The sequence below is a fragment of the Bufo bufo genome, chromosome 3 (genome assembly GCF_905171765.1).
Source record: "Bufo bufo chromosome 3, aBufBuf1.1, whole genome shotgun sequence".
Taxonomy (NCBI): domain Eukaryota; kingdom Metazoa; phylum Chordata; class Amphibia; order Anura; family Bufonidae; genus Bufo; species Bufo bufo.
Window position 1 is genome coordinate 29,768,243 of NC_053391.1, and position 116,208 is coordinate 29,884,450.

At 44.4% G+C, this 116,208-nt stretch overlaps 1 protein-coding gene across 1 annotated transcript; it reads left to right on the plus strand.

Moving 5' to 3' along the window:
* The first annotated feature begins 7,617 nt into the window (after window positions 1–7,617).
* Window positions 7,618–105,866, plus strand: LOC120994442 (cell surface glycoprotein CD200 receptor 1-A-like). Its single transcript, XM_040423001.1, has 6 exons — window positions 7,618–7,749; window positions 29,508–29,804; window positions 63,073–63,327; window positions 68,212–68,305; window positions 87,132–87,192; window positions 105,676–105,866. Exons 1-6 carry the CDS (start codon window positions 7,698–7,700, stop codon window positions 105,775–105,777), a joined length of 861 nt encoding a protein of 286 aa, XP_040278935.1. The 5' UTR covers window positions 7,618–7,697; the 3' UTR covers window positions 105,778–105,866.
* The last annotated feature ends 10,342 nt before the right edge of the window (window positions 105,867–116,208 follow it).

Below are 116,208 nucleotides of genomic sequence, written 5' to 3' on the forward strand. Positions count from 1 at the left end.
TGCTCGAGCGCAATGCTCGAGTCTCCTCCCTGCACATTTCACAGCTGCTAAGCAGCCAATAAACGTGCAGGTAAGTACTGCCATCACTGTGATGCCAGTAGCCATGTTGGTTACTGGCATTACAGTTATTGGCTGGCCGGAACGCGTCATCGGGTGCTATATAGCACCCGATGACGCATGTTCGGCTCATTCTAAGTCAGGGAGAGCTGAGGATAGGAAGGGACAGAGAGTGTAGGGAGTGTAATTGAATATTATAAGTGTACAAAAACGTTTCAGAGACCCAAAAATCCTTGTAAGGACTATTGTGTGCGACAGCAGCAATATATTTTTGTAGCGCAACCTGTGCTAAATTGCTCAGTGTTAGAAAGAGCTGTGCATAGGAAGGGACAGACAGTGTAGGGAGTGGAATAGGAAGATTTTTATACAAAAAACTTTTCCGAGGCCCAAAAGTTCTTTTAAGGACTATTGTGTGTGACAGCAGCAATATATATTTTTTGCGCATCCTGCGCTAAATACCGTGTAATAGGCTGCTGTGGACAGTTAAATTATCCGCGCCACATCTCTTGTATAAAGTGTGCGCATCCCTAAAATATCAGTGACATCCAGTGCACTTTTTCCGTAGACAGTGTCCGCTGCGGACAGTTAAATTATCCGCGCCACATCTCCTGTGTAAAGTGTGCGCATCCCTAAAATATCAGTGACATCCAGAGCACCTTTTTCATAGACTGTCCGCTGCGGACAGTCAAATAATCCGCGCCACATCTCCTGTTTAAAGTGTGCGCATCCCTAAAATATCAGTGACATCCAGAGCACTTTTTCCGTAGATGGTGTCCGCTGCGGACAGGGACCTGACCAGGCCCACATCTGCTGTGTAACGTGTGCGCTTATAAAAATTTTCGGTGACATAAAATGTCATTTTTCAATAGACGGTGTCCGCTTCTGACACTGACCTGACCAGGCCCACATCTGCTTTGTAACGTGTGTGCTTCTAAAATTCTTCAGTGACATTAAATTAAATTTTTCCGTAGACGGAGTCCGCCTCTGACAGTGACCTGACCAGGCCCAGATCTGCTGTGTGTCCTGTGCGCTTTTAAAATTTTTCTGTGACGTAAAAATTTCTTTTTCAATAGACGGTGTCCTCTTGTGACAGTCGGGAGTGTGTGATTTGCGCGCCCCCCGCTTGCCTTCCTTGGATGTGGTAGCCGTTTCTCAGGCTCCCTCTCCGGAATCGAACACTGATTCCCCGTTACCCATGGTCACCATGTTAGGCGCATAAAAGAACATCGAAAGTTGATAGGGCAGACATCCACATGGATCATTGACATCACGGGGACGTGCGATCAGGCAGAAGTTATCTAGAGTCAACAAAGCGGCAGTAGGCCCTCGCCATTAATGTTTTCGCTGGGCAGCTCACCTGCAGGCTCTCGCAAATCTGTGACATACAGTGTATTTTTTGCATAGACGCTGCGAACAGTGACATTACCTGTGGTTCCTCTCCTATATAACGTTTCCTCATCCTAAATTCCAGTGACATTCCCTGTAATTTGTATTACTCATTCCAATAACAGGGCCTCTTAAGAGTCTTATATTGTTATTTTTCATCACTACCTCCCCGAGTCGGGAGTGGGTAATTTGCGCACCCTCTGCTTGCCTTCCTTGGATGTGGTATCTGTTTCTCAGGCTCCCTCTCCGGAATCGAACACTGATTCCCTGTTACCCGTGGGCCCAAAAAAGAACATTGAAAGTTGATAAGCAGATATCCAAATAGATCATCGACATCACGGGGACGTGCGATTAGGCAGAAGTTATCTAGAGTCAACAAAGGGGCAGCAGGCCCTTGCCCATAATGTTTGCGATGGTCAGCTCACCTGCAGGCCCTCAACCATAATTTTTTCGATGGCCATCTAAGCAGCAGGCACTCTCCCATAAGAGTCTGGTCAACACAATTCTCACCGCCGGGGGTCACGTAAGGACGAAGATCACGGAGGAGTCTCGTTCGTTATCGGAATTAACCAGACAAATCGCTCCACCAACTCAGAACGGCCATGCACCACCACCCACAGAATTGAGAAAGAGCTATTAATCTGTCAATCCTTTCCATGTCCGGGCTGGGTGAGGTTTGCCGTGTTAAGTCAAATTAAGTCGCAGGCTCCACTCTCGGTGGTGCCCTTCCGTCAATTCCTTTAAGTTTCAGCTTTGCAACCATACTCCAAGACTTTGGTTTCCCGGAAGCTGCTCGGCGGGTCATGGGAATAACGCCTGTCGGATCGTCTTCGAACCTCCAACTTTCGTTGTTGCTTAATGAAAACATTCTTGACAAATGCTTTTACTGTGGTTCGTCTTGCGCCGATCTACGAATTTCACCTCTAGCGGCGCAATACGGATGCCACCGGCCGTCCCTCTTAATCATGGCCCCAGCACTTTATATACAAGTAAATATACGGGAAAGAGTGTTTCCTAACAATTTTTCCTCTAAAATCAATTTTATCTTATTATGGTGCTTATTATTGTCAGTCTGTATAAGTGGCGTACTAATCGGACAACATCGTTCCCAGCAGCGACCTGGGAGTCCAAGATGCATCCAGACATCCTCCGCATGCTGTTCCTGAACCATTTTGGTGGTGTTTCCATCAATTTATGACATTTTCCTATGAACCAGGCACCCTTCCCTCTTCAGAGCAGGGGGTGCCTGGTTCAATGCTCGGGTTCTCCCATTGACTTCCATTATACTCGGGCCAGAGCACCTGAGCACTATGGTGCTCAATCAACACTACTATTTACCAATGTATTGTGATTGTCCATATTGCCTACTTTGCTGGCTTGATTCATTTTCCCATCTCATTATACACGGCTCATCTCCAGTGGTTACGACCACCCTGCAATCCAGCAGCGGTGGCCTTACCTACATACGTGTGAAAGCATAGTGTGAAAGCACGACCACCGCTGATGGATTTCAGGGTGGTCATAATCATGGAAACGAGCAGTGTATAATGAGATGAAAAAATGAATGAAGCCAGCAAAGGAGGCAATATGTACAATCACAATACATTAGTAAGTGCCTAATATCAACTTTCTCTCCATAATAAATGCCATTTGTGGAAGTGAGACAACCCCTTTGAAGACATCTAAAGACATGGTATTGTTCTTCTTCCACATCATCTTTACAATCCTGAGATGACTGTAACATGTCTTTCTTTTCCTACATGTCATACAGAAACAAAGCTCGGAAGCCTCTATGCGAACACATTAATCTTTGTAATATACAGTATAAGAAAAAAAAGCTCAAAGTTCCTCATACTCGGCCTGCAAACTCTACAAATATTTAGACTTCTTCTGTCACCAAAAAAGAGGAGAGGTGGAAGGGGGAGGAGGGGGATGTTGGTGCTGTACCTCTGCTGTGAGAGGTTAGTGCACACGGTGCAGCTCTCCAGCTCCACACCAGAGTGAGAGCAAAAAATTAACAAAGACCCAAAATATGGGGATCTGGATGTGGCTTGAAAGTTATCCTATGAAAGGTAATATTGTACAGTGGATGGTGAAGCATTAGGCCTGTTTCACACTAGCATTAATGGTTACAGCAAGTGAATAGCCTTCGTAACTACTGTGTGCAGCCATGTGCTGCCAGATGTTCGTCCACACCTATTCACTATAATGGGGGAGCGGTGGAGATCCAGCTGCAGCATGGCATATATGCCGAGAGGTGGCCGGACAAAAACCTCTGCATGCAGTAGTATTTGTCGTTCTGCGGTCGGATCTCCGTCGGTCCCAATTAAAGTGAAGGGGGCCAGATGGTCTGTTCCCGTGCCGGAAACATTAACAACAGTGTCAAACAGGCCTTATTGCAGTAAAAATATTTTGTTCTTTTTTATGTACTGTACATTACATTTTCTCTTTGATGATGCCCCCTGCTATTTCTCCTTCTGATCCACCTTCTCCAGTATCTAGTGGTGGACTACCATGTTCAATAACTTCTCCCCCTCCTCTCAGTGCTGGTGTGGTGATCTAATAGAGAACTAACCCCGACATCCATCATTCATCCCTACTTCTAAATTTGTAGAAGAACATAGCTGTATCTCTCTCCAAGTAGTGGAGGGGTGTTACGTACCATATACACTCACCTAAAGAATTATTAGGAACACCTGTTCTATTTCTCATTAATGCAATTATCTAGTCAACCAATCACATGGCAGTTGCTTCAATGCATTTAGGGGGGTGATCCTGGTCAAGACAATCTCCTGAACTCCAAACTGAATGTCAGAATGGGAAAGAAAGGTGATTTAAGCAATTTTGAGCGTGGCATGGTTGTTGGTGCCAGACGGGCCGGTCTGAGTATTTCACAATCTGCTCAGTTACTGGGATTTTCACGCACAACCATTTCTAGGGTTTACAAAGAATGGTGTGAGAAGGGAAAAACATCCAGTATGCGGCAGTCCTGTGGGAAAAAAATTCCTTGTGGATGCTAGAGGTCAGAGGAGAATGGGCCGACTGATTCAAGCTGATAGAAGAGCAACGTTGACTGAAATAACCACTCGTTACAACCAAGGTATGCAGCAAAGCATCTATGAAGCCACAACACGCACAACCTTGAGGCGGATGGGCTACAACAGCAGAAGACCCCACCGGGTACCACTCATCTCCACTATAAATAGGAAAAAGAGGCTACAATTTGCACGAGCTCACCAAAATTAGACTGTTGAAGACTGGAAAAATGTTGCCTGGTCTGATGAGTCTCGATTTCTGTTGAGACATTCAAATGGTAGAGTCCGAATTTGGCGTAAACAGAATGAGAACATGTATCCATCCTCTGATGGCTACTTCCAGCAGGATAATGCACCATGTCACAAAGCTCGAATCATTTCAAATTGGTTCTTTGAACATGACAATGAGTTCAATTTACTAAAACGGCCCCCACAGTCACCAGATCTCAACCCAATAGAGCATCTTTGGGATGTGGTGGAACGGGAGCTTCGTGCCCTGGATGTGCATCCCTCAAATCTCCATCAACTGCAAGATGCTATCCTATCAATATGGGCCAACATTTCTAAAGAATGCTATCAGCATCTTGTTGAATCAATGCCACGTAGAATTAAGGCAGTTCTGAAGGCAAAAGGGGGCCCAACACCGTATTAGTATGGTGTTCCTAATAATTCTTTAGGTGAGTGTATATCTCTGGGGCTATATGTGAGGAACTACTGTGTATGCAGAAGAGGAAGGGGTGAACAAGAACTAATCGCAATGCATCCTGGGAGATTCAGGTGCCTGATTGTCTCTTGTGAGTTGCTGCCCTCTCACAGAAAAGGAAGATAGTCCTCCAGATAAGCAAAAATGTGAGTTTTAAAGAGTTGGAAATTTGTGGGATAACCCCACATCTGCAGTTGTCTAAGAGGGGATTGCTCCTCACCCGTTTTTCTCTTTACAAGTTTCTTTGAAGGCTCTTTGGGGTTACACTCAGCAGAGGCATAGGGTACCTGTTTGAGGCAGATCTATCTACAGGACATTCCCCGAAAGCCAGAAGTAGATTCACAAGGAAGGAGAAGTATAAATCCTTCATGTATATTTCTAATTCCTTTCGATTCCACTTCTGACTTTGGCCAAAAATCCTGAAGATCTGCCTCAACACCTCGTCTAAAAAACTGGTGTGTGGCCATACCCTTAATGTAATGCATGAAGGCAAATGCAGAACAGCCAAAATTTCATAGCAGAGCCATTGGCGTAACTAGAAATGACTGATCCCCCACAGCAAATTTTTGAATGGGGCCCCCTAACCCCAGCAACTTCTTCCCAACCCCCTCCTCCAGGGCGACCCTCACTCCTGTGGCTAGTCAAGATCACTCTCTTAGACGAGGCCCGGCAGCAGCTCCATCCACTTCCTACAGTGTCTCTGAATATAATGTTATGTTATAATACTGTTGAGGGGGCCTTGACAATACTTTTTTTAGTCCTTATCCTCGGTGGGCCCCTTCTGAGTTTGGGCCCTTCTGCTTCCCCTATAGCTACGCCCCTGAGCAGAGCCAAACAGACATCACTAAAGGGGTATGAAAACATTTGAAACTTTTTTACTCTCCCGATGTCTCTTAACCCTAAGTTCACACCTGAGCATTTTACAGCGCGTTCCTACGCGCTGTAAAACGCTCAACAAGGAGAAACCAATGCTTCCCTATGGGAATGGTTCTCACCTGGGCGTTTTACAGCGCGTACGATCGCGCTGTAAAACGCCCGACGCTCAAACAAGTACTTGAGCTTTTTTTTGAGCGTTTGTCGCGCGTTCCCATACATAGACTTTCGGGAACGCGCGACAATGTGTGTTCGCCTGTCTCTGTATGCGCGATTGTGAACGCCCGTACAATCGCGCATACAGAGCGCTCCTTTCAGAACGCTCAGGTGTGAAAGCAGGGTAAAACAAAGAAACTTTGCATATAGTCTTGATTTAAAAGCCTCCTACTATTTAGTGTTTACAGCTCCTATGCAGGCCTATGCGTCTCCTTGAATAGATTTTAACACAGCCTCCATTTTTAGAGCCCTCCTGAAGTGTTAAAGGGGTTTTCCCATCTCAGACAATGGGGGCGTATCGCTAGGATATTCCCCCATTGTCTAATAGGGTCCCACCTACACTGAGAACGGAGCCCCGAAAGTTGTGGAAGGTGCACTGCACATGCGCAGCCGCCCTCTATTCATTTCTCTGAGTCCCACTGAGAACAGAGCCACAAAAGTTGTCGAAGGTGCACTGCGCATGCGCAGCCACCCTCCATTCATTTCTATGGGGATGCTGAAAATAGCAGAGCGCTGGCTCGGCTATTTCCGCCGGCCCAATAGAAATAAATGGGAGCGATGGCCGCACACAGGCTCGGACTGGCCCATAGTGGTACTGGGGAAATCCCCCGGTAGGCCCCTGAGCAAGGTGGGCCCCTAGTCTCCCACCCCCTGCACAAGTGTCACATAACACAGTACTACATACATGTATTCGATGTACAGCACCTCCACCAGCCTATGTTCATATAAAAATCTTGTTAAATTATTTATTATATTATATTATATATCCGTACGGTGGGCCCCCAAAATAAATTTTACTGGTGGGCCCTGGGTACCCCAATCCGACACTGGCCACACAAGCACGGTGCGCTCCCATTCACTACTACGGGGAGAGCGCTTGGTGGTGGCTGGACCCTTCCCCTTCCCCACTCCGTTCTTGGTGTAGGTGCAGGTCCAAGAGGTGCAGGTCCCTAGTGATATGCCCCCATTGTCTCAGATGGGAATACCCCGTTAATTGCCTCCATCCAGTCCTCCTCTTGATAACCTACAGACAATGAAAAAAGGGAAAGAGGGGGAAGGGTAACCCAGGACTGTAGGTTCTGTCTGTAGCTGTGCCCATGGAGACACATAGATATGCATGGCAGCTGCACGCACAAAATGGTGGGAGATTTTTAACTCTGGATTTTTGCAGCAAACCTTATGCGTTCAGAACTATACAGAAGAAGATGTTTATACTGAGACAGATATAAAGTTAAAGTACATGAGGACACAAAACTGCACTGTAATAGACACAACATCACAGAGCTGAATTATGACAGCCTGCATCTACAAACAGGAAGCGAAAGGCTGCTGTATTAAAATAGGAACCGTGACTCGAGCGAGGACTTCTCTACAAGACGTTCACTTCTTGAAGGTTGAGAGATGTTGGCGGCGCTGACCCTGACACCATGAACGTATTGCTCCTTCTAATCTTCTCTCTTCTCGGAGTCTCCAGAGCAGGTAAGACAATTATCTTGTAAAGCATCGTAGAGGTGAATGCAGAATATAGAATATTGGTGTGCTAGCAAATATGGCTTACACTAAACCTAACCCTAAATGTAAAATCTCTATTTTGTTTCTGTTTTATGGGCGATTTTTTATTTCAATCTTGATTTTCTTGAAACTGAGAAGCATTTGGGTATGTTTCAGGCGGGCTTCTTCGTCCCTCAATGCAACTATGAGGGAGGAGTTGACGGGCATGGAATATTATGGATTCCTTTTCCTTGCCTCTCCAGATCCCGGTACTGTACACATGGAGCATCGGAGCCCGATACAGAGACATTAACCCTTTAAGGACTCAGCCCTATTTCACCTTAAGGACTTGGCCATTTATTGCAAATCTGACCAGTGTCACTTTAAGTGCTGATAACTTTAAAACGCTTTGACTTATCCAGGCCATTCTGAGATTGTTTTTTCATCACATATTGTACTTCATGACACTGGTAAAATTAAGTCAAAAATTTTTATTTTTATTTATAAAAAAATACCAAATTTACCAAAAATTTGTAAAAAATGGCAAATTTCCATGTTTCAATTTCTCTACTTCTATAATACATAGTAATACCTCCAAAAATAGTTATTACTTTACATTACCCATATGTCTACTTCATGTTTGGATCATTTTGGGAATGATATTTTATTTTTTGGGGATGTTACAAGGCTTAGAAGTTTAGAAGCAAATCTTGAAATTTTTCAGAAATTTTCAAAAACCCAATTTTTAGGGACCAGTTCAGGTCTGAAGTCACTTTGCGAGGCTTAAATAATAGAAACCACCCAAAAATGACCTCATTCTATAAACTACACGCCTCAACGTATTCAAAACTGATTTTACAAACTTTGTTAACCCTTTAGGTGTTCCACAAGAATTAATGGAAAATTGAGATACAATTTCAAAATTTCAGAAGGAAAGGAATGCCATACGGTTTTTGGAAGGCAGGTTTTGCTGGACTAGTTTTTTTGACACCATGTCCCATTTGAAGCCCCCCTGATGCACCCCTAGAGTAGAAACTCCATAGAAGTGACCCCATCTAAGAAACTACACCCCTTAAGGTATTCAAAACTGATTTTACAAACTTTGTTAACCCTTTAGGTGTTCCACAAGAATTAATGGAATATAGAGATACAATTTCAAAATTTTACTTTTTTCGCAGATTTTCCATTTTAATAATTTTTTTCCAGTTACAAAGCAAGGGTTAACAGCCAAACCAAACTCAATATTCATGGCCCTGATTCTGTAGTTTACAGAAACACCCCATATGTGGTCGTAAACCGCTGTACGGGCACACGGCATGGCGCAGAAGGAAAGGAATGCCATACGGTTTTTGGAAGGCAGGTTTTGCTGGACTGTTTTTTTAACACCCATGTCCCATTTGAAGCCCCCTGATGCACCCCTAGAGTAGAAACTCCATAAAAGTGACCCCAGCTAAGAAACTACAATCCTCAAGGTATTCAAAACTGATTTTACAAATGTCGTTAACCCTTTAGGTGTTCCACAAGAATTAATGGAAAATAGAGATGAAGTTTCAGAATTTCAATTTTTGGGCAAATTTTCCATTTTAATCAATTTTTCCCAGTAACAAAGCAAGGGTTAACAGCCAAACAAAACTCAATATTTATGGCCCTGATTTTTGGAAAGCAGATTTTGCTGGACAGTTTTTTTTGACACCATGTTCCATTTGAAGCCCCCCTGATGCACCCCTAGAGTAGAAACTCCAAAAAAGTGGCCCCATTTTAGAAACTACGGGATTGGGTGGCAGAATTGTTGGTACTAGTTTAGGGTGCATATGATTTTTGGTTGCTCTATATTACACTTTTTGTGAGGCAAGATTACAAGAAATAGCTGTTTTGGCACAGTTTTTATTTTTTGTTATTTACAACATTCATCTGACAGGTTAGATCATGTGATATTTTTATAGACCAGGTTGTCACGGATGCGGCGATACCTAATATGTATACTTTTTTTAAATTTATGTAAGTTTTACACAATGATTTCATTTTTGAAGCAAAAAAAATCATGTTTTAGTGTTTCCATAGTCTGAGAGCCATAATTTTTTCAGTTTTTGGGCGATTACCTTGGGTAGGGTATGATTTTTGTGGGATGAGATGACGGTTTGATTGGCACTATTTTGGGGTGCATATGACTTTTTGATCGCTTGCTATTACACTTTTTGTGATGTAAGGTGACAAAAAAAGTTTTTTTTTTTTTTTTTTTTACGGTGTTCATCTGAGAGGTTAGGTCATGTGATATTTTTATAGAGCCGGTCGATATGAACGCGGCGATACCAAATATGTATACTTTTTTTTATTTATGTAAGTTTTACACAATAACAGCTTTTTTCAAACTAAAAAAATGATGTTTTAGTGTCTCCATATTCTGAGCCATAGTTTTTTTTTATTTTTTGGGCGATTGTCTCAGGTATGGGCTCATTTTTTGAGGGATGAGGTGAAGGTTAGATTGGTACTATTTTGGTGGGCAAACGCCTTTTTGATCGCTTGCTGTTGTACTTTTTGTGATGTAATGTGACAAAAAAAATGGTTTATTTAGCACAGTTTTTATTTTTTATTTTTTACGGTGTTCATCTAAGGGGTTAGGTCATGTGATATGTATATAGAGCCGCTCGGTACGGACGCGGCGATACCTAATATGTATACTTATTTTTTTCCCCTATTTTTAACCATTTTTTTTTTACTTTATTTGGGGAAAATGACGTTTTTGTTTATTTTTACTTCAAACTTTAATTAATTTTTTGGGAAAACTTTATTTTGGGGGGTATATTCCTTTACAATGGATTCCAATACTTCTGTATTGGAATGCATTGGCTGTATGAGTAATACTGTGTGTATTACTCATACAGCTTCCGGCCTGTGAGATCCAGGGGGCTGGATCTCACAGGCTCTTCACCGGAAGGCAGCGCAATGCCTTCCTTAGAAATCGTGCTGCGTTCCATGCCATCGGGTCCCCCCTACAGCCGCATGGGGACCCGATGGCACCTCCCGATCGCCGCCGCAAACCGCAGGTAAAGCTGCAAACCGCAGGTCTTAATTGTTTGCGGTGATCGCCGACACGGGGGGTCACATGACCCCCCCAGCGTTGTGACAGGATGCTCGCTGAATGATTTCGGCAGGCATCCTGTTCCGATTAACCCCCGCCGCGCAGCAATCGCGGTTTAAACCCACGACGTACCGGTACGTCATGGGTCCTTAAGGACTCGGGAAACATGCCGCACCGGTACTTCATGCGTCCCTAAGAGGTTAAAGGGGTTGTCTGGGGAGATAACTTTTTTCTTTGGAAAAATAATGGCCAGGCTGAGTTAAAAGTAAAAGATTGTTATTTCTCCGATTCCGTCTGCTCTATACTTCCTGACTTCAGCCAATCACTGGCCACAGTGCTTATCCTAGCCTCAGCTACTGATTTGCTGAGAGGGTATCTCCAGCCGTTTCCCGTTTGGAGGGACAGTACTAGGAAGTATAAAGTAGCCAGTAATGGAGCACCATTGGAATAGAGCGGGGACAGTAGGGGATCGATGAGGTAATACATTTTTTGATTTATATTTTATTTTTAACCCTTTAAAAAAAATCCCAAGCAACCCCTTTAAATGTTTACCGAATGCCTGTTGAATATATAGGTAGAGGCAGATGGAACTCATCACTGTGGCTCAGTGGTAAGCAGTGGTTGGTTCAAATCCAACCAAGGACAACATCTGCATAGAGTTTGTATGTTCTCCCCATGTTGGTGTAGGTTTCCTCCCACACTCAAAAGATTTACAAAAATTAGCGCGTAGTGGGTTCGAGCGTTTATATGGTAGCCAGGGAGTCACTCCAGTTACAAAACTATGCCTACACTTTGAGTCCCTGTGAGAAAAGCACAATACAAATGTTTGTCATTGCAGCTGCACGCTAATTGTGCATGTCGGTGGAGATGGCTGTCAGTGACAGCAGGGCTCCCCATACGTGTTTGGCACTGCCTGCACAAGATTTGTCAGTGATGCTGAAGGGAAAGAGTGGACAGGGTTATTTGAACTCACAACCTTCTACATTAGAAGTAAGGACTTTACTTACCACTCAGCTATAAACTGTGTCAGAAAAACATTATAGTAGTTTGTCATGTAGTAAGTATTCCTATACAGCAGAAGTATAATTTTATATTTTACTGCAGGTTAACATGTAGCTGTATAGTGTAGTGGTTAAGTTTCCTGGCTCTAATGGAGAAGGTTGTGAGTTCAAATCCTGGCAGAAACTTTTCATAAATAGAGGCAAAACTTTATTTAAACATTTATATACAGTACAGACCAAAAGTTTGGACACACCTTCTCATTCAAAGAGTTTTCTTTATTTTCATGACTATGAAGGCATCAAAACTATGAATTAACACATGTGGAATTATATACATAACAAACAAGTGTGAAACAACTGAAAATATGTCATATTCTAGGTTCTTCAAAGTAGCCACCTTTTGCTTTGATTACTGCTTTGCACACTCTTGGCATTCTCTTGCTGAGCTTCAAGAGGTAGTCCCCTGAAATGGTCTTCCAACAGTCTTGAAGGAGTTACCAGAGATGCTTAGCACTTGTTGGCCCTTTTGCCTTCACTCTGCGGTCCAGCTCACCCCAAACCATCTCCATTGGGTTCAGGTCCGGTGACTGTGGAGGCCAGGTCATCTGGCGCAGCACCCCATCACTCTCCTTCATGGTCAAATAGCCCTTACTTTCAAAGTTTTCCCAATTTTTCGGCTGACTGACTGACCTTCATTTCTTAAAGTAATGATGGCCACTCGTTTTTCTTTACTTAGGGCTCTTTCACACTTGCGTTCTTTTCTTCCGGCATAGAGTTCCGTCGTCGGGGCTCTATGCCGGAAGAATCCTGATCAGTTTTATCCTAATGCATTCTGAATGGAGAGAAATCCGTTCAGGATGCATCAGGATGTCTTCAGTTCCGGAACGGAAGGTTTTTTGGCCGGAGAAAATACCGCAGCATGCTGCGCTTTTTGCTCCGGCCAAAACTCCTGAAGACTTGCCACAAGGCCGGATCCGGAATTAATGCCCATTGAAAGGCATTGATCCGGATCCGGCCTTAAGCTAAACGTTGTTTCGGCGCATTGCCGGACCCGACGTTTAGCTTTTTCTGAATGGTTACCATGGCTGCCGGGACGCTAAAGTCCTGACAGCCATGGTAAGTGTAGTGGGGAGCGGGGGAGCAGCATACTTACCGTCCGTGCGGCTCCCCGGGCGCTCCAGAGTGACGTCAGGGCGCCCCAAGCGCATGGATCACGTGATCACATGGATCACGTCATCCATGCGCATGGGGCGCTCTGACGTCATTCAGGAGCGCCCCGGGAGCCGCACGGACTGTAAGTATACCGCTCCCCCGCTCCCCGCTCCTACTATGGCAACCAGGACTTTAATAGCATCCTGGCTGCCATAGTAACACTGAAAGCATTTTGAAGACGGATCCGTCTTCAAATGCTTTCAGTACACCTGCGTTTTTCCGGATCCGGCGTGTAATTCCGGCAAGTGGAGTACACGCCGGATCCGGAGAACGCAAGTGTGAAAGAGGCCTTAGCTGCATTTTTCTTGTCATAATACAAATTCTAACAGTCTATTTAGTAGGACTATCAGCTGTGTATCCACCTGACTTCTCCTCAACGCAACTGATGGTCCCAACCCCATTTATAAAGCAAGAAATCCCACTTATTAAACCTGACAGGGCACACCTGTGAAGTGAAAACCATTTCAGGGGACTACCTCTTGAAGCTCATCAAGAGAATGCAAAGCAGTAATCAAAGCAAAAGGTGGCTACTTTGAAGAACCTAGAATATGACATATTTTCAGTTGTTTCACACTTGTTTGTTATGTATATAATTCCACATGTGTTAATTCATAGTTTTGATGCCTTCAGTGTGAATCTACAATTTTCATAGTCATGAAAATAAAGAAAACTCTTTGAATGAGAAGGTGTGTCCAAACTTTTGGTCTGTACTGTACACTGCGTGCAGAATTATTAGGCAAATGAGTATTTTGACCACATCATCCTCTTTATGCATGTTGTCTTACTCCAAGCTGTATAGGCTCGAAAGCCTACTACCAATTAAGCATATTAGGTGATGTGCATCTCTTTAATGAGAAGGGGTGTGGTCTAATGACATCAACACCCTATATTAGGTGTGCATAATTATTAGGCAACTTCCTTTCCTTTGGCAAAATGGGTCAAAAGAAGGACTTGACAGGCTCAGAAAAGTCAAAAATAGTGAGATATCTTGCAGAGGGATGCAGCACTCTTAAAATTGCAAAGCTTCTGAAGCGTGATCATCGAACAATCAAGCGTTTCATTCAAAATAGTCAACAGGGTCGCAAGAAGCGTGTGGAAAAACCAAGGCGCAAAATAACTGCCCATGAACTGAGAAAAGTCAAGCGTGCAGCTGCCAAGATGCCACTTGCCACCAGTTTGGCCATATTTCAGAGCTGCAACATCACTGGAGTGTCCAAAAGCACAAGGTGTGCAATACTCAGAGACATGGCCAAGGTAAGAAAGGCTGAAAGACGACCACCACTGAACAAGACACACAAGCTGAAACGTCAAGACTGGGCCAAGAAATATCTCAAGACTGATTTTTCTAAGGTTTTATGGACTGATGAAATGAGAGTGAGTCTTGATGGGCCAGATGGATGGGCCCGTGGCTGGATTGGTAAAGAGCAGAGAGCTCCAGTCCGACTCAGACGCCAGCAAGGTGGAGGTGGAGTACTGGTTTGAGCTGGTATCATCAAAGATGAGCTTGTGGGGCCTTTTCGGGTTGAGGATGGAGTCAAGCTCAACTCCCAGTCCTACTGCCAGTCTCTGGAAGACACCTTCTTCAAGCAGTGGTACAGGAAGAAGTCTGCATCCTTCAAGAAAAACATGATTTTCATGCAGGACAATGCTCCATCACACGCGTCCAAGTACTCCACAGCGTGGCTGGCAAGAAAGGGTATAAAAGAAGAAAATCTAATGACATGGCCTCCTTGTTCACCTGATCTGAACCCCATTGAGAACCTGTGGTCCATCATCAAATGTGAGATTTACAAGGAGGGAAAACAGTACACCTCTCTGAACAGTGTCTGGGAGGCTGTGGTTGCTGCTGCACGCAATGTTGATGGTGAACAGATCAAAACACTGACAGAATCCATGGATGGCAGGCTTTTGAGTGTCCTTGCAAAGAAAGGTGGCTATATTGGTCACTGATTTGTTTTTGTTTTGTTTTTGAATGTCAGAAATGTATATTTGTGAATGTTGAGATGTTATATTGGTTTCACTGGTAAAAATAAATAATTGAAATGGGTATATATTTGTTTTTTGTTAAGTTGCCTAATAATTATGCACAGTAATAGTCACCTGCACACACAGATATCCCCCTAAAATAGCTAAAACTAAAAACAAACTAAAAACTACTTCCAAAAATATTCAGCTTTGATATTAATGAGTTTTTTGGGTTCATTGAGAACATGGTTGTTGTTCAATAATAAAATTAATCCTCAAAAATACAACTTGCCTAACAATTCTGCACTCCCTGTATATACTGTAAGTTTTTAGCCATAATATATTTACATATATTATTATATATTTAGAATCTATAATATTATATAATATATGTAAATATATTATGGCTAAAAATATCAGTAGTAGTTTCCCACATATTATGCATTCATATATATCAGAAGTATGATTTTATCTATATATATATATATATATATATATATATATATATATATATATATATATATATATATATATATATAAATGTAAGAAATGGCAGCACCAATTGTCAAATGGTACGTCCGGTGCTATGTCCTAGGGTGTGACTTCTTACCCAAAAAATATTCCAGAAAACGGACAGCACTTCCAGTAGAAAAACAGTGGTTTATTGACCCATGTGGTACAGTGAGGCAACATTTCGGCTCAAACACAAAGCCTTTCTCAAGCATAAAACACAAGTGAAGTGCAAAAGTATAAATAACCCATACAAAGTGATTTACATGATTGGGGGGTGGAGCAATCAATTTACAATAAGCAATAAAATAGAATCATAGTACATGATAAAAACAAATGAAAAATAACATGATGTCATACATAATAATAATCGCAAAAGCATGATTGTATTTGAAATAGATCAAAAATAAATCTAATACAAAAGATACTAGAATCGATAAGTGACACCAATTAACCGCAAGTGTTGTGCATCATGATGATAGTATTAAAATATCAGTATTAAAAAATTATAAAATATATAAACTTTCTGAAATGTTTCTGCTGGGATTTGAACTCACAACCTTCTACATTAGAACCAAGAACTTTAACCACTTCGCTATACAGCTACATGTTAACCTGTACTGAAATATGAAATGATACTTCTGCTGTATAGAAATACTTACTACATGACAAAGTACTATGAGGTTTTTCTGCTGTAGTTTATCATTCAGCTTTATAGCTGAGTGGTTAAAGTCCTTGCCTCTACTGTAGAAGTTTGTGAGTTCAAAGCCCAGCAGAAAATTTTCAGTAATAGTGGGACCTAGTACCCTCCCCTCTTCAGAGCAGGGGGTGCTTGGTTTCTCCCATTGACTTCCATCGTGCATGGGTGCTCTGTAGTGTTCTACTCGAGCACCCGAGCACTTTGGTGCTCGATCAACACTAATGATTAACAGTGTTAACAAACAGACATTTTTTTCAATAAAGTCACATGTGTTAGTCTTTTTCATATTACAAAACTTTGTAAATTTTAACCAAAAATTGTCCCTTATGGGGGGCAGATAGTTTTTAAACACACACGGTGTTAAAAAGACAGTAACCTGTCTTCACCAAACGTCCACGATTTATGCATGGGAGGGGGACAAGCACAAATGCTAATTTCAGAAGAAAGGATGTCTCCTTCGGCTCTAATGTCCAAAAATGATGTCTTAATGGGAGCTAAATGCCTGTCTATACAAAAGGAGAAAAATAGAATTGGATAGCACATCCGCAAGCTTTGCTTTGATCTATAACTCCTTCTCAGCAAAATTAAACTGGCTTCTCAGCGCAATATTTAGTGTACGGCCCCCCATACTGCATGCTATACAAGAGGCATTAGTGTACATTTTGATCAAATGGCATAAGCCCACTCACCGCGTCAAGGTTGCCTCTTTGAGTGGGACCTACTCTAAACTTGGCGCGGCACTGCGCGGTGACAATGCGGCACTGCCCTAGCAAGCGGCGGGACCCAGGAGTCAAACAGCAGCCCTGTTCTCTGACAATGCCACCCCCAGCACTGGGTCCCACCAGCTCATCAGCACAGCGCCACAAAAACAAAGGCCACCACGCAGTAACACGCCATCAGAGGCAGCCTTGACGCGGTGAGTGGGCTTATGCCTTTTGATCAAAATGTACACTAATGCCTCTTGTATAGCATGCAGTATGGGGGGCTGTACACTTAATATTGCGCTGAGAAGCGAGTTTAATTTTGCGGAGAAGCAGTTGTAGATCAAAGCATAGCATGTGGATGTGCTATCCAGTTCTGTTTTTCTCCTTTTGGTATATGAATGCCTGTCTGTATTTATACACACAAATTTACAAAAATGCAGAAGTGATAATTGTCCAAAAAAAGATTGGCTTCTCCTGAACAAGCCTAGAAAAAGTATTCTTTCTAATTGGGAGCAGCAGCAGTGCAGTGTGGATGTGGAAATAGTAGGGTTAGGCTGCATTCACACGTCCGTGGTGTGTTGCGGACCCGCAAATTGAGGGTCCGCAACACACCAGCCCGGCACCCCCATAGAAATGCCTATTCTTGTCCGCAAGCTGCGGACAAGAATAGGACATGCTCTATCTTTTTGCGGAGCTGCGGACCCAAAATCGGGGCCGCGCTCCGCAATTGCGGCTGCAGACAGCACACTGTGTGCTGTCCGCATCCATTCCGTCCCCATAGAGAATGAATGGGTCCGCACCCATTCCGCAAAATTGCAGAAAGGATGCGGACCCATTTTGCGGACGTGTGAATGGAGCCTAATAGTGGCATGTAGCCTAATAGTAGCGGTAGCAGCATAGCATGGAACATACAAGGCAGTAGATACGAGCGAGTAGTAGTAGATGTGTGTAGTAGTAGTAGTAGTAATAATTGCAGTAGTAGTAGTAGTGGCGACTGTGTAGCGGTAATGGAAGTGGCAGTAAGGGATTAGCAACAGGGAATAGGAGCTGTGGGGGTGACTGCAGCAGCCATATGGTACAGAACATGATGGTAGGCTGGCAGACAGCGGCAGTGGCATGATGGGGCACCAGTAAAGGCAGATCTATTCAACAGCCACATCCAGAGGACTGTCAAAATCCTCACAGATCCATGCATTGTTCATTTAGACAAATGTGATGTTTTGTACACTGGTGGAAGACATCTTTGCATATTTAGGTGTCACAATGCCACCTGTGTGCTGCAAATCCTCTCCGATATTACACTGGAAGCTGGGCAAGAGAGAGCAGAGTGACCAAATTGGGCCAGTTCCAATACGCCTCCCCAGAACTCCATGGGGTCAGGGAACAGAGTATGTGCCAGGGAAAAGTCACAGTCATTTAGAAAACAAGAACTTTTTTCGAAAAAAATTAGACACCTGGGCAGAAGTACATATATCATACAACTGAATTCAATTTTGGTGAAGCCGCGGAACTGTGCGACTACGATGTCTGACCAGAAGTCTCAGTGATGGGATTACAAAAAAAATGTCGCTAAATATTCAATTTTGCAGAAGAATAAAATTTTGATGAAGGCATGAAACTGCGCCAAATTTACCACAACTAAGTGGTACAGCAGCAAGTTGGCCAGGTGGGAGTTCAGCTTGCACAGAAGCTATTTTATGATCTTCTTGTAGTGTCCCACTCCAGGTGGATGGGAACACTCCAAATTGTTATATGACATTTCATGCCATTCTATGCATTTCCTTTGTCACAGCTGCTAAATTCCTATTTCAGGCTGGTGAATGCATTACATACATCCAACACTAGAGGTCTCTGTAACATCATTTATATAGGTCAGCCACAGGAAGTTAGTGTGAGATTAGGAGTGAGGAGTTAGGAGGAGAGGAGACAGACTTGGCTTTGTTCTCCTTGGTTTAGCCCAGGGGACCATACTACTGCAACCTTTGTAGTCCAAGACTAGGACTTATTGATCCTTTACTGTAATACACCTTCCAGGGATCCCTTCTGGGGATTAAGAGAATAATTGCTGTATCTTGTGCAACATTTTCAAAGAATGGAGTAGAGAGTTTGCCTGCTATGAGGGAGACCGCCCTTGGGTTGCTGAATCAATGAAGCGCTGAATATTGCTGAATTACAATTTACAAGTAAAGTTCCTGTTTGGTTCAACTACTGCCTCTCTCGTCATTCTACTTCATCTCCTAATTACATCTAACAGTGCTGGCGTCAAGAACACAGGGGCCCAGCCACCAAAGCACCCTAAGGGGAACCCATTACCATCAAGGGCACCTCAACTTCCATCTGGCTTGTGTTCCCTGCAATAGAGAGTGCTCCGATGGATTTAGTGCTGTCTTCCTCATCACTGCACACCGACCCAGGGAGGCTCTGCTAACCATGAGTAAATGAACTACTACCCCCATCGGCCCATTGTGCCTCACGTGTTGCCCCTGCTGTCCGGTCCGCTGCATTCTCATGGCCGCACATTCTGTTAAGGATGTCTCACAATAGAGATAAGGATAAGGTGGAGGAGGAGTCTGAGTGGGAGATGAAGCAGCTGATCCTAATGACAACTGCTACCACTGTGTCTATGGCTGCTGCTTCTACCACCACTAACACAGCTATACATGTGCAGCGAGTCCCTGGGGAGCCGATACAGAGGATGGAAGTGGTAGTGGCCCTCATGAGATATTGTGTCACAGTGTACTCCCTCAGGTCATATGGTATTATCAATCCACCTAATAGAAGTCTCTCTGGTACAGGGAAACATTTTCTACATACACACAATGGGTCTACTGGCACATTTAAAGCCATAATTATTGGGAAAGTCTCCAAACCCCCCTCATGGGGGAGACTGGGAAGCAGAACTGAGAAACAGAGAGGCTTTTTGGATACTATCTCTCAATACCAGGTTTTTATTGGGACTTAATTATAGAAATGATTTAAATTATTTGTAGTGATCCTTTTTATTATGATACACATATACAGCATTCATATAGTTAACTGAGAGATCCACCTTCTATGATCATGTGTGTCACACTAGCTAGTAGACATCTGTGTGCATTTGTAATAGGCTATGAGTAAGAACCATTGCAGCTTGGTTCGAAACATTTGAGCAGATTGACCAGGGATGTGTCATGTATTTTAATGGGTTTTCAATAAACAGATGATTTTATGCAAAAGATATTTTTTCCTTGAGTTCTGGAGAATTTTCTTCTTATTTGTGGCTGACAATGGCACTCTGAGATATACTAGCCTACAAAAATTTCTCTCTCTCGATTCTTTTATCAGCAATAAGTCAACATGTGAAAATCAGGCTTATGAGTATGCTTGTTCTGAACTGAGGTGGTGGGTGTCTTAACATGTTTCCCCTCACCTGCAGTGGAGTCTGTATAGCTGTAGTGCTGATCACTCTGATTACTGTAGCTTGCAGAAGTTATGCGGCCTGAGATCCTGCAGTCTCCCTGGAGTCATAGTACTCACAGATGAGCCAGATCTCTTGTCTCTAATGCCCTTGGAGCTAGAGCAGATGGATGTGTTCCCTCATCCAGGCTTGCCAAGCTAACTCTCCCCCAAGTCAGACCAGCCCACTCCAATCAAGGTGGGGGGTGGAGTGGTTAGCTCCATTCCCAGTTCCACCCATACACTATCTACTGGTGTATCAAAGCATAGCATGCAAAAAAATACATACAAACATTACATCCCAAACCCAAACTCTGCAGATACCACTAAGTCTTTGGTACCGCACATGGGGTCCACCACCTTTCCCAGATACCCCTCCTCATGGAAGTCCAACTCACCAACTATCTTGACTATCTTTCTTTGTGTGTGGTGAAGGCACCCAACTAGGAGGGGGCAGTGATGCAGGACGGCACTGAAAGGCTTCTATGGGGTTGCAAGGAGAAGGAGGAGGAGCAGGAGGAATGCTGTGAACACTGGCTCCAAAACATGGTGTTAGTCTCCATGTCACCTCCGTGTAATCCTGCTATGATTGAGAGGAAGAGTGAGCCATCCACTCCACAATCTCATATTACACGTTCTGATGCAGTAATACTGGCCTTTCACTAACACTCGGGCGCCAATTTTCTGGCAATGATAAATGTCTTTTCAACTAGACGCTGTGATCCAGTCGCGCCTTCACTAACACAGTTGTAATCTGAGTTCCGGATGTGAAATGCAGTAGGATTATAGAATGATTTTTTCAAAGTCCAACATGTGTTCACTAAAACTCTTTCAATAACTTTCCAGGGATGATACACGTGTTTTCAACTAGATGCCGTGATGCAGTATGTCTTCACTAACACAGTTGTAAAAGAAACTTTAAAAAAGAAATGCCTGTTTCGGCAGGAATCTGTAATATAGAACTAGTTGCCAGAATTGGGGTGGACAGGTCATAGACTCTACAGAAAAATTTCCCGGTGGGCAGATGCCCAGGGGGCACCCGAGCCCTCCTCACAGCTGCTAAAAATCTGATACTCTCAGCATTAATTAACTCAAGGAGCATCAGATACTTAGGTACCTTCGCACTTCTCCCTATAATCTGCTTATACTATCCCTGGCTAGGAGTTTCAGTCTGCAGAGGCAGAGCCACAGCACATCTTCCTGCAAGGTCGCAAGTACACAGCAGAATTACATTCTGCTCATTCCGCGCAGGAACCTCCCTGCTTGGTAGATCTAGGCTTCCTGTCAGCCAATCAGGACAAGCACCCCCCACACTTCGTGTCATGTCAGCATCCTTCTTATTTCTCCCTCGTGCTATTTTCCCATCAATTCTCACACACTGTTTTATGTGATTCGTCTGAAATGAATTGAAAAAGCTTTCAGTTTGTTTGGGGGCAAAAAAAAATGGTGAAATCTATGATGCACCTGTTTCGCTATGAATAGATTAATCCATCCTTAATAGGGCAGAATCAATGTTATCCCAAGGTAGCGGATTTGTGAGGTTATTAAAGGGGTTATCCTGGAAAAGATAATGATGACTTATCCTCAAGGTAGGTCATCATTATCACATAAGCGGGGGTCAAAGTCCCAGCATCCCGTCGATCAGCTGTTACAGGGAGCAGCTGCACTCACCGGAGCTCTAGTGAGCCATGTAGGCTCCCAGTAGCTTTCTAAGGACAGCTTATAGTGGCAGTGCTTGGTATTGCAGCTCAGCCCTACTGACTTGAATGGGGCTGAGCTCCAACTAGGCCATGTGACTGATGTACAGTGATGTCACTGACCTGTCACGGACCTGTGGCCCTCAAGGCCTCTTCTAACTGCTGATCGGTGGGGTCCCGGGTGTCGCACCCCCGCAGATCTTATACTGATGACTTATCCTGAGGATAAGTCATAAATAAAATTTCCTGTATAACCCCTTTAACTTAATTGATAGGTCTGGTAGGGCGGCTAAGTGAGATTGAGAAAGACGATGAATTCAGATTTTACCCTTCCCGAGTTTTAGAAAGTGACAGGAGAAGAAGGAGGATATAGCTGATATAGATGCTTGAATTCTGGATCTCAATGAGGTAATAACTGGGCCAAAGAGGTAAATTTGAGTGTCATCACTGTAGAAATGATACTAAAGCCATGTGATTGTATGAGCTATTCTAGGTGCAGATTGGAAAGCAATAAGCAAAGAGTTAGGAAGAGGAGAGGTGCCAGAACAAAGTCTTCAGGAACACAGACATAAAGAGGGTGAAAGGAGGAGATATGTGAGTAGAAGACACTAAGGGGCACATTTATTTAGACCGGTGTTTTAGACGCCTGTCTTAATAAAGGCCCATAGTTGGCGGTGGATCCGCCGAAGTTATGAAGGAGGAGTACTGAGTAATGTATAAAGCAGAGGACAGTTCTAGAAAGAGAAATACAAAATAATGTAGAAAGTGGGGAACAGGTCTAAAAGGAGAAGCACTGAGTAATGTAGAAGGCAGGAGAGAAGACTAGAGGGCGGATCAGAGAATTACCGTATGTAGAAGGCAGAAAGACATATATACTGAAAGACATATAGACCGATATACTGTAGAAGAAGGAGTACAGATTATTGTAGAAGGTAGAAAAAATGTCTAGAAGGAGGAACACAGATTATTGTAGTAAAGGTTTAGAAGGAGGAATACAAAGTAATATAGAAGATGGAAAAAAGTAATAGGAAGAGCACAGAGTAATGTAGAAGGAAGAGAGCAGGTCTAGAAGAAGGAGCATAAAGTAATTTAGAAGGTGGAGGACAAGTCTAGAGGAGAGGACTAGAGAGAGGAGAAAAGAATTATGTAGAAGGCAGAAAACTGGTCTAGAAGGAGGAGCACAGCCTAATGTAGAAGCAGGGGTGCACCACCAATGAGGCTAGGTGAAGCGAAGGCAGCACCAGATAGGGGCAAGAGGTGGTCAGTGGAAGGGCCATGGGCAATGATCACTTCACTTCCATTGTTGAAACGCTCATTTCTACATATTCAACTGCATCACGGGCATGAAAGCGATGTCTCCCTGCCCACCGTTTCCTCTCATAGGCTTTAGTTCTAGTTCCTGTAGCCAGTGTCATCATTATCTCGCTGCCTGAGACGGCTGCATAGAGCTCAGGGCACAGACTAGAAGAAGTCTGTGTCGTGCACTACATCGCTGACAGCAGAATAAAGGTAAGTATTTGAGTTTATTATTTTTATTTGGCAGCATGGTGTTCGGCCACAATGGGGTGGAGGGTCATTTTTTTTTTTACCCGAGAAAGCAATACGACATTGTGGCTGTAAGAAGGAGAATTTTTGTACTGACCAACATTATAAGGGGCCCACTATGGGGACAATCCTTCTACTGGGGGTACAAAAAGGGGTTAGTTCTTTGTACTAACACACATTATAAGGGAGCATTTTTTTGTACTGGCACATAAGGGGGCATTTTTTGTGCTTAACCCTTTCATGACCAAGGGTCATTGATGCCCCAGTGTCCAGGTCAAATTTTATATAACTGACATGTGTCACTTTATGTGGTAATTGCTTTGGAACACTTTTACTTATCCAGGCCATTCTGAGATTGTTTTCTCGTGACACATTGTACTTCATGATAGTCATAAATTTGAGTCAATATATTTCACCTTTATTTATGAAAAAATCCCAAATTTACCAAAAAGTTAGAAAAATTAGCAATTTTCAAAATTTCAATTTCTCTGCTTTTAAAACAGAAAGTGATACCTCATAAAAATTTTATTACTTAACATTTCCCATATGTCTACTTTATGTTGGCATCATTTTGGAAATGTCATTTTATTTTTTTAGGACGTTAGAAGGCTTAGAAGTTTAGAAGCAATTCTTAAAATTTTTAAGAAAATTTCTAAAACCCACTTTTTAAGGACCAGTTTAGGTCTGAAGTCACTTTGTGGGGCCTACATAGTGGATACCCCCATAAACGACCCCATTGTAGAAACTACACCCCTCAAGTTACTCAAAACTGATTTTACAAACTTTGTTAACCCTTTAGGTGTTCCACAAGAATTAAAGGAAAATGGAGAATAAATTTCTAAATTTCCCTTTTTTGGCAGATTTTCCATTTTATTACATTTTTTTCTTTAACACATCGAGGGTTAATAGCCAAACAAAACTCAATATTTATTACCCTGATTCTGCGGTTTACAGAAACACCCCACATGTGATAGTAAACTGCTGTACGGGCACACGGCAGGGCGCAGAAGAAAAGGAACACCGTATGGTTTTTGGAAGGCAGATTTTGCCGGACCGGTTTTAGATGCCATGCCCCATTTAAAGCCCCCCTGATGCACCCATCCAGTAGAAACTCCCAAAAAGTGACCCTATTTTTGAAACTGGGGGATAAGGTGCCAGATTTATTGGTACTATTTTTGGGGGCATATGCCTTTTTGATCGCTTGGTGTTGCACTTTTTGTGATGTACGGTGAAAAAAACTGCTTTTTGGCACAGTTTTTCTTTTTTCTTTTTTACGGTGTTCACCTGAGGGGTTAGGTCATGTGATATTTTTATCAAGCATGTTGTTACGGATGCGCCAATACCTAATTTGTACACTTTTTTTTATTTATTTCACTTTAACACAATAATGGCATATTTGAAATAAAAAAAATGATGTTTTAGTGTCTCTGTGTTCTGAGAGCTATAGTTTTTTTTATGTAGGGTCTCATTTTTTGCGGGATGAGGTGACGGTTATATTGGTACCATTTTGTAGGACATACGCCTTTTTGATCGCTCGGTGTTGCACTTTTTGTGGTGTAAGGTGACAAAAATGGCTTTTTTGACAGTTTTTATTTTTTATTTTTTATGGTGTTTATTGTACGGGGTCGATCATGTGATATATTTATAAAGACTGTCGTTACGGACGCGGTGATACCTAATATGTCTAGTTATTTTTATTTTTTTCATTTTTTATAGGAAAAGGCAATTAATTTTTTTAAATTACATTTTTATTTATTTATTTTTACTTTTATTATTTTCACTTTTTTTTAATCAAGTCCCACTTGGATCTTGAAGATCCAGTGGGGCTGATGGCTGTACTATACTTTGCAATGCTTTTGCATTGCAAAGTACAATACTATCAAATGTCCTGTAGCAATGGCAACCATCGGGACGCTGCAATCACAGCACAGATGGGGGGGCTTCATTACACATTACTTTATTTCAGGCTCTGATCTGCAGAGCGCAGATCAAAGCCTGAAACCGGCATTTTAACACTGCCGCGATCCGATTGGTTAGTCTGCACAGACTAACCAATCGGATCGATTGCCAGCAAGGGGCCACTCTGATTGGCCCCTTGCTGGCATTGCTAGACTGTATGCTGTCCGTGACAGCAGCAGCACAGGGGCAGAAGCTTTAATCCAAGCACTTTGCAGCGCTTGGATTAAAGAGCTGGCTTGACGTCAATACACGTGGTAGCTGCACGGGGCATGTGCAGCTATCACGTATATTTACAGATTGCAGTCGGGAAGGGGTTAACGCACATTTTAAGGGATCATTTTTGTACTGTCACACATTCTAAGGTAGTCACTATGGGGACATTTATTCTACAGGGACCACTAAAAGTTTTTTTTTGTACTGGCACACATCATGCATTGACATACATAAAAGGGTATTTTTGTAGTGCCAAATATTATACAGAACATTTTTGTACTGGCACACATTGCAACGGGGAATAATTTTACTGGCACACAATATAAGGGAGTATTTTTGTACAGACACAAATTATAGGGGGAATTATTACTACTGGGGTACTATGGGGGCTTTATTACTTCTGGGGGCAAAATGAGGGACATTATTACTATTGGATGCACTGTTACCACATAGTGCACTCTGGCAGAGAAGTATTACTATTGGTGGGACATTTGGGAGGACTGTTACATTGGGAGGCACCCTGGCAGAGTATCAGCTTAGCACAATTATTTTTCGAGTACATTAAGTTTATGGAACTATAAGTTTCAGGGACACTATTTGCTGGGCACAGATATTTTTAGGGCACTGTGTGCCAACAATTATTGAAGGGGAGCTATCTGTGTGATGATAGTATTTTCAGGGGGATTATCTGTTTCTGCAGTATAGTATTGGGAAACACAGTGGGCACAGTATTAGAGGTGGCAGCATGGGGTGTTCAGAAGGTGGGCAGGAAGATGGAAAAGCAGTTGTCAAACTGTGCAGAAACAATAGATGGCTGAAAGAAATCATCATGGCGGTCTGGTGTGAATGGAGAAGATAAAGAAAGAAAACATCTACATCATAGCACACATCACTGGATGTAATACCCTGTTTGTTTTGTAAATCTGTATGTAATGTTTTCCAATTATGTCTTTAACAGTAGAGCTGGAGGGAAGGGGTTAGGTGATGGGGGGCATTTCAGTTTTCGCCTCAGGCAGCAGAAAGTCTAGGTGCACCTCTGTGTAGAAGGCAGCGGAAAGGTCTAGAAGCAAGAGAACAAGCCCTACAGGGAAATTTACAGGAGGAGCACAGAGTAATGTAGAAGGTGAGGGACAAGTCTAGAAGGAGGTGCATGGAGTATTATAGAAGGCAGAGGCAAGCACTAGAGGGAGGAGTACATAATTATGTAAATGGCAGAACACCAGTCTAGAAAGAGGAGCAAAAAGTAATGTAGAAGGCAGAGGAAAAGTCTAGAAGGAGGAGCAAAAAGTAATGTAGAAGGCACACAATGGGTCTAGAAGGAGGAGCATAGGATAAAGTAGAAGGCACAGAACAGGTCCAGAAGAAGGAGCATGAAGTCATGTACCGTATGTTTAGGATTGGTCTTGATAAAGGAGTGTAGAGTAATGTCATGAGGTTAACTATAAGCAGTTAAAGGGGTTTTATCAGGTTCAGAATATTGGTAGCTAATCCCCTTTATAACATATCAATATCAGATTGGTGGTTTTTCCACTTTTGACACCCCTGTCAATCAGCATTTTGAAAGGGCTGTGGCAGTCCATTCAAGTAAACAGGAATAAGCTTCAATAACAGGCACCGAGCTCCGCACTCCTTCAAACAGCTGAACGGTGGGATGCCAAGACTAAGACTACCTACCGTTATACTACTGATAGCCTATCCTGAAGATAGGCCATCATTAATCTGATCCTGGAAAAAGAAGTTCAGAGTGTGCAATATATAGTGAGGACAAGGTGGTGGAGATTTCCATATAGCAGAGATCCAGACAGTTCTTCTTATAACCAATGCTATAATACATCCCTGACATACAGCGCCCCCCAGTGTGCTTCTAGTCTCACCCCTTTAAGATAAGCTAAAGCTGTTACTGTACTCCAATTAAAAAACTAAAGTGGATAAATGTCGCCCTTTATTTGCTGAGGTTCATCACATTACAAAATTACAGTAAATGAAAATGATAATGCTGCCGCCGATATCACGGTTTTGTCATATGGAAAACTCGATATTCACATTATTAATGCAGTCACATAGGAATTAGAAGCACAGTGTCGGTGGAGGGAATCTGACATATATGCACCACAACCCATCCTGTGCTACTAAAAAGTGTGATTCTTGTAAACTGTAGGTACTGCTTGAAAGTGGAAGGTGGTTGTGAACAAGACAGACTAGATATCAAAAAGGCTTTCTCTGGTCTCTAGATGACTGTGCATCAAAACATTTGTCAGTTCATCTCATGACTATGTACAGTTCATGTGAGGGTATGAGTGAACCCACGCAGTTCGGGGAGTTTTAGTTACCACAATTTTCTATGCTGATGTCTCCCTGGTGGATGAACCTTCAGCTGTATTCACATAATCCAGGTTAGGTGTGTAGATGTCTAAAATGGCATTGAAATAATCAGGTTCTCCAGGCTTTTACTAACCTATAGAAGTAAGATCATTTCAGCAGCACTTACCCTTCCGTTGTACAGCCGATTCTGCCATGTCAACTGTGCTCACATGACCATGGACTGGCTGTGGGATCTTCTGCTGAGGTCTAGATTGGATGGACTCCTGAGTTTTCCTGTTCAGCTGCACAGTCACATGAGTGCAGTGGAGATGGTCGAATTGGTGGCACAACAAAGAGGTAAGTACTGCTGAAGCAATCTAGCTTCCACAGGTTAGAAAAGAAAGGGTTTTAAGACCCACAGCTACGGGGAGTGCCTAGAGGAACTCACTGCAATAAACCCATGGAGTGATGGCCTAAAGAAGTACATCTTGACACATCATCATTAGAGCTACTACCACTCCCATCCTCTGCTCCGGCTCCTCAGGGGCTCGCTGCACAACTAAACTAATAACACACAAACAGTTGTACCATTTATGTCTTTTACTGGGCACGTTGAGCAAACATTCACACTTCAGGGAGAAAAAGTAAGTGAACCCCTGAAGTTAATGACCTATAGATCCTTCAGCAGCAACCACCTCCACAAAACGTAGCTGAAAATAAGATTTGCCCAACATTAAGGAGGAATTTTGGACTATTCCTGTTTTAGTTCATCAATATTTCTGAGATGCCTTCTTCAGATCATGATGCGGCGGCTTCATAGAGTTAAATGGGTCGGACAGTTTTCAATATTGATGACCTATCCTCAGGATAGGTCATCAACATCAGATTGACGAGGGTCCCACACCCGGCACCCCACCAATCAGTTGTTTGAAAAGAACACAGTGGTTGTACGAGCACTGCGCTCTCTTCACTGTTTACATGCCTGCCATCAACATTGCAGTGGCGAGCAGGTGTAGGTCCTTTACACTCTGCCTGCTCCTTCACCACCCACCACTATGACGTAAACAGTGAAGACAACACAGCACTCTCCCAAGGGCTGTTTTCTCTTCGAACAGCTCATGTGCCGGGAGTCGTACCCCCGCTGGTCTGATATTGATGACCTATCCTGAGGATAGGTCTTTAATATAGAAAACTGGCCAGCCCCTTCAAGGTAAAACCACTGACTTGACCATTCAATAAAGTTTGGACATTTATGGTACAGCAAAGGACAAACGAAAAAATCTGATGCTTGTGAATAAATCCCTCGTGCTATGTCTCACATCAGTGTATACATTGTGGTCCAAATTGGCCACCAAGTTACTATAAAATGAGTAGTGTTATAGGTTTCTAATTTTACTATTAATCACCTTTTTCTTTGACTTTCAGATGTGGTGCAGGTGAGAAGAGGTCGGCCGGTTGTCCTGCACTGTGAGGCTGATCCTGGAGACACATTGATATCAGTTATCTGGAAACTTCACCTATATAATTCCTCCTGTGTAATATCATATAAAATAGATGAAGACCATAGAAAGACATCATACAGCTCCTGCAGTACAAGGATGAGAAGTGACCGATTATCACTGAGTATCAGTAACGCTGAAGTATCTGATGAAGGGAATTATACTTGTGTGGTTGTAAATGCCATAGACACTGTCTTCACATATAAATTACTACAAGTATTAGGTGAGTTGTAAAGTTTATAGGACCTCATTATGTTGTATGTCTGTTAAAAACATAGCCGGTATCATCCTGAGTTAGGTGTGTCAAGCAGAATGTGGTGCAGAGCACCGAAGAGCATCAGAAGAAGTAGCTAAATGGTGAGCGCTGGTGGAAGGACTAGTAAAAGGACAGCACCATTCTTTCATTCTGGGCGCAGTCTATTTCAGTGGAGCTTGTATGTGGCTTTTATCACTCCCTAAATCAGCTGGGTCACTGACATGGATCATAAAGGCAGAGACTACAGGGAACGACCAGTTAGTATGACAAGTAGTAAAGCTACCAGTGATATGTGTCTGCAGAGGAGTTAAAGGCTACAGATATAGCATCGCTAGCGCTCCCTTCAGAATCGCGGCAGCGCAAAGCGATTTCCAATGCAATTAGCAAACCCGAATCGCGTAAATAGCCATTGAGAAAATTCAGGGTGCAATGTTGGTTTGTGAACACCAGATGGCGCATGGAACTACAGTCAGTTAGTTAGTTCCCTTGAGCTATACAGTGTCTCTGTACACACTGATGCCGTGCGCACCAGCAGTGAAAGGGTCTCCAGCAGGAATCATGTGCCCTGGAGAGCTGGCAGAGCCATGACCTGTGACCACCAGCCTCACACACTGCACATCATAAGGAGGACTAATGACAGCACATCCTAAGGCTGGCAGACACACACTACACACACTACACACAGGGAAAGTCGGTGCAGCCCTGGTAGATCACTGCAAACACAATCCTCGTATTTTTATGAATAAAAATGAATAATTTGATTTTTAATTATGAATAATTAAAAAAACAGAGGCGCTGAACTGAACCATAGAAAGTACCATACAGAACTGTAAATAACCGATCTCACCACTTTATCCCCTGAGCAAATAATTGAATGCTAGTAGAAATGGGATTAAAAGGTTAATCGACAGGAGGCAAGTGGGGCGCTGCTCAACACCTAATGTCATTGTATTTAATTAATATTAAAAAAAAATAGCAGCATCTCTGTATCCTAATAACAGTAATCTGCTATTTTCTTCACTGCCAGGTCTTTTTATAGCTCTGGATCGCTCAATACAGAATATTTAGCCAATCACATTCTAGTTCCCACGGTCATGGGAACCAGTCACAGGCCGGTTCTCTGGCAATCCAGCTTAATTGGTGATGACAGCTTGTCAAAACAATTATGTCATATTGGTTAACAAGGTATTTAACCTTAATTTCCATGAGAAACGGCCTGTGATTGGTTCCCATGATCGTGCTATAAAAAGACCTGGCAGTGAAGAAAATGGCAGATTACTGTTATTAGGATACAGAGATGCTGCCATTTTTTTTTTTTATATTAATTAAATGCAATGACATTAGGTGTTGAGCAGCGCCCCACTGGCCTCCTGTCGATTAACCTTTTAATCCCCTTTCTACTAGCATTTTTCAGTAGTAAAATTTAATATATATATATATATATATATATATATATGTGTATATACACATGTGTGCATATATGTGTGTATATATATATATATATATATATATATATGTGTGTGTGTCTGTGTATACATGTATGTATATATATATATATATATATATGTTTGTGCGTGTATATATATATATATATATATATATATATATAATAATTATTATTTATATTATAATATAACTTGTAATACATTTTTATATTTGCAAAAAATGCATTGCTAGTTATCAATAATATCAGTTTCTACATTTTTATGAAGTCATGCATTGCGATTGGTAGTGGAACTATGTATATACACAATATACTGCTGCACTGGATATAAATATAACATAAAACACTTCTGAGGACTTAAGCTTATATTAGCAAATCGAATGTTAGTCAGTTCCTGTAAAGAGCCTTTGTTCTGCTAAAGAAAGTACTGTATGCACTACTCCCTTTTTTTCCCATGGAGAGCAATAGATACCTGGAATCATTATCTATCTCTTTGCAATTATAACAAAAATCTGTGAACTCATGATCCCTAATCATAATATCTCTTATCCTTTGTACAATCATATGCCTGCTTTAATTGTACATACCTAAGCTCGGTCAATTTATCAACCCCTTCCCCTGCACACAGCTCCTCAAGTGACCTTGTGTAACTAGATGTGACACCCTCACTATACCCCTCTTTTCCCAAAATGTATAATCTTCCAGTGACAAAAACTTCCCTAAATTAACATTCTGCCATAATGGAGTATAATGAAGAGCTTGAGATAGCCGAAATATCTTTCTAATTTTATTCCATACATTCTTCAACATTCAACTTATTGGGCATTTGTTCCCCAGTACTCCCAAATATCCTGTTTTCAAAATACTGAAGATGTCTTTCTGGGTCCCGTTACATTCGCTTATTAAATTCTGAATAAACCCATACCTACCATAACCAGTACACCATTGAATTTGTGCAGCCGTGTAATAACCCTGCATATAAGGGACTCGCATATAATCCGGACTCGCTTTCTTCCACATATCAAATCATTTATAATCCTTTCCAACAAATTAATAAAGAGATCTTCTATCCATATTGGGCATGCGGTCAATATGTATAAAACTTGCGGGAGTAATACCATTTTCACTAGAGCAATTCTTTCCACTCGGGCCAGCAGAAGCTTCTGCCATACTCTTCTCTTCTCTTTTACCTTATTAATCATCGGGGATAGATTTAAAATACAATAATCCTTCAAATTAGCAGATACTCCCCAGATACCCCAGATACTCAGTATTCAAACATTGGTAACATTGCTATCAACTTGTCGGTTCAGTGGCAATAATACTGATTTTGCCCAATTTATTTCAAATCCCGAAATGGCTCCAAAATCATTTACTATCCTCATAACATAAGGAAGGTTTTTCCATCCTTCTTTAAAAAATATCAATACATCATCTGCACATAGGCTTATTTTTATCTCTAATCAGACCTCCCCAAATCCTACTATCCTATCATCCATCCTGATTTTACACGCGAGTGGTTCTAGGAAGATCGCGAATAATAGAGGGAAAAGAGGACATCCCTGTCTAGTGCCTCGGTATAACTTAAATGAATCTGACCATACCCCATGAACATTTATTCTAGTAGTTGGACAACTATATAATAACCTCACCCACTTAATAAAGTTTTCCCCCATATTCATTTTTTTCATAACCTTCCAGAGGAATTTCCACTCCACCCTGTCTAATGCTTTCGCTGCATCCATCAACAGGATGGAACGGTCCTCCCCCTCCCCTAATTGAATATTTACCAATGCTCTATGGATATTTGTTGGGTATGCCTTTTAGGGATAAACCCTGCTCGATCAGGATGAATCAGCTTATTTACCACTTTCTTAAGACTATTTGCTAATACTTTCGCACATATTTTAAAATCTGTATTTATTAAAGATATTGGTCTATATGATCCTATTTCTTGTCCATCCTTATCTTTTTTTAAGAGGAGCGTAATAACCGCTTCCGATAAAGAAGGTGGTAGACTTCCTACTTCCCTAGATTTATACAAAACAACACCTCCCCATATTGCCTATAAATTTCAAATGGACGTCCATCTGATCCTGGGGAGGAATTCCCCCGGATATCTCTTACTGCTTCCATTAAAGGGAGTCTGTCACCACAATTTGCCCTTATAGACCACTTACATAGCACTGTGGCATAACTATAGATCAGTCAAATGGTACCTTTGTCTTTTTGTTTGGATGTTCACCAGGAGCAAAAAAAAAAAAATATAACCATTCCACCGCTTCTGCAGGTTTAGGGGAAAAAAAAAACTTGATCCTTATAAATTATTATCAGTTTTGCCGGGTATATCATGGAATATTTAATTTTAGCCTGCATAAGCCTTCTTCTGAGATCTTGATATTCTCTCTGTTATTTCTGTTCTACTGCCATTATATTCTATCTCCCGCAATTCTCAACACCAAATCCCTGTCTTTTGAACACATCATCTTTGCCAAAATTGCTCTAGGAGGGCTTCCAGCAGGAGGTTTTTCAGTTCGAATGCGATGGGCATGTTCCACCGCCAACCATAGGGATAGATATTTAGAACCAATTACCTCTATCAACTACTTTTGGATAAATCCTGCTGGGTCATCTTTCTCTATTCATTCAGGGAAGCCCACTTTATTTTAAACAATTCAGAGAGAAAGAGATAGAGAGATCCTAGTGTACTACCCTAGGTTTCTCGGCAATATATATCTCTTGTCTGGGGGGGTGTACTGTTTCTCTATTTCATTATGGAGAGCGCCTAGTATGCATACTACAGGGGTGAAGCATGGTAGACCAGGCAATGCCCCTCTTGGTTTCTGGGAAAGATATTTAAATTAGGTTTCCTAAGCCTTTCTGATACCAGCAGATAATTTTTTTCCAGAAACCCAAAAGAATGTTGACTGGCTTATGATACTCCTCATACATACTTGGTACCCTTCATAAGAAGAAATAGTACCCCAACCAAGGCCTTTCAGGTAGACACGCAAAGTTTCTTTGCTCAGCTCTGTTAAAGGGTAATTACCCAGAAATAGTTGGATTCCTGGTTTTCCTTTTCTTTTGGAAAGGAGATTAACTTGCATGTCTCTTTTCCAGAAAAGCATTATGTGGAAATGCAAGCACAGCAATAGATAAAAATCTTATTATGAAACAGTATTGATTGAACAATTTGAGGCTACCACGAGAAAATTAGAGGATAAAAAAGTAGGGGATATTGATCTACGAAACACAATGAGATTGTCACGGACGTTCCCGTGGCAGGTACCACGAGATCGGAGAGACTGGCAACTCGTGGGTTAAATTGACAAGTTCACTGTGGATCTTATTGTGTCTTTGTTTTGGTGAATGCCACACCCCTTGCTTCAGGTGTTGCTTGTTGGTTATTTGCCTTTTCTACAAGTAGCCGCTTCTCACTCTTGGAGGTGCAGTTTATAGATTTTCTTCCTGTCTTCTAACCAGCTAGTCGGTTGTACTCTGTGGTGCTTCTGCAGTTGCCAGTTTTCTACTTACAGATAAGTCTTGTCTTTTCTTATTGTTTTGTGTTTGTTATATTCCCTGTTGTTTGTATCTGGGCCTGAGACAGAGACTTCCATTCATCCATCTGGGGAGGAATGGGTTGTCTCTGGTCCTAACCTCATTCCAGGGCCTTATAGGGATATAAGGGCCTAGGTATACAGCATATGAATATTTCTACCTTCAAGGTCTATTCATATTGATAGGTAGTTAGGGCCCAGATTAGGGTTGTGTAGGAGGTCATCTGTTCCTTTCCTAGTTTCCAGGCCCAGTTACTGTTCCCCTTCCCTCCTGTGTTTAGTGTGCAGTTTTCCCGCAACACTGATCGTGACGGAGATTCGCCTTATAAGACGCACCGGTCCATAAGACGCACCTAGGTTTTAGAGGAGGAAATAAGAAAAAAATATTTTTTATTAGCCCTCAGATCAGGCCAGCAATCAGCCACCCAATGTTAATCAGACCTCATCTGACAGCCCCAATCAGATCCCAAATGTTAATAAGACCCTCAATCAGACCTCAGATCAGACACACAATGTTAATACAACCCTCAATCAGGCCCCCAATGTTAATAAGACCCCAGTAAGACCTCAGATGAGCCTCCCATGCCTCATATCAGCCCCCCATGCCTTAGATCAGCCCCCCATGCCTCAGATCAGCCCCCCATGCCATTTATTAGCCCCCATGCCATTTATCAGCCCCCATTATGAGCCCCCATGCCATCTATAAGCCCCAGTGCCATTTAATGAGCCCCCATGTCACTTTTAAGACTCCATTATGAGCCCCCCTGTCACTTATAAGACTCCATTATGTGCCCCCATGCCATTTATGAGCCCCAGTGCCATTTATGAGCCCCCGCGTCACTTATAAGACTCCATTATGAGCCCCCATGCCATTTATGAGCCCCCATGCCACAGATCAAATAAAAAAAAAAATAATACACTTACCTCTTCTGATCTGGACTCGGCCGCTCCTCACCTTCAGTGCGCTCTGTCTTCTTCCTGCTGCGGCTGTGCTGTGACCTGACGCGCACAGCATGACGTCACAGAGCGCCCTCACGCTGTGCGCAGCCACAGCACAGCCAACAGCCGAGGACCAGGAAGCGGCTAGTACAGAGCCTTCACCGCTTCCTGGTCCTCCATAATGGAAGCGCTTAATAGTATTCACCCCATAAGACGCAGGAACATTTTCCCCCCACTTTGGGGGGGGGGGGGGGACTGCGTCTTATGGGGCGAAAAATACGGTACATACTAGAGATAAGCAAATAAATTCTATTAATGAGGAATTCATCCTGAATTTTACCAAAAATTTGAATCTCAAAAGGTTCTCTCATTTTTAAAACCAATTTGATATAGAGTTAGACAAAAGTGTCTATCCCTGCACCAAATTTATGATCTATTATGAGCCCTTGTGATCTAGGGCTGTCTAAGAGGGTAAAGTGCGACTTTTATGGCCTCTTTTTATTTTTTATTTTGAGTGTCTGCTTGGTTCAAAGCTATTTTTGCAACAAATTTAAAATATGCTGCACATAGAGATGAGTAAATATATTAAAATTAGTTTCGGGTCTGATTCGTCCAAATTGATCATGTGATTCAATTCAGGTACCCTGATCAAAAATGTTTCAATGCCTTGCAGAGTCTCTCTCTCTCTTGAAAAAAGTATTTAGAATCAAATTTGATAAAATTCTGATTCTAACGAATCCAATATAAAAAAAATCTGGTAAAATTTTGATTAAGAATTGATTCGCTCATCTCTAGTAATATGTTGTTTGTTAAATTTGTTGAATATATTACATGTTGATTTCTATCTAAAGTCTGATCTTATTTATCACAAAGGCTACATCAGTTTTTACTCTACCAGGGTACTGGAGCACATTTGCAACTTTTTGACACTTTTTTAAAAAGGTTGCAATGGTACATCTGGCTAAAAATGTAGCCCCGCCCACAAAACTGCCCAGCTTGGCATAAAACCTTAGCACCCTAAAAACAAAACAAAAATCATAAATTTGGTGCAAATGCCTACTCCGCAGACAAAGCAGGTAATATGACCCCACTTTTCTGGCACAGCACACTTGATAAAATACCCCCTAATTTGACAGATTCAATATGATTAGTAAATCTGCTCCTTAGTGTTTAAGGAGTAGTGTTGATCACAAATATTCTAATTGCTAATTTTTATTGCGAATATTGGCACTTACGAATATAGTGCTATATCTTCGTAATCGTGAATATTCTAGATTTTTTTTCATCTCTGCCCATGATCCCTCCCTGCTTCTTGCTTATGGGCCATTGAGAAGGCTGCAATATCTTTGACTTTAGGAGTAGTGTTGATCGCAAATTTTCGTATCGTGAATTTTCCGATTGCTGATTTTTGCAATCAAGAAAATAATGACTGGAGATCACAAATTCTTGAATTTGCTAATTTATGGCGAAAATTCGGACAAAATTTTGGGAAATATTGCAAATTCGAATATTGCCTATGTCGCTCATCACTATTAAGGAGAACATTCTGAGCTATGGGGCAAACAATGGTCATCTCCTCCTCATGATGAGTATTCTGATCAACTGCATCCAGCAGAACAACTTCACAGAGCCTCACACAACAATAGTAAGCTATAGTATATAGTGGAGCCAATGACTGACAACCCCTCTACCCAATCAGGGCTTCTTTATGTCAGGCAACTGGACAACCTTAAGGGGGTTGTCTCACTTCCCCAAATAGCATTTATCATGTAGAGCATAGTAATACAATACACTTACTAATGTATTGTGATTGTCCTTATTGCCTCCTTTGTTGGCTGGATTCATTTTTTCATCACGTTATACACTGCAAGTTTCCATGGTTACGACCACCCTGTAATCCAGCAGCGGTGGTCGTGCGTGCATACGGAAGAAAAACCACTAGCCTTTGTGTGCTTCCACGGTCCTGGCCACCAGAGAGGCCAGCACTTTTTCCTATAGTGTGCAACTATTGCCACCGCTGCTGGATTACAGGGTGGTCATAACTATGGAAACGAGCAGTGTATAATGTGACGGAAAAATGAATCCAGCAAAGGAAGTAATATGGACAATCACAATACATTAGTAAGTGACTTGTATTAACTTCCTCTACATAACAAATGCTATTTACTGAAGTGAGACAACCTTTAACTCAAAAGGAACCATCCAGGGATCAGCTATGCAGGGGAAATGTAGAGGCCTTACAACTAAACTAGGACCTGAGGGTCAAAGGAACCAAAAGCATGAAGAGTAAACTGTGTCACGGTGCGGTTCACTGTGACAGTTGTGGCTGTGTAGGCTGGCTGCATGCCTCCTGTGCAGACAGGTTGCTTGGGGCTGCGTGCTGGCTGCGGTGTCTTCTGTGAATTATGCCCGTGAATGTGTGTACTCCTTGTGTCTGCATCTCTGTGCAGTTCTTATAAAATGTAGGTTAGTTGTGCACAGCTCATATGGAAGAATATTTATATATCCACACAAGACTTTCCTCGTATATAACGTTCAATATTTATTATACATATATACAGTCTCTTGAGTGTCTATATATTGTTGCCAATGCCTAAAGTAGTCAAAGTATATATTGTTATACTCCTTCCAGTCATTATATCGATAAAATATGTGGATATCCACGTGAATTAATAAGTGCAAAAATATATACCTTGTGAGTGAATTGTAATAAATAAGATAGAAATATTAAAATATTATAGATTTAAATCTAGCTACAACAGAGTAAGTGCTCCAATAAACGGTGAACAAGATGGGAGTATTCCTTTCTGATGGTATTCCTTTCTGATAATAATTCAGAGTGCAGCAATATATAAAGACCTATAGGAGAACAGCAAAAACTAAAACATTAATATTATGCAATACAGTATTAAGGATTTAATATAAAATGCAGTATTAAAAGTTCAATATTGTTATAATGTAAAATACAGAACCGCATTGTACTTTATCCACATTAACGATAATCTCACTGTGTGACGTGAGCCTGGATGTTTGTATCCTATCCAGCGCTTAATCAAAAATTGTGTACTGTCTGGTAACGTTAGGGTTATAGTTTCTCCCGCAAGGTGGGGATGCAGAGGGCACCTTATGATGTGCAAGTGGTATTTCTTTCTCCAATAGTAATGTAGTATAGATGTGGAATCTATTTTATGATTATACGATTCCCATTTGTCGGCCGACTTACTATCAACATTCATGCGTTGGAGGTAGTTGAGTATTATATTGTTTACTCACAGTTGGTTGTCTCCAGATTTCGCTCCTGACTTAAGTAACTTGGTAGTATTATATCGCTTGTAGTAGCCCGTTGTATATATCTCTCTGTAGCCGCGGCGTCCCACGTGCCTACAGAACTTTTGCTGCTTCTCTCTGCCAAAGCACCTCCACGGTCGTGGGATGATTACCAGATCTGGATTGCCGGTTTGACTTTTTAGGGCTGTAGTAAGGGTCCAGTGTTGCGTCAGGAGACCTTGATTAGAGCGCTCTTTCAATAGGTAGGGGTCCGGTATTGATGAGAAATGTTCAGCTGGGGGTCCTCTATCACCAGACACGTTTCGGAGATCTCGGTCTCCTTCCTCAGTGGTCGTAAGACCCCCAGATGTAATGGACCTTTTATAGTCTTATTGGGTAAACGCCTTAAGGGCTCTTTCACACTTGCGTTGTCCGGATCCGTCGTGCACTCCATTTGCCGGAAGTGCCCGCCGGATGCGGAAAAACGCAACTGAACTGAAAGCATTTGAAGACGGATCCGTCTTCAAAATGCGTTCAGTGTTACTATGGCACCCAGGACGCTATTAAAGTCCTGGCTGCCATAGTAGTAGTCGGGAGCAGTATACTTACAGTCCGTGCGGCTCCCCGGGCGCTCCAGAATGACGTCAGAGCGCCCCAAGCGCATGGATGACGTGATCCATGGGATCACGTCACCCATGCGCGTGGGGCGCCCTGACGTCCCTCTGGAGCGCCCGGGGAGCCGCACGGACGGTAAGTATACTGCTCCCCCGCTCCCCACTACACTTTACCATGGCTGCCAGGACTTTAGCGTCCTTGCAGCCATGGTAACCATTCAGAAAAAGCTAAACGTCGGATCCGGCAATGCGCCGAAACAACGTTTAGCTTAAGGCCGGATCTGCAGCAGGCCAGACCTGCAGGGTATAGCGAAGTGAGGTCACGGTTATGGGCAATCGAGGGTTACTCACTGTATTGGAGGAGAACCCTGGGCAGGCATGCGGCAGTGAAGGAGAGGTAGACACAGTTCCTCTGGGGCACACTCAGTATGTAGGGACCAGGCCTGATGGTGGATGAGGTGCCCTGGATGTTACAGGTATTTTGAGTGCCTGGGGCAAGGTCCCTGTTGGATTCGTGACGCCAGTGCCTGTAACGGTGGCACACCGATTTATAGTTGGAATAAGTGAGGTACACAGGTGGTATAGTGAACCAAACGTTGCTTTACTGAACAGTCCAACTTTGTACATACAGATGGTAACACAGTCCTTCAGATCACAGCTTTACAAGCAGGCTTATTTCACACAATGGCAGGTAGTAATTATGCAAGATACTCAGAGGGTAAATCCACAATGCACTCAGAATCAGGTTGTACCTTTCCTCAGAAATAGCGTACACTATCCTTTTCTAGAACTCCTGTCTGGCTTCAATCCCAAGGCCCGGATGCCTAAATGGTGGCTTAAATCCTTGGTATATATATTTCTTCCTCTCGTATTAAATCCTTGCTTTGCTTCCTATATAGCATCTGCCCATCAGTGTTACTTATCTTTGCTGGTAAGATCCTGACTGTGGGTTTCTCCCAGGAGGTGCTGTCCTGCAACTGGGGTGTCTTCAGAGCTAACTAAGGCTCTCTTGATCCGTAGGTAGGCTAGGATCCCTCTACTAGCCTCCTGGTAACAACTAGTAGCCTGGGCTGTCTAGCTGCATGTCAGGAGGAGGCCCTCAGCTTGTCCCTGGCTGGTGCCTTCTAACTTCTGTCTCTGCAGACTCCTGACTCTGAACTAACTCTCCCTGTCTGGGCCTGAACATTTATACTAGGGGCTCCCTATCTCCCTCTAGTGTCTGGGATGTCTAACTACACCCAGCTAGGCCTGCTATTGCATCATACAGGGGAACATTGCATATAAAAAACACATTATAAAATACAGTGAATGCACACTTAAATATAACATTCCTGTCCCTTGTGAGTAGAAGTAACATGCACACCAATTGACCCTTGTGTAGTGCCCACCTTTGCCTAGTGGGACACTACAGATCCGGATCAATGCCTTTCAATGCATGTTGGTACTTGCATCCCTGGATCCGATGAAAGCTGTAATGGCACCGGACGGGGTTAAAAGCAGAGTGTGCTTGGCTTGCATGCTGACCTGCATTCCCTGGACTTTGTGTGGCTGTCATGGCCCATAAACAGGTAGGCACTAGCGTTAGGGACCACTCAAATGAGACGACCTTGACGCGGTGAGTGGCTTATTACGCTTTGGCCAAAATGTACACCAATGTCTCATCCAGCATGGAGGCAGGGCAGAGTGCTGGATGTAGTGTGCGCAGAAATTCTTAAAAATATCAGACCACTATCCGGCGCTGCAGGCATAGAAATCAGTCCTTGAGGTAAGTAAGATTCTTTTTATTATAGTCAACGTGTTTCAAGGGCAAAAGACCCCCTTCGTCAGGACAATATACAGAATGAAGATACACTTGTAATCAGGTTATTTAAAACGCTGTTTTGGCGGGTTAAAAAGGGGGAGGTTCAGGGGGTGGGATGGGCGTGTTTAGTATAATGAACCCGTTTGCCGATATCTTCTAGTGATCTGCGGCAATAGATGTTAAGTGTCTGACACTTACTGTGAACATCAGCGCAGTGTCTGACACTTACTGTGATGTGCAGATGGTCTGATTATATACATTGTTTCAATCATAGGTTTCACGATACACATAGTGATATATTTTAATACATTTGATACATTGTATGAATATGTTTGCTGTTACTTATGGTGATGTGTTCAGAGTTACAGCGGCACTGCTGACTCCGCACTAGGTCAGCACCACAGTGAACATTGTTCCTTCCTATAGAGCTGAGGGCATATCGTGCTTCCCGCTTTTGTTACACAGCAGCTCGCCTGTCAGTTGTTCTTGCAGGATCTCCCGGCTCCTCCTGCCTGCTGTATCATTCAGCGCTGCCTGATCTCTCAGACCAGGACCCTCAAAGTCCACAGATTGGTTTGGTATGGCGCTAATGTTCATATTTACTTAGTTCTCTATGTTAAATTTGTGCAGTCGCGCCTAGGGGGTTCTGAATCCTTGTTCCCAAGGGTTAACATGGTTTGGGTATGTGTGGCAAATGGGGTATCTTCATTTCTTTATACACATATATATATATATATATAAAAACGCCAGGCTATGAAGTGCACTTGTCATCATAAGCCGGCCATTTATATAAGGTGCAAGGGTATAAATAATACAGTTTAAAACCCTTTTTGACCAGCTATGGTCTTTTTTTGGGGGGGAAATAGGTAAATTCTATTCGATTTAAAAGAGTAAAAGAACTCTTATACAGTACAAGATATGTTATAAATTATAAAATATAATATATATAAAATAAAAACAAAAATAGAGACATCTGTTGGTATTACCATCATGGCTATCAATATAGTCGCAAAGCTATCATTATGTACCTGTAATTATAATGAGATGGATCGCAAGATCTCTAGCTGATCCCTTATTTGTGGATATGATAGATGTATTACAATAGGGCAGGGTTGTATGGCGTACTTTCTGGTGCGCATATATCAAGATACATTCAGAGGGACCAGACATATATCGATATACATATATATATTTTTGTAGTCCAATATATATTAAAAGTCAATAGGATAGTGACTAGTATGGGGAAATTAATAATGATAATAATAAAAATATAATAAAAATAAGATAGATAATAAATACATATAAATGGTACATACATGAATGAGTCCGTATATAAGTGTTGTATAGGTGTTGTGGTGTATATTCACCATGCTTCCATTATTATATTATTGGCCCTAGTTCTTTGAGATGTTAACCAGATGTACAGTACAGACCAAAAGTTTGGACACACCTTCTCATTCAAAGAGTTTTCTTTATTTTCATGACTATGAAAATTGTAGATTCACACTGAAGACATCAAAACTATGAACTATGAACATGTGGAATTATATACATAACAAACAAGTGTGAAACAACTGAAAATATGTCATATTCTAGGTTCTTCAAAGTAGCCACCTTTTGCTTTGATTACTGCTTTGCACAATCTTGGCATTCACTGGATGAGCTTCAAGAGGTAGTCCCCTGAAATGGTCTTCCAACAGTCTTGAAGGAGTTCCCAGAGATGCTTAGCACTTGTTGGCCCTTTTGCCTTCACTCTGCGGTCCAGCTCACCCCAAACCATCTCGATTGGGTTCAGGTCCGGTGACTGTGGAGGCCAGGTCATCTGGCGCAGCACCCCATCACTCTCCTTCATGGTCAAATAGCCCTTACTTTCAAAGTTTTCCCAATTTTTCGGCTGACTGACTGACCTTCATTTCTTAAAGTAATGATGGCCACTCGTTTTTCTTTATTTAGCTGCTTTTTTCTTGCCATAATACAAATTCTAACAGTCTATTCAGTAGGACTATCAGCTGTGTATCCACCTGACTTCTCCTCAACGCAACTGATGGTCCCAACCCCATTTATAAGGCAAGAAATCCCACTTATTAAACCTGACAGGGCACACCTGTGAAGTGAAAACCATTTCAGGGGACTACCTCTTGAAGCTCATCAAGAGAATGCCAAGAGTGTGCAAAGCAGTAATCCAAGCAAAAGGTGGCTACTTTGAAGAACCTAGAATATGACATATTTTCAGTTGTTTCACACTTGTTTGTTATGTATATAATTCCACATGTGTTAATTCATAGTTTTGATGCCTTCAGTGTGAATCTACAATTTTCATAGTCATGAAAATAAAGAAAACTCTTTGAATGAGAAGGTGTGTCCAAACTTTTGGTCTGTACTGTATGTCTCTCTCTATACACGTGTGTATGGATACACACACGCACATAGTCATATATAGGTGCCTGTCTGGGTGTGTAAGTCGAATTGATGTGTGTTGGCTAGCCCTTAACCTCTATATGTGTATTGTTTGTCATAGGATGGTCTCATTGATTTCGTTCAGGCCTCGTGGGCTCAGTGTGTCTAATTGGTATATCCAATACACTTCCCTTTTTTGTAGTCTTTCAAAGCGGTTAAAAGGATTCTCCGGTATGAAATCGATTGGGGTAATTTTAATCTCATGTTTTTCTTTTTCCGGTGTAGATGCGCAATGTCTGGACACCCCATGTTTAAGATACTGTTTGCGGATATTGTACCTATGTTGGTTCACCCGACAGTGAAGGGCTTGGGTGGTGCGGCCTACATATTGCAGGCCGCATCCGCATTCGATGAGGTAAATGACATAGGTGGAATGGCAAGTGAGGTGATGTTTTATGGGAAATGATGTGCCATTGCAATTGGAGGTAAAGGAAGTTCGTTTGTGCGTGATAATTTTACAGCACAGGCAATTCTTAGCTCCGCACCTATAGCTCCCTTTTTCCTTTCCCTGGCTCGGTTCACCTACCCCTATCATTTGGGTATGTTGTTTGGGTTTGCTTGGGGCTAATATATTTTTTATGGTTGGTGCTCGTCTGTATGTAATTTTCGGTATGATGGGTAGGTATTTTGCTATATATGGATCTTGTAGAAGGATATGCCAGTGATTTCTCAGGATTTTTTGTATCTGTCTATTGGCTGTATTGTATTGTGTAATGAACCGGACTATTTCTATAGGATCCTGTTGTTTGGTGGTGATTGATAGGCATTCCTCTTGTGACTGTAGGCTGCTCTTTCTTATGGCGTCTTTCACTAATTTTTTGGGGTAGCCCTTATCACGGAACCTATTTTCAAGAATTTTGGTCTGGGTTTTAAAGTCCTCATTTTTTGTGCAATTACGTCTGATCCTTTTGCATTGGCTGTAAGGTATATTTTGAAGCCACTTTTTGTGGTGGAAACTGGAATAGTGGATATAGCTGTTAGTGTCCACTGTTTTGAAGTATGTTTTCGTGCTTAGATGGTTATTGTGGCATGAGATGATGATGTCTAAAAATTCTATCTCTACCTTGTTGTAATTTGGAGTGAAGGAAATTCCCCAGTTGGTGTTATTGAGGGAGCTGCAGAAAATTTTTGCCATATCTTCATTCCCATCCCAGATAATGAACAAGTCATCGATATATCTTTTATAGTACACGATCTGTTTGTGACAATCTGGGTGGTTGGTGATAAATTTTTCCTCAAATTCCCCAATAAATAGGTTTGCGAACGCCGGCGCTACTCGCGTCCCCATGGCGGTTCCTTTGCGCTGATGGTAGACCGTATTATGGTATATGAAATAGTTATTCTGGAGGATAAAGCGTAGGCTCTCCAGAAGAAATTCTATTTGGGGTGATGTTAGCGTATCATCTTTTTGTAGTGTTGTTTTTACACATTCTATTCCTATGTCGTGTTCGATATTGGAGTAGAGGGCTGTCACATCCATAGTAAGTAGGCCATATGTATCTTTCCACTCTATTTGTTTTAGTTCTCGGATGAGTTGGCTCGAATCGTGCAAGTAGCTTGGTAATTTCTTTACATATGGTTGTAAATATATATCCATAAACTGTGATAGATTACTGGTCGCGCATTTTGTATTGGATACGATAGGTCTGCTGGGTGGGTTTTGTATATTTTTATGTATTTTGGGTAAATGGTAAAAATATGGGATGCATGGTATTTTGGGGGACAGAAAATTACGTTCTTTTTTATTTATGTACCCTTTCTCATATGCATTTTTTACAAGGGAATTTAGTTTCTTTGTAGTTTCAGGAAATGGATCATATGGAATAGGTTCATAATAGGTGGTGTCACTGAGAATGTTTTGTGCCTCTTTTTCATAGTCATCATAATTCTGTATGACCAGTCCCCCCCTCCCTTATCCGCAGGTCGAATGATCAATTCATCATTCTTTTTTAGTGTGTCTAATGCTCTGCGTTCATGGTGTGTTAAATTCCCCTTGGATGTATATGTTTTATCAGTTTTTGTTCCATTGGCCAGTTTCTTCAGGTCTGTAGATACAAGATCAAAAAAGGTCGGGATACAGTGTCCCTGACTATACAGTGGGAAAAAATTGGATTTGGGTCGGACCTCTATATGTTTGTAGTTGTATGGATGTAGTGTGCGATCACATTTGCATTATCCGTTTGTATATGTATTTCGCCATAGTGATATGCACCTACATACGGGTTGTGCGGACTCAACCCCCCACATTTTTTCTTTGTAGTATATATTGGAGGCGTGGCGATCTCCTTTGAGTCAAGCACACCTGACCAGTCAATCTGTCCTGGAGGCTGGTTTTAAAGTCAGTATAAAACTGAGTCTGCATATATAGCACCTACCAGTAGCCATTTGGCTCCAGGAGAAGTATATGGTGGGCTCAGCATGCATGTTGGTACTTGCATCCCTGGATCCGATGAAAGCTGTAATGGCACCGGACGGGGTTAAAAGCAGAGTGTGCTTGGCGTGCACGCTGACCTGCATTCCCTGGACTTTGTGTGGCTGTCATGGCCCATAAACAGGTAGGCACTAGCGTTAGGGACTACTCAAATGAGACGACCTTGACGCGGTGAGTGGCTTATTACGCTTTGGCCAAAATGTACACCAATGTCTCATCCAGCATTAGGGCAGAGTGCTGGATGTAGTGTGCGATCACATTTGCATTATCTATTTCTATTAGGAGTCTGATTCTTTTCTGCAGACACGCGGGACCACCATGGGCACCAGGTTCGCCCCTAGCTATGCAAATTTATTTATGTCCCAATGGGAAGATGAGACCATCCAACCAAGGCTGGGGTCGGAGCCCTTAATAATAACCACTCTAATTTACATTTCTCAGCAAATACTAGTCAAACTTTTGTAGTATTCTTGGATATAGAAATCTCGGTGAATAATAATAACCTCATTTGTAAAACCCATCAGAAAGAGGTCTCCAAGAATAACAACATATTGTTTGATAGTTGCCACCTACCTCAATGGCATATTAAATATCCCTCAAGGACAATTTAGACGGGTTAGGAGAAATTGTACCCACTCTGAGACCTTTGAGATAGAAGCAGGACGAATGAAAGACCAATTTCGGGCGAAAAAATATCCATTATCAATACTAGAAAAATCTGGAGAAAAAAATCTGTCAGTTGGATCGCCGATCTTTCTTTGAGGAAAAAAATCAAGACCGACGAACCACAAAGTGAAAAAACTAAGACTGATGAACCACAAAGTGATATCATCAGACTGATTTTACCATTTAACCCTCAATATAAGAAAATAAAATCAATCATTCAAAAGCACTGGCACTTTATTCAGAGCGACAAAGTGTTAGGCCCATCAATATCAGACAGACCAAATATCACATTCACTAAGGCTCCCAACCTAAACTTATTAGTAGCACCTACAGTGAAAATGAAAAGTATCACTAATGTGAAAACACCTACCTTAACAAGTTGGATGGGCCTTTCAGGTTTCCATCGATGCGGTAGGTGTATGGGGTGCTGTCTGATGAACTACTCACTCCATCACATCTGCAAACAATCATGTACATAAAATAAGAGATTTCATACCATGCGATACTAGTAGCGTAATATACATATTTTAATGCCCTTGCAAGCTACAATATGTGGAAAAGAACAAAAAGGCCCCTTAAAAAACGCATAGCTGAACACAAACAATATAAAAAAAGGGTATGAAAATCACTCTTTATCTAAACACTACAAAACGCACCATAGTCAAAACCCGGCAGGTTCAATATTTACTGCACTTGAACAGGTCCCCATACATTGGAGAGGAGGCAATCACATTTTTAGAATGTCCAGACTCAAATCCAGAAGAATTTACGAACTGGGCACCCTCCTCCCCAATGGACTGAATGCTGACCTAGAAATTTTTGGCTTCCTATGAACCTAAACTTTTGGCTTCCTATGAACCTGGATTTTTGGCTTCCTATGAACCTAAATTGATGTGTGACGCTTCTTGCTGATGCGAAATAGCAGTCAGGCTGTTTTACCAGCACTGCTATCTCCCCTCCGCACTTAGCGTCCACACATCTATATCCTTACCAAGATATTCTCAATATGTTCAACATGTCCCCATCGCCCATGGGTAACAATGCTGTAAGAATGATAGATGATCCAAAAACATATAGCACATATAATACCATACAGTATTTAAATCCCAATTTCGAATTTTAACATATATATATATATATATATATATATATATATATATATATTAATCTTAGAAGGAACCGCATTAAAATTGCTATGTCTCTTACCCATTTAAATGTACTATAAAATCGCACTAAAATTAATAGGCGTTTTATTTATTTATCTACTTAAAAAAAATCTATTGTATTTATATGCATTTTTCCATATTGTGTTCATATGTACCTTGATTAATTTTTTTTTTATTAATAACGATCTATATTACAAAAATGTTATATCTATAGTTATCATAAAACCATGTTAAATAAGCTACTGTTTAACGTGGATTAATTATATGAATGACTACAGTGAAACCGCAATCTAATAAGAACTTTGTTTAGCATAGATTGAACATATCTGAACGATCGCACTAAAACCGCAATGTGCCCAGCGAAACTATGGCTATCTTCAATACATCTAAAATGCCTGCAATACAAAAGTAAATCCATAGCAGGTTTTCTAGATGACCTAGGATACCAATCCAAACTAATCCTGGAAGGAGACCGAGATCTCCGAAACGCGTCTGGTGATAGATGACCCCCAGCTGAACATTTCTCATCAATACCGGACCCCTACCTATTGAAAGAGCGCTCTAATCAAGGTCTCCTGACGCAACACTGGACGCTTACTACAGCCCTAAAAAGTCAAACCAGCAATCCAGATCTGGTAATCATCCCACGACCGTGGAGGTGCTTTGGCAGAGACAAGCAGCAAAAGTTCTGTAGGCACGTGGGACGCCGCGGCCACAGAGAGATATATACAACGGGCTACTACAAGCGATATAATACTACCAAGTTACTTAAGTCAGGAGCGAAATCTGGAGACAACCAACTGTGAGTAAACAATATAATACTCAACTACCTCCAACGCATGAATGTTGATAGTAAGTCGGCCGACAAATGGGAATCGTATAATCATAAAATAGATTCCACATCTATACTACATTACTATTGGAGAAAGAAATACCACTTGCACATCATAAGGTGCCCTCTGCATCCCCACCTTGCGGGAGAAACTATAACCCTAACGTTACCAGACAGTACACAATTTTTGATTAAGCGCTGGATAGGATACAAACATCCAGGCTCACGTCACACAGTGAGATTATCGTTAATGTGGATAAAGTACAATGCGGTTCTGTATTTTACATTATAACAATATTGAACTTTTAATACTGCATTTTATATTGAATCCTTAATACTGTATTGCATAATATTAATGTTTTATTTTTTGCTGTTCTCCTATAGGTCTTTATATATTGCTGCACTCTGAATTATTGTCGGAAAGGAATACCATCAGAAAGGAATACTCCCATCTTGTTCACCGTTTATTGGAGCACTTACTCTGTTGTAGCTAGATTTAAATCTATAATATTTTTATATTTCTATCTTATTACAAATCACTCACAAGGTATATATTTTTGCACTTACTAAATCACGTGGATATCCACATATTTTATCCATATAATGACTGGAAGGAGTATAACAATATATACTTTGTGACTACTTTAGGCATTGGCAACAATATATAGACACTCAAGAGACTGTATATATGTATAATAAATATTGAACGTTATATACAAGGAAAGTCTTGTGTGGATATATAAATATTCTTCCATATGAGCTGTGCACAACTAACCTACATTTTATAATTACTCTGCACTTTATAGACTTGGTGTGTCTATCAGTTGGAGCACCCGTCCCATATATAACAAACAGGTGAGCCGTCACAACCCAATATATCTGTGCAGTTCTTGCCACTGTTGCCGTGTAGACTGGCTGCAGGTTCTCTCGCGTACTGGCTGCAGGCTGACACCTGTGTATGCTGGTTGCTTAGGACTGCGTGCTGGCTGCGGTGTTGTGTGTGAACTGTGGCCTGTGTTTGTGGCTTCTGCATCTCTGTGGCTCCTGTCTCCGGTGCCGTGCAGGCTGGCTGCATGCGCTTTGTGTTCTGGCTGTGGGTGTTCCCATGCATGCTGGTTCTGCGATGCATTCTGGCTTCAGCCTTGAGTGTGAACAGGGACTGAGTTAGGATTCACTTGTGATTGTATGTTCTTTGCTTCCTGGTACTCCTGGTTCTGATGGGGTTAACTTTCCCTGGTCTGTTCCTGGATGTGGCTTGTCAGGTGCCCTGGTTATGCAGCTATATCTATCTGTGAGCTGTGGGGCTTATGGTCAGTCTCTTATGTCTTGCTGGATATAGCACCTTACTGCTCACCCAGTAGGTCAGTTCTAGGTTATGTCTTGCTAGGTGTAGCCCCTTGTTGCTGACCCAGGGGGTTTTGCCATCTGACCTTGTTTGTGGTCTCGCCTGGTATGTGGTGTTGTTGATGTTATGTCCTTGTCTGATCTTCTGTACCTCTCGTGTATGATGTTTATGTTGTGTAAGAGATCGCCTCTTATTCGGGGGTCATTCTCACAATGGACCTGAAACCCAGTGGTTATGAAGATCAAACAGTGCCATTTATTTTACACTCTTCATACACAACATGGCATAAAACAAAAGCCTGCCCGTCTGGGCTCTACCTAAACATAATAAACATTGTATCCCTAACTCAGCTATACGATAGCGTTCCCACATGGAACCAGGTGCAGCTTACCCCAGACATACAGTCCACCAGCCCTCAGGCTGTAACAAATGCAGTACCTTTGGAGCGGGTTGTGGTCTAGCAGTCCTCCTGACTCTGAACTTTCAATGCTTGTTCCCGGGTGTCGCTGAGTCCCCCCAAGTCCAGGCTATTGCCTAGCCTCGTGGCCCCTCAGCCTTGCCTAGCTGAGACCACACTGACAGAGCCTCACCAGGCCTCTGTCTGCACACTCTCCAGAGTGAGACACACCCAGGATCCAGTAGCAGGATTAAATAGGATCCCTGGACATGAGCATGCCCTAAGTCCCGGACTGGAGCCTGGGGAAACAACACCTCAATGTTCACATTGCCACATACCCCCGCCTCTGTTCAAACCTGTGGGGGTGAACACATGTACCAACTGGATGCTCGTGACAGGGCATCCGCATTTTCTTGCCATCGCCTGGCTCAACCTTCCCCCTGGAAGATGTGGTCAGCGTCAGAGGCTTCCCTTTATTTTGCCAGACCCATGCCATCAGTGCTTGGTTTGTTACCCACACTGACATCTTGCCCAAGAGACATTGTCTACAATGTTCCCATGTCCATGTGACAGGCAGACCCTCTCTTTTTTTTTTTTTATCTTTCTCGCTCTTTGACTTACACAGCTGCTTCAGCCGAGCACGCTTCTTATGATTCGCCTCTTTTTGTCTCTTTATTTTAACAGCAGATCGAACATTTCTTTTTCCTTTACTCTTAGAATTTCATTCTCGGCTTCTGGAACTCCCTTCAGAATATATTTTTATGCAAATGACAGACTCTGTTTGACTTCGCTGGCTCTTGCAGACGCTTAGGCCTTTTCTTCTTGTCTTTGCGAAGCTCCGACAGCAGAGCTGGCTTGCTCCCGCTCGCTTCTTTCTCAGCAGTGGTTTCCTCAGATGGTGCCTCAGTTTCAGGGTTTCTGCCTCTTCACTGCCTCTCCCCACTTCGGCTTTACCCTTGATCTCTGGAACATCCAAGGATTTCTCCCAGTTCAAGAGCTCGGCCTTAGCTTCCTTGGCCTCTGTCTCTTTGGCGTCCTCCTTTACTTTATTAGCCTTCTCACCATTCAGGGACATGGCATCATATCCTTGCTTTCTTAATTCCTCCTTCCCTTTCGCATCAAGGTTGGAGGCACTGGGGTCTTCAGCATACTCCTTGTCTTCTGGCATTTTATCCAGAGGCTCACCCAGGACACTGGTCTCTTTTTGGGGAGGAGTCAGGAGAGACAGCCCATCGTAATAGCCCGGATCTGCATACTGGTCGTACATCTCCTCATATTTCTTCCCCAGCAGGCTGCTGGCTACTTGAAAGGCCTTGTAGGCGGAGGGGACGTCTTTTGCGACCTGGTCCTGGTTACACACTGTCATGAGACTCTTGGCCTCATCATCCACATCAGCCCCATCAACTGGTTCAGCCGATACCTTTTCCACCTTCTCTGCCTTGGCCAGCACCCCGGCACCACCATTTCCAGACCCACTCTTACCAGGCTCTGACTTCTTGGCACCTTCCAGAGGATCTTCCTCTTCCGGTTTCTCATTTTCTTCCACCTGCTGTGCAGCAGCACGCTTAGGCTTCTCCAACTCATAGTGTCACGGATGGTGTACAGGAAACAAGACAATGCAATATAATCAATGACTCACTGGATCCACAACTAAGGAACAAAAGGGAGACCCCTGCATGAGACCTGCCACTCTCCCTGACTGCTCAGCCTATGCGAACACCCCAAAGGTGGATTGGCGCATATCCACGTACCTCGGCTATCTAATACCTGAAGACCCTACAATAGTGAGGGGACATGACCACCGGCTCCCTACACTAGACACGGAGGGAGTCAGGGTCTCCTGAAATCCAGCAGACAGAAAATCACAAATAAAGGAACAGCACTTATCTTGCAGAGGACTGGGAAATAGGAACAGCATGCACACACACTCCAGGAAGTTGTATAAGCCGCACACTACTGCATTATGGGGAGGAACTTAAAAGGGAAGCAATCAGTCCAACTGCATGACAGCTGAGATAGACTAACGAGATGAGGAACTGAAACCAAAACAAAGAAACTCAAGGAGGAGGATCTGGAAGGCTCCTGTCAGAGCTTCTCAGCTGTCTGGTTGCGACAGTACCCCTCCCTCTACGAGTGGACTCCGGACACTCAGAGCCCACCTTCTCAGGATGGGACCTATGGAAAGCCCTGATGAGACAAGTGGCCTTAATGTCCGTCACTGGGACCCACATCCTCTCCTCAGGACCATAACCCTCCCAATGAACGAGGTACTGGAGGGAACCGCGGACAAGGCGAGAATCCACAATCCTAGAGACCTGAAATTCAAGATTTCCATCAACCATAATCGGAGGAGGAGGCAAAGGCGAGGGTACAATAGGTTGAGCATAAGGTTTCAATAAGGACTTATGAAAAACATTATGGATCTTCCAAGTCTGAGGAAGATCAAGACGGTAGGCAACAGGATTGATGACAGACAGGATCTTGTAAGGCCCAATAAACCTAGGACCCAACTTCCAGGAGGGAACCTTCAATTTGATATTTTTGGTAGACAACCACACCAGATCACCAACATTCAGGTCCGGACCAGGCACACGTCTCTTATCTGCCACACGCTTATATCTCTCACTCATGCTCTTTAGATTATCCTGAATCTTTTGCCAAATAGATGACAAAGACAAGGAGAATCTGTCCTCATCAGGTAAACCAGAAGACCCCTCTCCCGAGAAAGTCCCAAACTGCGGATGAAACCCATATGCACCAAAAAATGGTGACTTATCAGAGGACTCCTGACGACGGTTATTTAAAGCAAACTCAGCAAGGGACAAAAAAGAACACCAATCCTCCTGATTCTCCGCCACAAAACAGCGCAGATATGTCTCCAGATTCTGATTGACGCGCTCTGTCTGGCCATTCGACTGCGGGTGGAAAGCAGAAGAGAATGACAAGCGAACCCCCAAGCGAGAACAGAAAGCCTTCCAGAATCTGGAAACAAACTGCGTGCCCCTATCAGAGACTATGTCTGAAGGAATACCATGCAATTTGACAAGGTGGTCAATAAATGCCTGTGCCAGCGTCTTAGCATTGGGCAAACCAGGAAAAGGGATGAAATGCACCATTTTGCTAAAACGGTCCACCACCACCAGAATCACAGTCTTCCCCGAGGAACGAGGCAAATCCGTTATGAAGTCCATGGACAGATGTGTCCAAGGACGGGAAGGAATGGGTAAGGGAAGGAGAGGACCTGATGGCCGTGAATGAGGGACTTTGGCACGAGCGCAAGTCTCGCAAGCTGCCACAAAACCCTCAACCGACTTACGAAGCGCAGGCCACCAGAATCTCCGAGCGATGAGATCCAGTGTGGCTCTTGCCCCCGGGTGCCCAGCAAGGACCGTATCGTGGTGTTCCTTAAAAATCTTGTGTCTCAAAGCGAGAGGCACAAACAACCTCCCAGGAGGACAAAGATCAGGAGTCTCTGACTGGGCTGCCTGCACCTCTGCCTCCAATTCAGGAAAAAGAGCAGAGACCACCACACCTTCAGCCAAAATGGGACCCGGGTCTTCAAAATTCCCACCTCCCGGAAAACAACATGACAGGGCATCTGCCTTCACATTCTTAACCCCAGGGCGGAACGTGACAACAAAATTAAACCTTGAAAAGAACAAAGACCATCTGGCCTGTCTCGGGTTCAGACGCTTGGCTGACTCCAAGTAGGCCAGATTTTTATGGTCAGTAAACACGGTAATAGGGTGTCTGGCTCCCTCTAGCCAATGGCGCCATTCCTCAAAAGCCAACTTGATGGCCAACACTTCCCTATCTCCCACATCATAATTTCTCTCTGCGGAGGAGAGTTTCTTCGAGAAAAAGGCACACGGTTGCCATTTGGCAGGAGAGGAACCCTGAGACAAGACCGCACCCACCCCTACCTCAGAAGCATCAACCTCAACTATGAAGGGTAACGAAATATCAGGTTGTACCAGGATGGGGGCGGAAGCAAAACTCTCCTTGATATTAGAAAAGGCCTTACGCGCCTCTACCGACCAGGAAGAAAAATCTACCCCCTTTCTGGTCATATCAGTGAGTGGTTTAACAACAGAGGAATAATTCAAAATAAATTTCCTGTAATAATTGGCAAATGCTGAGTGACCGTGACGTGGTGCAATGATGGGCTCCGATATTTTCCTGACAGGAATATATTGGCGAAAGTCTCAGCTTTTAATATCTGCATTTATGACTAGCCAGTATAGTCAGTGGCATATCCGTTTGGTGCATTTTTTCTGTGATTTATATGATTGTATTTACATCCGCACAATGCTCCGTTTTGTGTAGGATGCCCTTGTGGTGCATGTGGACCGCGCCGACATCCTCCACCGTATGCATTTTTTGCTGGGGATAGTCGTTTGCTGCGGTCCACATGCGGTGGGGCTGCTCCCCCAATGTAAAACACGCTACAGTGTTAGGGGTTGAGCCGCTCCTCCAGTATTGCCACTATATTTCTGTGTTTTTGTCTTAATAATTGGCAAAGCCCAAAAAACGCATCAGCGCCTTCTGATTCTCAGGAAGCTCCCACTCAAGCACAGCACGGACATTCTCGGGGTCCATGCGAAAACCAGAAGCGGAGAGAAGAAACCCCAGAAATTGAATTTCTGGAACCGCAAACACACATTTTTCCAGTTTCGCGTATAATTTATTCTCCCGCAGGATGAGCAAGACCTGGCGTAAGTGTTCCTTATGAGTCTTGAAATCAGGAGAAAAAAATTTAAATGTCATCCAAATACACTAATACAAATTTTCCCATTAAATGATAAAAAATGCTGTTCACGAAATGCTGAAAAACGGCTGGGGCATTCATCAAACCAAAAGGCATAACCAAATTCTCAAAATGGCCCTCAGGGGTATTGAAAGCCGTCTTCCATTCGTCTCCTTCTCTGACCCTAACCAGGTTGTATGCCCCTCTTAGGTCTAATTTGGAAAAGACTTTAGCCCCAACAACCTGGTTAAACAGGTCCGGGATCAGAGGAAGCGGATAAGGATCACGAATAGTGATACTGTTCAGCTCCCTGAAATCCAGACAAGGTCTTAAAGAACCATCTTTTTTCTTAACAAAGAAAAAACCAGCGGCAACAGGTGACTTCGAGGGTCGTATGTGTCCTTTTCTCAGACTCTCAGAGATATAAGCACGCATAGCGACCCTCTCAGGTTGGAAGAGATTGTATAAACGAGATTTAGGCAGCTTGGCGCCTGGGATGAGATTAATAGGGCAATCATACTCCCTGTGCGGAGGCAAATCCTGAACTCCACTCTCAGAGAAGACATCCGAAAATTCAGAGAGGAAAGGTGGTACAGTCTTAGTAGAAACCTCATAAACAGATGTCATGAGGCAATTCTCTCTGCAAAAGTCACTCCAACCATTTATTTGCCTCGCTTGCCAATCAATGGTGGGGTTATGTTTAGTGAGCCAGGGTAGCCCCAACACTAGAGGAGTAGGCAAACCGCTAAGGACGAAACATGACACATCCTCAACATGAGCATCATTCACAATTAAACGGATATTGTGAACTATGCCCTTTAATGATTTCTGAGAAAGTGGAGCGGAATCAATAGCAAAAAAGGAATATCCTTTCCCAAAGTGCATACCTGGAAACCATGAGTTATTGCAAATTGATTATCAATGAGATTGACAGCTGCTCCACTATCCACAAAAATCTCACAAAAAATGCTCTTGCTCTCTAGCACCGCCCTAGCAGGCAGGACAAAACGGGAACTACAAGCAAACGGAAAACCTTCAATTTCCGCCTCAACCCTGCCAATAGTAACAGACGGAACATTTTTAAAAGATTTTTTCCTTTTTGTTTCTTTATTACTCCCAGAAGACTGAATCTCCTAGAGGGACAAACATTTGCCAAATGATTTATACCTCCACAACAAAAACAAACCCTCCCATGCGGGCTGAATCTTCTATTGTCAGAGGTAATCAACCCCAGCTGCATGGGCTCCTGCTCAGAAGGGGCTGACAGCGACTGAGACCCCTGCGCACAGAATGAGACCGCTGCACTGTCCCGGGACTGAGTATGACAGGAAGGAGAGATCTCTCCTCTCTCTCTAAGACGCCTGTCAATACGAACGGTCTGAGACATAGCAGAATCCAAGGAGGTAGGTCTCTCATGAAAGGCAAATGCATCTTTCAATCCCTCTGAAAGACCATGGCAAAATTGACTTCGGAGTGCAGCATCATTCCAACCAGTATCAGCTGCCCATCTCCGAAATTCTGAGCAGTATATCTCTGCGGATTGTTTACCCTGGCATAACAGACGTAGTCTAGACTCAGCCAGAGCAATACGATCCGGATCATCATATATCTGACCCAGGGCTAAAAAGAATTCATCCACTGAACGGAGGGGCCGTGCCCCCTCCGGCAGCGAAAAGGCCCAGGACTAAGCGTTACCCCTGAGCAGCGATATAATGATGCCCACCCTTCGTTCTTCATCACCGGAAGAATGGGGAAGAAGGCGAAAATGGAGTTTGCAAGCCTCTCTAAAACGCACAAAATACTCACTACCCCCGGAGAACGTATCCGGGAGCGAGATCTTAGGCTCAGAGCAAACTCCATGAACGCAAGCTGAACCGGTCACTTGAAACTGAGAAAAAGTCTTACGGAGATCAGCTACCTCCAATGAAAGACCCTGGAAGCGTTCAGCCAAAAGTGAAACCGGATCCATGCTTGAGACGGTTTTGGCGGCTTATAATGTCACGGATGGTGTACAGGAAACAAGACAATGCAATATAATCAATGACTCACTGGATCCACAACTAAGGAACAAAAGGGAGACCCCTGCATGAGACCTGCCACTCTCCCTGACTGCTCAGCCTATGCGAACACCCCAAAGGTGGATGGGCGCATATCCACGTACCTCGGCTATCTAATACCTGAAGACCCTACAATAGTGAGGGGACACGACCACCGGCTCCCTACACTAGACACGGAGGGAGTCAGGGTCTCCTGAAATCCAGCAGACAGAAAATCACAAATAAAGGAACAGCACTTATCTTGCAGAGGACTGGGAAATAGGAACAGCATGCACACACACTCCAGGAAGTTGTATAAGCCGCACACTACTGCATTATGGGGAGGAACTTAAAGGGAAGCAATCAGTCCAACTGCATGACAGCTGAGATAGACTAACGAGATGAGGAACTGAAACCAAAACAAAGAAACTCAAGGAGGAGGATCTGGAAGGCTCCTGTCAGAGCTTCTCAGCTGTCTGGTTGTGACACATAGATGGCATCTTTTGAGCTCATGAGAGCTTCCATCTCTGCTCTGAGTTACTTGTTCAGCCTCTCTAATTAATTTTGCTCCTCAAGCACTTCTTCAAGGGCTCTAGCCAAGGAGAGGGCCTTGGTCGCCTTCTCTCGAGCATCAGTCTCCGCTTGGTCACGTTCTTCTAGAACCGCTAGCCCCATCTCTAGTGTATCTAGGGACTGTGCAGAGCGAGCGAAAAAAATCTTCAAGTTTGTAGCTGTACTGTCCTGTCAGGTCATCTACAACTGTCTGGATATGAGCTTCAGACGCTAGGCTGTCACCCGACTGAACTCTCGTCTCGTCAGATATAACTGTCATCTGTTCGTTAGACTCGCTACTAGTAACCACTTTAGTTTTGCTGGGTCTTGACATGGTAGCCTCACTCTCGGAGTTGCTAACTGTCACGGCACATACGCCACTTATACTGTTCATGTCATTATTAACCCTGACCTCTAGGGGCACCCATGAGTCAATCCCCACCTGGGACATTTTAATAATCATAGAAACCTGTGGAGACTGCACATCCACCTCTGGTACGTGTGGTACACCCTCTAGCCCCGCCACATTGTCTACAATGGGGTCTCCTAGCGGTGTTTCTTCAACATTTATCAACACTTTTATATCAGACACATGTTTACCAACAGGGTTAGCTTTTTCCCCAATCACAGCCTGCAAAGAAAAAGGCATGTCATTATTATCACATATTTCACATGACATCACATTTCTATTATGCATTTCGTCAAACATGGTACCATCACTTTGCACCTTATCTGCACCCTTGTTCTCAATGTGCAGCTCCTTCACATTATCATTTAAAGGGACAGGTATGGGTTCTGCAGGAGTTTTGTCACTCTCTGCAGAAATGTCTCCATTACTTAAAACCTCCAAGCATAAGGGGAAATTACGGCCCACCATTCCCTCATGTATGCACTACTGAGAACCGCACCGCTCTCCACCTCTTTGTCTTCCCGACGGTTGCCCTTGGCAACGGCACATATCTGCTGTTCATCGGATTCTCCAGGTACACAATTTGTAGCATTTTCTCCTCTCCACAGCTGCCAAAATAATGGGAAGTCTTTGCCAAGCACAAACTCCACTTCCAGGGTCTCACATTTTAAGAGCTGCCACTGCACAGGGCAATAGTCTGTTATAAAGGTCAGAGACACGGTGACATCTGTCTCTGGCCCTCTCTCCAGAAAGTCCAGAATTTCGGGCAGGACCTGAGACACTTGTTGGCGGGAGTCTAGTACAACCAGCAGCGGGATCCCCTCGATCACCATCTCGCAGGACTTTTCCCACGCGCTCCACCATTTGGCAGCCATTTTGACAGGTCAGTTTATTTTACTGTGCCCTTTAAACCCCTGCACACCTTGCACCTCAGAAAAAAAAAGTCCAGATTAACCAGCAGTTTTCCAGCAGCACCTGCTCCAGCAACAGCGAACAAGCAGGCTTCCGGCCCTTTAAATCACTGCACAGCAACGCAGCAATTCCTTGGCAACATTCAGCAGCACCTGCTCTTTTTCGTCAGGTCGTTGCCCCTAGCAACCTGCTGTTGTTATTGCCCGCATCCTCCACCATATGTAAGGGATCGCCTCTTATTCGGGGGTCATTCTCACAATGATCTTCATAACCACTGGGTTTCAGGTCCAAACAGTGCCATACACAACTAGGGTGACCACGTGTCCCGGTTTGCCCGGGATCGTCCCGTAATTTACGTTTTTGTCCCGTGTCCCGGGAGCCTTCAAACCGGGACAATAGAGAGTCCCGGAATCAACTGCCTGCCAGTCTGCAACATTCACTGCCGCTGCTGCCGCAGTGCTGTTGTAATTAATTCATCCTAAATCACTGGTTGCTACGGCTGCCCCGCTTGGCGTGTAGCAACCAGTGACGTCACCATGTCCCGCTCTCTCTGCGGCTCCGACTCCACCCCCACCTCCCAGTGCAGCCCCTACAGATGCAGGTAGCTGTGCAGATAGGGAGTTGCAGTATAACAGGGGAATTGCCATGTGAGCCGTTCCCTCCTCACCCAGGCCGGAGAGGTATTTCAGCAGTCCACAGACTACATGAGGCGTTGACAGGCTGTCTGCTCCCGGCCCAGCGTCAGGCAGCGGTTACCAGGCCGGGCTGCTCTCACTGGCGGCCCCGGGTGATTACTTTCGAAAAGAACTTTTACTATTCGCCGCCTCTGGAGTTTGAATGGAATGCGCATGCGCAGTGCCGCCACTCTCCACACTGACGTTACAAGCAGCCCGGTTCTGTCACCCGACTGTCATCCACACTGCACGGCAGAAAGACGCTGCGGCCCCGAGGTAAGGACCTTGTGTTCTGATACTGAGCCCACCGAGAAGACAGTGCTGCTCCAGTGTCCTAATACTACCGGAGAGAAACTTCTATCTATAGACTCCATGTGCAGTGCCAGCAATGATACATGGACTCCAGTTGTTGTGGAACTACAACCCCCAGCAGGATGCGGGCTGTATTGGGCACACTGGCATTTGATGGCGCACAGTAGCGACAATTTATGGGCACACTGGCATTTGATGGGGCACAATAGCGACAATTCATGGGCACACTGGCAGCATCTGATGGGGGCACAGTAGCGACAATTCATGGGCACACTGGCATTTGATGGACTGTGCCCCATCAAATGCCAGTGTGCCCATGAATTGTCGCTACTGTGCCCCCATCAGATGCTGCCAGTGTGCCCATGAATTGTCGCAAACTGTGCCTCATCAGATGCTGCCAGTGTGCCTATCAATTTCCGCTACTGTGCCCATCAGATCAGATGCTGCCAGTGTGTCAATTAATTGTCACTACTGTGCCCCATCAAATGCTGCCAGTGTGCTAATGAATTGTCGCTACTGTGCCCCCATCAGATGCTGCCAGTGTTCCCATGAATTGTCGCTACTGTGCCCCATCAAATGCCAGTGTGCACGTAAATTGTCACTACTGTGCCCCATCAAATGCCAGTGTGCCCATGAATTGTCGCTACTGTGCCCCCCATCAGATGCTGCCAGTGTGCTAATGAATTGTCGCTACTGTGCCCCCATCAGATGCTGCCAGTGTTCCCATGAATTGTCGCTACTGTGCCCCATCAAATGCCAGTGTGCACGTAAATTGTCACTACTGTGCCCCATCAAATGCCAGTGTGCCCATGAATTGTTGCTACTGTGCCTAGCAACAATTTATGGGCACACTGGCATTTGATGGGGCACAGTAGCGACAATTCATGGGCACACTGGCAGCATCTGATGGGGGCACAGTAGCGACAATTCATTAGCACACTGGCAGCATTTGATGGGGCACAGTAGTGACAATTAATTGACACACTAGCAGCATCTGATCTGATGGGCACAGTAGCGGCAATTGATAGGCACACTGGCAGCATCTGATGAGGCACAGTTTGCGACAAATCATGGGCACACTGGCAGCATCTGATGGGGCACAGTAGCATCAACTGATTGGCACACTGGCAGCATCTGATGGGGCACAGTAGCATCAACTGATCACTAAGTGACTTAATTTTTTTTAAAAAGTATCAAAAATCATATTTTTTGGGGAGTGGACATGGGTGCGGGGGGGCCGGGGAGGGTGTCCCTGAATGGCAGTTTGGAAATGTGGTCACCCTATACACAACATGGCATAAAACAAAAGCCTGCCCGTCTGGGCTCTACCTAAACATAATAAACATCGCATCCCTAACTCGGCTATACGATAACGTTCCCACATGGAACCAGGTGCGGCTTACCCCAGACATACAGTCCACCAGCCTCAGGCTGTAACAAATGCAGTACCTTTGGAGGGGGTTGTGGTCTAGCAGTCCTCCTGACTCTGAACTTTCAATGCTTGTTCCCGGGTGTCGCTGAGTCCCCCCAAGTCCAGGCTATTGCATAGCCTCGTGGCCCCTCAGCCTTGCCTAGCTGAGACCACACTGACAGAGCCTCACCAGGCCTCTGTCTGCAAACTCTCCAGAGTGAGACACACCCAGGATCCAGTAGCAGGATTAAATAGGATCCCTGGACATGAGCATGCCCTAAGTCCCGGACTGGAACCTCTGGAAACAACACCTCAATGTTCACATTGCCACAGTTGTTATCTTTGTCCAAGCCTTGCCTGTTCTTCTGTACCTGTTCTCTGTCTGTATCCACTCTGTCCCTTGTGTAGCCTAGCAGTGCTCCAACTGCATATGATAGCCTGGCAGTGCTAAACTGCTTCTGATCTAGTCCGTTCCTTGTCTGTCCTGCAGTGCATTACTTCTGTTCCTGTGTTTGTCCTGCCTTCGTGAGAGGGTCCCTGGGTTCTTCGGAGGGAGGATCTTTAGTCTGTGTGCAGCTCTGCCTGTGACCGCCATGCTTCTGTTCCGCTTGGGGTCCAGGCATCTGCTTCTGTGCTGGTTCCCGTTTGTCTTGTTGTCTGATCCATGTCCTGGGTTTGCTTGGGTTCCAGTTCTGTTGTCTGTTCTGCTGGTGCTTGCACCAGCATGGTTCTTTGCAGGTAGGGGCCAAGTGTACCAGGACCTTCCTGGAGGTGCAACCAGTGAGCACTCGGCCCAGTTCATCCCCACCACCTGGGGCTCTGTGAAGAGCGGGGCTCACTGGCTCTCCGCCCTCTGGGTTTTGCCTCTGGTCTGCCGGTGCACTTGGTTCTCTGGTAGGTCTACCACTATTGCCTAACCTGCATTTATTGTACTGTCATGTTCTTTTATTACATGTGTAATAATTGCCCTGTTGGTCCCTGGTCTGTTGCTGCCTGTGTCCTGTTTGCATTACGTCCCGGAGGTCTGCCTTGGGCCTCCGGCACGCGACAAACTGTTTGTCCTCTCCTGATCCGGGAGCCCACCATGAGTCAATGACCACCATTAACTTGTACAAGAGCCTGGGCAGATGTTCTCTCATGTCAACTGTATTTATAGCTTCTGTAAAATTTAATGAAGCATGTCTGGTGTGTGGCTATTGGAAAAAGACTGTTGTAGAGCATACAAATCCTTCTCATCGGAATAACCAGCTCAATTCTCCTCCACAGCTCAGCCGTCTACATACTCAAAATTAAACGGTGATGGATCTTCAGAGTGCGGAGCCGTTGGTGGGAATCCACCTGCAAAAATCTCCTGGATCCCACATTCAAATAACATAACTACTACAATACTGGAAGAGCCGGACCAGACGAGGACAGTGATCAGCACCCTCCGTACAGAAAGACTGAACGAGACATCAGTGACGTGTGTCGTATCTCATCCAACGTTTCTGACTCCATGGACAGAAGTCATATCACTGAATAGTAGGTACTTACTGTTGTGTTTAAAATAGTAGCAATCAGAAATCACTAACCTGATCAATCACTGTTTTTGGTAGAAATTATATTTCTACATGGCAAATAATTTACTAGCAGGTGTAGTAGAGCAATAGAAATCCAACAGACCCAACAGTCATGACATGCATGCTGCTGATTCTGTGTAATTGAATCACTAATTGAAAGGGGCGTGTTCAAAATAATAGCAGTGTGAAGTTCAATTAGTGAGGTCATTCAATCTTTGAAAAACAGGTGGCAAGTATTGCCCTTATTTAAGGAAGGAAGGCAGCAAATGTTGTACCTGCTGGTTACAGTGCATTTCTCTCTGAAATTCTGAGGAAAATGGGTCGTTCCAGACATTGTTCAGAAAAACAGCGTACCGTGATTAAAAAGTTGATTGGAGAGGGGAAAACATATAAAGAAGTGCAGAAAATGATAGGCTGCTCAGCTAAAATTATCGCATATGCTTTAAAATGGCAACCAAAACCTAAAAGACGCGGAAGAAAGCGAAAAACTACCGTTCGAATGTATAGAAGAATAGCCAAAATGGCAAACACTCCAGGAAGATCAAAGAAGGTGTAAAGTTACCTGTGAGTACTGTTACAATTAGAAGATGCCTATGTGAAGCCAAGCTATCTGCAAGAAGCCCCCGCAAAGTCCCACTGTTGAAAAAAAGACATGTGCTGAAGAGGTTACAATTTGCCAAAGAGAACATTGACAGCCTAAAGAGACATTCTGTGGACTGATGAAAGTACGATTGTTCTTTTTGGGTCTAGTGACCGGAGACAGTTTGTCAGACGACCTCCAAACACTGAACTGAAGCCACAGTACACTGTGAAGACAGTGAAGCATGGTGGCGCAAGCATCATGATATGGGGATGTTTCTCATACTACGGTGTTGGGCCTATTTATCGCATACCAGTTTGAATACATCAGAATACTTGAAGAGGTCATGCTGCCTTATGCTGAAGAGGAAATGCCCTTGAAATGGGTGTTCCAACAAGACAACGACCCCAAACACCAGTAAATGTGCAACATCTTGGTTCCAGACCAACCAGATTGACGTTACGGAGCGGTCAGCCCAATCCCTGGATCTTAATGCAATAGAAAACTTGGGAGGTGACATCAAAAATACAGTTTCTGAGGCAAAACCAAGAAATAGAGAAGAACTGTGGAATGTAGTCCAATCATCTGGGCTGGAATACCTGATCACAGGGGCCAGAAGTTGGTTGACTCCATGCAACACAGATGTCCAGCAGTTCTCAGAAACAGCGGTTATACAACTAAATATTAGTTCAGTGATTCAAAGGAAAGCAAAATCTTCAAACATTTTTAAGTTTATATAGTGAATGTTTGAGTTTGTAAAGAAGAATACAAACACTATTTGGAATATTATGTGTAGTGTTCCCAATGCATTTGTGTGTATGGAAATAAAAGCTATTAGAAGGATTTTGAGCTTTGTTCATTTTTTTAAACACACTGCTATTATTTTGAACACAACTGTACATCATGTTATGCACACTTATATACGTCTGATTGTCTCCAATGAGATGGGGGGGGGGGGGGGGTCAAGATGCCTGTCCATACGTGCAGCCAACAATGTTCTTCCTATGTGCCAAAATGTGCCTAGTGAACTTTGAGCAGAACCAGGGGCATAACTAGAAGTGACTGGGCCCCACAGCAAATATTTGTAAGGGCCCCCCCCCCCCCCAGTGCGCTTCGCACCTCCCTCCTCCTGTGTAAACCCCACTCCTTTGGCACAGTGTAGCGGTATACTGTATAGTGTGGGACACAGTGTAGCGGTATACTGTATATTGTGTGGCACACTGTAGAGGTATACTGTATATTGTGTGGCACAGTGTAGAGGTATACTGTATATTGTGTGGCACAGTGTATGCTATATGTGTATAACATAAACATATTTCACATAAACACTTACATTTACTTGGCTTGGCCCTTGGGGATCTCGGACGCCACTTCAACACTTTGCCCGGGGGCTCGGCGGAGCTGATGTTGTGTTTTATCCTAATTAGAAAGATTTCATAATAAGGATTTGGAGAAGGGGCAGAGGGATAGCAGAGCAGGGAGAGGCTGGTGCTGTTACTAGGGGGTCATACCATGGGGGAGTAATAAAGCCCACCATAATGCCCCCCCAGTAGAAATAATTCTCCTTATAATGTGACAGTGCAAAAATACCCCCTTGTAATGCCCCCAGTTGAGCTAATGTCCCCATAGTGCCCCCATAATGTTCCAGTATAAAATACCCCTATATAGTGCCCCCAGTAAATTCCCCCATAGTGCTCCTCTCCCCCCTTCCTGCTAATGCCCCCCATAATGTACCAGTATAAAATGCCCCATATATAGTGCCCCAGTAGATGCCCCTCAGTGTCCGGCCTCTGATAGGCTGCCGGCCTAGTGTTCCCCATAATGCCCCCCAATAATGTGCCAGTAAGTGTCCCCATAGATGCCCCCCCCATCATGTGCCAGTATCAGTGCCTCTCCCCCCCCCACATGTCCCAGTATCATAGTGCCATCTCCCCCCCCATGTGCCAGTATCAAGTGCCTCTCTCCTTCCCACCCCCCATGTGCCAGTATCATAGTGCCAAACCCCCCCCCATGTGCCAGTATCAAGTGCCTCTTTCTTCCCCCCCATGTCCCAGTATCATAGTGCCATCTCCCCCCACAAAAAAAGTGGCAGTATCAAGTGCCTCCCCCCCCCATGTGCCAGTATCATAGTGCCAAACCCACCCATGTGCCAGTATCAAGTGCCAAACCCCCCCCCCACGTGCCAGTATCAAGTGCCTCTCTCCTCCCCCCCATGTGCAAGTATCAAGTGCCTCTCTCTTCCCCCCCATGTCCCAGTATCATAGTGCCATCTCCCCCCTTTAAAAAAGTGCCAGTATCAAGTGCCTATCTCCCCCCCATGTGCCAGTATCATAGTGCCAAACCCCCCCTCCCACATGCCGGTATCAAGTGCCAAACCCCCCCTCCCATGTGCCAGTATTAAGTGCCTCTCTCCTCCCCCCCCATGTCCCAGTATCATAGTGCATCTCCCCCCCCCAAAAAAAAGTGCCAGTATCAAGTGCCGCTCCCCCCCCATGTGCCAGTATCAGGTGCCAACCCCTCTCCCCCCCATGTGCCAGTATCAGGTGCCTCTCCCCCCATGTGCCAGTATCAGGTGCCAACCCCCTTCCCCCCTCCATGTGCCAGTATCAGGTCCCAACCCCCCTCCCCCCTCCATGTGCCAGTATCAAGTGCCTCCCGCTCCCCCCATGGCAGTAACAGTCGGGTATTAAAAAATAAATAAACACTTCTACTTACCTGAATGTCAGTGATGCGATGCAGCCTCTTCCTGTATCCCGCCCTGTATGTCCATACATGGAGTCAGTGCTTGTATTTCAGAAAAGTTTCTGCTGGGATTCGAACCCACGACCTTCTGTATCAGAGGCAAAGCACTTAACCACACAGCCATAAGAGCTGCCTTGCCAATGACTGAAAAAATATGGGACTTCTACTGTTATAGCTGGCTAAGTGTACATCTATACACATGACAGCTGCCCCAACACACCCAGCACTGCTATATCTCTATATGACAGCTGTCCCAGCACACTAAGCTCTGCTATATCTCTATATATGATAGCTGCCCCAGCACACCCAGCTCTGCTACATCTAATACACATGACAGCTGCACCAGCACACTCAGCTCTACTATATCTCTATATATGACAGCTGCCCCAGAACACCCAGCTCTACTACATCTATATATCTCTAAGTATTGCTATACAGTAGATAGATATATAGAGATATAGCAGGGCTGAGTGTGCTGGGGCAGCTGTCATGTGTATAGATGTAGCAGAGCTGGGTGTGTTTGGGCAGCTGTCATGTGTATAGATGTAGCAGAGCTGGGTTTGCTGGGGCAGCTGTCATATATAGAGATATAGTAGAGCTGAGTGTGCTGGTGCAGCTGTCATGTGTATTAGATGTAGCAGAGCTGGGTGTTCTGGGGAAGCCATCATATATAGAGATATAGCAGTGCTGGGTGTGTTGGGGCAGCTGTCATGTGTATAGATGTAGCAGAGCTGGGTTTGCTGGGGCAGCTGTCATATATAGAGATATAGTAGAGCTGAGTGTGCTGGTGCAGCTGTCATGTGTATTAGATGTAGCAGAGCTGGGTGTTCTGGGGAAGCCATCATATATAGAGATATAGCAGTGCTGGGTGTGTTGGGGCAGCTGTCATGTGTATAGATGTACACTTAGCCAGCTACAACAGTAGAAGTCTCATATTTTTTCAGTCATTGGCAAGGCAGCCTTTATGGCTGTGTGGGTAAATGCTTTGCCTCTGATACATGAAGGATGTGGGTAAGATTAAGATCACATTAGCGAGGGGGCCTGGTCCGCCGCCGCTGCTGCTGTGAAGGGGCCCTGAACAACAAGAATCGATCATATTTAACTAACTTGAAAATAAACTGTCATACACGCTGCCGGGGCGCCGGGCCCCTTGGCAGGCCGGGCCCCGAAGCAGCCGCTTCCCCTGCTTCCCCGGAAGTTACGCCACTGAGCAGAACCTTGCTGGCTATACGCATGGACAGGCAGCTTAAACCCATTCCTTGGAGAGAGTCACTGTACTGTTAGGTTAGAACAGGTTGCCCCTCTGCCTGTCTTAGTAGCACCACTTCTCTGGGAGTATGGACACTACTTGTCTCCCACTTCTGGCACTTTAGTGTGAAGAACAGGACAGCAAATTCTGGGAATTTACTTTTTTTGTGGTCCTTAAGGGGTTAAAATTGTTAAATGCTATAATTTCTCTTATAAGGGTTTTATATTTGGAAATGTCCGTCTTGATTTCTAAACATTTAATATCTTTTCGTACAGGCAGTAATTGGATCATGTACCTGGTACTGGGATCTGTCATCAGTTTTCTTTTACTCTTAATAAGTCTTATAATCTGGAAACGTCTTTATCTCAGGTAATGTCCTGATATCAATTAATATAATTAGAAATAAGTGAATTTCTCAAAAATTTGATTCGGCCGGTTTGCCAATTTTTTTTACAAAATTTGGTTCGATCTGAATTTATTTGCAGTGAATTACATTAAAAACTGCTATTTCCTGGCTGCAGAGAGCCTTTATAGTGGTGTAGAACACTTTGCCTTGCAGTAACACGCATAGGTAGTCTGCTGTGGTAGTGAAATAATACTGAGTCAGTATGACATGCAGATGACAGGTGTCGCTCTTAGAATCACTGCACACTTCACTTATTTGGGCAGTTTTGGGACCAAAACTGACCAAATAACCCAAGTGTGAACTCAGTATTACAAGTCAATGTTAGCATCAAGAATGAGCACACTCCTTTTTCACCACCGGAAGCTGATTCCACATAGATGTCTACAGAACCTGTTCTATTAAATGTTTATACAAGTAGAGACCCCTGACATAGTGGAGAGGGTGTCAGCAGTAAGTTTGTGTTGACTATGATTATTTTGCCCTTCCTCTGATCCGTCAGAACAATAACCCCCCAAAAAACGGATCCTGTCTGTGGAGCATCCACCTTCGCTCGGTCAGCATTTGGTCAGTAATCAATCAGTATTGCTAAAGCCAAAAAAAACAGGAGTGGATCCAAAACAGAGATGATACGTGAATTGAATATTTGCATGTCTTCTGTGTTTTGTACCCACTCCTGCTTTAGGCTACCAAATCACAAGCCAATTCTGATTGGACCATACAGGTCTAACAGCTGCTACACAGGCAGGATCCGTTGTGCGTCTCATTTTTCTTTCCTTCTGACAGATCAGGAGAAGGGTCAAATAAATGATAATGTCAGCCAGGCCGAAAGGCAAAATAGTGGCCCAGTCATGAAGTGGGGAGGGTGGGAACAGCATGAGAAGTCCACAGAGTGGCCCTATGACATAGTGGTGAGGTGGAAGCAGCATGAGGAGACCACAGAGTGGCCCAATGACAGAGTCTGGAGGTGGCGGCAGCATCAGGATGAGGCCACAGAGTGGCATAATGACAGTGTGGAGATGGCGGCAGCATCAGGAGGCCACAGAGTAGAAAGGTGACATAGGGTGGAGGTGACAGCAGTATGAGGAGACCACAGAGTGGCAAGGTGACATAGTGTGGAGGTGGCAGCAGCATGAGGAGACCACAGAGTGGCAAGGTGACATAGTGTGGAGGTGGAAGCAACATCAGGAGGCGACAGAGTGGCAAGGTGATAGTGTGGAGGTGGCAGCAGCATGAGGAGGTTACAGAGTGGCAAGGTGATATAGTGTGGAGATGGCAGCAGCATTAGGAGGCCACAGAGTAGCCGAATGACAGAGTCTGGAGGTGGCGGCAGCATCAGGAGCCCATAGAGTGGCACAATAACAGAGTGTTGAGGTGGCAGCAGCATCAGGAGGCCACGGAGAGGTACAATGACAGTGTTGAGGTGGCAGCAGCATCAGGAGACCACAAAGTGGCAAGGTGACATAGTGTGGAGGTGGCAGCAGCATGAGGAGACCACAGAGTGGCAATGTGACATAGTTTGGAGGTGGCAGCAGCATCAGAAGGCCACAGAGTGACCCGGTGACAGAGTGTGGAGGTGGGTGGCAATACCAGTACCAGCTGAAGATGGTGGGTGAAAGAAGGAGCACTTGGCATCAGATGTGTGGCATCAGGCGGGTGGCAGCATCAGAATAGTAGCTGAGGAAGGTAGCCAGAAGAAACAGGTCTCATTTTTTCAAAATGATGGGTCATTGTAGACCGAATTACGTCGTTGTGGGTCCTGCAGTAAACATAATGAAGACGCTGATGACAACACACCAGTAGAATTTGCCTTTACTATCTATTCACAATTAAATCAAGCAGCTTCAGTAAGTTGAAAATATTCATGTGTTTTTATCTGCTCCGCTGCATTCGATCTCCACAGCACACAAGACATGACAGGAGAGCCTCTGCTTTGAAGTCCAAGTCCAGTTTCTTAAGATCAGGAGTTCCATCAGAATTGTGCGTAACATTCTTGCTCCCTGTGCAAAGCCATAACAATAGGACTCCGTAGGCATACACATTAGAGGAAGCTGAAGCTGGTTGCCCCAAATTTAATTCAGGACCAGGAGCAGTAAACAGCGGGAAGCAAATAGAGGTGGCTCAACTCCGCTGCTCTGTATCTCTTGTGAAGTCAATGTCTCCAACTATACCCCTCTCGCGATTTACAGCAAATACATTATTTTGATGTAGAGATCCAAGAATTAAGTTGGAGGAATGTAGTGTATGCAATCCATGTGCGACCCCAGGGGAGTCAAACAGGGGAGGAACTTTTCTGTGTCCTTCAGCAAGAAATCGAATCCTGTCTTTCTCCGTGACAACTCAAAATCGGAACCATGGTGACCGACCACGGGAAGAACATGGTATCGGCGCTGCATCAAGGATGGCTGAGCCATGCGCCCTGCATGGCACACATGTTCAATCTGGTTGTCAAGCGGTTCTTGAAGTCTTCCTCCTATCTGCAAGACATCCTAAAAATGGCCAGGAAACTTTGCATGTACTTTAGCCACTCGTACACTGCAAAGCACACCCTCCTTGAGCTGCGGCGGCAGAACTGCATCCTCCAACATAGGCTTATATGCGACGTTTCCACCCGTTGGAATTCCACCCTCCATATGTTGGACCAACTATATATTTCTTGATGATCCAAGCGGACAGGAGTACTCCCCTGTGTAACTCCGATGTCAGCCAGTGGCAGCTCATGCGTGACACCTGCCTTTTGCTCAGGCCCTTTAAGGAGGCCACGTTATTTGTCAGTTCGCCAGGACTACGGGATGAACAACGTTATTCCACTGCTTCATGTCCTGGAACAGATGCTAGTAAATCTGGCTGGTAAGGGGACTGGAGACGTGGCGCCTAGATCTCATGGCCACATGAGCCCTGTGGGGGCTGAACTGGAGGAGGAGGAGGAGGACATTGAAGCACAAGCAATGTGTAGCGAAATGGGTGTTTTTTTCTACACAGGTGACAGAAGAGGAGGAGCAGGAGCAGCCAGAGGAGTACAGGGCGATGAGGAAGACGAGGCAGAGGACCCAGACACACCGTGGCAGTATGCAGTGTAGATGGAGGCAGGGAGTCCCTCCGAGTCACTTGCACAAATGGCCCGCTGCATGCTCACTAGTGTTGAGCGCAAATATTCGTATTACAAATTTTTATTGTGAATATCGGCACTTCGAGAATTCGCGAATATTTAGAATATAATGCTATATATTCGTAATGACGAATATTCTTTCTTTTTCTTTTTTTTTTCTTTTTTTTAACACAGTACACATCAGGTGATCATCCCTCCCTTCTTCTAGCTTGTGGGCCAATGAGAAGGCTTTCTCACAGCTTAGCAACATCCCTAGCAACCGATAGAAAATTTGCCTACCCCTTCACTATATAAATTAAGACACTCCCCAGCAGCCATTTTGTGGAGTTTCATGTGAGAGAGAGAGGAGCTTGAATACTGTGCTGTGCTTTTTCAAATTGCATATAAATAATCCTGATAGTTAGTGTTAGATAGAAATAGGGAATTGTGTAGCTGAAAAGCTGATAGGGTCCAGTGCAGGGTGTTGTGTAGGTTATAGAGATAGTTAGCTGAAATATATAATCCTTAGGGTTAGTGTTAGATAGTATAGGTTATAGAGTGTGGCAGGAAAATAAATGTGCAATGTGCATGTGAGAGACATTTCTCTGCTGTCCATACATACATGCTACATAAATAGTGCTGTGATGTCCCAACCAGGGCTGGGACAAGGTCCACCACCAACAGAGGCTGAGCTGCCCAAGTTCCCCCCCCCACCATTTAGATATGTATGTTTGTTATTAATCATCATCCAGATCCCCCTCCCCTAAACAGTGCCATCCACAGATCCCCCTCCCCTAAACAGTGCCATTTACAGATCCCCTTCCCCTAAACAGTACCATCCACAGATCCCCCTCCCCTAAACAGTAGTGATGAGCGGCAGGGGTAATATTCGAATTCGCGATATTTCGCGAATATTTGGGCGAATATTCGCCATATATTCGAAAATTCGCGAATTCATGATCTCCAGGCATTATTTTCTTGATTGCGAAAATTCGCATAAAATTCGCATGAAATTTTCGCATAAAAATTCGCATGAACTGGTATTTTAAAAAAATCGAATATTCGCGATTACGAATATATTTAGCGATATTCTAAATATTCGCGAATTCTCGAAGTGCCGATATTCGCGATTAAAATTCGCAATTCGAATATTCGTGATCAACACTACTAAACAGTGCCATCCACAGATCCCCCTCCCCTAAACAGTGCCATCCACAGATCCCCCCTCCCCTAAATAGTGGCATCCACAGATCCCCCTCCCCTAAACAGTGCCATCCACAGATCCTCCTCCCCGACGCTCACAGGAGTACATTTATAAACTAATCAGTAACTTTAACTTTAATCATTGCTAATCTCTTAACTTGGATACCTTACTCTGTCTTAGCTCCGGTAACAGCAGTAAGTGCGGGCGGGCGGCGCTCACTCACTGACGTCACGTGCCTGCGCCGCCTAGTGGAAGGAGCAGGCGCGTGACGTCAGTGAGTGAGCGCCGCCCGCACTTACTGCTGTTACCGGAGCTAAGACAGAGTAAGGTATCCAAAATTAAATTTGATTAGCAATGATTAAAGTTAAAGTTACTGATTAGTATATAAATGTACTCCTGTGAGCGGCGTGGCCCTGTGTATTCTAACCCCCAGGCAAGCATCCCTGTCACCATGGGAACGCCTGGTGGTTAGAATATACCATCGGATTTGAGTTTTCACGTTCTCACTGAGAGCGTGAAAACTCAGATCCGATGGTATATTCTAACCCCCAGGCAAGCGTCCCCGTCACCATGGGAACACCTGGGGGTTAGAATATACCATCGGATCTTCTGACTCAGTGGCCTGCCTGCCGCCCAGAGGCTGGGGAGCTGGCCTGCGCCCTGAGGCTGGAGCCTCCCCAGCCTCTGTGTCGGCCCGGCCCTGGTCCCAATAATACTAAGTTCAACAATCAGTATTATGTTGTCAGACCTGATTAAAGGTAGAGTTGTATGTATTGCGTTAAAATATTCGAATCAATAGTGGCGATTTGTTCGATCTCGAATACTTTGAAAAACTCTATCTGCATATAAAGCTATTGTTATAACATGCACGGAATTTTAATCTAAAACAGCGCTGTAATGTACAATTACTTACCGTGATCAGGAGTTCTTCCTCACTATCACAAAAGTTGCTGCCAACCATTTGCATCACTTATGTAGCTAATAGTGCATACGTGCGTCCGCGCATAATAGCACAATCGAAAAGAATATCACGAAATCACGAATATTTGGCGAATATTCGCCTGAATATTATCGATATATCGCAAATTCAAATATTGCCCCTGCCGCTCATCACTAATGCTCACTTGCTTGCGTAGTGACAGCCGAATTGTCACCATTTGGCAAAGGGATGACTTCTGGCTCTCCACCTTGTTGGACCCTCGCTACCGATCCAAAATGGGGGCCTTTTTTACACCTGCTGAGAGGGAGGACAAACTGAACTACTACAGAGACATCCTATGTAGTCAGTTGGTCGCTGCCTATCTGCGCCATCGTCCATCCTCTTGCAGGTCTGACCGGGGGGGCCCTGTGCGCTCACGTTTCTCTGCCATGGCTGCTGGGGAGGGGTGGGGTGGCAGGATCAGTAACAGCTCCATCAGCAGCAACTTGAGTCTAGAGTCGCTGATGAGCAGCTTTCTTCGCCTAGTGAAGAAACTACTCACTAGCAGCAGCAGCTAGACCTGCAGCAGGACCTGAACCAGTAGGTGGTGGCATACTTGAACAACACTCTGCCACCCCACATTGAAGATCCACTGGACTACTGGGCAGCCAAACTGGATTTGTGGCCGCAACTGGCAGAGTTTGCCCTGGAAAAGCTGTCCTGCCTGGCCAGTAGTGTGGCATCAGAGCGGGCGTTTAGTGCGGCCAGGGCCATAGTTACCCCAAGAAGAACTCGCCTGTCCACCCAAAATGTGGAGAGACTGACCTTTGTCAAGATGAATCAGGCGTGGATCAGCCAGGATTTTCACCCACCAATGCCTGATGCATCAGATTAGATCATCCATGGTGCCACACCAAGACTTTGACAAAAGAGACCGGTTTCTTCTGGCTACCTGTCTCAGCTATTATTCTGATGCTGTCACTCACCTGATGACACACATCTGATGCCAAGTGCTCCTTCTTTCACCCACCATCTTCATTGGGTACTGATATTGCCACCCACCTCCACACTATGTCACATTGCCACTCTGTGCTCTTCTCATGCTGCTGCCACCTCCACACTATTTCACCTTGCCACTCTGTGGTCTCCTCATGCTGCTGCCACCTTCACACTATGTCACCTTGCCACACTATGGTCTTTTGATGCTGCTGCCACCTCCATACTGTCATTGTGCTACTCTGTGGCCTCCTGATGCTGCCACCACCTCCAGACATTGGGTCACTCTGTGTTCTCCTCATGCTGCTGCCACCTCCACACTATGTCACCTTGCCACTCTGTGGTCTCCTGATGGTGCTGCCACCTCCACACTATGTCACGTTGCCACTCTGTGGCCTCCTCATGCTGCTGCCAACTCCACACTATGTCACCTTGCCACTCTATGGTCTCCTCATGCTGCTGCCACCTTTACACTTTGTCACCTTGACTCCGTTCGCCCAGGCAAACGAAGTGCAGAACAGCTTGACACCACAGTGCCCTGCACATGTGGTATGCTGAAGGGGCACTGTAAATTGTCCCTGCAGTGGAGGCTGAGGACACGGTGGAGGATGAGGAGGCAGAGACTGGCATTTTTGTAGTACCAACGACGTGAGAACGTGAAGGTGATAGCGGCGTCAACCGGCCAAGTTGCAAGTGTGGCTGTGCAGGAACCACATTCACCCAGTGGGCCATAAAGGACATGTATTGTCCCTGACCGTAGTTATAGCTCCACACGTCGGCACTGCCGTGCACTTTGGCAGACAGCAAAACGCTCAAGGACTGGCCCACCTTCTGTTCTACATGTATGGTCATGGCTGGTACTGCCTCTTTGGCAAAAAAAATGACGGCTTGGGACTCTCCACCTCAGCTCTGCACAAGCCATCAGTTTTCTGAAAGGTGCAGAGTCCACCACTTGGAAAGGGAGGGACTGCAGCACCAGCAACTTGAACAGGAGCACTTTCAGCTTCTGCGCCGTTGGATGAGTTCACGCATACTGTTGTCTCTTGGCAAATGCTTTGGTAATCGATTGCTGATGGAATGACTGACAAGGAGTAAGAGGAAGAGCAAGAGCATCACGACCAGCAGATGAAGGGAAGGACAGACAGCTCCCTTCGGCTGAGATGGTGGAGCCTTGACTGCCTGAAACCAGGTGTGTGCCACTGGGTGATGTAGCGGTTGCTGCAGCAGGTTGGCCCACCACATTGGACCCACGGTTCTCCAAGGCCACTTTATGGTGACGCTGCATATGTTGATGCAGGGCCGTGGTGCCAACATTGTCACCCTGGCCACGCTTCACCTTCTGCCCACAAATTCTACATATGGCCATGTTTACCTCCTCCGGCGGCCTAACAAAAAACTAGAGGAAAAATAGAGACAATGCAGCAGCACTCTGCAAATCAGTACAACAATGCTTACAAAAATTATGGTGCTAATACTACGCTTATTTATAAAAGCGAGATGCTTGGACAATGCATTTTGTACAAAACCATCTAAGCCCGTCTGCCGAACGTCAATACTACCTGTTATGCGCCATAATGACCGGCATAAAATTCAGGGAGTGTTGGACCCACATGCATGTTGGATCCACTCTGCCTTTTTCCATTTTTTGTGCCAAAATGGCCTCCATTACAAGGGATGCAGATACCAACATGCATGCTGAGCCCACTCAGAGTTGGATCCACAGTGCAGCAAGGTGTAATAGGATTGTTCCTATTACCCAGGCTGTAACCTCCCCTACTGAACCCTTTTCTGCTTCAATACTGTAATAATTCCTCCCTATCCTTTCCCTACACTTCTAATGCTCTTTCCCTGAACATCTATTGAGCAAAATGTCAGTTTTCAAGTCTTTCCTAGCACTGTCCCTAGCGCCTGCTGACGTCTCTCCCTGCACTAAGTACACTGAAAAATGGCTAAATCCAAGATGGCTGAGGCTATTTATAGGGATGTGACATCACAGCGCTGGCTGGCTACTGATTGGCTGCATACATGGCATTGTGGGTGATCCCTCGTTCCCAGAGTTACTTGCTCTATGTCTTAACACATGCAGCAGCTATTTTAGGAAAAAATGTGATTCGTTACCACAAAGCTTGAGTAAATTCGGATTTGGTGCGAATCAAATTTTTCCTGAAATTTGGATCGATTTCCACTTCGTCAACTTCGATTCACTCATCTCTAAGTATAATATATTATTATAGGGATTTTCCCATGTACAACATAGGGATTATTGAGGGAAAGATCTGACTACTGGGAACCCCGATAGTCACAATAATGGGGTCCCATGTTCACAAATTTAAATGGAGTGGAGGTCACTCATGTCACTTTAATCAACTCTAGCAGACTATCGGAAATACAGAAGTTGTGTACTCAGCTACAGTATATTCGGCAGTTCCATAGACAGTGACATTTAAACAGGAAAACATGGGACTCCTGTTCTTGTAATTGGTGGGAGTCCCAGCGATCGGATCCCTGCTGTTTAGACATTTATTCTGTGGATAAGGGATAAGTGTCCCCTTTAAGTACTTGATGGGTGGGGTTGGGATGTATAAAGAACCTTTAATCATGACAATGCATGATCAATTTCATGGAAGAACTTGACCAGCCTGAACTTAGACCTATATAATCAAATCGAATTTCAACTCAACTAATCCACGGTGATTTAGGCTTGAAAATTCATGGAGAAATCTTTTCCAGGAGAGCAAAGGTGGTTATAGCAGTAATGGGTTAAACAATAAAATAATTTCTTCCAGGGAATAGTTTTAAAAAAATGGTGTTATAATGGGTTACAAATAACAATCATCACTCACCTCGTCGATTCCATGTTGCTTTGGTCCTCACTTCTGCCATTTCCGGGTCCCAGACTCAACACTCAGGAAATAACTTGGACTGAGCATTCAGCCAGTCACTGGCCTCAGTGTTTACCCGCATCAGCCATTGATCTAACCCATTTGGTGCCTCCCACACATCTGTCCTCAAAAGAGAGATGGTGGCAAGTCCAGTACAATACTACTCATTGATTGGATGAGCAAGTATTTCCAGACATATCCTGTATCAAACCAGGACCAGGAAGCAGAGACCAGTGAGGACCTCATAACAGGGGATCAATAAGGTGAGTGTCATTCTGTTGGAAGAGAGCTAATCTGCATAGCCATTTTCCCAGAGTGCATTGCCTGGCTTTAAAACACCAGTTTTGGTGGTCTTAACAAAGAGAAACAATACAACCTGAGACCTACATCAAAGGCCTCTTACCTACCAACCTGCCAACCAAGCACCCTGATCTGCACTGATGAGGGCCAAAAACCCTGAAACAGGGTTTCTGATCTGCTGGCTACATGGGCATGAGTTCAGTCACTTCGGTGCGCAATCCTGTCCTGCTACGCGTGATCCCGTGAGACCCGTGACCTACAGCGGCGGGTCTTGCGGGATCATGTGCTGCAGAACGGGATTGTGCACTGAAGTAACTGAACTCATGCCCCCACAGCCCTCAAGTAGCGGAACAAGTACAAGGGGGGTGGGGCCAGCATAACATTCGGCGCATTGGACAAAACATCCGGGGCTCAAGCCGACTGGGATTGAAAAAATGAAGTTAAAAATCAACTTCTGTCAGCTGCAGGGTTGGGAGGGAGGGTGACTTTCTTCCTGCAGCTTACACTCAGACAGCACAGTGCTGCTGTCTTAGAGTGAGCTGTTCAAAAGAACACACCCCCGATCCAGTAAAGGCCACTGTTAAAGGGGTGGGCCCCTGTCGAGGTCACTGTCAATGTGGTGGTATGCTGTGAAAGTCACTGTTAAAGGGGAAGGCTGCTGTAAAGGTCAAAGTTAAGGGGGTGGGCTGCTGTGGAGGTCCAATTTTAGGGACGGGGCACTGTGGGGGGGTCAGTGTTATGGGGTGGGGGGCTGTGAAGGTCACTGTTTTGGGGCGGGGTGCTGTAGATCAGGGGCGTAGCTAGAAATGCATTGGCCCCATAGCAAAAAAAAATTATGGCCCCCCCCGTGCCATCCACAGATCGCCCTCCCCTAAATAGTGCCATCCACAGATCGCCCTCCCCTAAGTAGTGCCATCCACAGATCCCCCTCCCCTAAATAGTGCCATCCACAGATCCCCCTCCCCTAAATAGTGCCATCCACAAATCCCCCTCCCCTAAATAGTGCCATCCACAGATCCCCCTTCCCTAAATAGTGCCATCCACAGATCCCCCTCCCCTAAATAGTGCCATCCACAGATCCCCCTCCCCTAAATAGTGCCATCCACAGATCCCCCTCCCCTAAATAGGGCCATCCACAGATCCCTCTCCCCTAAACAGTGCCATCCACAAATCCCCCTCCCCTAAATAGTGCCATCCACAGATCCCCCTCCCCTAAATAGTGCCATCCACAGATCCCCCCTCCCCTAAACAGTGCCATCCACAGATCCCCCTTCCCTAAATAGTGCCATCCACAGATCCCCCCTCCCCTAAACAGTGCCATCCACAGATCCCCCTCTCCTAAACAGTGCCATCCACAGATCCCCCCTCCCCTAAACAGTGCCATCCACAGATCCCCCTCCCCTAAATAGTGCCATCCACAGATCCCCCCTCCCCTAAATAGTGCCATCCACAGATCCCCCCTCCCCTAAATAGTGCCATCCACAGATCCCCCCTCCCCTAAACAGTGCCATCCACAGATCCCTCTCCCCTAAACAGTAACATCAACAGATCCCCCTCCCCGACGCTCACAGGAGTACATTTATAAACTAATCAGTAACTTTAACTTTAATCATTGACATTGCTGATCTCTTTACTGGGATATCTTACTCTGTCTTAGCTCCGGTAACAGCAGGCAGTGCGGGAGGGCGGCGCTCACTCACTGACGGTCACGCGCCTGCTCCTTCCACTAGGCGGCGCAGGCGCGTGACGTCAGTGAGTGAGCGCCGCCCTCCCGCACTGCCTGCTGTTACCGGAGCTAAGACAGAGTAAGATATCCCAGTAAAGAGATCAGCAATGTCAATGATTAAAGTTAAATTAGTAGTTAGTTACTGATTAGTTTATAAATATACTCCTGTGAGCGGCGTGGCCCTTGTATATTCTAACCCCCAGGCAAGAGTCCCTGTCACCATGGGAACGCCTGGGGGTTAGAATATACCATCAGATTTGAGTTTTTACGATCTCACTGAGCTCGTGAAAACTCAGATCCGATGGTATATTCTAACCCCCAGGCAAGTGTCCCCGTCACCATGGGAACGCCTGGGGGTTAGAATATACCATCGGATCTTACTCAGTGGCCTGGCTGGAGCCTCCCCAGCCTCTGTGTCGGCCCGACCCTGCGTGCGCCCTGCTCCAGTCCTGACTCCTCCCCAGCCAGGCCCGAGCCACGGACCGCCCGCGCCCCGCCCACTACACTAGTCTAGTGGGCGGGCGGTCCGCAGCTCGGGCCTGGCTGCCTGTGTGTGGTGTGTATGTAAATATAAAAATCTAAATAAAAAAATCAACAGAAGGCGGCCCGGACGGGCCCCCAGTGGCGTAGGGCCCCATAGCCACTGCTATGGTTGCTATGGCGATCCCTACGCCACTCCTGTAGATGTCACTGTTATAGTGGATAGTGTTGATATCTTTTAACGACACACAAACATTGAATGAAATAGATTAATATACCCGAGCGAAGCCGGGTCATTCAGCCAATATATATATGAAAAAGGCTCTAGTATTGTGCCGAAACGTTGTACCGCATGGGTGATTAAAGGAGTCCTTTGTTCATAATTTACTGGAGTGCGTTCATTTTCTGGACTGTTCATTGGGGTAAGAAGCATATTCCCTCAAGAGCGTGCACCCAACCTTTCATCATTTGCCAGTGCCGCCATTTTTCTCAGATACATATATATATATATATATATATATATATATACTGTATATAATATACTAGCAGAAGGACCCAGCTTCACACGGGTATATTTCATCTATTTCATTTAATATTTGTGTGTCGTTAAAAGATAGACAGTATCCACTATAACAGTGACCTCCACAGCTACCCACCCCTTAACACTGACCATCCCCACAGTGCCCTGTCCCTTAAAATGGGACCTCCACAGCAGACCTCCCCCTTAACTTTGACCTTTACAGCAGCCTGCCCTTATAACAGTGAGTTCCACAGCACCCCACCCCCTTGACAGTGACCTCTACAGCACCCACCCCTTAACACTGACCATAGGTTACAGTCCCCTTAACTGATCTCCATCATTCCCAGCCCCTTTAACAGAGACCTCCACAGTGAATGCCCCTTTAACATTGACTGCCACAGTACCCCGCTTACTTAACAGTGACCTCCACTGTAACCTGCTCCCTTAACAGTGACCTCACAGTACCCCGCTGCCCCTTTAATAGTGGCCTCCACAGTCCCCTCCCCCCTTAACAGTGACCTCCACAGCGGCCGCCCCTCTATTAGTGACCTACACACTACCCCGTCTCCTTAACAGTGATTTCCACAACACCCCGCCCCCTTAACAGTGGCCTCTACAGCAATCTGCCCCTTAACACTGACCTCCATAGCAGACCATCCCCTTAACTGACCTCCACCATTCCTGGCCCCCTTAACAGAGACCTACACAGCAAATGCCCCTTTAACAGTGACTGCCACAGTACCCGGCTCACTTAACAGTGAACTCCACTGTACCCAGCTCCCTTACCAGTGACCCTTTAATAGTGGTCTCCACAGTCCCCTCCCCCCTTAACAGTGGCCTCCACAGTGCCTGCCCATTTAACAGTGACCTCCACAGCGGCGGCCTCTTTATTAGTGACCTCCACAGTACCCTAACAGTGATTTCCACAACATCCCGCCCCCTTAACAGTGGACTCTACAGAGCTCTGTTCCCTTAAAATGTGACCTCCACAACACTCCGCCCCCTAACAGTGACTTCTACAGCACCCCGCCCCTTAACACTGACTTCCACAGCGGACCATCCCCTTAACTGTGACCTCCACAGTTTCCTGTCCCCATAACAGAGATCTCCACAGCGCCCGCCCCCTTATCAGTGACCTCCACAGCATCCCGCCCTCTTATCAGTGACTTCCACAGAGCCCGCCCCTTTAACCATAACCTCGACAGCATCCCGCCCCCTTAACAGTGCCCTCCACAGCAGCATACCCATTTAACAGTGACCTCCACAGCAGCCGCCCCTTTATTAGTGACCTCCACAGTACCCCGTCTCCTTAAAGGGTTTCTGTCACCCCATTAAACAGTTTTTTTTTTTTTCATTAATAATAATCCCTATAGTGCGATCTCTTGATACATAATAAAATTAATCATTTTGATTCAGTAGATTTAGCTAAAAAACGATTTTTAAAATATGCTAATTACCTTGCTACCAGCAAGTAGGGCGGCTACTTGCTGGTAGCTGCCGCATCCTCCGTTCGTAATAACGCCCCCTCGGCATGCTGATTGACAGGGCCAGGGAAGTGAATCCTTCTCTGCTGGCGCTGTTCGAATTCGAAATCTCGCGCCTGCGCCGTACCTGGCTTCAATCGGCGCAGGCGCACTGAGAGGCGGCCGCTCGCTCGACCGCTCCATCCTCAATGCGCCTGCGTCGATGACGTCATCGCATACACCCGGAAGAGAAGACGCCGGCGTCTTCTCTTCCGGGTGTATGCGATGACGTCATCGACGCAGGCGCATTGAGGATGGAGCGGTCGAGCGAGCGGCCGCCTCTCAGTGCGCCTGCGCCGATTGAAGCCAGGTACGGCGCAGGCGCGAGATTTCGAATTCGAACAGCGCCAGCAGAGAAGGATTCACTTCCCTGGCCCTGTCAATCAGCATGCCGAGGGGGCATTATTACGAACGGAGGATGCGGCAGCTACCAGCATGTAGCCGCCCTACTTGCTGGTAGCAAGGTAATTAGCATATTTTAAAAATCGTTTTTTAGCTAAATCTACTGAATCAAAATGATTAATTTTATTATGTATCAAGAGATCGCACTATAGGGATTATTATTAATGAAAAAAAAAAAAAACTGTTTAATGGGGTGACAGAAACCCTTTAACAGTGATTTCCACAACACCCTGTCCCCTTAACAGTGGCCTCTACAGCAATCTGCCCCTTAACACTGACCTCCATAGTGGACCGTCCGCTTAACTGTGACCTCCACAGCAGCCTGTCCTTAGAGTGGCCAGAGGTCTGGTCTTAGGCTGGACAGCGCAGGGCCTAGACAGAAACAGGGATGTTCTTTTGAATAGCTCACTCTCAGACAGCAGCACTGTACTGTCTGAGCGTGAGCTGCAGGGAGAAAGTCATATTCCCTCCCACCCCTGCAATTTTTACCTTCATTTTTTCAATCCCCATTGGCTGCAGAGTTGGAGGGGTGTGGCCTAATTGGCTGGGGGCATGGCTTAACAGGACCTAGGAGCGGTGTTTTTAAGTCCATCTTTTGAGGGTGGCCTGAGTGTATGTTGAGACTAAGGGCCTGCGAGCTTCTATTGGCTGATAAGGGTCATGTGACCAGGCTTCTATTGGCTAATGCATTTTTTGGCAATATCTCAGGAACAGTACATCCTAGAGAGCGAATATCTCAGGAACGGTACTTCCTAGAGAGCTCAGCCCCGGTCTAAAATGTTCCCGGACAACTGATGTACGGTGTGGATTCCTTTAGCTGACATACATACATACACACACACACACACACACACACTCATTATATATATATATATATATATACATATAAAAAGAATAAACACACCGCAGCACATCCGTATGGTGAAAAATGGTGGGATCCTTTATTCACCCAAGCAGCGACGTTTCGGTCCGCCTGCTGGGACCATTCTTGAGAATGGTCCCAGCAAGCGGACCGAAACGTCGCTGCTTGGGTGAATAAAGGATCCCACCATTTTTCACCATACGGATGTGCTGCGGTGTGTTTATTCTTTTGGCTATTGGATACTTTGGATCGAGTGTCGACACCGCTGGCACCCAACACTTGCTACCAGGTGTGCTGCCCCGAACTTTCATCATTTTTATATATATATATATATATATATATATATATATATATACACTGCTCAAAAAAATAAAGGGAACACTTAAACAACACAATGTAACTCCAAGTCAATCACACTTCTGTGAAATCAAACTGTCCACTTAGGAAGCAACACTGAGTGACAATTAATTTCACATGCTGTTGTGCAAATGGGATAGACAACAGGTGGAAATTATAGGCAATTAGCAAGACACCCCCAATAAAGGAGTGGTTCTGCAGGTGGTGACCACAGATCACTTCTCAGTTCCTATGCTTCCTGGCTGATGTTTTGGTCACTTTTGAATGCTGGCAGTGCTTTCACTCTAGTGGTAGCATGAGACTGAGTCTACAACCCACACAAGTGGCTCAGGTAGTGCAGCTTATCCAGGATGGCACATCAATGCAAGCTGTGGCAAGAAGGTTTGCTGTGTCTGTCAGCGTAGTGTCCAGAGCATGGAGGCGCTACCAGGAGACAGGCCAGTACATCAGGAGACTTGGAGGAGGCCGTAGGAGGGCAACAACCAAGCAGCAGGACCACTACCTTCGCCTTTGTGCAAGGAGGAACAGGAGGAGCACTGCAAGAGCCCTGCAAAATGACCTCCAGCGGGCCACAAATGTGCATGTGTCTGCTCAAACGGTCAGAAACAGACTCCATGAGGGTGATATGAGGGCCTGAAGTCCACAGGTGGGGGTTGTGCTTACAGCCCAACACCGTGCAGGACGTTTGGCATTTTCCAGAGAACACCAATATTGGCAAATTCGCCACTGGCGCCCTGTGCTCTTCACAGATGAAAGCAGGTTCACACTGAGCACATGTGACAGACGTGACAGAGTCTTGAGACGCCGTGGAGAACGTTCTGCTGCCTGCAACATCCTCCTGTATGACCGGTTTGGCATTGGGTCAGTAATGGTGTGGGGTGGCATTTCTTTGGAGGGCCGCACAGACCTCCATGTGCTCGCCAGAGGTAGCCTGACTGCCATTAGGTACCGAGATTAGATCCTCAGACCCCTTGTGAGACCATATGCTGGTGCGGTTGGCCCTAGGTTCCTCCTAATGCAAGACAATGCTAGACCTCATGTGGCTGGAGTGTGTCAGCAGTTCCTGCAAGACGAAGGCATTGATGCTATGGACTGGCCCGCCCGTTCCCCAGACCTGAATCCAATTGAGCACATCTGGGACATCATGTCTCGCTTTATCCACCAACGTCACGTTGCACCACAGACTGTCCAGGAGTTGGCAGATGCTTTAGTCCAGGTCTGGGAAGAGATCCCTCAGGAGACCATCCGCCACCTCATCAGGAGCATGCACAGGCGTTGTAGGGAGGTCATACAGGCACGTGGAGGCCACACACACTACTGAGCCTCATTTTGACTTGTTTTAGGACATTACATCAAAGTTGGATCAGCCTGTAGTGTGTTTTTCCACTTTAATTTTGAGGGTGACTCCAAATCCAGACCTCCATGGGTTGAAAAATTTGATTTCCATTTTTTAATTTTTGTGTGATTTTGTTGTCAGCACATTCAACTATGTAAAGAACAAAGTATTTCAGAAGAATATTTAATTAATTCAGATCTAGGATGTGTTTTTTTTTGTGTTCCCTTTCTTTTTTTGAGCAGTGTATATATATATATATATATATAAAAATATATATAGATATATATATACAGTACAGACAAAAAGTTTGGACACACCTTCTCATTCAAAGAGTTTTCTTTATTTTCATGACTATGAACGCATCAAAACTATGAATTAACACATGTGGAATTATATACATAACAAACAAGTGTGAAACAACTGAAAATATGTCATATTCTAGGTTCTTCAAAGTAGCCACCTTTTGCTTTGATGACTGCTTTGCACACTCTTGGCATTCTCTTGATGAGCTTCAAGAGGTAGTCCCCTGAAATGGTCTCCCAACAGTCTTGAAGGAGTTCCCAGAGATGCTTAGCACTTGTTGGCCCTTTTGCCTTCACTCTACGGTCCAGCTCACCCCAAACCATCTCGATTGGGTTCAGGTCCGGTGACTGTGGAGGCCAGGTCATCTGGCGCAGCACCCCATCACTCTCCTTCATGGTCAAATAGCCCTTACTTTTAAAGTTTTCCCAATTTTTCGGCTGACTGACTGACCTTCATTTCTTAAAGTAATGATGGCCACTCGTTTTTCTTTATTTAGCTGCTTTTTTCTTGCCATAATACAAATTCTAACAGTCTATTCAGTAGGACTATCAGCTGTGTATCCACCTGACTTCTCCTCAACGCCACTGATGGTCCCAACCCCATTTATAAGGCAAGAAATCCCACTTATTAAACCTGACAGGGCACACCTGTGAAGTGAAAACCATTTCAGGGGACTACCTCTTGAAGCTCATCAAGAGAATGCCAAGAGTGTGCAAAGCAGTAATCAAAGCAAAAGGTGGCTACTTTGAAGAACCTAGAATATGACATATTTTCAGTTGTTTCACACTTGTTTGTTATGTATATAATTCCACATGTGTTAATTCATAGTTTTGATGCCTTCAGTGTGAATCTACAATTTTCAGTCATGAAAATAAAGAAAACTCTTTGAATGAGAAGGTGTGTCCAAACATTTGGTCTGTACTGTATATATATATATATATATATATATATATATATATGCTCTTTGTAAATATCCAAAAACCACTTAAGTAACTAAAATATCCATCTCGGAGGAAGGTTAGTGGGGGAACATCTGATTGGCTCAGAGCAGACATAGAAACATAAAAACATAGAATGTGTCGGCAGATAAGAACCATTTGGCCCATCTAGTCTGCCCAATATACTGAATACTATGGATAGCCCCCTGGCCCTATCTTATATGAAGGATGGCCTTATGCCTATCCCATGCATGCTTAAACTCCTCCACTGTATTTGCAGCTACCACTTCTGCAGGAAGGCTATTCCATGCATCCACTACTCTCTCAGTAAAGTAATACTTCCTGATATTACTTTTAAAACTTTGCCCCTCTAATTTAAAACTATGTCCTCTTGTAGCAGTTTTTCTTATTTTAAATATTCTTTCCTCTTTTACCTTGTTGATTCCCTTTATGTATTTAGCAGTTTCTATCATATCCCCTCTGTCTCGTCTTTCTTCCAAGCTATACATGTTAAGGTCCTTTAATCTTTCCTGGTAAGTTTTATCCTGCAATCCATGTACTAGTTTAGTAGCTCTTCTCTGAACTCTCTCCAAAGTATCAATATCCTTCTGGAGATATGGTCTCCAGTACTGAGCACAATACTCCAAGTGAGGTCTCACTAGTGCTCTGTAGAGCGGCATGAGCGCCTCCCTCTTTCTACTAGTAATTCAGACATTACAGGGCTGACTCCAATAAGCAAACGTGAAGAGAAAAATGTATAAAGAAACCAGAAGAGAAAATGACTCCATTATATCTAATGGGATTGAGGTATTATATTCTCCAAATATATATAGCTTGCATATGGAACTTGCATAAGGAAACATATAAACAGCTCCCTTGTTGTTTTCTCTAATTAATGGATTTGCAAACATTTCTGGCTTTTAAAAAAAAAATGTTTGTCTATTTCTATATTGCAGGACCTGCTTCAAACAAGTGGTGAACAGGGACGCCCCGAAGATACAAAATGATTATGAAGAGGTCCAGCAGTTTATGTGATATTTATAGATATGTAAAATATATAGCTGCTGCTTTGATGAGCCCTGGAGAACCCTATAGTTGGACCACACTGGTCAGACCTTGATGGTCCTGTGGTAACAATAAGCTATACATTTTCATAAAATCCCTTTAAAATTTTAGAAATGTTTCACTTTTCGCCTCATCACGTTCTCAGCATGACTTCGTTCTTTAATTTTTATTTATTTCATTTTTTGTAACTTTATAAAAAAAATTATTTATTCAGGTGCATTTTTGGCACCTTCTCGGAGTACTGTACATACAGTATAAACCAGCAATTAATTTATATTCATTTATATTTGGTGGAATAGGAAAAAAAAAATGTAATTTATTTAACAAGCACTGTAAATAACAAATACACTTTATTGTGTGGGTTGTTCTGATTGTAGGGTTACCAAAAATGACAAAAATGTTATGTTTACATTTTATGATATGAATGCTTATCTATATCTCTAATTCCATGTATTTCAACGCAAAAATTTGATTCGGCCGGTTCGCTGAATTATCCGAAAAGATTCTTTTCGATACGAATTTATTTGCGGCGAATCGCGGGACAGCTATTTCTTGGCTGCAGAGAGCCTGTATAATGATGTAGAACACTGTACCTTGCAGTAACACGCATAGGGAGTCTGCTGTGGTAGTGAAACAATACTGTGAGTCAGTATGACATGCAGATGACAGGCGTCGCTCTTAGAATCACTGCACACTTCACTTATTTGGGCAGTTACGGGTCCGAAACTGACCAAATAACTCAAGTGTGAGCTCAGCCTTACAGGTCGATGTTAACGCCAGGTATATAGAACCATGCAGAGGCCCAAGATCCAACTGTGGAGTGAAAGAGTGCACTCCTTTTACACCGTAGTCATAGTAATCCATCAGTACTGCTAATGCCAAAAAAAACAGGAGTGGATCCAAAACAGAGATGACACGTAAAAGGAATATTTGCATGTCTTCTGTGTTTTGTACCCACTCCTGTTTTTGGCTACCAAATCATAAGCCAATTATGATGGGACCATACAGGCCTTACAGCTGCTACACAGACAGGATCCATTGTGCGTCTCATTTTTACTTCCTTCTGACAGATCAGAAGAAGGGTCAAATAAATGATGGAGTCAACCAGGCCAAAAAGGCAAAATAGTGGCCCAGTCATAAAGTGAGGAGGGTGGGAGCTTGAGTAGTCCACAGAGTGCCCAATGACATACTGGGGAGGTGGCAGCAGCAGCATAAGGAGACCACAGAGTGGCCCATTTACATAGTTTTGAGGTGGCAGCAGCATGATGAAGCCACCGAGTGGCCCAGTGATATAGTGTTGAATTAGCAGCAGCATGAGGAGGCCACAGAGTGGCAAGGTAACATAGTGTGGATGTGGCAGCAGCAGCAGCATGAGAAGGCCACAGAGTGACACAGTGACATAGTGTTGATTTAGCAGCAGCATGAAGAGACCACAGAGTGGCAAGGTGACATAGTGTGGAGGAGGCAGCAGCATGAGGAGGCCACAGAGAAATCCAGTGACATGGTGTTGATTTAGCAGCAGCATGAAGAGGCCACAGAGTGGCAAAATGACATAGTGTGGAGGTGGCAACAGCGGCAGCATGAGGAGGCCACAAAGTGACCCAGTGACATAGTGTTGATTTAGCAGCAGCATAAAATGAATCACAGAGTGGCAACGTGACATAGTCTAGAGGTGGCAGCAGCAGCATGTGGAGGCCACAAAGTGACCCAGTGACATAGTGTTGATTTAGCAGCAGCATGAGGAGACCACAGATTGGCAAGGTGACATATTGTAGAGGTGGCAGCAGCAGCATGAGGAGGCCACAGAATGGCAATGTGACATAGTGTTAAGTTATCAGCAGCATGAGGAGACCACAGAGTGGCAAGATGACATAGTGTGGAGGTGGCAGCAGCAGCAGCATGATGAGGCCACAGAGTGACCCAGATACCTAGTGCTAATTTAGCATCAGCATGAGGAGACCACAGAGTGGCAACGTAACATAGTGTGGAGGTATTAGCAGCAGCATGAGGAGACCAAAAGGGCAAGGTGACATAGTGTGGAGGCGGCAGCAGCAGCAGCATGAGGAGGCCACAGAATGGCAATTAGAGATGTCCCCGGCGAACATCGCTTGTTCGCGTTCGCCGCGCCTGGCGAACATATGTGATGTTCGGTCCGCCCCCTATACGTCATCATTGAGCAAACTTTGACCCTGTACCTCACAGTCAGCAGACACATTCCAGCCAATCAGCATACCCTCCCTCCCAGACCCTCCCACCTCTATCAAAAAGCAAGGACAGCATCCATCATAGATTCATTCTGAAGCTGCAGTGTTAGTGAGAGCAGGGAGAGTGCTGCTGCTGCTGAATTAATAGGGAAATCGTTAGCTAGGCCAGTGTTCTGTGTCCACTCCAGTCCTCAAAGACTCATCTGATCTGCTGTAAGGACAGCGTCCTGACAGCACCCCAAAAAGCCCTTTTTAGGGCTAGTACATGAGTCTGCTTTTTTTTTCCTTTTTTTTTCTATATATATAGCAGTTGCCTGTCAGTGTGTGTCAGGCCCACAGACTGTACTGTGCCCACTGCCAGTGCCCACCACTCATATCTGGTGGCACAGTAGCTTGCAGATAAAAAAGCAATACAATTTTTTCTCTGTAATATAATTGCAGTTGCCTGCCAGTGTGTGTCAGGCCCACAGAGTGTACTGTGCCCACTGCCAGTGCCCACCACTCATATCTGGTGGCACAGTAGCTTGCAGATAAAAAAGTAATACCATTTTTTCTCTGTAATATAATTGCAGTTGCCTGCCAGTGTGTGTCAGGCCCACAGACTGTACTGTGCCCACTGCCCACCACTCATATCGGGTGGCACAGTACCTTGCACGCATAGTACCACTAATCAAAAATTACAGGCAGAGGCAGGCCACCCCACAGGGGCCGTCGTGGTCGTGGTGCTGAGATTTCCTTTGGCCCTAGAATAATGCCCAGTGTTCAGAGGCCACGTACCCTGAACTCGAAAAGTTCTGAGAACATAGTTGACTGGCTAACACAGGACACCCAATCTTCTACAGCTTCCGCTCGGAACCTTGACGCACTATCCTCCTCCAGCTCAGCTTCGGGCACCTCTCAAGTTACCACTCGCCCGCCTCCCGCCACCACCAACATTAGTACCATAGCTGCTTCACTTGATCTGTCAGAGGAGTTATTTACACATCAGTTGGAAGAAATAAGTGATGCGCAAACATTATTGCCAGAGGATGTAGATAACAGGAATATGTCTCAGTCAGGCTGCATTACACACATGAACGTACGGTGTGATGATGATGATGATGTTGTACCCGCTGCTGCTTCCTTTGCTAAGTTGTCAGATACAAGTGAAGCGGTTGATGATGACGATGTGTCCGTGGATGTCACGTGGGTGCCTGCTCGAAGAGAAGAAGAACAGGGGGAAAGTTCAGATGGGGAGACAGAGAGGAGGAGGAGACGAGTTGGAAGCAGGGGTAAAGGTCGTCACAAGGAGCTAGTGGCACAGTCAGACAGCATGCATCGGCACCCGGGGTCAGCCAGACAGCACGCCAATCAACGCATGCTGTTGCCACCACCGTAATGACGTCATTGCAAAGCTCAGCAGTGTGGCATTTTTTTTGCGTGTCTGCCTCTGATAACAGCGATGCCATTTGCAACCTGTGCCAAAAGAAACTGAATCGTGGGAAGTCCAACACCCACCTAGGTACAACTGCTTTGCGAAGGTACATGATCTCACATCAAAAACGCCTATGGGATCAACACATGATGAGTACAAGCAGCACACAAACTCAAAGCCACCATCCTCCTCCTGGTCCAGCATCTTCAGCCACGTCAACCACTGCTGTCCTCCTTGCCCCCTCTCAACCACCCGCCACTCCGCCTCTCACCTTCAGCAGTTCCATCTCATCTACCCACAGTCAGGTGTCTGTCAAGGAAATGCTTGAGCGTAAGAAGCCAATGTCACAGAGTCACCCCCTTGCCCGGCGTCTGACAGCTGGCTTGTCGGAACTCTTAGCCCGCCAGCTTTTACCATACAAGCTGGTGGAGTCTGAGGCCTTCAAAAAATTTGTAGCTATTGGGACACCGCAGTGGAAGGTACCCGGCCAAATTTTTTTTTCACAAAAGGCAATCCCAAACCTGTACTCTATTGTGGAAAAGGAAGTCATGGCATGTCGGGCACACAGTGTTGGGGCAAGGGTCCATCTGACCACTGATACCTGGTCTGCAAAGCACAGTCAGTGCAGGTATATCACGTACACTGTGCATTGGGTAAACCTGCTGACGGCTGCCAAGCATGGAATGCGTGGCTCTGCAGAGGAGTTGGTGACACCGCCACGACTTGCAGGCAGGCCTGCTGCCACCTCCTCTACTCCTCCTACTCCATCCTCTTCGCTAACCTCCTCGGCTGAGTCCTCTTCTGCTGCTGCGTCTTGCTCCACATCAACTGCACCCCCCCAGCTCCCCAGGGGCTATTCCACATCCCGGATACGACAGTGTCACGCCGTCTTTGGGTTGACTTGCCTGAAAGCAGAGAGTCACACCGGACCAGCACTCCTGTCCGCCCTGAACGCACAGGTCGATCAGTGGCTGACCCCGCACCAACTGGAGATCGGCAAAGTGGTGTGTGACAACGGAAGCAATTTGTTGGCGGCATTGAATTGTGGTCACCATCACCACCAGAAACAGCCTTATCAGCATCGCTTGCTCGACCTGCGGCAATGCTGGAAGAGGAGTCTGAGGAAGAGGAGTCAGAGGAGGAATGTGGCTTTGAAGAGGAGGAAGACCAACCACAGCAGGCATCCCAGGGTGCTCGTTGTCACCTATCTGGTACCCGTGGTGTTGTACGTGGCTGGGGGGGAAGAACAGACCTACAATGAGATCAGTGAGGATGAGGAACGGGACATGAGTAGCTCGCCATCCAACCTTGTGCAAATGGGGTCTTTCATGCTGTCATGCCTGTTGAGGGACCTTCGTATAAAAAGGCTGAAGGAGAATGACCTGTACTGGGTGGCCACGCTACTAGACCCCCGGTATAAGCAGAAAGTGGCTGAAATGTTACCGAATTACCGGAAGTCGGAAAGGATGCAGCAGTTCCAAAACAAGTTAAAAAGTATGCTTTACACAGCGTATAAGGGTGATGTCACAGCACAACGGGAATCTAACAGGGGAAGAGATGAAAGTAATCCTCCTCCTACCACGACCACGCTGGCAAGGACAGGACGCTTTACAGACATGTTGTTGATGGAGGACATGCAGAGCTTTTTAAGTCCTACGCATCGCCACAGCCCTTCGGGTCCACCCTCAGAGAACGACTCGACCGACAGGTAGCAGACTACCTCGCCTTAACTGCAGATATCGACACTCTGAGGAGCGATGAACCCATTGACTACTGGGTGTGCAGGCTTGACCTGTGGCCTGAGCTATCCCAATTTGCGATAGAACTTCTGGCCTGCCCCGCTTCAAATGTTCTGTCAGAAAGGACCTTCAGCGCAGCAGGATGTATTGTCACTGAGAAGAGAAGTCGCCTGGGTCATAAAAGTCTAGATTACCTCACCTTTATTAAGATGAATGAGGCATGGATCCCGAAGGGACTGACAGTGGGGGATGCATTTGACTAAAAAAGGCCTGATGAGATCCCTTGGGCTAAAAATGGTCCACACGCTGCTGTATTTAATCTCTGCATGCCGGATGACTTGCGTGACTTCTCCGCCACCAACTAGGGTTCAAGCCGCAATGTTTTAGTGCACTTTCTGCCTGGAAAACATCAATTTTTCAGGCCGCTGCAACAATACCTAATTTTTCAGGCATGTGTACATGCCTAATTTTTCTGGCCTCTGGTGCTGCACTGTGGCTGCAAAAACAAAACAAAAAAAAAGGCACATACATGTGTCAATTCCCCTTCGTGGTCCTTACCTTGTTGTGGTGAAGGGGCTTGCGTATCACAATGAAGCGATCACCTCTATGAGTGTGTTGGCAATGGCAATGTTGGCACACCCCAGATGATAAGGTCGTTGCTTCATTGTGAACAGACCAAAAGCGATCGGCTGGATAATTTTGCATAGAAAAAACATGAATTTTCTTTGTGATCATCTAAGGTGATCATTAAAGCCTACTAGGCCAACAATGGGCCCACACTGCAGAATCATTGTTTTATGGGTCACTTAACTGTCACTGAACTACCTCCGCACGACCATAGGCTTTGAAAAACCGCCATCGTCTGCAATCTCCCAAACGTGTGCACGAGCACAGTCATCACTACATCAAGATTGACGCATAGAGGAATAAAATTTATGTCATGAGTGTGTCAACTATTGCCAACTCTTTGCGGTTGTCTAAAATCTATTCGATCCACGTCCCCTGATAGGGGACGTAACAGGGATTAAACTGATAAGAATAGTACTACTTAACACACCACTCATATAGGGTGGCACAGTAGATTGCACGGCGCACGCGCATTGCCCCAAATTGGAAGTAAGAGGACCGACCAAGCATCTTTTTCCATCTCCCGGTTCCTAAAATCTATTCCCTACACCGGCCCCTGATAGGGGACGTAACAGGGATTAAACTAATAGGAATAGTACTACTTAACATACCACTCATATAGGGTAGCACAGTAAATTGCACGGCGCACGCGCAGTGCCCCAAATTGGAAGTAAGAGGACCGACCAAGCATCTTTTTCCATCTCCCGGTTCCTAAAGTCTATTCCCTACACCGGCCCCTGATAGGGGACGTAACAGGGATTAAACTAATAGGAATAGTACTACTTAACATACCACTCATATAGGGTAGCACAGTACATTGCACGGCGCACGCGCAGTGCCCCAAATTGGAAGTAAGCGGACCGACCAAGCATCTTTTTCCATCTCCCGGTTCCTAAAATCTATTCCCTACACCGGCCCCTGATAGGGGACGTAACAGGGATTAAACTAATAGGAATAGTACTACTTAACATACCACTCATATAGGGTAGCACAGTACATTGCACGGCGCACGCGCAGTGCCCCAAATTGGAAGTAAGAGGACCGACCAAGCATCTTTTTCCATCTCCCGGTTCCAAAAATCTATTCCATACACCAGCCCCTGATAGGGGACGTAACAGGGATTAAATTTATAGGAATAGTACTACTTAACATACCACTCATATAGGGTAGCACAGTACATTGCACGGCGCACTCGCAGTGCCCCAAATTGGAAGTAAGAGGATCGACCAAGCATCTTTTTCCATCTCCCGGTTCCTAAAATCTATTCCATACACCGGCCCCTGATAGCGGACGTAACAGGGATTAAACTGATAGGAATAGTACTACTTAACACACCACTCATATAGGGTGGCACAGTACATTGCACGGCGCACGCGCAGTGCTCCAAATTGGAAGTAAGAGGACCGACCAACCATCTTTTTCTATCTCCCGGTTCCTAAAATCTATTCCATACACCGGCCCCTTGATTGTGTGCTGGCCCTTTAAGAGCTGGGAACTTCGCACGCACCCTGTGGGAGACAGTAAGTAGCCTTGCAGCCTGGCGCAGGTTGCAGATTCCTGCAAAGGGAACAGGAATACTTATTAATTCTTATTTAATAATCAGTGTTTAAAGGCTATAGACACCTTTGTTGCAATTTACTCATTTTGGGCTAAAAATAATTTTGTAAATTGGTCTTTTGTAATAATTGTCAGCAGTTTTTGAGATACAGGGATTAAAAATCAGCCTGTTTGCATACCACATCTGGGTCCAGTGAACTAAAGGCTCTTGTGAAGCCTTATCTCTCATCACCTGACCTCACAAACACTCATTATAGCTAAACTCTTATCAAAATAATAAGAATATGGCTTGGGTTATGTTCACAGTAGAATTGGGAATACAGTATCCTGATCCGAGAAAAGATCCTACCGGTGCTCACCATAGACACAACCGCTGGACACCTATTGACTATAATGGGATCAGGCTGTGACCCAGATAATTTTCTGGCATAAATGCTGAGTATCAGCCAGACAAATACTGCTGCTTGCTGACAGCTGGCATTTATGCTGGAACAGCCTGCCGGCATGCCGGATTTGTGAATGAAGCCTTAAGTCTGTATTTATGAAGTCAAAAGATCAGAGATAAGGCTTCACATGAGCCATCAGCTGACAGGACTCAGAAGTGATAGTCTGGAAGTAGGCAGATTTTTAGCCCTGCATCTCAAAAACTGATGAAACTTTTTAACCCCTTAAGGACGGGGCTCATTTTCACCTTAAGGACCAGGCCATTTTTTGCAAATCTGACCAGTGTCACTTTATGTGTGAATAACTTTAAAACTCTTTTACTTATCCAGGCCATTCTGAGACTGTTTCTTCGTCACATATTGTACTTCATGACACTGGTAAAATGGAGTCAAAGAAATTCTTTTTTATTTATAAAAAATACCAAATTTACCAAAAATTTGGAAAAATTTGCAAATTTCCAAGTTTCAATTTCTCTACTTTTATAATACATAGTAATACCTCCAAAAATAGTTATTAAGTTACATTTCCTATATGTCTACTTCATGTTTGGATCATTTTGGGAATGCCATTTTATTTTTTGGGGACGTTACAAGGCTTAGAAGTTTAGAAGCAAATCTTGAAATTTTTCTGAAAGTTTCCAAAACCCACTTTTTAAGGACCAGTTCAGGTCTGAAGTCCCTTTGTGAGGCTTACATATTAGAAACCACCCAAAAATTACTCCATTCTAGAAACTACACCCCTCAAGGTATTCAAAACAGACTTTACAAACTTTGTTAACCCTTTAGGTGTTCCACAAGAGTTAATGGCAAATGGAGATAACATTTCAGAATTTAAATTTTTGGGCACATTTTTCATTTTAATCCATTTTTTACAGTAACAAAGCAAGGGTTAACAGCCAAACAAAACACCCCATATGTGGTCGTAAACTGCTGTACGGGCACACGGCAGGGCACAGAAGGAATAGAACGCCATATGGTTTTTGGAAGGCAGATTTTGCTGGACTGGTTTATTTACACCATGTCCCATTTGAAGCCCCCCTGATGCACCCCTACAGTAGAAACTCCAAAAAAGTGACCCCATTTTGGAAACTACGGGATAAGGTGGCAGTTTTGTTGGCCATACAGCAGTTTACGACCACATATGGGGTGTTTCTGCAAACTACAGTATCGGGGCAATAAATATTGAGTTTTGTTTGGCTGTTAACCCTTGCTTTGTTACTGGAAAAATGGATTAAAATGGAAAATGCTAAAAAAAATAGCTGTTTTGGGACCGTTTTTATTTTTTGTTATTTACATAATTGATCTGACAGGTTAGAACGTGTGCTATTTCTATAGAGCAGGTTGTTACGGACGTGACAATACCAAATATAACTACTTTTTGGGGGTTTTGTTTCAGTTTTGCATAATAAAGCATTTTTGAAAAAATAAAAATGTTTAGTTTCTCCACATTCTAAAAGCCATATTTTTTTTTTTGGGCGACTGTCTTATGTAGGCTCATTTTTTGCGGTATGAGATGTCGGTTGATTGGCACTATCTTGGGGTGCAAATGACATTTTGGTCGCTTGCTATTACACTTTTTGTGATGTAAGGTGACAAAATGGCTTTTGACACCGTAATTATATTATTTTTTTTGCTGTGTTCACCTGAGGGGTTAGGTCATGTGTTATTTTTACAGAGCAGGTTTTTACAGATGCAGCGATACTTAATATGTACTTTTTTAAATTTATTTAAGTTTTAAGCAATAATATCATTTTTGAAACAAAAAAAAAAATCATGTTTTAATGTCTCCATAGTCTGAGAGCCATATTTTTTTTATGGGGCGATTGTCCTATGTAGGGGCTAATTTTTTGCGGGATGAAATGGCGGTTTGATTGGTATCATTTTGGTGTACATACGACTTTTTTGATTACTTTTATTACCTTTTTTGGGAAGTAAGGTGGGCAAAATGTAAATTCCATCATAGTTTTTTATAAAAAGAATTTATGGCTTCCACCGTGTGGGGAAAGTAACATGACCGTTTCATAGATCAGGTCATTACGGATGCGGTGATATCAAACATGTGTAGTGCATTTTATTTTTTTTATTTTTAATCAGTGATAAATGTGTTTTTTTACTTTTACTTTAATTATTTTTTTTGACCCAGACCCACTTGGTTCTTGAAGGTCCAGTGGGTCTGATGTCTGTATAATACAAAACAGTACACTATATAGTGTATTGTACTGTATTTTCACTTTACATTTAGTCTGATCAGACTTCTGCCTGATCGCGCGCGCGCCCGCTTCCCACTGCACAGCCCGCCGGCACATAACAATGAGGGCCGCAGGGGAGGGGGTTAAAAATGAAAAGATGTGTCATTTTGAAGTTTCTGATCCCCGCGGTCACGGACCGTGGGGATCAGAAACGTCTGAAAGCGTTGCAAACCGCAGGTCTGAATTGACCTGCGATTTGCAACGATCGCTGATACGGGGGAGTCACAGGACCCCCCTCGGCATTGTCACAGAGTGCCTGCTGAATGATTTCAGCAGGCACTCTGTTCCGATCACCGCCTGCCACGCGGCTGTGATCGGAAATACACAGGGGACATGTACGCCCTGTGTCCCCAAGAGGTTAATAAAGACAAATTGATAAAATTAGTAAAATACAATAAAATTGTCCTGAAAGTGTCATAGCCTTTAAATAGGCCACAAAATAAAATGTCTGGTAAACAACAGGCAGTTAATGGGTGGGATAATGAAAAATGAAAAATCCATCCAGCCCATCCACAACGGAGAATGTGGGTAACTTTAGTAGTGTAAGGGGTGGCACAGTCAGTACCAGCCGTATATCTACTTCTACTACTACTATCCCTACACAGCTGCCCATTTCCTGTCCATCAGGTTCCACACTGTGCTGCAGCTGCTACTATTGCCACTATTACTACCCCTACACAGCCACACATCTCCTGCTTTCACGGGGAGCCGGCGGTGAACTCTCCCTTCGCAGCGCCACCGGCATTCCACACGCATAACGGAGCGAAGTCACGGTCAACGTCCTCTTCTCCATGGGGACCAGGGTGCGGGAAGGATCTGGCCGTGCATGCCTCCTCTGCGTGGCCAGTGTCCTCCATCCCCTAGACAACAAGCAGCAGGAGAGCTGAGCACCGATAATGATGATCAGCGCTCGGCTATGTTGGGCTGTGTTATGCGAGTCATGTGATGCTGGTCACGTCATGTGACTCACCAGTCTGGGCTATTTAAACAGGCAGCCTGCTGGCCACAGGTTGCCTGTGATTGGTCTTTCTACCTTTACCAGCGTTCCTATTGTTACCTTGCTATTGTGTTTGGACCTCGGCTTTGTTTCTGACCTCGACCTTGTTACACTTTGGAATTGACGTGACCTCTTTGCTTCTGACTTCGGTTTTTGTTGACCTTGCTATTGTGTTTTCCCTTGTGTACCTGCGTGACCTCCTGGCTTTGACCTTTGCTTCTCTGACTCTGTTACGTTTTACTCTAGTACTCTTTAGGCCCTGCATGTATCTAAGCTAGGGACCGCTGCCAAGTTGTACGCCATCAGTTAAGACGGGACAGAGGTTCGGGTGGAGATCAGGGCTGCACTCTTCCCACCCCTACGTGACAGAATCACAGGCCATACCTAAAACCATGGACCCTATATTGCATCAAATTCCGGAAATGGTACGTTTCCTCTGGTTGGAATGATCCAGCGCTTAGATGGCAGATTCGGTTGGGGCTCTCAGAAGACTTGAAAGATATGTTGGTCAGTTACCCCCTCCCTGACACTTTAGAACAGACTATGACTCTAAATGTTAGACTGGACTGACGAATTAGGGAAAGACAAAGAGAAAAACTGACGTCTCCACTGCTGGTGTTTACATCCGATCCCTCACCCTCAAGAGTCCAATTGGAGAATCCTCCAGAAGAGCTTATGCAGCTCGGAATGACCAGGAGGGATCTGAGACATCAAAAGGGTTTCTGCTTCTACTGCGGAGAATCGGAGGTACGGCAATGTCCTAAAGTTCCTCCTTCCGGGAGATCTCCACATCCTGATGCCCAGAAGGATAAGGTACTTCCCAAGGTGGTTAAAGAGAAAGTGTTGTTGCCGGTGGTTGTTTCTTTTGGCTTCAGTAAGGGCTCTGGGAGGGCATTTGTTGATTCTGGGTCTGCCGCTAATTTTATTTACCATAACTTTTCTCTTTCCCTTGGTGTGTCCCTTGCTAACCCTATTTAGATAATTGCTATTGATTCCACGCTGTTGGTGGGCAGGACAGTAGAATATTATACTCCGAAAGTAACCTTGACTGTGGGGGTCTTTCATTTGGAGTGTACTTCTTTTTTTATTCTAAAAAATGTACCCGTGGAGGTAGTTCTGGGTATACTTTGGCTCCAGGTTCATAATCCAGTCATCAACTGGTCCATGGGTGAATTAGAGAAATGGTGTGTGAAATGTGATTCATGTTGTCTACCTGTTATTCAGGCTGGAGTCTCTGCGGAGTCAAACTCTCTTCCCACATACATTAGTGACTTTGCTAATGTTTTTTCTATGTCCGAGGCAGATTTCCTTCCCCCTCATAGACCTTATGACTGTGCCATAGACCTTGTTCCGGGATCTAAGTAGCCTAGGGGTCGTATTTATAATTTGTCAGGTCCGGAACGGAAGTCTATGAGGGACTACTCGAGGGAGAGTCTACAAAAAGGACATATTAGACCCTCAGTGTCTCCTACGGGGGCGGGGTTTTTCTTTGTTGCTAAGAAAGGTGGTGGATTGAGACCGTGTATTGATTATAGAGAGTTACTGTTAAGAATCAGTACCCCTTGCTGTTGATTGCAGGCCTGTTTAATCAAATTCTTGGAGCTCACTGGTTCGCTAAACTTGATCTCAGGGGGGCCTATAATCTTATCCGAATTAAGGAGGGGGATGAGTGGAAGACGGCCTTTAATACCCCAGAGGGTCATTATGAATATTTAGTGATGCCGTTTAGGTTAAGTAATGCTCCGGCGGTTTTCCAAAATTTTGTCAATAACAACTTTAGACAATTTAGTGGAAAATTTGTAATTGTTTATTTAGATGACATCCTGATTTATTTGCCTGACTGGGATTCTCATGTTATTCACACTAGACAGGTACTGGAGGTTCTTCGGAGAACCGACTGTTCGTGAAGGGTGAGAAGTGTATTTTTGGAGTGCAGGAAACTTCGTTTTTAGGATATATTCTCACACCCCAATCCTTCAAGATGGATCCAGGGAATGTACAGGCCATTTTGGAGTGGGTGAGACCTTCCTCTCTTAAAGCGTTACAAAGCTTCTTGGGTTTCGCAAATTATTATCAAAAACTTATTAAGAACTTTTCTATTATTGCCAAGCTTCTCACGGATCTAACCAAGAAGGGAGCTGATCTAGTGAATTGGTTACCAGAGGCCATAAAGGCTTTTGAAACACTCAAGAGGTGTTTCATTAACGCCCCAGTATTAGTTCAACCTGACCAAGAGCGGCCTTTTGTGGTTGAGGTTGATGCTTCCAAGGATGGAGTTGGGGCAGTACTCTCCCAGGGGTCCTCAACTCTCACTAACCTGAGACCTTGTGCTTTCTTTTCTCGTAAATTCTCTTCTACCGAGAGAAATTATGACATTGGTCATCGAGTTACTTGCTATTATATGGGCTTTTGAGGAATGGCGCCATTTTCTGGAGGGGGCTAAACATCGGGTTGCAGTAATTACGGATCATAAAAACTTAATGTTTTTGGAATCTGCTAAATGTTTGAATCCCAGACAAGCTAGGTGGGCATTGTTCTTTACACGTTTTAATTTTTTTATTACTTTCAGGCCAGGATATAAAAATATTAAAGCAGACGCCTTATCCCGCAGTTTTTGTTCTTTTTAATCTTCTGATACTCCACCATAACCAATATTACCGGCAGGTGTCATTGTGGCTTCGATCTCCTCTGATCTGACGACAGAAATAACTGCGGGGCAACACTTGGCCTACTGATAAATTATTTGTCCCGGGTCATTTACGTCTCTGACTGTTGGGCGAGTGCCATAATTCCGTGTTTAGTGGACATCCGGGTATTAATGCCACCAAGGAACTCGTCTCCAGGTTTGTCTTCATGTGAGGTTTGTGCCAGGTCCAAGACTCCTAAGTCTCATCCGGTGGGGGAGTTACGACCACTGCCCATCCTTAGTAGACCTTGGTCCCATAATTCCATAGACTTTATCACTGACTTGCCGGTGTCTGAGGGTAAGTCGGTGATATGGGTAGTTGTGGACAGATTTAGTAAAATGGTGCACTTCATCCCTCTGTCAAAACTGCCTAATGCCAAGACTTTAGCTTCTCTGTTTGTTGATCATGTTATTTGGTTACATGGAATTCCAGAGAATATGGTTTCGGATAGAGGTGTTAAATTTGTTTCTAGGTTTTGGAGGGCCTTTTGTCGAAAATGTAACATCTCTTTGTCTTTTTCTTCGGCCTTTCACCTGGAAACCAACGGTCAAACTGAACGTTTGAGCCAGTCTCTGGAGCAGTATTTGAGGTGTCTCCGACAACCAACAGCTGTGGGTGAAGCATCTGCCCCTGGCTGAATTCGCCATTAACAACCAGGTGAACTCATCTATTGGTATGTCTCCTTTTTTTTGTAATATTGGTTTCCATCCGCGTTGAGTTTGTTTTTGTCGTCTTCTTCACAAATTCCGGAAGCTGATCTGGTAGCTAAAGAACTGTGCACAGTTTGGGCCCAGGTTCAGTTGAACCTGAAAAAAGCCCAAGAGGTTCTTAAAACCAATGCGGATAAAAAGCGCTCTCGAGGAGTAAACTTTGGGTTAGGTGATAAAGTATGGTTATCCACCAAGAATTTGTCCTTGAAGGTGCCTTCCAATAAGTTTGCACCACGGTTTATTGGTCCTTATGAGATTGTTGACATTATTAATCATGTGTCTTTTAAGTTACGTTTGCCTGACTCTTTTCGGATTCACAATGTTTTTCACAAGTCTTTACTCAAGAAGTATGTGTCCCCTGTATCCCCTACACAGGAATCTCCGCCCCCATTGGTGGTTGCCGGTCAACCTGAATTTTAGATCTCTAGGATTATTGATGTGAGAAGGGTCCGGAATTCTTTTCAGTATTTGGTCCATTGGAGAGGTTTTGGTCCTGAGGAGAGGTCTTGGGTACCGGCTAAGATAATGCATGCTAAGAGGTTAGTGAGAAAATTCCATCTGACTCACCCGGAGAAACCCACTCCAGAGATCATGGGTCCGGTGGCCCCTCGTGGAAAGGGGGGTACTGTCAGGGGGAGCTGGCGGCGCACTCTCCCTTCACAGCGCTGCCGGCATTCCACACGCATAACGGAGCGAGGATGCGGGCAGCGTCCTCTTCTCCATGGGGACCAGGGTGCAGGAAGGATCTGGCCGTGCATGCCTCCTCTGCGTGGCCAGCATCCTCCGTCCCCTAGACAACAAGCAGCAGGAGAGCTGAGCGGCGATAATGATGTTCAGCGCTCGGCTATGTTGGGCTGTGTTATGTGAGTCATGCGACGCTGGCCACGTCATGTGACTCACCAGTCTGTGCTATTTAAACAGGCAGCCTGCTGGCCACAGGTTGCCTGTGATTGGTCTTTCTACCTTCACCAGCGTTCCTATTGTTACCTTGCTATTGTGTTTGGACCTCGGCTTTGTTTCTGACCTCGACCTTGTTACCTCATTGGAATTGACGTGACCTCTCGGCTTCTGACTTCGGTTTTTGTTGACCTTGCTATTGTGTTTTACCTTGTGTACCTGCGTGACCTCCTGGCTTTGATCTTTGCTTCCCTGACTCTGTTACGTGTTACTCTAGTACTGCACGTATCTAAGCTAGGGACCGCTGCCAAGTTGTACGCCGTCAGTTAAGATGGGCGGTGCAAGTAGGTAGAGACAGAGGTGCGGTTGGAGATCAGGGCTGCACTCTTCCCACCCCTACATGACACCTGCCTTGTCCAAAAGGTTCCATACTGTACTGCTGCTCCTCCAGAAGACCGAGAAGGAGAATGTTTGGACTGCTCGTTCAGAACAAGCCAATGCTTTTTCCAATGTTACCATGTGTATATAATTATGAGCAGGCATCTGTTCGAAGGAAGGGGTCATTTTTGAACCACTTGTTCAGAACAAGCTACTGCATTTTCATATTTTACTGTGTGGGTATAAACAAGGGCAGGCATCTGCCCCAGAAAGGGATCATTTTTTCACCACTTGCATTACTGTGTGTGTATAAACAGTCATCTGTCCCCAATAAGGGTCAATTTTTGGAATATTTTTATTTTATTTTAAAAAGCATAACAAATCAAACAATGCAGTGCGTTATTAATCCCTTTGGGTATTAAAACATGGCGCCCACCCGCACATGCAGCAGGCGCCATAGCCACGGGGTTTCTGCTATTTAAAATAGCAGAGACCCGCAGCACACGTATGCGATCAGCTATAAGGCGGATTGCATACATTTTCCCCTTCAGATGCCATGGTGAAATGTTACCACGTCGTCAGGGCATCCGGAAGCGGAACCCGCGCGCTTCCGCTTCGGTAACAGCATTCCCTGGCTAAGACCGGGGAACCTGTTACCGTGCGCTAATAGACCGAAGCCTCAAGCTAAAGTTCAAATCACCCCCCTCTTCTTAAAATAAAAATATTTAATTAAAAAACATCATGGGCATCGCCACATGCGAAAATGCCCATACAATTAAAATATAGCAATATTAATGGCAAATGGCGTAACGGGAAAAAAATAAAAACAGCCAATTCACCATTTTTTGTCACTTCAACTGCCAATAATTTTTTAAATGAAAAGTGATCAAAAAGTCGCACACACTTCAAATTGGTATCACTGAAAAGTACAGATCGCCCTGCAAAAAATGAGCCCTCACGCAGCCCCGTGCACATAACTACAAAAAAGTTATAGGGGTCAGAATAAGGTTTTCTTTTATTTCAGTATTAAAACGATAGAAAAATTATACAAGTGTGGTATCATTGTAACAGTACTGACCTGGAAAATGAACAGGTCAATTTTACCACACAGTGTACGGTGTAAAAAAAAAATAAAAAAAATTAAAACCTTTTGCATTTTTTCACAATTCTACCACATGGTATGCAACCGTAAATGGCGCCATTAGAAAGTACAACTTGTCCCGCAAAAAATAAGCACTGATAAGGCTATGTGAACATAAAAAGAAAAAAGTTAGTACTATCGGAAGGCAGGGAGTGAAAAACAAAAACGCAAAAATGGAAAATCGCAGGGTCCTCTAAGGGTTAAACCAGCTGTTTGTTATCACTATCAACCATGCATTTACCCACAGCTACAGTGTATATATGTCCCTGACACTTTAAGATTACAAATGCTGTCTTGGCAATGGTGAGCTTGAAAGTAGTTGCATTCAGTCCTAGGAAACCACAGAGGGTCATACGTGACTTTTCAGGGCATTCTGAACACTTTCGATTTTGGTCGAATTTACTTAAAGGGGGTTGTCTGGGGGAATGAAATCTTCTATATAAGGCCTCATGCAAACAGCAGTTCCGCAATATGTGAGCAGCGGCCGTGTTTTCCACACCCATTTCTGTCCGTGCCTCTGCACCGTGAAAAAATAGAACTTATTCTATTTTGTTACATTGAGGACGGATCACGGACCCATTCAAGTTGAATGGGTCTGGATCTGTTGCGGCTGCCGCACGGATGGTGCCCATGCATTGGAGACCACAAATTGCCGTGTGCAAGGGGCTCAAGGGGCAAAATGGGTTAATAAAATAAGCATTACTGCCACTGCCATCCTGACACTTGGCAGGTCCCTCATTGTGTTCACTTTCTGGCCTGGCTGAACATAACAGGGAATATCAGGAAATGCTTGCTCAGCCTATCACCGGCTGCAGCAGTGACCTGCCTTACACGAACGTTTTTTTTTGCGTTCCCTATACGGCCTGTTTTCTACATTCCGTATACGGTCATTTCATATTCATTTCAAAGGGTCTGCAAAAGATGCGGACAGCACATCATGTGCTGTCTGCATCCCTTGCTCCGTTCCGTGACCCCACAAAAATTATGAGACATGTACTATTCTTGTCCGTTTTGCGGACAAGAATAGGCATCTCTATAACTGGCCTCCGTGTTTTGCGGATCGCAAAAAACGGCACGGTCATGTGAACAAGCCCTTAGGCCGTGATTGACTGAGTAGGAATCTCCAAGCTTTCCTCGTGGGAGTAGGGACCAGGAGGTGGACACCAGCATGGATCTGGTAAGCACTGGAAGAGCATGACCACTCCTGGAGCATGTAAGAAGGAGTCACATATTTTCACAAACCATAGGACAGAACGGAAAAAGATGTAAAATCTGCAAGTTACACACAACATTTGTGACTTTACTTTACCTAATACATCTACAGCCACCTAATGAATTATGATGATTTTTTCGATAAGCAAGCTAATATTGCCCCATTTTTTACTTTCACAGGAAAAGCAAGAACTTGAACCTTATGCTACCTACACCCAGCAGGACAACGTTATTTATTGTGTAGCAACAAAATTCATTGACATTGATCAAGCTGTAGGCTAAGAACCTGACGAGAGATAAAATTACAAGGCGAGACATTAAAATATGACTTTTTAGGTTTTCATAGTTTCCCACATACAGTATGAATTTTGTAAATAAAAATGTATATCTGACCATGTCTACATATTTCAGCGCTGTTTGTTTGTACTTCATATAAAATGTTTATTAAACCTCTAAGAACAGAGAATTTTGGCCTCAAGGATTCAGGCAACATATATTTTTTTTACATTGTTTTGGGATCCATTTTAAAAAAATATGATTTTTACAGCACAATGAATGATAGTAAAGCAATTCTCCCATTTTTTTTACTTTGTTTTATTGTGTATATATCTTGCATTTTTTTACTGTTTATATATTTTATTAATAAAAATGATGTCTTTAAAAAAAATCTACTTTTTTCATTTTTGGTGCAAATTTTTAATACCACTCATTTTATTAATGACTAGCAGAAGGACCCCGCTTCGCACGGGTATATTTCATCTATTTCGCTTAATGTTTGTGTGTGTCGTTAAAATATATCGACAGTATCACCCATAACAGTGACCTCTACAGCACCCTGCCCCTTTAACAGTGAACTCCACAGTCCCCCACCTCTTAACACTGACCCCCCCCACAGTGCCCCGCTACTTTAAAATAGGATCTCCACAGCAGCCTGTCCCCTTAACTTTGACCTTCACATCCCCTCACTCCCCTGACAGTGACCCTTTTCAGGGTCCTGCCCCCTTAACTGTGATCTCACAGTACCCTGCTGCCTTAACAGTGACCTCCACAGCAGTTGCCCCTTTAATAGTGGCCCCTGCCCCTTAACAGTGACCTCCACAGTGTCTGCCCCTTTAACAGTGACCTCCACAGCAGTCTGCCCCCTTAACAGTAATATCCACATTGAACGCCTCTTTAACAGTGACCTCCACAGTGCCTGCCCCTTTAACAGTGACCTCCACAGCACCTTGCCCCTTCAATGCTAGGTCTACATGATGACATGTGTCGTGCGACACTTTGTCTCAACAATTTTTATAATGATTGGCTATGGTGGGGCACTGCGACACGTGACATGCTGCGACTGTGACACGACAGTCGCCAAAAATCCATCCAGATGGGTTTTTCTGTGACTGTCGCGTCGCAGTCGCAGCATATCACATGTCGCAGTGCAACACCATAGACTACAAGAACGGTACGTCCCAGAGAGCTGAGACCTGGTCTAAAACCTTCCCAGACACCTGATGTACCTGTGTTCCAAATTTGGTGGAGATCGGTCCAGTCGTTTGGTCACGCATAAAGAACAGACAGACAGACCGACGTCGGGACAGACAGAAACTCATTGTGTACCGGCATGTTACCTCCACAGTATTCTTTCCCAGATAGTAAGTGATATGTGTACCAAGTTTAGCAGAAATTGATCTATGAGTTTTTGATTTACAGAGCAATATGTGTGTAGCAAAAACAGTTGAATCATACAAACTACATGCAGCTGCTGTGTACAGGCGTATGACCTCCAAAAGATTTCTTTCCAGGGAGCAAGGGATGTGTATACCAAGTTTCGTTGAAATCGATGGTTGCGTTTTTGAGTGATCGTGGAACATACATACATATATACGTTGCATAGGTGATTTTCACTTATTTACTTTTTCAACAATAAGACGTTGAATTTTGGCATGTCCATAAACTGAAAGACAATTAGAGCGCAGTAATTTGTAATTTCATCATTTTTCTATTATTATCCAGATTGCTATGATGAGTTCGGTCAAAAACACGTAAGTCCCCGGGATGTTCTCTTATACTTTTAAAATTTGGATCTAAATTTTTTTAAAAAGAAAGCGTCACATTTATTAAGACCTGCGTTTTAGACGCCGGTCTACATAAAACCCCATAGCTGTCGGTGGTTCCGCCAAAGTTATGAACCTTCCCCGTCCACTTTTTTAGACCTGGCATGAGCAGGGAAAATAGCATATTGCAGCACAACTGACCTTTGCACCTAAATCTGTGCATAAAATATTTTTACCTTCCTTCCTTTGAGATTTTAATGTTATGGATGATCAGAATATCTATATTTTAAAATTACAGTAAATCAATGCAAAAAAGTGAGGGCCGCTGAAATAGCAAGGGATGGCTTTGTATAAGTTGTAACCATAGTAAACAGATCTAAAAAAAATGTCCTTCATAAAGAATACAGAGGACAATACTACTGTAAAGAAACAAAGATGAGGAAGACTACAGTGTTACCACCTGGGACCATCACCAGCCAACTCTAAATCTGTTGCCTATTTTCTTTTACCACTCCAGTTAGTAGATCTAAGGCTACCCCAAGGTTTTCACTGGAGCCCAATGGAAGATCAGATGGACTTGGTTGCCAAGGAGCCAAGTTACATCTGTGGAGTAAGATGGCAGAAAACAGGTGCAAGCTTATCTCAGCCTATCTCTGGGATTGGACACTGAATCAGAAATCTTACTGGCTTGGCATTTAGTTTTACATATAGCTTGACCAGCTGGGCCTTGGCTGGCTGGTTAGCATAGCATCCCACCTAAAACAGCAATCCACAAGATCATTGCTAGGTAATTTTCTGACAACTATCCCTACGGTTCCCTGAACAGACCTTGCCTGGTTACAGAGTAATAACCCCAAAGAGGCTCCACTGATAGCTGCTCGTCCTACAAAAAAATGCTTATCAAACCCTACATTGTCCTGTCTCATCCCAATATGTCTCCCCCTTTGGATCAAAGGGTCTTCAGGAGACTTATAAATTTATTTAGATGAGCTCCAAGACTCCATGATGCTGAGTCTTCTGGAGCTCTCTGCCAGAGGAGGTGGTGATGGTGAAATCACTAAGAGAAGAGGGGCCTGGATGTATTTCTGGAGCATAATATTTTTACAGTTTTAGTTATTAGACTTAAGGAGAAGGGTCGTTGATCCAGGGAGTTATCCTGATGCCTGATTGGAGTTGGGAAGAAAATTTTCCCCTAAGATGAGGAAAATTGGCTTCTAGCTTATGAAGGTTTTTGTCTTCCTCTAGATTACTATTGCTGAATAATAGAGTGAACTGGATGGATGGATGTTTTTTTTCAGCTTTACAAACTTACATTTCACATACAGATGTGTCTTTTCTTACGTGTCCTACTGTCTGATATGATCAGCTTTTCAAAACAATATAATTTTGTAAAAAAATTGTCCCAACGTGGCTATCCTATAGGTGTCTATGTGTGGCCACCCAGTGGTTGAGTTGTGAATAGCAGCCTGTCAAGGGTTTTACTAAAATGTTGCAAAATTGCATTGAAGTGGTTTTATGAGAAATTGGAGTTCACAACCAAAGTAAAGCTGACATAATGGTGGACACATCTGCATTTATTTATAGAGTTAAGAACACCTGTCCAGAACCATCGAATGTAGCTCAACTTGATCAGCAACTGGGCAAAAGTAATGCAGTGAAGAGAAATTGGCTCTTTTACAAAATCAACAAAAGAAGAAAAAGTTAAATAAAGCTTATTAGGTAGATTTTAAGGGTATATTTACATATAGAAAAAAACTCACTGAAAAATGGGTGGAAATGATCCAAACCCAAACACTGTAGCGCAGAATGGCAATCCCCAGCAAAAAATGCGTACAATAGAGGATGCCGGACCGTACCACATGCACCACAACTGCATGTGGTCCGCTCCGGCATCCTCCATTGTACGCATTTTTTGCTGGGGATTGCCGTTCTGCGGACCGCATGCGGAGGAATTGGTCCCCCGGTTATAGACACGCTACAGTGTTTGGGGTGGAGCATTTCCACCCATTTAGGCCATTTTTTTCATTGAGTTTTTTCTTTATTTGTATGGAATGTGCCACTTCATTTTGCTGGTAACGTTCTTTTGCACCTGTGGGTGCGGCTCACAGCTTTATTCTACTTCACAGTGCATTGGTGATACCACTATGAAGACATGTGAGAGCCTGGCTGTGAGTTGGTCTTTAGCACTGTTCAGACCCTGTTCACACACCACGGGTAGTTGAGTGGTAGGACCCCATGCTTGCTGAGACACCGTGACATGGTGCATGAGGGGCTCCGATATGTTCCTGACTGGAGGATATTGGCAAAGTTCTCAGCTTTTTACATCAGCTTGAGGAATTAGCTAGTATTGTCAGTTGCGTATAATTTTGGTGCATTTTTTACAGTGATTTTTATATTTACATATTGCAACTATTTGTGGTTCCCATTATTTGAATAAGGTTGTTTTGGCGTCAAGCAAATGGATTTCCGCAAACCTTATACAGATGAATTGGAACAGTAAATATCATCAACAAATCTGCTGCATGTGAACATACTCTTATAGTACTACACCTGGGGCCAGCAATGAGTCCTAATAGCCTGCCATGGCTCCTGCTAGACAACTTGATGACTCCATTTCTGGTCCTCATGTGAGCCATTGCTTTTCTGGATTAGTTTGTGCCTCTGCCCTTCACCATGGTCATGTCAACTTATATCCACTTATACCATCAAGCCTATTCAAAGGTGAGTCAACCTGATATGCCTTGACTGCTGGTTGTGTTTCTACTCTTTCCTGCCTCTCATTCTTTTGCACCTGATCCTTATCTTTACTCCTGATTGACCCTGATCTTAAACTCTGCCTTGTTCTTGAATATCGCCCCTGCTTTGTCCTTGGAATTGTTCACCTGGTACTAATTGTTCTACTTCTAGCTCTGACTTCTGGCTTTCTACTGACTATACTCAATTCTCATCTCCTGGTGACACACCATGGCTCCATCTATGACTACTGCTTTATCAACGCTACTGTCTCCAGTGGCTGACAATTCTGGAGTCCATGAAACATATCTGGGAAAATTTCATATCTCCCTGTGTTATAGAATCACTACACTTTCCAAAAACTTTTGCTATGTCACAGTGACATATCAAAAGTTTTGATCAAGGGTGGAACTACCACAATAGCAGCCATAGTGGCTGTTGCGGGGCCCGCAGTGGAAGGGGGTCAGGCTGTAATAGATGTGTATCATCCGTTACAGGCCGAGCATCTTCCTCTGGCCTGTGCTCTCCCCAGCAAATGAAATGCAGTGACATCATCGCGCCTGCGGGGCTATCCATGGCTCATGTGCTCTATTATTTTGAACAGAAGAGTGCACAGGCCATGGATCTCTCTCAAACTTGTCCCTGGCCTGTGCGCTATCTCAGCCCAGCAATCACATCTATGGGGAGAGCGGGATCTTCTCCATTTATCTGAAGATGAACTAGGTGAGTAATGTTTTTTATTTTATTTAAACCACAGGGACTTAAAGGGGTTATCCAAGACTAAAAAATCTCCCCCATATGCATTGGCCCCTCACAATGAATATACTTACATGGCTCCCCACTTCCTGCACCGCTCCTGGTCCCCGCACCGCCGTTGCTGCTTCTCCCCGTGCGCAGATGAAAACATCCGGTGTTTGCGGGGGTGGGGGAAGCCAATGGCAGGCAAGGATGGGGACGAGCCTCCCTAGTGTCACCAGTGATGATAGGGAGGCTCGTCCCCGTCACCACCTGCCATTGGCTGCTCTCTCTCGACACCGGATGTTTTCATCTGCACACGGGGAGAAGCAGCAGCGGGGACCAGGAAAGGCACAGGGAGAGGGGAGCCAGGCAAGTATATTTATTGTGAGGGGCCCAGGCATATAGGGGGCATTTTTTAGTCTTGGATAACCACTTTAACTAATGAAAGGGGTCAGTAAGGGGGAGCACTACTGTATGGGGGCACTAAGTGGGTATGCTACTGTGAAGGAGGCTCTAAGGGGGCATAACTACTGTTTGGGGGGGCAGTAAGGGTGTTGGAGAATTAAGTCTTATCGGACAGTCGGGCATGTTGTTCTGGTCAGACATCTTACATCTCTATCTTAAAGAAATTAACAAAGAAATAACTTGTTAATTAGTGTATAAATTGTAATTTGTCGAGCTCTTGGTAGAAAACAGAATTCTTTGATAATCTATTATAGGAAATGTCTTCTAATAGAAGTAGCTATTGTCACGGCCATGCCCATGACCGTGACTCCTTTACCGCATGCAGTTGCCTGCGGTTTTGTATGGGTGTTCAACCACGGGTGAGGGCCACTTGTCTGTGGCCTCACTTGTGGTTGCCGCGGGCAACCAGTGTTGCATTTTGCAGCAGAGCAGCCTGAGCGTCGCTAGGCAGCTTGCTGCCCTGGCATGCGGTCACACCTAGCTACCTTTATGTTAGGTGTGTGTATGTTTTGCACGTTGTATGTATTGTGTGCACTTCCCATTTATGTGTCTTTCCCTTCTGTGGTACTGGAAGGGTTAACTTCCTTCCCAGTGTGTGTGTGATTTCACTGGGTGTCTCCAACCCTTGGGTGTGGCCACTTGGGCCTATATAGACCCTCTCTAGCAGGGCTCAGTAGGTTGCTTCAGTCTTGCTAGCTGAAGCAGCCTCCTGTGTTTTCCATCCGTCTGTGAGAGCCACCACTGTGGTCATAGTTTATGTTTTCTTGTATGTCATGTTGTATGTGATGTTCTGTTGGGACCTTCCTTGTTACTTTGTGCAGTTTACGGTTCTGGATTCCTGTTGCACAGGGATCCAGTCAGCAAGGCTGTGGCAGGTTGGTGGAACTTCTAGTTCACCTGCCATACCCGTAAAGCTGTTTGTGTTCCCCTTTTTCCCAACAGCTTGGCCAGTGAGACTCCTGCTCCTCTGCGTCTAGGAGGAGTAGGTCGTCTTACCCTGACTCCTAGCGCAGGGACCGGACGGAGGGTGAGTTAGGGATCCGAGATTCCTGCGCATGGGTCCTCCTACCTTTAAGGTCGGCCCATGCAGTTAGGAGTTAGGGTCAGGGTAGGGACGCTCTTAGGAGGTGACCTGCTCCCTATCCTGTTCTCCTGGCCGAGTAGGCCAACAGCATCTGGCATCGCACTGCTGAGTATTTCCCCCATCCTCGGCCGTGACAGCTATGCGGTAATATTGACCTTTTGAAAAGCAAGATACTCTTCAGATTGGCAATGGCTTCCCAGTTATAGAATAGCGTTTTGATAAATTTACCATTGTGCATAATTTGTGTAAGTGTTCAAGAGAAAATCTATAATAGGCTTGGTCATTACCAATATATTCTTTTTATAGGATTTGAACAAAGAAGAAAGGAATATCAAAGGTTATTGTTACATAATTCCCAAGAGAATACCATACTTTATTAATGCACATAACAGACATGATACAAAACTCAAGAATTACAAAGTAAGCCAAAAGGTGTACCTTCCCTCATGTATATTAATGTTTTAAAGGGCATCTGTCAGCAGATCTGTACCTATGACACTGGCCGACCTGTTACATGTGCACTTGGCAGCTGAAGACATCTGTGTTGGTCCCATGTCCATATGTGCCTGCATTGCTGAGAAAAACGATGTATGCAAATGAGCCTCTAGGTGCAACGGGGGCGTTGCCGTTACACCTACAGGCTCTGCTATCCCTGCAACTGCCGCGTCCTCTGCACTTTGACAGGAACAGGTGTGATGATGTTATCACAGCCTTGCCCTGTAAATCAAAGTGTAGAGGGTGCGGCAGTTTCCACCCCGTTTATATGATATGAAGAAAATTCCAGCATTCCAAGAATAAAGATGAAAATTGTGATTTATTTTCAGGTGACTAAAAAAGTGACGTTTCAGTCCAAGATCTTTGTCAACTTATTGCCGCGGCAGAACAGAAAGCAGCCATCACCACAGCGCGAGTTCTCCTATCTGCTTTCTGTACCTCTGTGGCAAGAATTTGATAAAGGCATTTGACCAAAACATCATGTTTGTAGCCGCATGAAAATCACGATTCGCATCTTTACTCTTGGAGCGATGGAGTATTCTTCAATGTTCTACTGCAGTCAATCATATGAATAGGAATGTATGGACGTCGTCATGTAAATGAATAATAATGTTTTGATGATGTTATGTATGAAACCTGGAGATATGAATGTATGGCAGCAGATCACTGCATGTTTAGCTATGTTAATGATATGCCTATGTCATTCTGGGTCTAAACATCTATGTCATTCCACACACACCATTCCATTTTACCATTCTATACCAGACCGTTCTACACTTTGCTTTCCATAGTCTTCCTGCCCTTTAAACCTACCCTATGATCGGCTCTGCCATCTGTTTCCAATAAACATGGAAGTTCCTTCCCAAGAAGAATTATTTCAAGAGTCTACTTCAGCTGCAGGTGGAGTCCAAAAAGGGGGCATGAGTACTGTATGGGGGCACTAAGGTTTTGTGTGGGGGGGACTAAGGGGGCATAACTACTGTGTGGGGGCACTAAGGGGGAATAACTACTGTATGGGGGCACTAAGGGGATATAACTACTGTGGAGGCACTAAGGAGGCTAACTACTGTGTGGGGACACTAAGGGGATATAACTACTGTGTGGAGGCACTAAGGGGGCTAACTACTGTATGGAGGCACTAAGGAGGCTAACTACTGTGGGGAGGCACTAAGGGGATATAACTACTTTGTGGGGGCACTTAGGGAGCATAACTAATGTGTAGAGAATTATTTCAAGAGTCTACTTTAGCTGCAGGTGGAGTCCAAAAAGGGACATGAGTACAACTGTATGGGGGCATTAAGGTTTTGTGTGGGGGACAAAGGGGGCATAACAACTGTGTGGGGCACTAAGGGGGAATAACTACTGTATAGGGGGACTAAGGAGGCTAACTACTGTATGGAGGCACTAAGGAGGCTAACTACCATCTGGGGGCACTAAGGGGATATAACTACTTTGTGGGGGCACTTAGGGGGCATAACTTATGTGTGGAGGCACTAAGGGAGCCAAATTACTATGTGGGGGCACTAAGGGAGCACAATTACTATGTGGGCACTAATGGGGCATAACTACTGTGTGGAGGCACTAAGGGAGCATAATTACTATGTGGGAGAACTAAGGGGGCATAACTACAGTCTGGGGGGGACTACGGGGGCATAAAAAGTGTGTGTGGGCACTAAGGGAGCATGATAACTATGTGGGAGCACTAAGGGGGCATAACTACTGTGTGGGGGGATTAAGGGGGCATAACAACTGTGTGGGGGCACTAAGAGCATAACTACTGTGAAGGGGGGACTAAGGGTGTATAATTACTATGTGGGGGCACTAAGGGTGCATAATTACTATGTGAGGGCACTAGGGGGCATAACCCTTTGTGAGGGTCTGTCCATTCTTTTCTAGTTACGCTCCTCGTTTTAATCAATGAGGGGTCTGTGTTCTGATATCCCCTACAGTCACTAAAACAAGGAGTCTGAAGGGCTCAGCTGCCTCTCCTCAGTGCTGAAGATGGACAAGAAGACCGGCTCATGGATTTTCTGTTGGGTCTGTCTTCATCTTCATGTTTAGCTCTGATCACAGTTTAAGTGATCAGGAGGGATCTCTGTACTCGGTACCCCATTGATCAAAACATCTGACTCTGTCCCCAATAAGAAGCGGTGCCAAACCAATTATAGATCAAAGAATCCACATCTCTGATGAGAAACCTAACATACAGTACTAGACACTGATGTTTCTTATATATTAATGGCCCATCCTAGGTCATCTCACATGCAGTACCAGGACACAGCACAATGCAACTGATGGAACCTTGTGCTCCAGAAACTGCTGATCGGTGGAAGTACCATGTGTCAGACCACCACCAATATAATATTGATGGTCTATTGTGAAATTGAGGCTGCCACAATCTAAGTCCTGGAAAACCATTTTAAGCATACAGTATGTCAGCATTATACATACCACTATTTCCAATAATATCTGGAGACGTAGCATTTTTCCCCAAGTCAGTACACCTCCAATATAAATGTTTTGCGGAAATATAGGTATCTCAAAATGCTGTCTATAAATTTACAGTCAATCAATGCAAAAAAATGAATGTCTTAAAGGTAGAGTACCGCACACCGCAGTTGAAAGTGCCAGTTGTAGCAAGTAAAATAGAAAATTGCGGCACACGGCTCTTCATTTGCAATTTAAGGCATTTTATTCATATCACATCACGTAGAATTCATGATCCAGTAATATCTCTCAAGCGCAATTGATTATGGGTATTAGATTATGTGACCGGACGTTTCGGCCTGTCAAGGCCTTCCTCGGCGGTCTATTATCTCTCTGTGGCTTCAATACGGTCTCTGCGCTGGATTGCAAAAAAATGAATGTCTGATAAAATATCAAAGACTGATGATTAATAGATAAAAAGAACAAAAAAACAAAATCAGTCTTAAAAGGTTAAAAGTAAAAAAATAATAATAATAATAAACCGCAGGAGCTGTAATTTGAGCTTACAAAGGAAATAGGTGTGCGGGCACATTAAAAAAGAGAAAGAGTTAGTGTAAAGCTTTAGTATTAACCCTTCACTGTATAACTAAACAGTCAAAAGTAACACACAGAATAAAGAAATGATTGTATACACTGCCTATACACTAGCATTAAAAGACCCCCAAAAAA

What these genes read in the sequence shown, in the direction of transcription:
- LOC120994442 (XM_040423001.1), top strand. Translation starts at nt 7,698, where the DNA reads ATGAACGTATTGCTCCTTCTAATCTTCTCTCTTCTCGGAGTCTCCAGA. An exon ending in AGAAGTCATATCACTGAATA is followed by an intron (nt 63,328 to 68,211) that starts GTAGGTACTTAC and finishes CTTTTCGTACAG; the next exon opens with GCAGTAATTGGATCATGTAC. An exon ending in TGGAAACGTCTTTATCTCAG is followed by an intron (nt 68,306 to 87,131) that starts GTAATGTCCTGA and finishes TCTATATTGCAG; the next exon opens with GACCTGCTTCAAACAAGTGG.